Consider the following 144179-nt stretch of genomic DNA (forward strand, 5'->3'; position numbering starts at 1 on the left):
TGTGCAGTCAGATACATACCCTTTATGTACACATGGAAGTATATGTTGGGAAAAGATAGACAGGAGGAATTTCTTCAGTTATGAAGCTTGCCATTAAATAAATCACATTTGACCCCATGAATATGATAATAAACAAGTGGGTGTGCTCCAAGAAAATGAAAATTTGAATGTACATTCAACATGGTCTGTTCTGGAAGGACCAAAAGAAGAAAAACACTTTTAAGTTACCTAAAATACTTCAAGTGTTTTTGTCAGAACATCCCTGTGCCCTTCAGCTTTGCTGAGGTATAGACAATCATGAGCAAACCTGGTGCAACTCAGTCAAGTTTTAGACAAACAATAAATTTATCAAACAACTGAACTTCAGAAAGAGTATAAACTTATAATTAGTTTTAATCACATTTGGGAAAGTAATTTTGGCTGAGATTAAAAAAGGAGGAACTCTTTTTTATGTTGGAACTTTTCATTTAGCAAAAGAAATATTTGGTTTGGGAAATGTTGAAACATTGTTTTTTAATATTCCCAAAATGAAACTCATCCACTCTTGGTTTTGAACTGATGTTTCTCTTCTTAAAAGTTAACTTGTAAAACTGTGTGGGTGACAAAAGGGAGTGGAGGTAAAGACCACTTGATTTGCATCCACCAGGAAAAGAACTGTGGTGTGAAGATATGGCTAGGGAGCTGTAAGTTGAGATCTGCCCCGTAAAGGAGAAAATGTGCTCATTTTGGCCAGAGAGCTCTACAAAGCCCTCTTTTCGGTATACACACATGTCCTGAGATCCAGTCTGGATTCCAAAGACTCCTTAGTTTTTTAATGGTCTCAAAAGTGTGTTAAAAGTTTAACAAAGATGACAAATGTTGCCTTTAAGGTTTTACAGGCCTTAATCACACAGCCTGTTATACAGAAATGGGCCTTTCTGTGCTAGTCAGAAGTAGTGCATATTTATACAGTATTAAGTACAAAAGTGGTCTTAGTAATTTCATACCTATGGGTGAACACGGGTGAAATTCTTTATTTCTAGGAATGCAGGAGTTCATATTAGCTTATCATAATTGGCTTTTTGACATCTGTGGATTTCTGATATTTTCCCAGCTATTCCATTTTGAGAGTTACAGGTTTTTCACCAAATTGTTGTTCGTATGCATTTTTATTATGCATAGAAGCAGGAAAGAGTGGCCTTGGAGAATGCCACAAACGCGCTTGAATGGGTCATATTAGTAGATTAGGTCCAATCCTATAGTCTCCTAGTACCCCAGGAAAGGTCTCTGGATTTCAGTGGCATTTCTCACGCCTGCCAATGTTCTCCTGTGTTACTAAAACTACAGGATCAGGGCCTTGGTCAAAGGAAAGGGTCATGGTCATGGAAAAGGTCATCTGCACCAAAATTATTGTCATACTTTCTATGTCTCCTATGCAAGCGCAGTTAAATAACCCATGGACTACAGCCACTGAACATTTCACTTAGATATCCAGGGTGAATATTACCATCTATTTGGGGACTTGTCAAAGCAGTATTTTCATTACACTAATAAATACTGTAAAAGTCAAAATAAAAAATGTTATAAGTTCTGGAACATGTCTTATCTAAATCTGTATGATCTGGAAATATTTAGCAAGGGAGTTTAGTAATACAAAACAGAAACAGAAAGGGTCCTGGGTAAAGCCTTAGGGAAATGCCAAACTATTAATTACACATTAAGTGGATGGTTTTTATTTTTCTGTTGAAACAGCAAATATTCAAAGTCTATGCTACAGTGCAACAAAAATTATTCTGTGGTATAACTTAGCATAGAAGTCCAAGCTATTTTGATCCCTGGAGTCAAAGATGAAATAAAATTGTACTGGGATTTTTTTAAATTAGTAAGTAGGAGAGACAAATTCTGACCCATTAGCACAGAACTTGGCAAACATTAATGATAAATCAAAGCTATGCTCTGCAAATATTCTTGCAGCTTTAACTGTATACTAGCAAATTCTTTTTCTCATTTAAATGACTTTCTCAACTTGAATTTAATATTGGCAAATATCATCAATACTGCTAATAGTTCTCATGAAGTCAAAAGGACTGTTGACATGTGCCAAACTGCCCATACATAAGAACTTGGGCCCAGGAAAGCCCAACAGCTTTTACATGTTGCTGGTCACAGTGCTGGCCATCCTGTTATATCAATTATAAATAACGAAGACTATCTAAAACAGGATACACAAAGCATGTCCATAGCCTGTTCACACTCTGTACAAGCATGGGAATCTTCCTTTTGTGTCCAAAGCCCCTTGCGATAACCAAGCCCTTGCGTGTGTGCCTACACAAATGCACAAGCTCCATCATCAACATGCAGGCACTTCCAGGATGGAGGAGAGCCTCTAATCAGAGTATGGTATTATATTTTGGTCCAGACATGGGGGCAAATCCTCCCCTAGTATGTAAAGCACCAAAGGATCTTTAATGTCTAGGCAGAGCAGACATGACCTAGGTTTTCTAAGGTTTCCTTAATTCCACAGCTCCATCCTGTGAAAGGTCACAGAGCATTTCCAGTGTTACTAAATTTGTGTTTTGCTTTGGATTTTGAGGAGGACTATTTGAGGTTTTAGGGGTTGAGTTTTGTTTATCATTTGACCAGCCTGTTTTCTCCCAAAATTTGTCTGGTCCTCAGAAGCATGAAGTCAATATACATGAGTGCCTCAGATTCACGGTGAGAGAGAAGAGGTAATCTGAAATCTGAAACCAGACAGGACACATCATTCCATGAATCTGTGCTCATCTATGTCCTTGTCAGATTTTTACTGAAGCAGCCTGGAAGCTGCAAAGGTAAAATAACATAAGCATGTATCAATTCGGACAGTATGGAGGGGAAATGGAGAACTCAATGCTGAAGTTTAATGGCCTCAAGCCCCACCAGGGGAGGCTCAGGCTGGACATCAGAAAAAAATTTTTCACAGAAAGGGTAATTGGGCACTGGAACAGCTGCCCAGAGAGGTGGTGGAGTCACAATCCCTGGAGGTATTGAAAAGATGGGTAGATGAGGTGCTCAGGGACATGGTTTAGTGGTTGATAGGAATCGTTGGACTCGATGATCCAAGATGTCTTTTCCAACCGAGTGATTCTAAGATTCTATGGTTCTATGACTCTAAGTTACCAACAAAATCAAGTGAAAATGAAGACACCAATCTCTCTTACAGCAAAAAGACTCCCTCTACTAGCGACAGTCCTTCGTGTATCCCGAATGAAACCCTGTGCGTTGAACTCACTATCCAGTACTGAAGCCAAGTCAGGAGCCTTTGAATGACCAGGAAAGCGAACCAAGGAGAAATTTACAAAAGTCCTCAAAGATTCTTGTTTAGTGCAGACCCTTCTTCTGAGGGTTCCCACCCAAGAAAGATGTACCTGTCTCTTTGTTTACAGTGCTTTCCTCAGCTGTTACAAGTAGAAAATGCCTTCTTCTAAATAGGATTAGTAACCTACCTAAGAACCTAGGACTCTGAGCACTATTCAGGCTGCTTGACAGAAGATGCATCTAAGATTAGCAAAAGTGTATGAAGTTTATATGACTAAAAATTAATAAAGCTCCCATTTCAAAGGACTGCAATTTTCAGGACAAACCTATGACCCCTTACCAGATATATTCTGAAATCCATAAAGTTCCTTCATGTGAAAGAACTGAAAAGCATGACATCTGCTCAGCAGAGGATGCATTGTAATTCATTGACTTGGATTTGAATGCAGGCTACAGTGACTCCAAGACCCCACAATTCTTCCATCAGAAGGTAACATGCCAGTGATGAACACTCCTTCCTAATGCACAATCTTAGTCTTTTATGTGTATTTTATCCTCTTTGCCATCTCTCAGAATCCCTGAGAGAAGATTTTCATTATCCACAAGGTCCTCCATCCTCACCAGGATATTATCCACTTGACTCACTAGTTAAGGTCAACATAACCTTGAGGAAGTTACCACAGTATCACAGTAAAGCTATATGCATTTGTCTACAGCAGGAGGAATAGGCCAGCACTCTGCAGAAGCAGGGGTTTGCTTTGAGGAACTTCACAGACCTGTATCGGGTGAGACCTCATGAAGTGCCAGGGCCAGTTTAAACCCACAGCTGATTTGTGTCCACTGACACAGAGGGCTACCAAGGGAAAACAGGGTGGAAATTATTGCATAATGGTGTAAGGGAAGGACTGCCCATGGTATTTCACCCTTCCAGTTTAAAAAGTCAAAATAAGCTTGCCAAAAAATGTTTTATCTTTTTGCACTCTGTCTCACGTTGACTTTCCTCTGTCTGCTTCCTCCCCCGAGTTCCACTGGTTACATCCTTTTCTTATTACACTAAAGTAATAAAAAAAATCGTAAAATACCTTCGTCTCACCTATTGACCACTCTTAGATCTCACAGTCCACAGCTCCTTTAATGAAGTCCTCAGGCAGCCTTTCCCTGTATCCTTATCTGAGTTTGGTAATAAAGCATATCTTAAGCCAGTCTCCTTTTACAGTATATGAACTAGAGCTGGGCAAGCTTTTCATAGCAAATGTTTTATTTAGTGGATTAAGCCTTTTGTTCTCTTTGTGAATTATTATGGACAAACTTTGACATTAATTCATCTGGTTGTTATTCACAATTGTTCAAATAACTGTGTCAGTGAACACATTTCAGCTGTTTAGATTGTTCTGAAGTGATTCACTTCAGTTCTTTCTTTTGCTATTTGTTATATGCTATTTACTATTCAAGGGCTTTATTTGGCTTTACCCACCCCACCAGGTGACAACATCACCTGATCTTTACATGACTGAAAAGACTATACGAAGAAGCAAAATCGAAGAGTTTCAGTGATGTTCTCTCTTCCTACTGCTCTCTGTTCACAAAGCACATTTCTTACAAAATTTTGTACAAATATATAATAAGTATCTGTGATGAGGCCTATTTTCCATAAACAGCCTTTCAGTAAAAGTAATTAGGTATCCCCATACTAATGGAAACCACTAAAAGGCCTGAGAATACCATCTAACTGGACTGGCAGCTTCAGTCAAATATCTAAGATTCCACCTAGAAGTAACAAGCCAACGGAATACCAGACTTCATTAGTTCTGCACTCCACTGAGCTCCTTCTTTTGTTGAAATGAGCACTTGTAAATATTTTTATACAGTATTTACCTGGATTTAATGTGAACTAAGTAGCATACGTATCTTCAGATTTCTAATAGTGCCCACAAGAGTAAACCAGCAGTACTCCAGTATAACTGCAGAAATACACAGTATGTTCCTGCAAGTATAAGTCAGAGAATCATAGTATGGTTTGAGTTGCCAGAGACCTTAAAGATCATCTAATTCTAACCCACCTGCCATATAGGCAGGGACACCTCCCACTAGGCTAGATCCAGAGGCAGAACACATCCCATTAAATTTATTTCAAATATTTCATATAATAATATAACATCCACATAATAATGAATTGTGCATCTCTTTTTTTTGCATTTAAAGAGATTTCCAGAAGCTGCAAAACTTCTGTCTAAACCTCAATTTGACTTGCACTAAAATTAGAGCGTACAGTTCAAGATTTAGTTCTGGTTGATATCATAGGTAGTACGTGTCTCATTGCTCCGAAAATACAGTTTCTAGAATGTTTTTCACCACACATGCACAAAGAAACAAGAGCAATAGAAATTTATCAACAAGTAAATAGGCTGAAAGAACTACAATGGGCCAGATTCTGTCCTGAAGTCAGAAACTTCTCTGTAGGGAGACTCCAGCCTCTCAGTTCTCACATTTGATCGGAATATTTGATAAACTGTTTCTAGGATTCAAAGCTTTTGTTTTAAACACTAATGAACTGTGGTTCAGTGAACCCAGTAAAAATAAATTGCCAAAATCACTTCAGGTGTGGCAAATATTTGAACCTGTATCCTCTATCAGAAGCTTTCACTTACTGACTGTGTTATGTGTCCATGTGTTTTCTTTTCAATCTGTTAAAGTTATCAGCCATGAGAATGTGTTCTTCAGATTTCTGCTGAAAAAAAAATTAGCTTTAACCATTACTGCTTTTTTGCTATTTATCACCCTTTCTACCCTAGTATAGCATGAGCTCTTCAATTTGCTTAAGCAAATATTGGCAATGAATCAAAGAAAGTACTGTAAGTCCATGGAACACAACTTTAAACTAACTGTGGAAAGTCTGCCAGGGATAGCCATGATGTTAAATGTGTTAGGCTCACTAACTTTCCTATGTGGCATATTCTTCCCTGACTATATGCACACAAAGGGGAAAACACAACCTATTAAATGTTATATTACCTAGGTCATGCAATGTCTTCAGAAATACTCTAGTAATTTTCTTTCAAGGGTCATTGCAACACTACTTAGACAGAGCTGGCAACATGACTAATGCCATTTGTTAATTTTAGCTAATATTTTCATCAGTTACATTTTTCTCTTGGGTCTATGTTTTCTAGAGTTTTACTATAGCTTTGTATTATGTTGTTTTGGTTACCAGGAACTCCAGCAGGGCACTAGAAAATACTACTATAAAAGACAATTGGGATCTTTCTTGTGAACTTGTCTGGGCTTGCATACATCCACGAAAGGATAATTCCACCAAAGGGTGACTTGCAACATGCTAGACACAAGCTGTGTTTAATTCAGCAGCAGTGTGGTCAGGACCTTACTAGGCAACCTGTGGAGTTACTCTGGATTTATACCAGCGTGACTGTGTTAAGATTTAACTCAGACTGTGAGATCTAGCTGTAAAAATTTCTTTCCCGCCAGTGCCTGTAGAGTTCAGTCTTCCCAAACACTTATCTTCTTTTCCATAAATTGCATGTAAACTACATGCAGGTACCCCAGAGCATACGAACACATTTAGTACTCAAAGACTCCCGTATTGTCCTAAAGGAACTGTAATAAATAATGGAAAACCTATGACTTACCAAAAAAAACAAGAAACCCACAACCGTAATAGTCCATGATTCATATTTTCCATCAGAACTATATAGAAAATACAGCCTTGATACAGGTGCAGTTTCACAGTTATTATCATCTCTTGCCTGGAAAACAATCACAATTCATCATAATGATTATAAAATGCATTATTATGTAATATTCCATTTTACATTCACTAGACAACTCTGCTTTTGCAGCTCAGCTTTTGTTTGGTAGTCTTGGTTGTTTCATACTGGATGTTTGTAAAAACAAGTAGTAGAAGAGAAATTAAAACTATACTAAAACTAATAATCTGCCTTCAGAATCATACAGGAGCTTGGTGTTTGGGTGGCATAGACAAATGCTCCAAATCCAGATCTCAAAGCCAGGAGGTGACACATAAGGATACGTGGTGGACATTAGAAAGTGCCCTGAGCAAGTCCCAGGGTGAGTGAAGAAGACAACTGGATGAACAACCAGTGTGTGCAGGAAGGGGACAGGAGCTCAGTGGTGCCAGGGACCTCTGACTAAGTAGGTACAAAGCCTTCGGTGGTGAGGTCCTGTGCCCAAAAGGTGCAAGGTGGGGACACTGCAGGCTAGGGGCAAAGCTCCGGATCCAGGCCACTGTTTGACTGATGGAGTGGCAAGGGACACAAAAACAAGGAGTAATTCAGCACCTATGGTCAGCAAGGTACTTAGGAAAAGGAAGAAAAGGAAAGAAGGAAGAAATTGGTGGGGAATAAAAAAAAAGACAAGAAAGTCAAAATCACAGACACACAGATACACAGATATCCTGGAAGTATTTTAGCTTCCTAGAAACTTACAAATTAAGGACACCACTCTTGAACCTGGTCAATGCCCAACTCAGAATATTTTACCTTCTTAAAATTAGTATCTCTTGAGGGATATTATTTTCTTTCCTGGACAGCTGTTGAGCTGACTGCACTTTGATTCAGTGGCTCTGCCCAGTATTTGCCAAAGTGCTGATTGAAAGATCATCACACTTCATAGAATCCTTGATCCATACAAAGGAGCTGTAGTTAAAAATACTTTACTAAACTAACGATTCAAAGGCATTCTTTTCCTCAGTCTCGGGCTATGTTGCGTCTATTTATCCCTTTGCCAACTCCCATCTAGATTCTTATCAGACGTTGTGCTGGAGTCACACTGGAGAGGCCTCACAGAAGCCTGGGTGAAGAAGATGGATGCTTGTTTCAGAGTTGATTTCATCAGTACCCACAGAATTAATGGATGGTTATGCCTTGCAGGTAACCAATAGTTACAGCTTAGATTGTCTACAAATAAAAGTACTATGGAGCTGTGCCTTCTCTCAGATGTATTCCCCAGATAAACTGTAGGAAGAAAAGAGATTCATTAACCCCAACCCATTGAGATAGGTATCAATAGCCACATATCTGAACTCTAGTCTTGGATAAGTAAGATTCATTAAGCCAAGCAGCTTTGTGGTTAAAAGTTTTGATGACACAAGAAGCAATGATTGAATGCCAAAAGCCCCAGTGCCTGAACTTTAGGTGCTGAAATAGAAACCAAACCTTCCACAGCTAGGCTTCCCATGTGTGCATTTGGAATCAGAAATCCCAAGAAGAGATACCAAAATCCCCATGAGAGGACAAATATGTAGAGCCAGCTAACATGAAACATAAGCAGCAACAGGGTGTCAGGCATTCCCTTTCCCATGCAGCTGAAGGTCCTTTGTTTGTGCTGCAGAGTACCCTTCTTGAGATCAAGAGCTCCAGAGCTGCTCCTGAAGCCCTTCCTTCAGAAACTAGCTACAAATCATTATAGTCTTTAAAAAGCAGCTGTACAGAGAACCTACCACCAGTGTTTTACACAGTACTTTACTGGAAAGAGCACTTCAGCAGTTCTTTCCTCTGCCTGAAAGGTTCAAGCTTCCTGCCCTAACAACAAGACATCCCTCCAGGGTCTCAGGTGAAAATCATATAAGCATGACTGCATATCCAGCTGGGACACTTACCTGGAAAATGTGGGAACTCGGGTTCCAGTCTGTGACCTGAAGCCTACAGAGATGTTTTCCTATGCATTTTCTATCTTTTGGAGGTAGGGAGTGGTGAAAGAAGATACAGCCACAACCTTTGAAACGAAGGAGGCACTTACACCTTTTTTGGGATTTATTCATATTGTCCCTGAGAGATTGGCTCTGAAAACATCTAGAAGATCTTTCCCATTTGGAGACCTAGTTCTAGATCTCTACCTGGTTTAGCTGCTAAGACTCAGATGTCTATGAACATTCCCATCAGCAGAACCGCAGGCAACTGCAGAAATATGAGACCAAAAAAAGAATTGGGCACCACTTGCAAAATCCCTAAAAAATACTGCTCTGACGCCTAAATCTAACTGGAGTGTGACCTTCAGCTGCAGATGTCCTGATTGGTTTATGTTATTGAAAAACGCTGACATTTGGTTGAGTGGAGGTGATGAGCTCTGTCATGCTCACAGTACGATAATTCACATCAGTGCTCACAGTCAGCCATTATGTAAAGACTGGGTGGGTGACTTTACCCAACAACAGGTAAATACATACTACCTCATCCTAGCTACCAGCAAGTGCTTGGGAGACCTGTCTAGTTTCCATGTTTCATAGAATTATCGTTGGGATTGCTGTAACAGAGACAGGTAATGCGCTTGCAATTCCCCTTAACCAGAAGAGAGAAAATGAGATTAGTACCATGAGAGTTACTACTGTTTATTTCTCTTCATGTTGCTTTTCTGGGTCATAATTTAGATGAAATTTCAGTAAATTTGTGTTCTTTTTGTCCTGTAGACTTTTTCAGACTACTGGTTCACCTACAGAATCATAGAAGAAAATAGAAAGCCCATAAAAATATATACTCTAGAGAAAATAGAACTATCATCAATAAACAATGAAAAAAGAGAAAAACATTAGTTCATTTGGAATCAGAATAATTGTTTAAATAGTTTCAAAACAACAGCCTGCTCAGTCCCAGACACAGTTTCCAAAATGTAAAACAGGTTTGGAAGGTGTCATTCACTTTCAGTGGCATTAAACAGGGAGAGCAAGAAGCAATGCGGTAAAATCAAAACTGACATAGATCAGGAGCACTTAGAACTTTCTTTCTATAGAAATATGTGCTTTATTTCCACCACAGATTAATGAAACACCTTGCAAAGGTTGTGCATTTGTAGAAAGCACACAGGTCTGTAGGCAGCATACATATAACACAGTGCACACTACTCCTGTGCATTGCTTTTGAGCATCATCACTAGAGTCTTTTTAAGACTCTGCAGCATGGAATTAGCTGTGGTATTGCCAGCCAGCTGTGTATCCTCCATGGACTTTGGAACAAGCTATAAAAGTAAAAAGAAAAACATACTTTGCCAGTTCCTCACAAAACAGAGCCAGCACTTTAAAACCAAGTGGGTCCTTTTCCGCCTGGCAAATCTTGAGGTCGGCCTCACAGGTCACCGTTCGGGATTACGTCAGGGACCAACTGGTTGGGTTCAGGCAGGCTTGGGTTGGTCTGGCAGGCTGCGTGAGGCAAACAAAAGCCAGACCAAGACAAAAAGCTGAGGGAGTGGGATAGGAGGAAATGAAGAAGACTGTTCCAAAGACTTTTAAATTACGATGGCCATGTTGTTGCAATACTATTCGAAAACTAAATTAATCGCTCCCTTCCTTAGCCCCCTCCTGCTGTGACTATATTTTTCTTAGCTAAGGGCCTCAGTCAGTAAAGATGCATCCAATTTTCATGCTGTCCAAATGCTTGTAATCACTGCAGAAGGCAGATAGAGATTTCAGTAAACTGAGCTTTCATGATAAACAAAGTTGTTCATTAGGTGGCTCTTGGCCTTCAAAGTTTTCAAGACAATGGAACCACTGGGAGAAAGTCACAAATTTACCCTAGGAAGGGATTTTCCCTAATTTTCACAAAATTCTGCTCACCTATTTTCTTAAAACACAGGATTTTAAAGAGTTTCTGCTCAGAAACCCAAAACTGAGGCACCTTACTTACTACTGAAAAAAAGCAGACTATCTTTATTATGTTTTAGTTCACAGTTGCATTACTGGGGAGCCAAAGGTTTTCTAGGAACTGTAAAACCACATAATAAAAACAGTGCACATTTTCTGTAGAAGCCAGGGGCTCTGTAATTTCACAATCCATAATACAATCTGCAAGGATGCAGCTACATGGAAACCAGTATTTTTAGTACACCACAGTAAAAATTATCTACATTTTGCATAACATTTGAGCGTCAGCTGGCACATGTTGCCAGAATCTTATCAGTACTGTTGCAAGAAAACACTTCTCATTATATATGAGATGTATCGCTCTTTCTTGAGTTGTTTTGTAGCCATTAAATACCCCATGAGTGCTATGACAGCCGTGTAAGCTAGCAAGTTCTCTGCACAGCACAAACAGCTGTGTTAAAAGAAATTGAAGTTGTAGAGCATGAGAAGCTGTGAATTTCATGGTAGATCCCCCTTCCCTTTGTTTGCCCTTCTTCTCCCCTAAACACCCAGTCTGCTTGTTTAAAAAGTGAGGGTTGCTTTCTCTTTTGTATTTTGTCTTCTCTCACTTTACTCAGGACAGTAACTCCTGTAGAATTTGCTAGTGGCCCACAGAGCTAGCATAAAATAAAAAGTTACAAGTCCACATAACCTTAATTTTATGGTTATAAGCTATATTTCCTGCTATATCATAAGTCTGAAAAGACTGCTAAGTGTTCGGTGTGGGAATGCAGGGAATTTCTCTTAAGTTAGTTTTATGGAGAAATTTGTTGTTAAACTGTAGGAAAGGTTATGGTCCTTTCAAGTCCTCCAGAGCAGAATGCCTATGTTTTTAGGGTATTTATAAAATAACCGATCCACTACCTCAGCATCGTTCATTGAAATTCAAATTCAGGACCTTTGCTCTGTTCAAGGCCCTTTGGTTTTAACACTGTAAACTAACCTGAGTGAGAACGCTATCAAAAATCAAGGTGGGAGAATTTTCTTTTTAACTCTTGCCCACCTGCAGTTTTTTAACTTTGCAAGCATTTCTCACTGCAGCAAATAAACACAGTACAGCCCAGGCAGTGCACAATGTACTTGGCTGGGACTTCAGCAGCAAGGAGAGATGGGAGCACCCTTAGTATTTCTGTCCTGATTTTACCTGATAAGCCCAGGCATGTGCCTCAGTTTCCTCACCTTTAAAACTACAGTTACAGTACTGTCTTCCAAACATGCTGAATCCTGTTGCGACCTCCCGAAGAACAAATGGAAAGAGAAAGCACTGTTGCTCCACGCATATCTTGGTCCCTCCATCTCCCTTCTGTCCCTCACTTCCCTCTTTGAAGACATGTGCCCATTCGGTTTGCTGGGTGGCCACACAATAAGTTGGACTAAATGCTGCCTGTAGACAGAGCCCTAACAGGATGCCTGTTGTGGAGTCAACCTGATCATGAACAGTAAATCCAGACAGCGGATTGGCACTACTGTTATGGGATAGGACAGGCCAGGATGTGGGAACAGGGTCAGAGGACACTTCATCTGCCCTGCATGGTAGCTACATCCCTGTCTGTCCCTGAGATGTGCTCCTGACAAGTGATGTTGAAGCCTGCAGGGGTTGGGGCATATGAAACCTGGCATTGAAGGCTATGCATTGCCCATGGGCACCTATGTACCCTGTTGCTTCTTGGTTCAATATACAGCACACCTCTGTCTTTTGAAAAATGTCCTTTGTTATATCTACTTTTGGAAATTATGTTTGACATTCACATCTACAGCAAATTCTGAAGTTTCTCTTTTCTCCTTGTTGCTCACATAAATTTTACTTTAATTCTGCATTTCATTTTTATAGGGAACAGTTTATTTTTTTTTTTACAGAATGTCAAGAGGATCTCAGCCTGAAACAAGCCTTTTCAATCCAGCCTAAAGTGTCATTTAAAACAGGAAAATAATTTGTGTGATAGAGGCACTGAAGAACAAATGCTCCATGGTGTTCATTTTCTCTTCCAAGCACTAGGGCTTTTTAGAGTGCAAGGAAAATTTCCTTTTATCTTTCAACTACAGAGTTTTCTAGAAGCATCTTTTGGTTTTAAATAACTGATAATCTAATCATCTCCCAGTGGAGGTAATTAAAATAAATTTTAGACAGGCCAAACAACCTCTTGAATTTCAATTTACCTTCTGCCAGATTGTCCAAAAAAACAGTAATGTCACCCTGCAATGCCCTCTGCTGGGAAACACAGCTGGGAGCTGAAGGAAAGCTACCAGTTCGTGTCCTGAAGCAAGGAACATACTTTCAATGAGATTGACTGCATTTTCACCATCTACATGAAATCCTGACTACACTGAAACCAACGGAGTTATAACTCTTAATTTCCACTATGCCCTTAATCATTTCCCCTAACTAAAACCGCACTGTTAATAACTACTTTGGGGGGAAAAAAACTGTTTATTTCAAGCTCAAATGAAAACTCCACTACTGACCTACAGACATGAAGATCTCCTTTTAGCATTTATTGAGCTCCTAGAGAGAGGTTTTATAAGGAATCTTTCAGCTCCAAAAGACATTGCTCCTCCTGACATTGTCCTAAGTAATTTTAACTGTAAAAGCCTGTTCAAAATCACACACGCAAATAGCATTCATGTTACACAAGTGTGATTCTGCCTAACATATATTTTCCCTGAACAGGATTCTTGTACTGGGATAAGGGAGAGAGGGAGACACCATGCAGTGGAACAGAGGAATATATCTGGAAACTCATGCGTGAGAACATCAACCCTGTCCACTGCCATCTCCAACAGATGCAGCATCCTGGGACCTGAGAAAGAAAAGTCTGTATTGGACCTGCAAAGGTGGAATCCTAGCGTGGGGTTCACACAAACAGGAACCTTGCTCCTCACATGCATTCTGGTGCCACAACCCTGTGGCTTACAGGCTAATTCTTCCCAGCTCACAATTCATCTGAAGAGTTATACCTAAAAAAATACTTTCCAGCCTTGGCAAGGGTGGACTAACACTATCACTACTTTGGTTTCATCTCCTGTATCCCTCAACTAGGATGGTCTTGCATGTTGTTTGTCTCTAACCACAGACATGCAATGGGCAGCATGTGGAAGGATTTTTCCACAAAACCCCCAGTCCTCCCTGTTGGATGCTTGCTCCTCAGTATTCATGTTTTGCAACTTAGGTCCTTCCTGGAAGACCAATAATTTTATATTTACTGGTAATTATTATTTCTATCTTTAAATGGAAACATTTTTTCCTTGTGATATTTCCTCCACATTAACCTGCTTTATCAGCATGTGCCTCCTCCTGCCCTGCTTTACAGGGGCAGACACCCTTGTTGCCAGAGAATGCAGGCGCAGTAAAGCCACACAGTGCCTGGAAACACCATTTTTATTTGAAGTTACACATAATTATCATTGATTTGGAAGCGTGACCTCCTTGATACGCAGCCTTGCAAGCTAGTATTTTTTCCAAAAAAAGGTATTACAGTGTTTGTTGTGACCTCATGGAGATTGAAATGTCAAGGCTATAAGCAGTTTTCAGGGCTACACAAGGTTCATTAAGAGGCCCCCAGACAAGTATTTTATTGCATTGTATACTGTCTTTAAAAACTTCTGCTTCCCTTGGTAAGCATCACACTGTGGCACACAGTTGAAAATGGGCATGTGTGGCTACAATCATCCAGAAGTAGGCAGCAAGGGCTCAGATCGTCACTCTGAACAGTTACCTGCTCTTCTCATGAACATCTTTCTTTGCAAGAGAACTGGGCAGCCCAGAGACTAAGTGGTGGGCAATACATACCCTACTCCTGAAATTATTAACTTCAGAAGAGATTGGAAGTAACTGAAAGTTCTTCCAGTCCTGATGCCAGCCTGGTCCCTCACGGGTGAGGCAGCTGTGCCAGAAAACTAGCTGAAAATCTACCCTCTGAGATGGCATCTTAGATGGAAGGATCAGTAGTGAAGTCCAAGGCTGAACTGGCCTCCAGCTGAAACTGTCCTCTCCAAGGCTGTCTCTGAATGTCACAAACAAATAACATTACATGAGGAATCTTGCACACACTGCTATTTTTGCTGCCAAGTGCTCTTTCAAGAAGTTGTCTCCCAATCTGATATCTTTATACAGACTAATTTCATCCACAGAAATGCTTGCTAGTGGTTAAGTTATGGCCAAGAATCTACATCCAGACTCAATTTGCTCATGTGATGCATTGTACCATTACTGGAAAAAAAGCATGGTGTCATTCAAAATGGTATTATACTGGACTGTGACCAGGAACAGGATTACAGCAATATCTTGTGACTGGAAGCAAGGAGTTGAACTGGTTCTACATTGGCTGGAGGCAGTGGAACACCTTGGTGAGAAGCAGTCACTGTGCTATCTTCACCTCAGCTTCTGGGGCAAGAGACAAGAAGGCAGAAAGGGATGAAATGTGCCATTTCCACATTGAAAAGAAAACTGCCTCCCTGTAATCATTTTCTTCCTGACTGGCAGCAGGTAGCATGGAGGAAATGACAACCATTCCCTTTGCTGACCTCAATCATCACCCAGTGCCTGCAGAGTTCATCATTCGGAGAAGAGGGCTGAGGAAAGGTCTTTTCAACCTCAGTTAAGGCTCTCTTTGGTTCCCAGTGAAAACAGAGGAGGCACATTAACATCCTGCTCTAAGAAGTTTTTCCGTCCTCATTGCTGTGGTAGTAAAATCCAGCTTTATCAGCACTACTGAGAAAAATTGCATTGGCTTGAGGATTAGAGAACATGATGGCTTCCAACCAGGACAGCCTTCCAGCTTTCTGTCCTCTCTTCCTAAGGATGCACTGAGAAAGTATTAAAAAAAAAAAAAAAAGCATCATCATCAGACAAAGTGGTCATTTTGTACTTTCCCAGCCCTCAGCAGTCAGTAACCTTTCTGTTTGCACCAATATAAACCCCAAGCAGTCAATGGGACACATGATTTGCACAAGCAAATTCACTCATTTCCTAAGAGAGGGAAAATTTCAGGGTGTGACCTCAACCCCTTTCTCCTGACCACAGCTTAGCTGAAGGCCCAGTATGTCGAATTCACCTCAGTGTGATTCCGGGGACTGGTCTGGAATCAATTTGACCCAGTAAGTCTCTGTGATTGCATCAGGCCTCTCAGAAGTTTTGAACAACAAGGATCTAAACAGCAGGCAACAATCTGCACAAGAATAAGCTTTGCAGTTTAAGGTATTTTTAGAGGTCTGTGTCTTTTTTCTTTCTAGTTTCAAATGCTTTCCAACTGAGCAAATGCTGCAGCAGGTTCATGGGAGAAGGCCTTGAGGCACCCCTTACTTTGGCACCATTATCCCATAGACACTCAATACATTTTTGGCACCTTGCAGCAGACACATTGACAGCCGCACGATTGATGGAAACGGAAAGAAGCTGTTTTGCAGTCAAAAGAGAATGTTCTCAGATTTCTAAGGCCATTTGAAAGAATGCCAGAATGATACTGGATTCTGGCACTCTTAAGCTCCTTTAAAATGATGCAGCAAGTGGTCTTTTCCACATGTGATGATGTATTTCAGGACAAGAGTTTCTTCAAATTTTTCCAAGCCTGTGGGCTCCCGATCCTTTTTCAAATTACAGAGATGATAGCATACCGGGGAGAATTGTGATTACTTTAAACTCTCCACAGCTGCAAGAGATGAATGTAAAAATTCCACCAAAAAATCGACTTCTTCTGGATTGAATTTACCTACACGACATCGAGTCCTGGCCAAGGGACCACTTAAAAGATCTGGAGCAGCATCAACACTATTTAGTTTCTTCCATCACATCAACCCAGGAGACTCACAATTGTTCTACCCAACACATCTCCCCCAGCAGCACTGCCATGATACAGGCTGGGGCATTAACGAAACCTTGAGATGCACGGGGAGGAAAATGGAATGCTTAAGCTTAAGTATGAGGGAATTCAAACAGGGCTTGCAACTCATTATTTGTAATACCAGGAGGATCGTAAAACACCTTGTAACTGAGATGCTTTGCTTGGAGCTGCTAAGGCCCACTTCATCAAGGGCTGACAAATTTTGAACAAACAACCTTGGCAAGGAGGGGACGGGTGTGCAAGCACAGAGCTTTCTGCCTCAGCTGACCTGAGGAGACAGCAATGCTTCGTTTTGCTTAATGGGACCTCTCTCTATATTACTTCCTTGGGCATCTATTCAAATATAGTAATATGCAGCATTCACTTCCCCTGTATGTCTGCAAGTGTCAGCACTGACAACACTGGCAGTGTGCCCACCTTGAGACGTTTGACTTTCCATTTGTGTGTGAAGACAGCAGAGGCCAGAGCACATGTTGGAAGACCAATGACTGAAACCTCCTACATTTGCCTGGATTCATTAGTAGAGCAATAGGACCATAGAATGTCCTGAGCTGGAACGGACTCACAAGGATCATCAAGTCCAACTTCTGTCCCTGCACAGGGCAGCCCTAACATTCACAACATGTGCCTGAGGGTATTGTTCAAATGCTTCTTGAATATTATTAGGCTTGATGTTATTACTACTTCCCCAGGAAGCCTGTTCCAGTGCTCCATCACCCTCTGAGTGAAGAACCTTTTCATAATATCCAACCTAAACCTCCCCTGGCACATCTTGCAACCATTCCCTTGGGTCCTGTCATTGGTTGCCACAGATAAGATATCAGTACCTTCTCCTCCTTCTTCCCTTGCAAGGAAGCAGTAAACTGTGATGAGGTCTCCTTTCAGTTTCCTCCAGGCTGAACAAACCAAGTGACTTTAGATACTTCTTATACAGCTTCCCCTCTAAACCTTTCCCCATCTTTGTGGCCTCCTCTGGACATTCTACAGTAGCTTGATATCCTTTTCATACTGTGGCACCCAAAACTGCACACAGTACTCAAGGTGGGGCCCCACCAGTGTATAGTAGAGTGGGACAATCACCAACCTTAACCAGTGCAACACAGTGCTTGATGCACCCCTAGCAAGACCCTGGGTTTTTTCCTCAAAAATCCTAAATAAAGTCCTTCCCCTTCCAAAAAAATAAGAATTCCCAGTTGTTTAAGCTGTTTCTTTGTGAAGGACAGGGCAGCCTGTGGCCCTGCTGCAGGACACCCCAGAAGCCCCACAGCCAAGCAGGAGGCAGCAGGAGCCACAGTCACTTCCCTCCGTGCCCTGTCTGAACCCAGCCGGCACCACTTGAACCCGGCTGGCACTGCTGCTCCCCATCCAGTCCCGCTGGCATCTTCTGGTCACACTGCACCCCTGACCTTCCCCAGATGCGGTCAGGGACTGGTTTTCAGGGCACTAGAGCCAGTCTCTCAACAACTGTTCCTAACCTAGTTAAAAAAAACAGGCATCTCACAGTATTGAGCTTGAGAAACTTGCTGCCACTGGCCTGGACAGGCAGACCCTCTTCTGGGTATAAAACTGTTTGGATGTCTGGGACCAAAGAGTGATGGTAAATGGAGTTAAATCCAGTTGGAGGCTGGTCACAAGTGGTGTCCCCCGGGGCTCAGTGCTGGGTCCAGTCCTGTTCAATGTCTTTATCGATGATATGGATGAGGGGATTGAGTGAACCCTTAGTAAGTTCACAGAGGACACTAAACTGGGAGGCAGTGTTGACCTGCTTGAGGGTAGGGAGGCTCTCCAAAGGGATCTGAACAGGCTGGGTTGATGGGCTGAGATGGGATGAGGTTCAACAAGGCCAAGTGCAGATTCCGGTACTTGGGACACAAAAACCCGGTGTAGCACTGCAGGCTTGGGGAAGGGTGGCTGGAAAGATGCCTGGAAGATAAAGACGTGGGGATGTTGGTTGTCAGCCAGCTAAATATGAGCCAGCAGTGTGCCCAGGTGGCCAAGAAGGCCAATGGCATCCTGGTCTGTATCAGGAACAATGTGGCCAGCAGGACCAGGGATGTGATTCTGTCCCTGTACTTGGCACTGGTGGGGCTGCACTTCAAATCCTGTGTTCAGTTTAGGAGCCCTCACTACAAGAAAGACATTGAGGTCCTGGACCATGTCCGGAAGGCAACAAAGCTGGCAAAGGGACTGGAAAACTGCTCCTTATGAGAAACTGTGACAAAGGCTTTACTTAAGTCCAGGTACACTATATCCACAGCCTTTCCCTCATCCACTAAGCAGGTCACTTTGTCTTTATGAGGAGCAAATGGCTGAGGGAATCGGGTTTGTTTAGCCTGGAGAAAAGGAGGTTGAGAAGAGACCTTACTGCTCTCTACAACTGCGTGACAGGAGGTTGTACCGAGGTGGGTGCGGGCCTGTTCTCCCATGTGACAGGCGACAGGATGAGAGGGAATGGCCTCAAGTTGCACCAGGGCAGGTTCAAATCAGACATCGTGAAAAATTTCTTCACCAAAAGGCTTCTTAGGCACTGGAACAGCTGCCCAGGGAGGTGGTGGAGTCACCATCCCTGGAGATGTTTAAAAGCCGGGTAGGTGAGTTGTTCAGGGCTATGGTTAAATAGTGGACAGGTGCAGTTGAACTCAATGATCTCAGAGGTCTTTTCCAACCAAGGAAATCTGATTCTAAGCACCAAACCATAACTCTCACAGTTGTATCAGGTCACGTTTCCTTGAAACACTCCTGACAGCAGCTTGTGCTGAGGCGGCGGGCCATGCAGAGCCAAGCAGAGCAGGGTGGTTTGGCTCAGCTTGGTCCGATTCGGGTCAGCTCAGCACCACTCAGCTCGGCTCAGCATGGCCTGGCTTGTCTCGGCCCAGCTCGGCTCACCTGGGCTCAGCATGGCTCAGCCCAGCTCGGCTCAGCCCGGCTCGGTTCAGCCAGGCTTGGCCCAGCTCCTTCTGGTTCGGCTCGGCCCAGCGTCGCCCTGTTGTAGAGGTCTAGTATGATGGAGATAAAACGATCAGCATGCGTAGTCGTGGCCGAGTGGTTAAGGCGATGGACTAGAAATCCATTGGGGTCTCCCCGCGCAGGTTCGAATCCTGCCGACTACGTTTCACAAGTGTGTCTTTTTTTTCCCCTCCGTGGGGGCGGGGCAGGGCAGGGGAGGCCCTTCACTCCGCCTCCGCGGCCGCGACGCCAACATGGCGGACGATTTGGACCAGCTGCTGGAGGAAGCGGAGCGGCTGATCCGCGGGGAGGTGAAGAAAGAGCCGGCTGAGGAGGGCAGGTGAGCGGCGGGGAGGGCCCTGCGTGGAGCGGAGAGACCCCGGGGGCCGGGAACGGCGACTCGAAGAATGGGTTGGATCAGAATGGACCGTAAAGATCATCAAGTTCCAACCCCCTGCCATGGGCAGAGACGCCTCCAAACTAGACCAGGCTGCCCAAGGCCCCATCCAACCTGGCCTTGAACAGCTCCAGGGGCAGCCACGGCTTCCCTGGGCAACCTGTGCCAGTGTCTCACCACTCTTGTTGTGAAGAAATTCCTCCTTATGTCTAGTCTGAATCTGCCCCTCTACGGTTTATACCCACTGCCCCTCCTATCGTTACAAGCCTTTGTGAGCAGTCCCTCCCCAGCATTCTTGTAGCCCCTTCAAGTACTGGAAGGCCATTGTAAGGCCTTCCCAGAGCCCTCTCTTCTCCAGGCTGAACAACCCCAACTCTCTCAGCCTGTCAAATAAGAAGTTATTTTTCATCATCGGTCATCGAGTGTCCTCTGCAAGCCCTCCTCTGGGGTGATTCAGAGGAGGACACTCCTGAGACACAGCCTTTCTGAGGGACCTGTCCCAGCTGAAAGCAGAACCAACCAGCGTGTGAGCTGGGACTGAGGTCACTTGGCTCCGTAACCCATGCCGTGGTGCACAAAGCGTCCTGCAGTTTGTAAATCTTGCAGGATACAGGGCTACAAGGATGATCAGAGGGCTGGAGCACTTCTCCTATGAGGACAGGCTGAGAGAGTTGGCGTTTTTCAGCCTGGAAAAGAGAAGGCTCCGAGGAGATATTATAGCAACCTTACAGTACCTGAAGGGGGTACCTCACAGAGGTCTCAGACTCCGCTTGGAAGGAAGGTCTGTGAACCAGAAGGGCTTGGACTGATGTCTCTGCAGGTGGACTGATGTCTCTGCAGGTGGGCTGCTGAGCACTTACCCAACAGGTATTTCAGAGTCCCAGACAAATATCTTGAAGAGCCAAATGACTCCTACAAGACCAACAGGACCCACCACCTTTGGTCACATTACTGGACTTTCCCATTGTTTGCATGATGGTTAGGCAACTACCTAAATTTAGTCAATCTAATTACCATATGTTTAAAAGATCGCAGTTTTCTTCTTTCTCGGGAGCAGATTTTCTCTGTGATTGATGCAGCAGTAATACAGGCCTCCCTTTCTTTGACAAAGAGGTAGCAAACACCAAACTTCAGTGTCAAAACTCTTGACTTGAGTGAAGGCAAAGTGCATGTGATCTTTCTAAATAGATATGTTTTGGCAGGAATTCTTTCTGAACTCCTGCAGTTGTATAGCGTGAGGAGAGAACTCCCTCTGACCTTTTTCTATTCCTGCTGCTGAAGATTAATGTGGAAAATTGGGGCTGTCCAATGTTTTGCTCAGTACGTGCAGCATGGGTTATATGATTGTCGTTGTTTAACCGCAACCCAGCTCATTTCAGCAGCTAAAACTGAGCTGTTGGACTCCAAAATCCCTCCCCCTGCATCCCCAGGGAAAGGAATATGACAGGAAAACCACTTGCCAGTTGGAAACTAAAACTCCAGCTTTAATGAAATAATAATAATAATAATTAATAAAATAATTAGAAAGCAATAATATATATATAAAAATACATTAAATGATGCCTTCCCCCATCAGTGACTATATGTCACCACAAATACTGCAGAGCAGACAGGGGGAAAGGGTCCGTGACTAGGAGGGAGCTGGACTCAGAAATTGGATTCACGAACACACAGATCCAGAATCAGGAGCAACCAGGCAGACAAGGTCCTCACTGAACGTCAGCCATCACAGAAGGGAGCGAGACACTTGTGATTGCTCAGTTTTATGTCGAGTATGATGTATATGGGATGAAACACTCTGTTGGTCAGTTTGGGATCACCTGTCCTGTCTGCCCCTCCCAGCAGATATGGCATTTTTTTCACCAGCTCAAGGATGGCCTTGGTTACTATAGGATTAAGTATAAGCATTGAACTTCCTGCATAACAATGCTCCATGTTATCACTTCTAGAGAGAAACTGTCTGAAAAACATGCAGTTTGCATTCAGAAAATGAAGTTACTTAAACGAGACTTAGCTGAACTTAGAGACTGATCCTATTTTACCAGAACAGCAATCATAGTTTCATTTAGGATTGGAAGTGGTTGGAAATGAAAGAAGCAAGTGAAAATAAGACCTGTGATGGGACACTTCAACAAGGACTGAAAGGCATCATCCTGCAGTTTACATCTATCCAGTCATGATTTGAATGGCCTGCCTCAGATTACTATAGAAATATTAGAGAAAAAAGGTTATAGCTAATTATATATTTTAATTTACAATTCTTAGAACTGCTCTGGTCGTGATACAAAATGAAGGCCAACTTATTTGTTTTTCAGATCAGCTAAACTGTTAATGAGTGCTGGCAGCAGTGAAGAAGATATAGACAGCATTATTGATGAAATCTGTAATGACAGCAGCTTTACCAAGACACCTCCGGTGAGTACAAATCTGGAGAAATGCAGGATGGATGAGGTTCGGTGGTGGAAAGAAAAGCACCATAAATTAAAACTGTTTTAAAGCAAGAAATTAACTAAAACAAGCTGGAGGATAAACTTGGAAAACAAAGCGGAAAGGAAAATGCAACAATCCTATAGTGAGGAACAGCAGAGATCTAAAGAGCTGGTCTTACCCAGGCACAGTAACAGGAAAGTAAAGGAAATGCTAGTTCAAAACAGAACATAGTGTCAAATGTCACAGAATCACAGAATGGTTGAGGTTGGCAGGGATCTCTGGACGTCATTGGGTCCAACTGCTCAGGCAGGGCTACCTAGAGCTGATTGCCCAGGACCACGTCCAAATGCCTTTTTAATATCTCTAAGGATGGAGAATCTACAGCCTCTCTAAGTACTGTTTGACCACCCTCACAAGAATTAAAGGAGATTTTCAAAAACCAGCTGGACACAGTCCTGGATAAGCTACTGAAGCTGACCCTGCTTTGAGCAGGGGAGTTGACCTAGATAATCTCAAGGGGTCCCTTCCAACTGAAGTGATTCTGTGATTCTGTCTCACCAGTGCTAAGTAGAGAGGAAGGACGGACCATCTCCCTCATAATGTAACCCAGGATACTGTTGACCTCATAAGCTGCAAGGGCACGCTACTGGCTCATGGTCGACTTACTATTGACTGAATTTCCTATGGCCTTTTCTGCAAAGCTGATTTCCAGCTGGTCAGCCCTCAGCATGTTCTGATGCATGAGGATTATTCCTATCTGGGGGCAGGAGTTTGCATTTTCCCTTAGGTGAGCTTCAAGTGATTCCTCTCAGCCCACTTGTGCAGTTTGTTGAGGTCCCTCCTGAATGGCAGCATGGTCATCTGGTAAACCAGCCACTGCTCCACATTTTCTATCATCTGCAAATTACTTCTGTAATTTGATAGCAGGAGGTAAAGATGAACACACAAATTTACATTGTCAAGACAATCAGAGTTATAGAAGACATTGAAAATAGATATTCATTTAGGTGTCATCAGCAGAAAATTGTGTTATTTATACTTCATAACCCCCTGTGCAGATTCTCTTAGTTTCACGGGTAGCATTAGTTTAGCTTTGTTTGTCTTTGATTTATTACAGAGTGGCTAAATCTGAACCAACAAAACCCATTTGTATGCCACAAGATGTATTTCTGAGTCAGAGAGAGGAGAATTATGTCAATAAATCTGCATAGTTTTATCATTTGATATTCCTAGGACTTCGCATTTAGGATCTGGAATTGTAGTAGTCTAAATTTCAAATAACCTTTATGTGAGCAGCAGATAAAAAAACTTTACAAAGATACTTTATCATTTTGAATAATCTAAGTCCTTGATATGTTTTCAGTAAAATAAAAGCTCAAAAGCTGAGGGAGAAGGCTCCTAAATTGAAACTGTTTCTTTTATTAAAAAGAGAGCATGAAATACTAAGTCTTGATTTTAAAGTCAAAGTGATCGTGTCGTGTTAGAATCATAGAATCACTAGGTTGGAAAAGACAGGATCATCGAGTCCAACCATCCCTATCAACCACTAAACCATGTCCCTGAGCACCTCATCTACCCATCTTTTAAATATTTCCAGGGATGGTGACTCAACCACCTCCCTGGGAAGCCTGTTCCAGCGTCCAATGACCCTTTCTGTGAAAGGTTTTTTTTCTGATGTCCAGCCTGAACCTCCCCTGGAAGAGCTTGAGGCCATGTCCTCTTGTCCTGTTCCCTGTCACTTGGGAGAAGAGGCCAGCACCGTCCTCTCTACAACTTCCTTTCAGGTTGTTGTAGAGAGCAATAAGGTCTTCCCTCAGCCTCCCCTTCTCAAAGCTAAACAACCCCAGTTCCCTCAGCTGCTCCTTGTAAGACTTGTTTTCCCGCCCCTTCACCAGCTTCATTGCTTTTCTCTAAACGTGCTCCAGAGCCTCAACATCCTTCTTGTGGTGAGGGGCCCAGAACTGAACACAGTATTCGAGGTACGATTTCACCAGTGCCGAGTACAGAGGCAGAATAATCTCCCTGGACCTGCTGGCCACGCCATTTCTGATACAAGCCAAGATGCCATTGGCCTTCTTGGCCACCTGGGCACACTGCTGGCTCATGTTCAGTCACTATCAATCAACACCCCCAGGTCCTTCTCCTCGGTGCAGCTTTCTAGCTACTCTTAGCTTACTCTAGCTACAGCTAGTCTGTAGCTGCACAGGGTTGTTGTGCACCAAGTGCAGGACCCGGCATTTGGTCTTGTTAAACCGCATGCCACTGGTCTCAGCCCATTGGTCCAACCTGTTCAGATCCCTTTGGAGAGCCTCCCTACCCTCTAGCAGATCAACACTGCCTCACAGCTTAATGTCGTGCGCAAACTTACTTAGGATGCATTCAATACCCTCATCCAGTTCACTGATAAAGACATTGAACAAGGCTGGACCCAGCACTGAGCCCTGGGGACACCACTTGTGATGGGCCTCCAGCTGGATTTAACTCCATTTACCACCACTCTTTGGGCCCAGACATCCAACCAGTTTTCTACCCAGGACAGCGTGAGCCTGTCCAGGCCAGAGGCAGCCAATTTCCTAAGCAGAATGCTGTGAGAAACTATGTCAAAGGCTTTACTGAAGTCTAAGAAGACTACATCCACAATTCTCTCTCCCAGTAGGTGGGTCACTTTGTCATAGAAGGCGATCATGTTAGTTTGGCAGGACCTGCCTTTCGTGAACCCATGTTGACTGAGCCTGATCACCCAGTCCTCTTGCATGTGCTTTATGATAGCACTCAAGATCACCTGTTCCATGACTTTCCCCAGCACTGAGGTCAGACTGACAGGCCTGTAGTTTCCTCCCTCCGACCCTTCTTGTAGATGGGTATAACATCAGCCATCCTCCAGTCAAGTGCAACTTCCCCAGTCAGCCAGGACTGCTGGAAGATGATGGAAAGGGGTTTGGCAAGCACGTCCACCAGCTCCCTCAATACTCTTGGGTGAATCCCATCCGGCCCCATAGACTTGAGAGTGTCTAACTGGCCAAGCAAGTCTCTAACCACTTCCTCTTGGATCATGGGAGCTTTATTCTGCTCCTCTAGCTCCTGGGTATGTACACACAGGGAACAACTTTCCTTACTAAGACTGAGGCAAAGAAGGCATTAAGTACCTCAGCCTTGTCCTCATCCTTTGTCATAGTTGTTCCCTTTGCATCCAATAAGGACTGAATATTCTCCCTGGTCCTCCTTTTACTAATAATGTATTTATAGAAAGATTTTTTATTATCTTTCACTGATTTGGCCAATATGAGCTCTTTGGCTTTAGCCCTCCTGATTTTTCCTCTGCATGATATGACTTCCTCCCTGCAGTCCACCCAAGATGCCTGTCTCTTCTTCCAAAGTTCATAGATATTCCTCTTCTTTTTGATGTTCACCCATATCTCCCTGCTCAACCAGGCTGGTATTTTTTCCCTGCCGGCTCATTTTCCAGCACATCAGGACAGCTTTCTCCTATGCTGCTACGATTTCCTTCTTGAAGAGCACCCAGCCCTCTTGGGCTCCCGTGCCCTTAAGGACTGTCTCCGATGGGACTTTATCAACCAGCCTTCTGAACAGTCCAAAGTCTGCCCTCTGGAAGTTCAGTGTGGCCGCTCTGCTACCCCCCCCCTCCTCACCTAGAACTGAGATTTCTACCATCTCATGATCACTTTGCTCCAGGTGTCCTCCAACCGTCACATCCCCCACAAGTCCTTCTCTGTTTACAAACAGCAGGTCCAGGAGGGCTCCTTCCAGTTGTGTGAGGAAGTTGTCATCCACACATTCCAGGAACCTCTTAGATTGCTTCCTCTCCACTGTATTGTACCTCCAACAGACATCAGGAAGATTAAAGTCTACGAAAAGTGTTGAATTCCTTCAGGCAGAGTGGGGAATTCAGTATGGAAAGAGATGCCTCATTTATCTGTAACTTCAGCAGCTTTTGTTTCAAAGAGCCTCACAAAAACCCAAGCAAGACAATTCCCAAATTCTTAGTCCTCTTCTTCTGTGACTGAGATTTTCTGGCTCCTGCTTATTAAGTGAAACAGAAGATTCTTACCTTGCTGTAATGTTGCCTTTTATTCTCTGATTGCTTTTTAAATAGAAATTGAAGTCTAACTCCACAAGTCTCACACCTAAAAGCAGCAGTAGTGTTGTACAAGCTCATAGCAAAAGGTGAGTGAAAAATATTTTGGCTAGTTGAGCATAGCTTCATTATAGCTTGTTGTCAGCCAAATAATATTTCTACTGGTTAATCTGTGTTTACTTTGACTAAGAAAGAAACTGAGTATTAGAAAAACATCCTATTAAAGAAAAAAAAAGATAAAGATAATTTTGAAGAATTAATGTTGTGATTTCATGTGGTCAAAATTATTTATTATAAATTTATTTTTTATTTAAGTTAATGAACAGCTTCCTTTGCCTTATGGACACAAGCCTTTATCAAATGCTGCAATGTATAGTCTGCATGTATTTGGTAGAGAGAGACGTTGTCATACAGTTTTTCTTTGAACTCTTCGGTAATGGAAATTTTAAAATTCTGTCATTGGTAAGCCTTTGGATGCTTTGCCTATATTTAATAAATAATGTTTTATAAATGCCATGCTGCTAAACTAGGAGAAACATTGTACTACTTTCTCAAAATGTTTTGTTATAATTTAATATTTTGTAATGAAATTCATATAGATGCTGTCCAGTGTACCTGGGTGGAAGCTCTTCACCATCTGGCATAGGAACAAATATTTCAAAAAGGTAGGAAATGTGAAAAAAAAAAAGTTCTACTGGCTGTATCATTATTTTTAATCACAACTGTGGTTTTCTGGTGGTAGAGAGTTCTGTGTTTGAACTGGACAGAATAGCCTTATATTCATCTAAATGTGTGGCTGCCTGGAACTGCAGCTGAAGTCAGCTGGTCCCTTCCAGTTCACTGTTGTTGACCACTAGATCTTTTGTCTGTTTGAGAAATTAAAAGATGCATGCCGATGAGACACGAGACTCCAAAAATAAAAAACAGATAGTTAAGGAAATTGCTGCTCTAGCATATTGTTATTTGTCCCCACCTCTCTTCAGCTTTCAGTGTGATGCCATGTATGTCACTTAAATCAGTGGGCTGGTTTAAGTCGTCCCAGAGCCTGAACTGAAAATAGCCAGAGTGCTTTGCAACTGCAAATCAGCTTAGTAGGAGTATTTTAAAGATCTATCCGCAACATTCTGTAGAACGTTACTACGTTTTCGTGTGGGATTTTTGGACAGAGTAGTTACACACTTGATGCATATTTGGATGCTGGTCAGGTGCCATAGCAAGTGAGGAGGGCTAAAGAGAATACATCAAGAGAGTATCAGTTTATTTTATGTGTCCAGTGAGGTTCACAACCTGTAAAAATAATACATGGTCATATAGTTGAAATACATAATGAATGGGCCAGAGATATAAAAAATTAAGGTTACAGGGTAACCTCACTTCTAGTATTTCTGAGTGAGCGCTGTACTTTGAAACCATTATGATCTGTGTAGTTTCTCTGATGGTAATAAGATCTTGGAGCTTTCTGTTCTCTTTTGACCAGAACATGTGATCAACTGCGTTGTACTGCTTGTGACTTCCATGTGTCACTTTTCAATGACTACATCTGGGATCAGTCCTGTGATTATCTTTTTTTCAGGTATGTCTGAGGTGGATTTGATATTAGTATTGTTTCGCTGGGCTTTGTGGCATGATAAGAACAGAAAACATGAAAAATCCACAGCAGATCTTTCCTCCTAAAAAAGAGAATATGTGCAATCTGTAAGGTTATTATATAGCTATTTATTTTAGCTAACCTGAATTTTAAAAAGCAAACTTGAAGATGAAACGTTTGCCTTCCAGTAGATGTCTGACCTCTTTCTAGAAAGTCTTCCTTTGGTGTTTGTTTTGGGTTTTCTTTATTAAGCTGGGTTTGTTGTTGGGGGTTTTTTGCGTAATTCAGTGGCCAGTAATTGATGGCCAGGAGGAGGTCATGAGAACAGTAATAGTTAAAATGCTAACTTTTCACTTGGTTTTGGAAACAACTTGGTTTTGTAACAGCCATGCTGATTTTTCATTTGTTGTGGTTGATGCTTGCACAGGAATTATTTGTGATTTGATGTACATTCTTTTTATGGCTATTTCATTTCTGTCACTTCAACGATTATCCTGAGTAACAGTTTCTGATGAAAAGTTTAACTCTCTCTTTGCACCCATTCTGCATAGGGACTTCAACAAATAGTCTGATAAGACTAGTGCATTTTTCGATAATTTCTTAACACAAGAATTAACTCTATCCAGTTTTCTTCCCAACTCTTCCTCTGGAGGCTGACACTGGGCCTCTAAACCCAGCAGAGATCATTGCTTACGAAAAACATCAATCTCCAGTTGATCTGAGATTACAGCAACTGTGCACTGAGACTGCTCTCAGGAAAGGATTGTGTTCAAAACAGAATTTAAACATATCCTTAAATTCCTTCGTAACAGTAGTGCTCAGAAATTTTAAGAGCTTCTCTGAATTGAAATGGATTTGTGACTAATGGATTTTCTCTAAAAAAAAAAAAAAAAAAAGCATGATCCTAAACTAAATTTACTTGATTGGCAGGAATAACATGCCTGAGTTCAGTAAACTAAGAGTGAAGATGATAAAGAAGAAAGGAGCACGAGCGTATGCTTGTCAGTGCAGCTGGAGATCTATTGATGAATTAACTGACCTCCAAACAGACCGGCAGCTTCGGTGGGTTTGTGGTAAACATGCAGAATGAAATCCTTTTGTGTGTGGTACCTACTATTGTAGAAACAGGTCATAAACTCAGTTTTTCCCACACAGTTTTCTGAGAACATGGAAGCCTGAGTACTTACATCTAGAAACAGCTTATAACACCCAGACTTCAACCTGAAAGCTTTTTTTTCAGTTTAACTGTGTTGCAAGCAATATGGGGAGTGAAATTATTAGAATAAACAACCAAATTTGGAAGCTTTCTGGAAGCTAAATAAGGTTAATACTCAGTCGTGTTAAAGAGAGGAAGAGGAAATGGACAGATCTAGGCATGGAGCAAAGCACCTTCAGACTGTTCATCATATCTAGCAGAGAGCCTTGTTTCCCATGTCTGCAAAATCTTGGACTCAAAATGATGTGTTGGGATGCAGCCATGACACACAAGCGTATGAATTTCTGTACAGAAATTAATACTGCTTTTCTGCTTTGCTCATAGCTGTTAATGAGCAAGTGGTTGGAGACCTCTTAAAAAATTACTGCAAGATCAACTCTCACCTCGAAGGTTTCAGCACACCCCAAAACTTTACTTTCTTTTACCCACCAGCAGCCAAAAACTGCAGGTGCTGGAAATTTCCTTCCAGTTCCTACTGCTTTCTTCAAAGCACATTCTGCTGACTAGAGACTTTAATCACAGTGAATTTCTTGGACTTCCCGTCAGCCTTGACTGCAAGAAGTGAACAAGGTATTGTGCAATTATTAAATATTGTGCAATTTTAAAGAGATTTTGAAGAGTATAGAACTCTCTATCAATATTTTCAAGGGGAAGAAAGGCTCAAGCTTTTAAGAGTAAGAAAATATATATCCCCACTGATGTTCAAATCTGGATTTTTTTCAGTTTCACTTAGCTTTCACTTCAGCTTCACTTCAAAATACTACGTATTCAGAAAGTGTAACTGTCCTGTTTCAACACACTCCCAAGCCCCAGTAACATCATAAAACTACTTCCAGTATCATTTTACTTGGTGAATTGTCTTCATTAGAGTTAATGTCACTCTAGTTTATGAGCTCCTTCTTTTCATTATGTGTAACTAACACAGGAGATGGATTTGGGGTTTGGGCGGGCAGAGAGGAAGGAAGGGATTACCAATCCTGGCAATTATTACATTGAAAAGTGTCTCAAAATGGGAAATCTGTCAGTATTTTTGCTGTGCAGTATGTGTATGGATAAATTAAAAATTACTTACTTTGTGCAATTCTATACAGCACCATTTGTTTTTTTTGTGAGGTTTTGCTTATTGCCCTGCTCCATACCTTGTCAATCTGGTCTTTTTCTGAGCTTTGCCAAAACTATTGCATAGTCTTTCTTGTATAGGTCATCTCTCGAATCCATTCCTTTGCCTGTACCCCTCTGAAAGAGCAGATAGCAGTAGTGATCGGAGACATAATGTGCTCAGCATCCTGCTCACCTTCCTCCTCCATGAGTGGTTTTTTAGGACTTGCAGAGGACCAGCAGTGCACCTATGAGGCCTGACAGCACTTATATATGCAATGCTTCAGTGCCCGAGGGTGCGTGTTCCAGTCCCACATGCAGCCTTGCTGGTAGGTTCAGAGGTGAGTTTGCTTTAGAGAAGTACTACTTAGCTGAATGGTATAGCCATGGTTAGGGTCACGTATTGTTTTCAGTGCAGTTGATGTTTCAGGCTGAAGTTTTGACTACTAGAGTCTAAAACTGCAGGTTCAGGAGACAGAGAGACCCAGAGACCAGCTGATTAATGCTCAGTCAGCTACTGGAAGAGGTCTGCTTGCCTTTCTGTCCTTTGTAAAGAGATAGTCCCCATGTGGACTGTACACAGTAGGTGTTCCTGGGTTTTCTTGAGGCGGACCTGAATGATTTCCATTCCCAGAGAACATCAGTGCTAATGGCAAGAGAAGAACCCAGCAGTAGTACATGATTTATTAACAAGCTCTAGAGAAGAATAAACCTACTTTCTGTTCTTCTCAAAGGAGAAGAATGTGTTTCAAAAAGTGCTGAGTTGCCTTGGCTTGCTTGTTCCAAGGCAACTGATGACCAGGTAGCCCCACAGGAGGCTCTTTTGGCCTGGTTTTGCACTGGAACTTGTGCCACACTATAGGGAACAAGTTAGGCTTGCAACGTGCAGGAAACAGGGAAAATCCTAGCACCCATCTCAGTTCATGAGACCACATCTAATTTGACTTGGAAAAGGAGCATATCTTCTGTACCCTGTTTCAAGAAAAACAACAGAAATAGTCAACCTCTCTGGAACAGTTTGCACTAGCAAGTGTGGGAAGCATAACATGTGGAAGCAAAAGTTCAAGACGTTGTTCTAGTGATTTTTATGACGAGAAGGTAGCCTGCAGCACTTTAAAAGTCTAGGAAGGAATTGAGACAAAAGGACTGAGAGTGTAGGAGAAGTAAAAAGGATTAACACCAACATCTATTGACAACATGAGTCAGTGTTTGTCTGAGATCAGCTCATCCCTCAGTCTTCTGTTAGCCCAGGCAGTCGTAGAGAGTTCTCTTTCTGGATAGAGATTGTTGTCAGGCAATTGTATTACTAATGCCAGTAAGACCGCACCCGAGCCCTAAAAATGTTAGAAGATAATCTTAACAGGCAAATGGATGTGGAAACCTCTGCATTACTGTGAAATCATCTAGTGTAGTTACTTGGTTTTGCCCTTGGTAAGAATGGTGGGATATGACAGCTCTTTGTCCAAGTGATATTTTAACTGTGCAGAAATAGTGCTTATTGTATTGGTTTTCATTACAGAAGTTAGCATATTTCTAGATTGGAGAATATTTACTGTTTCATGAAATGTAATTCTTTTGTTGGAAAGAGAAGTGGTATTAAGTATGTGATTTGCCTTCCTTTGCTTTCGTCAGTTACATGTTACAAACCATTCCAAAGTCCTCCATTGAAGAGAATTTAAAGAAAGTTGGAGCTTGAATGTTCTTTTGATGAAGGCATTGTAAGATTGCACAAGGTTTTCAAGCTACAGCCCAGACCCCAAGTCAAACTTCGTGTGTCGGTTATCTGAGATAGCAGGGATTACGCAAAGAATTTTAAGAATGATGTTCAGCTGTTGTCAAACAGAAGTACTGGAGAATAGTTTTGCTAAATATATTGTCCCTGGTGACTGGAAGAAGGGTAACAATTCATTTTTAAAAAGGGTAGAAAAGACTACTTTGTCAGCCTCACCTCTGTGCCCAGGAAGATCATGGAACAGATCCTCCTAGAAGCTATGCTAAAGCACACGGAGGACATGGAGGTGATTAGTGGCAGCCAGCATGGCTTCATCAGGGCAAGTCCTGTATGACCAACTTAGTGGCTTTCTATGATGTGGTAACTGCAGCAGCGGACACGGGTAAACTGACGGATGTGATCTATCTAGACTTCTGTAAAGCCTTTGACATGGTCCCCCACAACATCTTTCTCTCTAAATTGGAGAGATATGGATTTGATGGATGGACAGTACGCTGGATGAGAAATTGGTCGTAAGGTCGTATTCAAAGAGTAGTAGTCAATGGCTCAAAGTCGAGATGGAGATCCGTGGCGAGTGGTGTCCCTCAGAGGTCTGAACTGGGACCAGTGCTGTTTAATATCTTTATCAATGATATTGACAGCAAGATTGAGTGCACCCTCAGCAAGTTTGCGGATGGCGTGAAGCTGAGCGGTGTAGTTGCTGCACTGGAAGGACGGGATATCATCCAGAGGGACCTGGACAGACTGGTGAAGTGGGCCTCTGAGAACCTCATGAGGTTCAACTGTTCTACGAAATCACAACAAGGCCAAGTGCAAGGTCCTGCAAATGTGTCAGGACAATCTCCGATTTCAATACAGGATGGGGGATGACATGATTGAAAGCATCCCTGCACAGAAGGACTTGGGAATGCTGGTTGATGAGAAGCTCGACATGAGCCGGCAGAGTGCACTCGCAGCCCAGAAGACCAACCATATTCTGGGCTGCATCAAAAAAAGCATGGCCAGCAGATCATGGGAGGGGATTCTGCTCCTCTATTCCTCTGTTGCGAGAGCTCTCCTGGAGTATTGTGTCTAGTTCTGGAATCTTCAGTGTAAGAAGGATATGGAGCTGTTGGAACGGGTCCAGAGGAGGGCTACAAAGATGATCAGAGGGCTGGAGCACCTCCTATACGAGGACAGGCTGAGAGACTATTAATAAAGTCTTGTGGTGATAGGACGAGGGGGAACAGGGATAATCTAGAGTGGGGCAGATTTAGACTAGACATTAGGAATAATTTCTTCACCATGAGAGTGGTGAGGCACTGGCACAGGTTGCCCAGGGAAGTTGTGGCTGCCCCATCCCTGGAGGTGTTCAAGGCCAGGTTGGATGGGGCCTTGGGCAGCCTGATCTAGTGGGATGTCCCTGCCCATACAGGGGAGTTGGAACTGGATGATCCCTTCCAACCCTAACTAGTCTATGATTTTATAATTCTATAAACGTGACCGTTGTTTTCCTCCAGGTTTTTTCTTTTTGCTTTGGAAGTAATAATACTATTTCTGTTTGTGAAACAGGCAAGGTGAAAACTTGAGACTTTCATTTGAGTATCCCTGGCAATTTTCTAGCCTGCAGTCTGTAGCAGATCCCTCAACAAAACAAAAGTAATGGAGGATGACAAAATGAGAATCTAAACAAAAGCATTCCCTTGGAAATGTAATCAGTGGCTTAATGTCATAGCAACTTTTATAAATCTATGTTCGTGCAGTACTTCTGGATAGGAATTATATACATAGTATGATTTGAGAGCTCTTCTTTATGAAATTTTAATGTGCTGTTCCAAGTATCTTGCTTATTTTACCTTCAAACTATGGAGAGTGCCCAGTCCAGCCACCAAATATAGTTCAGAAGTGGATTTGTAGAAGATGGCATAAAATTTAACTTGCGCAAGTATAATACCATTACATACTGCAAGCTCTGCACTGTATAAAGCTGATTATAGATTTTCTGAACACCCATTTCAGTTTTGTACCAAAGGTATTCTGCAAAATGCTAGGCACTGGAAGCTGACACTTGTTGAAAGACTCACTTCTCTTGTTTCCTGACGTGCATCTTTGGGTCATGTAACCAGCACATGTGAACAGTCACACAGTAGGAGAGGGACTGTATTGGAACCTGCGTAGGCGAATTTTCCTTCCTGCTGGGCTCTTTTTGCACAAGACCTGAGCAGTTTTATCTGTTGTGTGACACCCAATGACCACAGAAAGGCCAGCCTGGAAGAGGATGGAGTAAAGGAGTATCAGGTGCTGCACATTTGTGAGGGCCACTTAGGATGCCTGGGACTGGGCATGTGTGCTTTGAGGAAAGTATTTTTCAAAAGTAGACACTTTAATAAAGTGAAAAGTTGGAAGAAATCTGAGTTGTGTGTTGTGTATATTCTGTTGTGTTATTCCTATCCGAGAGAAGCCTTATGAAAATTATGCAGGACCATGTTTTCTCTGTCAGAACGGTTATGAAGTGCCTTTAATACAAAAACGGTGCCCGGCTCATAAGAAACAATACATACTGTTGTGTGTGTTTTCTCCATTCTGAATTTGGACTCCAGGTTTTGGTGCTGTTCAGACAGTCATTACTTCACTGACTTAGGGCGGACTCAGTAAGAATACACAGAAAACAACCACTGCATCAGAAATGCTCCTGACCTACCTTACTTACAACTGGCAGTGTCAGAGCGCTCATGTACGTTTCATTCACATTGACAGCTTCAATTCTGTTGTGTGGATGTGCTTTAAAAATATATAATTTGTGGTAAAATGTCATTATACAATCTTGTCTGCAGAGGGCAGAGCAACACCACTTAGTGCTACAGTTCAGACTTTTGCTTCACTAATACAAGCTCATACTTCTTTCCTGCAATAATTAAGGTTTACATTCAACCGACCTAAGTTTCTTGCATTTATTTTCTAATGGTGTAATTATAAGGGGGGTAGCCAGATCTGTGGCAACTCCACTTGATTTTTTGTGACTTCATCCAAGGCATCCTCAGGTGGTCCTTGACCAATACTGAAGCAGATTAACTTTTTTAGCTAACAGCTACAGTGTATATATAAAAAGTGTATGTGTTTATCCCTTAACAATATCAGTGAAAGAATTAAATTGCCTTTGGGGTTTACCTTTCACCCTGCCCAAATTAATTTTCCCTGAAAATGTTGTTAAGCACTTTTGGCAAGTGGAGGTTGTGTACTGTAGGGTCTCATCATGTCCTAAATATACATCACCCAAGAAGCTAAAAGGTGGCAGATCTTAAAAAGAAAATGGTAAAAGCTCAAGATTTAGAAATAGAAGCAATTTTTTTGTGTATGTGAAAGCCACACAGAAGCCTGGAGATGCTGCAGAGCAATCTGAGTAATGGCAGTGACAGTCGTCCAAAGACATGCATCCTGCAGTTCCGTCAGCTGTGAGTCCTGGCTAAGGTTTTGGTGAAGAGTAGGTTTTAAAAGGTCGTATCAGCTGCACATTTGCGACCACCCTGCCTCCCATGGACGTGCACACACACACACAGAGTTGTTTTTTTCCATTTAAACTCTCTTCTGGTTCTTTGGGAATCCAGTAAGTGTGAATGTCCTAAGCAGATTTAGAGTAGATGGGAGAAAATGTGATCTCTCATAACTGGTGAAGCTGTCTTTCCATAGAAGTGTTGAGGTACTTTTAAATAGAAGCACAAACATATATCTAAACCATGAAACTAGAGTTTGCTTATTTTATTTATAAAATAGGAAGTATCATCTAATTTGGCCTGGTTACACCATAGGTGAGTGATAACACTTCATTTTTTACTTCCTTCCCTGTAATAGGAGAAACAGTTGAACAAAATTTTTAGTAGAGCAAATAGGAACAAGGGAGGGTAAGAAGCACACTGTGAAAGGCTTCATATAGGAAAGTTTTTTGAAAACCTTTTGTTTTCAGGCAAGAAATAAGCCATTTTATTTGTTTGCTTCCAAGCTAAAGAAGACACACTTAAGTGAAAGAAACAAAACCGGTGTGCTGTAGGGAGAAGTTCAAATGCCCACAATTTGCCGAAAGTAAGGACAAAACTTCATATGGGAGGTCTCCTTTCCAGGAGTCTTTCAAGACTGCAGTTGTAGGGTCTGGCTTAGAAGATGGGGGTGCATCCACTCCCCCATCCACGTCCCTTTGGTCACTTCCATCCCAGGAACCTGAGCTGCGTAGGGAAAAAAAGTGCAGGAGGGTCTTCATCCTCAGAGGGCACCTGCTTGCTTCCCCGTGAGGATGCTGTGGAACATAGAAGCTGAGTGTTGTTCATTTGGGTTTAGGGTTTTTTTCCTCTAAAATTTGTGAGAAGGGTTTCCTGCAGTATTTTGAAAGCTGTTTCCTGGCGATAAGTTTTAGATGCAAGAGCTGAGATAGTCAGTTACTATACTTAGATATTATATTTAGATATAAGAGCAAAGATATTCAGGGCTGCTAAAATCCTCTTTGCTAGTGGTTTATAACTTATTCAAATATAAGCAGATGATCTTCACGTTTTTCATGAGAGTTTAGTGAAACTGAAACCCTTACATCCTCAGAGCTTATACTGAAGCACTGGGAGACAGAGGGAGGAAGACGTTTTCATGCTGGTCAAACAAATGCGTGATATTCTAACTCCAAGTACCTTAAATACATCTATTTTCAAATGCGTTTGTTTACAGCAGGAGCGGGGGGGAATTTATCTAGCTGTTTAACAGTGGTAAGATGTGTATTAAGTAGACATAAAATGTTTCAATCTCTATTTAAAGGCAAGCAATATGGCCTTATTCCAAGACAACGCAATATATGTGATAGTAATCAAACACAACCAGCGTATGTCTTTTAGATACTGCAAAGAAGCTTTGGAATCCTCAGCAATTTGAGTGTGCTCAGAAGCCCGTGTCCGGACTGCCCAGATGTAAACAGCATTCACAGGAAGGGGGGAAGCAGCTACCAGAGACAGGAAGGTTGAATTTAGCATCAAACTCCTTATTGAGGCAGAGCAGGCTGCCCAGGATGCTGGAAAGAAAAAGTGTACAAATTAGCACAGCAGTGATAGCTGCTGGGCCCTTCCTGGGAAGACCATTCACGTCACTGTAATCAGGGTACAATCTTCTGCATTCAGATGGGTTTAGGAAGAGATTATACCCTGGGGCCGTTATCCAAAATAATGCTTACCATGGTGCATTATGGTCGCGTTCAGTCTCAGTTACTGTCACTTGCAGGGAGCGATTGATCTGCATGGGTGAAGTAGGAGGGTGTGTACCTTTTAAATATAAAAGCTTTATTGTTCTAAGAGTTATTGTTAAATTTATTATCCCTAAAGAAATATAAGCCTTTCTTGAATCCTAATGTGCATTGCAATATCTGGCTTAATTTTTAGATGACAGGTTTATATCAGAGCTGGCACAGCTCAGGTTCCAGCACTTCCGAGATAAAAGCTCTTGCAGCATTGTTTTGCGTATTTTGGATCAGTGAGACATCTTGTTTACAAGTGGAAGATAAGCGGATTCAAAACATCCTTTGCAGTTTAATTGGTTGCTTATTAGCATACAATGCCCACCCAGTTCCATTTTGATTTCCGTGTGTATCTTGGGAAATCCATCTGCTCTGGGCCTACAGCACAGCAAGGCACCATTCAATCAATACATGCTCCTCTGGCTGAAACAAAGAGTCAACACAAAATTGTAGTATCCCTACATTGATTTTTCTAGCAATAATGACTCTTGTATCTCCTGTCTTCCCCAAAGTATACCACGAAATTATTTCAGATATTCTCAAAACTTTGTTGAATTTAAGATTGAGACCTGGAAACACTTTTAAGCAGGCTTTTATTTGCATCTTCACACATATGTCTAAAACACCTCTTTTCACTTATTTTTCCATGCTAGGTATGTATTTAGTTCAATTCCAGTAAGGAAGGCTGGAAACAATTAAACTTTGAAGAAGGAGAGTACTATAAATGAGTCTACCCATGTCCTAAACAGCAATAAAATATATCCTGTCCTGGGTAATTGCAAAGAGAACATTGAAGATGATTGAAAGAGGTTTGAATTGCTGAAACAAGTTAGGCCAAGAAGATACTGGGTTCCATCTGTTGTGCCTGCTGAATGTGGGTATCGCACATCACCAATCTCCTGGGCATAGCAGGATACAGTGACACAGCTGTCAGCAGTCTTAGCACCCAGAGAATCCAACCAGGTGCTTCACGCCAGGGTTGCTAGTGTAAGCTAAAATCCTTAATTGCTCTGTTTTTGCGAAAGACTTTTCCCCCTGTGGTATATTGGAAATCTCTCCTAAAACCTGGAGAGTGTTACTTCTTTGTAAAGAATATGTTTGTAAAGTGGATAATTTCCAGATGTCAAATGGTTTCTCAAACCTTGCAATAACAATTCATTACTCAGGGTTCTGGGCCCTGGGTATGTGGTTACCTTGAGTATTTTCAGGATCCATCATGGGGCAAATGGCACCTTTAGAGAGGGGGGAAACAAACAGCCTAATGGGCACCTATCAGCAGAGAGCACCTCATCGGGTTTGTCCCAACACATTCTCACATCATTGTTCGATAGGGTAACAGGCCATAAAAGAACTAAGCAGCTACTTTCCTTTTCTGTCAGATGTTGCAAGTTACTCATATTTCCTGTTCTGCTATTTAAAGGACTAAGGGCTGAAAATGGGAGCTCATTAACTTGTCTGAAATGGAATATTTTCCCATTGAAAATGAAAATGAAATATTTTTTCCTACAGCACGTTTGAATGAACGTAATAAACACAGGCCTGGAAGGCATCTCCAGGGAGCGGATAGTGCCTTCTGCCCTGGGACAGGACTAGCCCTGCTGGAAGCTAAGACTGAACCCTGGTGCAGATTGCTATCAGAAATCTCCCTCCAGTCTGCAGGGGAGCAGAAAGAGAAACCTCAAGAAAGACAGACCTTGAGTTTCCATGCCAGCTGTCCAGCAGGTCCCAGGAGGAGCAGCAGGAACACCCTTTGCTCCCTGCTGCCTGGTGGGTTGGGCTGTATTTTAGCCAAGAACAGAAGTACGTGGGAGAGCGCGGGAGAATTTCATTAAACTAGTACCAGTGGTATTTAGGCACGGAATGCCTATGCATTTTTGACAGTCTCCCTCAACTGAGCACATTCACACTTTAGCCATTTAAAAATAAAACATTGCTTCTCACACTTTTTTCCTTTCCTGTCGGCTGTTGTTTTCTTTACAGGCTTGAAACTGTGCTTATTCATCCTTCATAAAAAGTCTTATCTAAGTCTGGACAGCTTGGGAAAATCTCAGGGCACGCTTGCAATGCAAACTTTGAGGAAATAAAATTAGCTTCTCAATGAGTCTAACCAATTCAGCTCTTGTGTTTGACAACCATCCTCTAGACTTTTGATGGAGAAAGAGCTTGCTGCTCTGGGACACACAGTCTAGTCCCACAAGCCCTAACTTTGGGCCCCTCGGAGGTCACAGGCCTCATCTGAGAGGCCCAAGAAGGGTAACTAAGAAAAGCAAATCTGGTGTCAGGAGCCTTAAATTTGCTGTGCTGGAGTCTGTACCACTGGAGGTGGGTAATGTAAAGGTTTGCATATTGAAAGGAGGGTCTAAGAGCAAGGTCACAAATAGGGCAGAGCAGCTGTTGTGTTTTTCAAAATACAGAAGCAAAGTCTTCCTGAAATGCAAAGATGTTTGTGGGAAAATCTTTTCACTTTAACCTATTCTGAGTCAGCACCAGTATGTAGACTATAGATTCTGAACACACTTGTGTACAAACATCCTCACGTGCGTTGCTGCCATCCGGGTAGGTGTGGGTGAGCACTGAGGAGATTGCTGACTGGAAAAGCACACCTGCAGAGCTCCCCTCGCTCTGCTAATTATACTTTAGGAAGCTTTACTGTCATCTACTGGGCTTTGGTTTTTTGTTTGTGTACCTTAAATGCAAAGAGGATCCCAGCAGAAGCTCATCTATGATTTCTGCCAAAAGAGTAGCAATGGGTTTGAAAGGGTAAGGAGATGGAGGATGCTGCCTGGGAGTTGCCTGAAAGTTGGCAGAGATCCTCCCACACTCCTCCTCCCTGAATCCCACACAGGTAACAGGGATTCAGGGCTACACCTTGTAGGCAGTTGGAGAAAAAGAAGGAGCCTGTCTAGCCACGAGTGCACTGAGCCTGGGAAGTTCAGGGAGTTTACACAATAAGTAGTCACACGCATTGCTTACCTTTTAAAATATCTCCATTAAAAAAAAATTAAAGATTAGCCATTAAAAAAATTTAAAGATCACAACTCTTAGTGAGGAAAGCAAAATAAAGATAAAGAAAGTAAGAATTAGGGTTAGCTGTAGTCACAGTATTAAATCAGTGTAAGTAAAATGCGGTCCTCATTCAGATATTTTTACATCTTATAGCCTTGAGAAACTATCCTCATTTCATTCATAAAATAAATCAACATGATGCAAACAGCATAAAGAATTTAATAGTTTTGAGAAGAGTTGATCCTAAAATAAGGTACACGGGCACGGAAATGCATCCCAGCAGGACGGCCTGACACGCGGTTGTGTAATGGGGATAAGTACAGTATTTCTTTGGAGCATTAACCTGAATTAAAGGATGAAATGGCTGGGTTCGAGTGACACTCCTGGTCACTGCTGAGGCCTTGATAAGCATTAGAGAAATTGCAAGGCATAATTTAAATATAGAAACTCTCACTGAGGAAAGCACTTTTCTTGCAAGGGATTTCTTCTTTCTGCAGAACCAGAACTTTTCTCAAGGCAACTGTGGCTGAGGAGGAGGGAATTCAAGGAGGGGTTCAGCATCTTCACCCCATCACATCTGCACCCAGTGCTTGGTGGGCACGGCTCTGGTCTGGCCCTGCTTACCCCATGGCTTCAGTGGCTTTCTGCAGAGCCAAGTAGTGCTTTCTAGGGACAGCAGCTGGATGAAGCATTAGGGACTGATGAAAAAACAGTTTATTGTGTTTATTATGCAGCTGCGTCGGGAGCTACATACCTAAATCCCTGTGCATCACAGGGGGAATGCTCGCTGCGCAATGCTGCTTGTGGTCAGTAATCCTCTCAACTCGCTGCTCAAAATACAGCGGGCGGCAGTCACTGCTGCACCATGAAAAAAAGTCTGGTATGCACTAAAGTCACATAGAGCCTGATCTTCAGCTAGGTCAGGCCATGTAAACCGAGGCAATGCCTACTGCACCCAGTTCGTCCCACCAGAGGTGTTTATTCCTGTGACAGTAGAGACAAGGCCACACAACAATGGGAGGCACCACTTTAAATCCAGAGCTCTTCAGCAGGATTATTCCAGAGTTTCCTTGGGGAGATAAAATCCGATTTTAGCCAATAACACACAAATGCCATTTGTTTGTGTTAAATCCACTGGCTTCACTTCAATTTGAGAGATATCTCCAAGGAACAAATTTCTGCACATGCCTTGCAAACTGAAAATGGGTTATGCCTGTAACAAACTTGCAGAACTGCCTCATTTCTGGCAAACGACACTGCTGTCATCAGCACAAACTTAACCATACCATCTCTGTGATAACATGCTAGCTAGGCTCACTGCAAAGGCTGTCCACCAGGGTGGTATTATTCTTCAGCAAAGGGAAGACTGGTCCTTGTGTAAGCATATCTTTAAAGCATATTTTCAAAGCATATTTTCAAATCACAGAAAAACAACAGTTGAAGGTCTTGCCCCCTAGATGGGGATTTTGAGGCTCCCAAGCATCGCCTCACTCTGTTTCCTCACTGCACTGGAGCCCCTGGTCTGCCAGCTTTCCTCTGCTGCTGATGTTAATACAGCTCCATTGGTTTGCTGCAGCAACTTTCATGGTTATAACTTCATGATGGGATTAACAGGGCTGGCACACACATACCCCCTCAACCATCACCACTCCTGGCTTCTTGGGGGGCTTCTGCTCTCAAAACCAGCTCCCAAAATTGCAACAGAATAAGGGCTGAGTCAAATGGTGTTCATGTAGTTGCACACTGAAAAAAACTTTCTTTGCCAGTGATTAAAGGCAACATGAAGACATTTGGCTGATGCATTCCCTTAAGCTGCTAGTGTACCAGAGCACTAAAACACCCTATTACTAGGCAAGGCAATGTGGCTCTGGCACAGTTCCCCACTAGGACTGGTTTTAACATGTGCTGGGGAACAAGTGATGGTGCCTTCACTTGGTTTAGAGCATGGTGGTTACATCAAGCCAGCTACAGACTGGGGGAAGAATGGCTGGAGAGCTGCACGGAAGAGAAGGACCTGGGGGTGCTGGTTGACAGCCGACTGAACATGAGCCAGCAGTGTGCCCAGGTGGCCAAGAAGGCCAACGGCATCTTGGCTTGTATCAGAAACTGTGTGACCAGCAGGTCCAGGGAGGTTATTCTCCCTCTGTACTCGGCACTGGTGAGACCGCACCTCGAGTACTGTGTTCAGTTCTGGGCCCCTCACCACAAGAAGGATGTTGAGGCTCTGGAACGTGTCCAGAGAAGAGCAACAAAGCTGGTGAGGGGGTTGGAGAACGAGTCTTATGAGGAGTGGCTGAGAGAGCTGGGGTTGTTTAGCCTGGAGAAGAGGAGGCTGAGGGGAGACCTTATTACTCTCTACAACTACCTGAAAGGAGGTTGTGGAGAGGAGGGAGCTGGGCTCTTCTCCCAAGTGACAGGGGACAGGACTAGAGGGAATGGCCTCAAGCTCCACCAGGGGAGGTTCAGGTTGGATATCAGAAAAAAATTCTTCACAGTAAGAGTCATTGGGTACTGGAACAGGCTGCCCAGGGAGGTGGTCGAGTCGCCTTCCCTGGAGGTGTTTAAGGAACGGGTGGATGAAGTGCTGAGGGACATGGTTTAGGGAGTGTTAGGAATGGTTGGACTTGATGATCCAATGGGTCCTTTCCAACCTTGTGATTCTGTGATTCTGTGATCCCTTTCAGCTCTGTGCCAGATACAGGAACAGTCATCCAGACTTTGACACTAGAAAACTAGTTTAAGTGTCATACCTCAGGAGCTTATCCTAATGGAGAATTGTGTTAATTCAACAAAAACAAACAAAACAAGGCTTTTGCAAAATGCTGTGGACATACTACTGCTTGTATTTTAAGCAGATGCCTTTTATACCTGCCTCCACCTTCGCTTCCTGCAGTGGTTTCAGGGTGTGCTTTCTTCATCTTCAGACAGGTCACAAAAAATAACTGAGAAAAGCAGTTTGGCAACAGGTTTAAATTTCTCCGGAGTAAGCACTGGAAAGCATCTGGGAGAATGACAAATCTTAAAAGATAAAAACCACACCAGGATTTTTAGTTAGTTAGATGGACATGTAGCTGAAGCCTGGGGATGAAACCTGCCCATCCCTTGGACAATGATGCCTCGGGAGCGATCAACCCAGCCGTACTGCAGCACGGAGCAGAGGCACTGCAGCAGGGCACTCAGTCAAAACCAAATAGGTGCAAAGAGGGATCTCACCTCGTCACTTATATTTGCTGTGTTGGGGAGAAATCACGGGTACTCACTGCCTCACACTAAGCCTAGTGCTGCTCAGGCCCGCTCTGGTCACCAGAGCATCACTGGCCAGCTGCAAACCTGGGGCTTTCTCTTGGGTGACCAGCACACACAAGGATCTCCATGGCACTGCCCTTCCCACTGTCCCCTGCCGATAGCTGTTCTCCCATGGGACGGACTGTGGAGATGTCCTACACCACTGTGGTTCGGCATTACAGGGAGCCCTCAGGCCTGCTGGCAGGTGGCGAGTTGAGGCCAGCTGGCTTTTTGGAGGAGATTTTGCGTGTGTTCAGTACTCCCCACAGCTAAAATACAAAATATTGAGGCTGAAGGGTTTAGAGTCTGTGTCCATGCTAAAATACACCGATTGATTTATAGAATTATTACTGTATCAAAGTGATTTCCCTTCTAAGGCAAATTCTGAGGCAGCAACACATGGTTGAATGGAGAAAAGCTTACTGAAGTTTAATCTTTTTTCATTCTTTAAACCACATTTTCAAATTCTAGAAATCATATCACACATCTGATTGGATCAGAGACTGCCAGAACCATTCCAGATAGAGCTGTTCTCTTCAAAGTGTTTAACATTTAGAAATAATTAGAGATACGTTATAGATAACTTCTGACCACTGAAATGTCCATACTTACCGTACACTCACCACTTTTCTAGTCTGACAGGTTTTTCAGGAGCTGTTTTTGCAGAGGCAAGAAAGTAGCATAAATAATCAAGTAGACTTTCATTTTCTTTACCTGGTTGTAAACTAGGGGGCTTTAGCTACACCTTTAACAACCACCACACCCTAACTACATCAGTTATAGCTGAACTAATTGATATGCTTAAACATAGCTAAGGAACATGGGAAACAGAAGGGGAAAATCTAGAAAGAAAGAGAAACTTTGGGGTGTTTGTGTATGTATATGTCCTTTTACCAAACCACTATTTACATATCTCATAAAAGAGAGAGTCTGGAACAAGGATCTCATCTATTTGTGTAGTTCTTTAACATTCATTTAAAGCATCGTACATTTAAAATGCAAGATGATCACGTCTTTAATAGAAAATATCAACCTGCAGATGTTTCCTCCGGTCAGTGAAAGTCCCCGAAGCACACAAACTTTTCTTTTACCATCAGAGCAGACAAGCAAGAAGGCAGGTGAGAGACTGCTTATTTGACACACAAATAATCTAATGGCAGCTATGCCATCACAACCGCCCTGTTTCACCCACAGGCACTTGGTGAGGGGAAATAAGAGATACTGCAATGAAGAAAGGTGGCACCGAGGAGTGCACATCATGGCAGCCAAGTAGTAGATGGGAGACTGAATATAAGCTTGATGAGGTAGCACACAGCAGAGAACAATCTTTGAAGTGTGCATGGGAAGCGTAGGACAAATCCACCTTTCCAGAGGAAACATAGAGAGGGATTGAGGCAGTATTTGTGCAAAGGAAATCACAGGGGACAGTAGTGGATGCAGCACCAAAGGGTGACATAAACGCCCTTGGAGAGGATCACCATGCCAACGGCACTGGCCAGAGGAGGAGCTGCTTCATGTCCACAGCAGCAGCTCAGGAGGAGTAAGCGAAACACTGAAGCACTGACCCCCCAGGTGAGGGCTGCCTGTTGCACTGTTCCTCCTCACCTCCTCACCACACTGAAGTCTCTCAGCCCCCGGCCAACACGTCCCTCCTCTCGCCCCAGGCAGGGCTCTCCATCTGTAGGGTCAGGCCTTGATGTTCTTACTACACTTCCTCTCATTCTTTAGCTACCAGAGTACAGGGCATTAGCAGTAAGGTCTGGAGACTATCATGCTCTCCCACTCAGAGGCAGAATAGTAGACACGAGGACTTATATGTGTACCATGTGCTGTTTCCTCCTGCATTATATGGCTATTTCTATTTCAGTGGCTCTCAGAAAGTGGAAAAGGGTGTTAGCAACAGACAGTGTAGCTGCACTTCTCCAGCTTCCTGAAGGCACTTAGGTACACAAAGGGAAATTAAGCAAAAATAGGCCCCTATTTCCAAAGTCCTCCTCAGAGCTCCCTTCCCTCGCTCCAGCAGCTGGAGAGACTCTACTAGTGAAGAGCAGTACCTCAGAGCACACAGGGTTATGCTTTAGCACAGCATTGCGGGAGTCCAGAGGTGCTTCCCTCCCGCATCCCAGCCATCGAGAGGTTTGAGCTACCTCCAGCTGTCACTTGAAGAGCTGCAGAAGAGCAATGCACAGGCTCCTTCTATCCCACCAAACAAGGTAAAAATGATACTTTTAAACCTTGCACTTTTAAATTAGCAGAAATTTTTCTTTTCCTTGAAAACAAAGTAGGGAGGATGCATTTTTGCTTCCTATGATCTGTGCCAGCCAAGTGCCCCCCTTTGTTCTTTTCTCTTCTCTGGGCCCCAGAAGTAATGCTGTTCCTCTTCACTCAAGAGCATTTCTCCTGCTCTTGGTCCTTGGCTCAACAGCTGTCTCCAGACAATATATTTCCGATGTGGCCTGCACAGAGGGGTCCTCACTAAACTTGACTGCAGAAGTTCCATTATTGCACAGAGGAATGTATGGCCTATGGGGTGTTCTGCCCACCACTGCTTTCTTAGATATTGACACTACAGCAACTTTGGAAATAGCAACTTTATGAACATTCTGGATGAATTATGTACAGGTTTGAGCTGTTTCTGATACCCACTGGGAACACTTATCTTGCAGAAGAAAAGCTCAGGTACTGCAGGAATGAGAAAAGCCAAAAACCCTAACAAGCTATGTATCCTTGATCATAACTTTGATGCTCTACACTGCATGGAGACACCTACTGCAAGCAAAAATGGGATGGTGAAAAATGTGGGGCAAGTATCCCATTAAAAGAGAAAATAAATGCCAGATCCTGGATCTTTAAACCCCACATGTGCCCCTGCCAGGAATGCCATGGAAATGCCAAACACCAGCAGTAGAAGGTAATACCCTTGCCTGGAAAACACCATTTTCATTGCTTTATTCATTTTTTTGTTTGTTTGTTTGTTTTTAATTTAATTAAAACCTAGGATCTTGTCTGAAACATCAGACTGCTGAAAACACCCTCTGGCACCACAGCATGTTCATAAGAAGGCAGGTGGGTGTAAAATCACACCTGGCACCATGGGGCTTGAAGCACCCTCCTCCGGAAGATATTGCCTGTCCACCAGACCGAAAACACCCCCAGACGAGGTGCCCTAGAACTGCGGAAAACTGCATGCTGGGCTGGATCAGGCCTCACTTCTGTCTGGGGATGCTCGTCAATGCCTCTTTCAGAGCAGCAAGTTTAGCACAAGACACCTGAGCAAACATCCCTGTGTTTCCAGGCTATTTGCACATCCCAGGCTTTCCAGATGTCACTCCCTTGCCTCCACCAGTGCCCCCAGCGTGGCAGCATCGCCCTTCACACACCACAGAAATGAGACGCACCTCTTTACCCAAATGTGTGCAGTGTTGAAGCAAATTTAGCCTCACAGGTACAAACTTGGGTGGTCCTTGATGCTTCAGCTGCTCCGTTCTGCTTGGAGACATGATTGCTGCCTTTTTTCATCAGGGAAATAGCTGTAGCAAAAGAAAAATAATCATTCCTTTGGTTTCCTTCCTCTCTCAAGACGATTTTAAAATAGCAGTTTTTGTGGCTTCAGCCTCAAACCCTTTTGGGGTACCTTTCAACCACAGCTTCTGCAATGGCTGGCGTGCGGCATGGGTGTTTGGCGGGTGGTGGTCACTGGCAGGTGCAAGGGAAATGTGACGTGCTGAATTCAGACTCCCATTTTCTGGGTAAATAAAGACACTGTTAACAAGAAACATTCCTCTGAGCTTCGTCCCTACCATCCGTTCGTACCCTGCACTGCCCTGAAGTTTTTATAGATCTCGTGGCTTTGTTGGTGTGGGACGTTGCTTGTGAAAATACTAGGAGAGCCACTTTGGTCCACTCAGAGCCTCTGCAAAGCATCTGTATGGCTGAGCTGCCATGGGTGGGTTGCTCTTGAAGAGCTACGGAATTGATTTTTCTTTTGCTGATACGACTTGGAACAGGTAACACTTGGAAGGAAAGTCTATGCATTTGGAGACGAGTGTAAAATCAGATACGTCTTTGACACATGTTGAAAGTGAGGTCAGTCTAGGGAGGCCCAAGTATCCATACAGGCCAAGATGGAGTACCTAATTACCCCCACTGGAGAAGCTCATTTGGGAGGGGGCAGGAGATAGCAGGGACCAGCAGCAAGAAGCTGCAGCCAGCCGCTCTTCCCCATGCCATGAGTTTAATAACCCAGTTTTCTGTAAGCTCCATGAAAGAACAAAGACTGAAGATCTGGGTATTGCAAACTCAGTAGACCAAACTGAACCCTAGACCAGCTCTCCTGCCCCACCTAGGGCTCAGCACAATCCCTGTGTCCCACAGGGTTGAGACAAGGACTGGGACTTGGCACAACACCATGCAGCTCCTCACCCCAAAGTATCTGCAGAAGAGTGGCATGGGCTGGCCCCATGTCACCATGCAGCTGCTTGGGCAGATCTGGCTCTCAGCTGACCCATGTCACCTATGCCTAGCTCAATTGCCATGATATTTAAAATGACCACTGCCTTCATGCTGAAACCATGGGGTCTTCTCTGACATCCAGCAGTGTCCTCTGTGATTGTAGGTCAAGCTGAACTCTGTGAAGCACATGCCATGCCAATTAGTGGTGATCACTGTTTACTCCTTGCATTCCTTCCCATCTGCCCACTTCCAGCACACTAAAATAAATGAATAATATTTAAATGAATGGTGCGTTTGTGATTCCTAGTAATTTCCCTTGAAGTAGTTACGATGAGCACACTAACCAAGACTAATTCATCATGCTGCTTGTAATTTGGCCAGGATTCCAACAGGAGAACCTGTTTTCATAGCAGCTAATAAATAGTGGTTTATTGCTGTCCTACCAGGTGTTCTGTAGCTGCCGACTCCTTCCCAGTGCAGAAGCCATGAATGTCTACTTCTCTTGGCACGCGCTTTTGGTTAGAGGTGATGCTTTACAAATAGGCCAGGTTGGTTATGATTCAGCCCTTACCACCATAAACAGTGTTTCTGTTTCATCAAGGGAAAGCCTGGGTGGAGCAAACATTTACACATCAGTTCCACCTAACGCTGCTCAGATCAAGTACATTAATAGCGCCTGAAGCCCAGGGATGTGTTCATAGGCCTTGCCCTAAAACTCAGTGCAGGGTTAGGAAACCAAATTATGCCATGATCTTGCTTATGCATCTTACTTACAGCTGTTTCAGGTTACGCATGTGCCCCATATTCCTGAGGTTCCCGCTGACACTGGACCTGTGATTGAGGACTGTTCCAGCAGCACTGCAGGCTCTGACCCAGCCCCAGGAGTCGATGGCAAAATGGGGAGCCAAGGGAAAAGGGCTGCAAGAGGCTGGCAGGATCCCCTGGTCCACACAGGCATTCAGCTCTGCACTATTCCACCTCAGCATGGCAGGAATTTAACTAAAATCGGGCTCACGAAGGCTGCACGGGTTCCGCTGCACGGGTTCCGCTGACTCATGCTGGGACATTGGATGCATTGAATCAGCTTGTTAGAAATGGCAGGGCTGGGAGAGCAAGCCGGGCCTGAGATTTCCATCCCAGCATATCCAAATGCTGGAAGGGAACATACCTGCCCGGCAACAGAGCGGCAACCACTTACAGGGGTGGCGAGGGGATTTACTTGTTAGTGAACCCCTGTAATTTGAAAGGATTTGTCCTGGTGCAAGTGAGGACAGTGGGCAAAACCCCCTAGATGTGGAATAGCTTACCAAGTCCTTCCTTATGGCTAAAGACGCTACGCTTCTGCTAAAGCCATCAGTAAATAATAGCTAATGGGAAAAGGAAGAGAACTCAGTTTGGTGGTAATGGTCAAGGACATATCAAGACCTGATCACTAGTGGCTTCCAAGCCAGCTATAACTTGGGGCTGCTTGTGGCACCATGGAAAGCTGCAATGGGTTTGCTTTGGGTCTGACTGTGTCACTGCACAGAAGCAACACTCCTGCTCCACTGGCCCCTGGAGCATTCCTATCCTATCCCTCCACTTACAGCAGCCAACTGCACTTCATGCCTTGATATCGAGCTGCCAGGCTGAGGGAAAAGCAGCTAAGCCAGGAGCAGGAGGCATTGCGAAGTCCTTGGGTTAGGTCTGGCTCTTCTTCCCTGCAGAACAGTCTCATTGAAGTCAAGTGCTTCTGGCTGTCATAAGAGAAAAGCAAGTCCCAGTCCATCCACTTTTGCTCACTGCTGCTGATGCACCGCCTGCACGCAATGTCAAATCTGCGGGCATCTGGCCACACACTCAACATTTAAAAAGCATTGCAGCCGCACGGCCACAGTGATGAGCCCAACCCTGCCTGTGTGAAGTCGGGTGATGAGCCACACTGACAAAGGGCAGCACATGGGGACTGTCCCAGGGGAGCTGCTGTTTGCAGCAGTGCCAGTTCCTTGCTCTACAGCATTTTGGAAGATGCTCTATGAAGGAAGTTGTTATTTTTTGGATCCAGGCTGGTTTCACTCAGTCAATGCTCCTTGTGACTAGAGGAAGATTGCCACCAGGCAGAGGATTGCTGGGGCGCTACAAGACATGTAGATTTGCCTCATAGAAGGACAGCCGCTCCATGGCCTCGAACAGTTACTTCGCTTGATATGTCCCTACTCAAAACCTGAGCAAGCAGCTGTGCAAAACAGGCTGTGGACACTCAGAGGGGTGCTGCGAGTCTATTTGGTATTTAGCCAGGCACCAGCTTGCCCCTTATCAGCAATCAGTCCGCTAAAGATGAGGCTAAATCAGGCCTGGATGTTAGAAATTGCATGCTGATTCCTTGCGTGCTTTGCCACACCTCAGAAACCATGTCTTTATTTTAAAAAAATACAGCAAAAGCAAACCACAAACATGACTGGTATGTTTTAAAGTGTGTGGGGGTGGTTTATCACACACCAGTGCAGACTCAGATTCTTTCTTTGAGAGGCAGCTAATTCCACATTAATTATACTTTGACATCTTCTCCTTTTCCCAGGCACAGGTCTCATCTAAAGTCCGATTTTCTCCGTCAGCAACACAGAGAAAGACTAGGGTAGCACTGCACTGAGAAGTGAGGAGGGGCATTTTATAGGCTACAGAAATCAAAAGCTTCATGAGGTTTCTACCACGTTATCCTGATTTTCTGCTGCAGACTTTGAAGAGACCTCAGTTCTGTAACCCCTTCCTTAAGCCAAGTTTTTGCAGCAGATAGCTCACTCGGCCAAATAACACTTTATCCCTGTAGGTAAGGGCACAAAGGCAATCCTGCACCTCTCCAAGAGGCAGGCAGCATTCGCTCACCTCTCCAGCACCCTCCATGCCCTGAGGCTGGGCTTTGCCCATCAGTAATCCGTGCCTAAGCAGCCCCATCACCCAGCTATCTTCCTCTCCCCATCACCGCTAGCAAAGCGGTGGTTGTGAGCCGCAGCTCCTGGCCCAAGATGGCCAGACACTGGCCCACACCCAAATTCATTCATGGTGAAGGGCTAAAAATCATACGTCGCACCTGAGCAAGAAGGTTCCCACTGGTTTGACGTAGGGTGCAAGGAGCCACATCTGAGCGGCCAGCTGCCCACATGGTTACATGGGGAGCTGAAAAATCCATGTTCTTACTGCTTTTTAAATAGAAAAATCAGATCTCAGAAAATTTCTGTTTCATTCAGGATGTTTAAGTGGGTTTTCAGCTGTCCAGATAGAAAAAGACTTCTTGGAGCCTTTGGCTTTTGAAATGAGCTGTGCTGGTGCTGGGCTCCACTCAAGGTACATGACAAGACATTGAAAGACGTGGATCAGCACAGCAAGGAGACACACTTATGCTTGGGTAGACCCTTGTGTCAGGCTGCATGCAGAGCAGCAGGCTCACAGCCAGTCCGCAAACACCAAAGAGGGATGGTGTCTCACAGGATCTGGCGCTTGGTCCCAGTGGCACTAAGAACCCTATGCTGCACCTAAACCTGCAGCCAGAGCAGAGATCAGTCATGCTGGTATGCAGGGGCTGCATCAGCACCAGCCCCAGAGGAGGATCAGACCTTCCACTGCATTAGAATAGATGAGCAAAAGTGGAGACTCTACAGCCTTCCTCTCAGATAGTGTTTTTTTATTAGCTAATAATACCACGCTTCCTACAAAATTACAGCTTTGTTTCCTCCTGCCCAGGGTAGAGACAATCCCACCAAGAGAAATGCGCAACGGGACAAGAGTTGTCTCAGACCATCCTGACCACATTTCAAATCCTGGTTCCTTTTTTTTTCACTCATTTTACCTTCTTGTTCTCTAATCTAACTTCTCTTCCTCTTTCTTATCTCACTTCCAGCCCTTTCCCTCCTTTTTTTTCCTTTGCAGCCCCTTCTCTCACTGTTCTCCCCTCCCTTTTTGCAGCATTGCAGGGGAAACCATCACCCCTAAATGCAGCTGCTGGTTCCTGGCAGTGACTATCATGGCCTCATGTGCCCCCTTGTAACTCTTACCTTGCAGGCTCAGGAGCTGCATTGCACGCTCACAGTTATTCCCTGTCTGCATCTGAGCAGGCAGCAGCTGAAGAAACTTTCTGTACCTTGGCAGGAGTCCACGTGGTGCCTCCAGTAGTGATCACACTGCCAGCAACCGCTTGAAGGGAGAGCCTGCATTTACCCAGGCCCACCCCAACCCTCTGCTGCCAGAGCTTTGTCAAAGAAATATGCTCCTAAATAATGAAGCAAGAAGAAGGAGCTGCCTTGCTTAGAGGGTTTGTACTTTTAGACCATTTGCTACAGAGATCAAAGGTGAGGCATTGACCCAGGGAGGAGAACCGCAGGTGAGGAGAGCAGAAATGCACCCAAAGAGGCAGGATCAGGCTTTGGAAAGGGCTTCAAAGCCATTAGCTACACTATGGTCTAACCAGGAAAGATACCAAAGCTGCCAAGTAAAAAAAAAAGACAAAATGCAGGCGCAAGGTGACGCATTGCATCGAGTTGCCCCCTCTCAAGAATTCAAAGATCACAAATCAACACTTAAAAAGCAAATTTTATGTAAAATATATTTTGGCTCTTTATTTCTCCTTCAGATTGGGAGCCTTTGGGGTTCTATTTCAGTTTTCCTCTCAAACCACTGACTGTATAATGAAACCTGACATTTTGATGTTCTTCATGTTACACTGGGGATGTGGAGCTTTAGGAAAACACGAAATATATCAAGAGCCAGCAGCACCACTTTCATGGCCCTCTGCAGCTGGCTGCGGTGGGAATAGCCAGCAAGAGGGTTCCTCTGCTGCAGGCTGCTGGAGCAAATTAACTGTTCCGGCTTCTCTGCTGAAGGGGAAAGCTGTGCAGTGTTACCAACCCAAAAGATATTAGAGCAAAACGTGAGAGGGGCAGAATCTGGTTAGGAAAGAAATTAACGACCAGCAGCGTCATTCACTCCCCACCACTTTGTGGGAAGAATCACCAGAGCTGCATGCCACCCTCGCACCGGGTAATGTTACAGGATCATCCTGCCCGCCTCCAGACCGGCACCAAGCCTTGCTTTACATTAGGAAAATACAGCGCTGTGTTGCTACCCAAAAAGGAATGCGTAGCGTTTCCAGCATTCTCTGTACACATGGCCTCCAGCTTGCCTTCTCCAAGGGCTCTTCTCATTCTTCATTTCTCATCCAGTTTGTGTTTCAACACTCAGAGGTATGGTTTTAGTCAGGTCTTCTGAGGAAAGAAAATCTTCTCTCTTACACCACACACATGTGCCTGAACAGCATTTGAACCTGCTCAACATATTTTAACATAATTCAATAAGGAATAAAAAAAGAAGCCTGCAAGCCTATGGAAGACAGAGATAGCAAATAAAGATCTTGCCATCATCCTGATGGCAGGTCAGGCTAATAACAGAGGTCAGCTTCCAGCAGGCATCAGGGAATCCCTCAGCAGAACACACGCCCAGGAATCCATCTCTCCTGGCTCACACAGCTGCCTGTTCACAGCACTTCTGTAAACTTCTTGTTGTGGACAGTTATTGTGTTTCAGAAGCACATGCAGCACCTCTCTCCTCCTATGCAGCAACAGCTTCATGTTACAAACAGCTGCTCTGGCACTACACGTTGGCTAAAGGGGTCCCAGGGGCTGGGGCTAAAGGGTTCGATGGAGAAAGGCCCAGAAGGGTACAGTAACCCTGCACAATGATCAGCAGATGCTCTTTGCATCAGGGAAAGCGCAGAGTAAGCGAAGTTACAGCAACAAGCAGGTTTCTCTGCCTGCAGCATGGTCTCCCTGTGATGTTCTCCACATCTAGGTTTGCTTGGTTTGAATCATGAGCCTCCTGTCTGATTGTCTTCCATGATAAGGCTTTTAATAACTAACTGCACAAACAACAGCGTAAATATTTAAGGAACTCAGAGCTAGATCGCAGATCAAATGTCTTCAAATCTTTCTTCTTTCCCTTTCAAAAACAAAAACCCACACATGCAGCCTGCAGGGGAAAAGATTGCTCGATTGGCACTTCCCTCAGCTCATCAGATAAATAAGAAACTACCAGTTTTGTACTTTACTAAAAGCAGGCGAGGCAGCTGCTCCACAGCATACCGTGGTAATGTGATGGTGAGAGTCTGGACGCCTGCCGAAGATTGGCTCCTCTCCTGCACTTGCTCTTTAAGCTCTGTACTCCAACCTGGCGTGCTGGCATGGGCTGCCTGAGCTGCCTCTGGCTGGGCGAGGATGTGGGTGCCACCTCCTGTGTCCTCACAAAGTGGTAAGGCCACATTCAGATTGAAACTAAAGAAAAACTCTAGAGAGACCATGGCTACAAAGCCCAGGCTCAAAACTGAGGCAGTAAAGAGGGAACAGGAGACACATGCTCTTTCCTGGATGTGGATCCTGCAGAAGCAGATGCCAGCCCCAGCACAGGATGTCCCTGGAGGACCAGTCAGAAGCTGATGTCCTCCCATTTCTGCAAACGACTGGGGCTTGTTGGGAGCACCTTCCACAGGGCAAGTCAATGGCTCCTGCTAGGGTAGGTAAGCTCTCCTTCCCCCATTACTGGGGTAGTTTCACCTAAGGAGGGACAGACTACTGTGTGTAAAACATTTGCATGGGAAACAGCAGAGAGGACTTGTGCCCAGCCTCAGCCAGATGTTCAACAACTCATAACTTCATCGGTGTCCCCATCCTAAGCAAACCAAACACAGCACACTTTGCAAAGTGCTTTGGGACTGCTGGAAAATTGCTTTACAGTCCCTCCCACACAGGTGAGGAAACTTTTATAAATAAAAGAGCTAGCAAACTGAATCTGTGAATGGCATGTGTTTGAAGCTGAGCAGAGGAGCTTGATTTACTGCTGTGACTAGTTGCAAGAAAAATCTAAGATGGAAATACTTAAAATACTTAAATCTTAAAGCTTCTCCCTTATGAAGAGTTGAAACTTGAAAGACAGAGGAAAAAACTAAAATTAACCTTGCACTGCTCAAGCACAGCTTTTGCTGCCCACTGAACGCTAGCAGCGGCTGTGACTGTCTCTCCATCTGTTATTCTGGTGGAGTAACACAGCTGGGTCTCACTAACAAGTTGGTATTTGCTCTGGTAGCACAGGACAGGTGACGACTGACAGTCACCTCTGAGCATTTGATGAAGGTGAGAGCTCATACAGATGAGTTTGAAGTAAATGGTGCATCTCTGTTCACATTCGTTGTACTGCTACATTTCCTGTTGGGCCCACAAGGATGTTTCCCTTAAAGGGTTTTGACAGTTATTGCTATTAGGAACTGTGTTGCAAAAGCAACTGGCAGTACATTAAAACTAAAGTTTTCCTCCTTGCCCAGAGCTTGCAGGCGACCAGCAGAAACCAGCTGCATTTCCCTTCCCCTCCATACCTTTCCTGCATTCCAATGCAGCGTGCTAGGGAGAGAACAGCCAATTTTCTTTTACAGGTGCTCCTCTGGGAACCCCTCAGGAAGCAACCTCCATTTCCACATCGGATGTAAGTGTTTCCTTATCCACGGTTGTTTCCCAGGTTGAAAAATCTGCCCTCCCTTCCAGCGCAAGGAGTTTCATGCCTTCGCCTCAGTGGAACGCATCAAGGCAGAGGCATTGCACAGCCCCCACCTTGGCCCAAGGAGAGGACAGCAAATGGCTGTAGTCCAGCCACCGAGCAACTCCTGCAGTGCCCACTACCACAGCTTTTTCTTAAGACAAGCTGCATTGGAAATCTATTAAGCACGGCTCAAGTTATTGACAGTGCCAAGCTAACACACAGGGGACTGCAGCGTGTGCAAGGGGAAACGGAGATCAGTGTTGCCTTTGATAGGATGAACAAACTAAGAGCAGGGGGCTTAAAGATCTGGCGGTCTCCAAAGGCACTGAAGAGCTTGGCTGAAGGGTGCATCGCACGCTGAGCTGTGAACCAGGCACCACACAACCCCAGCCATGTCCCTGGGAATGGCCCTTGCTCAGCCCAGGGACACGGCCACTGCTGCACAGGCAGCTGAACCTGGCAGATGTCATCGGGGTGAAGGTGGGCTCTGATGCAGCTGGGATTTGGACCATTTAGAGCTTTACAGAGCATAAACTCCATCCTTCATCCCTCTGCTAAAAAAAATCTCTGATGGCCACTAGCAGCCAGGACAGGGCAGAGCAGGCACAGACAGGGAAATTACAAGTGGAAAATCCCATCTGCATCATTACTTTATTATTTAACCTATTATTTAAGAGCAGCTAGCCCTCATGCCAGGGATCTAGTGAAACATGCACGTAATTGTGCTTTGGCTTCTCTGTGCGTAAAGAGAGCCCTCATTGCTTGGTCACTAACAGGAGTTTGCTTTAAACTGTACATACGCTGCCTGCATCCTCGCCACATGCCAATAGCCCTGAAATGCAGCTCTTCACACAGATAGCACCATTGTACGGGTCATGGATCCTGTACAGCGGAGGACTTAATGCAAAGAGGAGCCCGGTGCAACTTCCCTGGAGCCACAGTAATGCTGTGTTCCCAGTGCGCAAGTATGGTACAGGGAGGGGAATGGATTTGCACCCAAATCCCCAGCACTGTCATCCCTCCCGCTGAGATAGCTGAGAGTGCTGCTTCTGTGAGAAAGGGAGGTTGGGCCTTCTCACCAGACCACTGTGATCAACTAGAGGACACCGTATATGGCAGAGAAAGGGAGCCAAGAGGAAAGGAGCACGCTAAAAGCTCCGAACCCTGCCCTGTGCTTCTCTCACATTGCCCTGGAACGGTTGTTTCTCTGTGACTCACCTCTGCTTCTCCTTTATCTAACCTTTTTTCTTCCAAACTTGTTAGAGAAGGCAGGTCTAAGCATTTATATGAAGTGAAGCAACAAAGGAGCCCTTAGCTCAGCAGCGATGTAGAGCTGTTTCTGTAAGAGCCAGGGTGCTGCCTTGCAGAGGCATTGAGTAGAAGCAGCACCACCCCCTGCTACCCCAGCCTCCCTGCCCACAAGCTGGGCAATGCCCGCGCTGCTTCCCCAGGGCAGACACAAGTGCTCAACACCAAGATAAATGCCCATCCCCTTGTGCTCAGCAGTTCCTTGTTCCAGGCACCACATCCTCTCCCCAGCTCCCGGATGGTCAGAAGCATGGCAGCACTGCAAGTCATGCCAAGATGGTTACGGTTACCACACCAGGCAGAATATTCCTGTGCCTGCATTAAGCTGCTCTGGGCATTAAGGACAGAGACATTTAGGTGAGGAAAGTCCTTTTCCCACCACCACAAGCTGTCATGGTACTAATACCTACAGATGTGCTATTTTAGTCATAGGCGGACCCACAGGTGGGGCATGATGCGCCCAAGGCTCTGCGTCATCTGGGATGCAACCATCCCAAATGCAGCAGGCTATGCCGAGATGTTTGGCTTGTAAACTCCAGGCTGGAGCAAAGTAAATCATTGCACTACGCTGGCAAGGCCAAATTGAACCAATGTCAGCACTTCTGCTAGAAAACAGGAAATAAAAGCGTTTAAGAGGTTGGCTAATAGTTCACCTAGAAAGAAATATGGTAGTGGGGAAAATGCATGGCAGAGCAAAAAGATGGCAACAGGGGGAGGGAAACGTCCTTGTGTGAATAACATGGGTACAAATACAGAAAATACCAGCAACTTTCAGAATATCTTACTTCTTCTTTCCAAAACTATAAAACTTTAAGCTTTCTCTTTCTCTCTTCTTTTTTTTGGGGGGTGGGGGTGGGTTGGGGGGGTGGAGGGAGACAAAACAACTCAGGGAGGACCAACAAAAGTGAAATATAGAATCAAATTACCAAAAGTTTATAGACATAAAGCAGCACTTCATGATCCAACTTACATGAGGCCACCAGTATCCCCAGCCGCAAGAGGGAAAATATTGCCAGCAGGTGGAGGGAGGTGATCCTGCCCCTCTGCTCAGTGCTGCTGAGGTGACCTTTGGGAATTCTTGTGTCCAGTTCTGGACTACTCAGTACAAAAGAGATGTGTATATAATGGAAAGAGTCCAATGAAGGGCTACAGGGATGATTAAGGGATTGGAGCACTGCTCCTACAAGGCTGAGAGCTAGGAATGTTCAGCACAGAGAAGATATCGCTCAAGCGGGACCTCATCAATGTGTGTAAATACCTGAAGTGGGGGTGTAAAGAAGATGGAGATGGGCTCTTCTCAGTGGTGCCCAGTGACAGGACCAGAAGCAATGGACACACGCTGAAACACAGGAGGTTCCTTCTGAACATCAGGAAACACTTTTTCACTGTGAGGGCAACCAAGTACTGGCATAGGGTGTCCAGAAAGGTTGTGGAGTCTCTGTTGTTAGAAATATCCAAAAGCCTCCTGGACACAGCCTGGGCAACCAGCCCTAGGTTGTCCTGCTTTAGTAGGGGGTTGGACCAGATGACCTCCAGAGATTGTGCCTGTCTCAGCTATCCTGTGACTACACACGGGAGGCAGACAGGCACTGTCTTCCTTCCCCTCCCAGTTTACAGAAGTACAGCGAGACTGAGAGAAGAGTTCACAGATTTTCCTACAGCCAAGGAGTCTGGTCGGTCCTGGCCTCACATCACTGGTCTGTCAGCCCATGGGACAGAGGAGCAGAAGGGACCGTGTGTGGCACTGTCAGTCCCTTGCTACTGCAGACAACTGCATTTCAAACCTGCTTAGGTTGCCACTGCATGCTGTGACAAATAGCACCAGCCATTTGGTAGGGGCAGAAGCTGGTTTCGGGCACCAGTCACCCTTATGCCAGGCACTGGCGCCTGCACAAGCAGAGGGGCAGCTACCTGCACCTCTGATGCTTTTCTGACACAACCAAAACAGCCTATTAACACAGGTACTGCCAACGAGCACTGGATCCAAGACAGAAACTGCAGATAAAGCTTCTCAGGCAGCAGCTTCAGTGCCAGGTATTCATTGCTGAGCCCCACCTACTTGACCAAAGCCAGGCAACACCGTGTATTAAGACATGCTGATGCTTGCTGCTACCGGAGGATTGCAGTCTATGTATTATTCTACTAACTAACTGCAAACTTCACCCAAACTCATCTGTATCCTAGTGATCCTCACATTCCCATACCAGCTCTTAGCTCCCCAGCCTAAGGTTGAGGTTGTGGAGAGGAGGGAGCTGGCCTTTTCTCCCAAGTGACAGGGGACAGGACAAGGGGGAATGGCCTCAAACTCCACCAGGGGAGGTTCAGGCTGGACATCAGGAAAAAAATTTTCATGGAAATGTTCATTGGGCACTGGAACAGGCTGCCCAGGGAGGTGGTTGTCACCTTCCCTGGAGGTGTTTAAGGGACAGGTGGACGAGGTGCTGAGGGGCATGATTTAGGGATTGTTAGGAATGGTGGGACTCGACCCAGTGGGTCCCTTCCAACCTAGTGGTTCTATGATTCCTCCTCTCATGAGGAATAAGCCAGGCATATCTGAAAGACCAGCCTGCTCAGGTGGGGTTTGCAGAGGCACAGCCAGGCAGCAACACAGTTCCCAGCATTTTTGAAGAGCTACTGTAGAGCAGCCAACAGCATTAGGTTTCGTGTTCCAGGGAGGACAGGCATGGTTTCAGATGAGGTGTGGTTCCTTCCCAAGGTGTGGTTTTGGAACAGCATGGTGGGAAGTTACACATCTCCAAAACTACATGAAAGGAGCCCCGGCATTTGCAGTCACCAAGGATCACATATTGCACTTTTCAGCATTTATTTGTACATGCTCATCAGCGACAATAGTAACTATTTTTCCTTCCCAAATTTTCCTCTCTTGGAACAAAGGGTAACAGGGACTGTGTCAGCATCATGCTCTTTCACTGCACCAGACCTGCTGTCACCACCTGTAAGCCTGAAGCCACCGGCTATGACTACACAGCACACGGGGTCTGCTTGTTCCATGCACGAGCAGAACTGCCCTGCACTCATTTGAATTGTGTTGAATATTTCCTGCAACAAGTACAATGGGTTTATTCGCAAAAAGGTTTTCTTGGACTTACACATTCAGCTTCCATTAACGGAGGTAACAAATCCTCTTTATTATGTGCACTACAAACACCAGGAAGCAAGTACCCCAACACAGGGTAACTTTCTTCTGCTTCCGGAGATCTCATGTGAGAGGAGCTATAACCATCACTAAAAGCCAAAAGGTAACTGTATTCAAAATGGGCTTTTTCATGCCTTCCTCCTCACGTATGCTACTGTTTCAGTGCTGTTAATAACCTTGCACAACTCTTGTTTAAAATCCAGCTTGGTTATTCGAACCTTTAAGAATCCTCTACTCAAAATGCCAAGTTATATATAACAAAAGTCAGATCAGATGCACTCAATGAGCAGTACTATTATACACTGACTTTTGGGGGGGGGTTTAACTAGTAACTTCAGTAACTTCAGCTTCAAAAGAAAAGCCTCGGAGCAGACTATAGGCACTCTAAGGCCTGTTCTCACTGAAGCTGGTCGCCCCTCTTTCTGCATCTGGCAGTAGCTCCACAGCACTTTGCATGCTCACAACGGACTAAGAAGCCAGGTCTTCCCTTCCAGACAATGTCACTTTACTGGCGCGTTCATTTTTTCAGTGTAGCAATTAGCTCTGTTATCTTCCCTGTTCCTGGCACACTCGTACACATCCCACAACCCATCATAACACCGCAACAGCACTCACATCATCCCTGTCAGACAGGAAAAGCAGGTTCAGCTCTCAGATATTCAACTTCTCTTCCAGGGTAATACTCTGATAAAGCAAGTATGAAGCAAGACAGGTGAAGGAGGAAAGAACTTACTCTACCTATACATTGATATATACAGAAACAGGTGTCTCAGCTCATTTTGGAGCTGCCATTCTGGAGAGGGCACGGATCTGGACTAGGGTAAACAAGTACCACAAACAAACTGCTGTTTCAAGCAGACGAAGCAGGTCCTCTTGCTTTGCTAGACAGCTTTCTCAGAGACTGCTGGTGTTATCCAGCCCCATTACAACCTCACAGGTCAGAAGCACTCCACAGCAGCACCACGCTCTATAAAAAGCAGCCAGCAAAGCCCTAACTCTTACTACAACGGAGACTACAATTAAACTTGCATAGAGGCAACAGCTTGCAGAGAGAAAAATCTAAAGAGCAAGTCTATCCAGAAGCTAAAATTAATTGCTAGCAAGCCACTCACACTTGCAAAACCCTGGTCATATCTACTTTTCATCAGCAAATTAAAAAAAATTTAAAAAAAAAACTACCTAAATGCCAACAGATGCTCTTGAAGATCTGACAGTTGAAAGATTTAAGCCCTCGCACTCCTCTCAGTGTTATGGCTTAGAACATCTGAGGAAAACAAGCTCTTGCTTTCTGCCTGAACACTACCTAGGCTAGGGGCATCACCTTGTGTAAGAGGATTTTAAAGGTTTCTTTTAGATATGTTCTTACAACTTAATCCAGTTACCGTCTGTGTAACTGAGAATGACCCAGGACAGGGGGGTGGAATCTGGTCTCTGCATGCCTCAGGTTTTGCTGCTCCTGTTATTTGGTAGCTTTTTATGCTTGCAGAAACTAACCCAAGACCCAGTTTATTAAAATACTAGCTACAAGTAACTGCAAGTTTTAAAAATTAAAAACTTCACCTCAATAGAAAGATTATTGCATTTAGGCAGGCTAAAAAAGTGACCCTGGAATGCCTCCTTCTCTTTAGCAGGTTATTTCACTGTCAATTCAATCAATCTATATTGTCAGTTTTTATCCTAAATGTGTCCAAGTGCAGCTGAAGTGTTGTGATTTTTGTTCTGGGCACAGGTAGTTCTTTACAGACAATCAAAAAATAATTTAGAAAACAATGAACCTCCAGCTGGAAGATCAAGATTCAGACTTCTTATTCCCAAGGGATCTTAAGAATATTTTCAGACACATGGAGTCCAGCAGATCCATCGTTGCTGTGCTGCCATCCTCGGCAGCTCCAGGCTCGATCACAGCAAGGGAACAGAGCAGAGATTCTTTGCGGCGAGAGCATCAGCCACCCGATGAGTCATGGGAGCCAGTGCTGGCAAGAGACCGGCTGCAGGCACAAACAAGTAGTTCAGATTTCATCAAACGAAAGGCCGCAAACAGCCAAGAGACTTTCTAATATTTACTACAATCATTTTCAACTGGGGGCAGGGAGACGGTGGGGTGGGAATCTGCCTTTTCCAGCTCTATCTGCTAAAAGAACCAGGTGTTCTTCTATCAATTCAGGGAAATTACAGGAAAACACAAAAATCACAATAATACTATTCATAATCTGCTTCCACTTAAACATTAACCAGCAACTATGATAATCACTGTTTCATTTGCATTAAGAGATTAGCTGAAGTGTATACCCCAGGGGGAAAGCCTCACAGAAATACAAGGTTCTTGCATGTCATTTTCATAATCTGTTAGAAATCATAAAAGCCCCATTCCAAACTCAACACTCATTAAACCACTGCCCATTTTTTAAAAACTGTATTTTAAACTGAATTATAGCCCCTGACCCTAACAGATTACTCATTAGCTACAGGAAGTTCAGCTGTATCAAACCTTAAAGGAAAACAGGCTAATTTATCTTAAAATAACAACAGCAGTTTAGATGCAGAGGCTAAAATTAGAAGGCTTCAATTAAAGCCTTCAGAAGAGAGACCTTTCCTCTTCCTTTAATATTTCCAGCAAACAAACTACTAAGTACTGGCAAAGTGTGCAAAATGTGAACTCAGCTAAAGCAAAAAAAGTACTTGCTTCTCCAATACAGAATCTTCTACAAAGCAGAAGCTGACTGCAGAGCCTTCCCTGCAAGAAAAACACTGCAGGCACTGCTGCTGCTTTGTTCCACCGGATTTGGAAAGCTTATAAAAAAAGACTGGGTTAAGTCTACCACAAACAAAAAAAAAAAAAAGTATATAAAATACAGAGACTGACTGTATTTAATCACTACTGTAAGATCTTAAGAGTGTAAAAGTTCTGGGAAAAGTACCAAGTTACTCTCCAGTTTGATTCCACAGGAAGTTTCACCCTCAGCAGTGGTTCGGCAAGGCTGAGAGCCCAGACCTGCAGCACTGGGGCTGGGCTGCTCAGTACTCTGCAGCACACGAAGGGTCCTCCAGTCCCTTCCAGCAGCTCAACTGCTACTGGTCCAACAAAACCCAAACTCTGCAACACAATTGGTCATCCTTGTTCTAAACAGTTACCCAAATGCATAAGTGTCTTCTAAATCCAGCAAATAAAGTTGCTGGTAAAATACTTATCAAGATTAAAAGCATCCACCCTAATTTCTGCCACCCTTGAAGGCCCACAGTTAAAGAAAATTTAACACATATAGGCTTGAAGCTACACCGTATATTTGTAAATTAAATAATTTGACATAACAAGATTACAAAGTACGAAATGAGCCCTTTTGGGAATTTGTAAGTACAAGAGAAGTCGATGTTAAGTCCATTTTGTTAAGTTTTAAACAAATACCACTGAGGGAAAGAAGTATTACCATAAACCACCTTTTTAATGCTTTCTCAAAAAGTTTGGACCATATACATCAATTTCTGCTGAAAAATACCCCCCCACACACATTGGTTTGGTTACAGCTTTAGGGATCAGTGCGGCACAGTGCAAGTTCCATTCACAGATAAAAAGATATTTGAAGTAGGTACAAGAACATTCTGCAAAATATAGGATGTGATCTAACTCTCAGCAACCCTTTTCCCACCCCTAAAAAGTGCTGAAAGTAAGCACAACATATGGCAACACAGGGAAAAGTACACAAGGAGATGAAACCTTTTAACAACACAAGTTAATATTTGACAGCTTAAGAAAAAGGAAACAATTCCATCAGGAAGAAAATGATTGTTAGTCACTAGAAAGTATGTACAAGGGAGGTTTGTACTTCTGTAAAAAAACTGAAGCTGATGAGTCTCCATTCCTGAAATACAAAGTAAGAGAGGTACAAAAAGTAAGCACTACTAACTAAAAGTGCCTTCTCAGGACAGCCCATTTTCCCCTGCTGCAGGTCACCATTCCACTATCCTTCAAGGAATATCTATCTACTTATTTCATCTAGTTTTTCAGTATATACAATTGTTTATTGCTAATCTGGTAACTTTACAGAATTTTCGCAGTCCCTAGTCTCCATCAGAAAGCATTTCCCCCTTTTTGTGTTTATTTCTAAGTAGCTCAAATACCCTTCAGTGCTTTTAAAAGAAACCTTCCTTTTGGAAATTGCCCAAGCTCAAAGTATTAATGCAATTTTCACCTGAAGCAATGCACTGCAGACTATTAATGCAGAGTGCCTCCCTAAAGATGCCAAGTACATCTTCAGTTACCAGAAATCTCACAGAGGGCTATAGCTTTGAAGTACTCTGCTAATTTCTACTTTAAAAAATTATGACTGACATTTACAGCATACAGAATAGGAGACTAGTGCAATATGCAGCATTGATTGTTTATTCAATAAATATTTAACCCAATTATTGCCAATCAAGGCAAACAGTGCAGAAATTGTCACTTAGAGATACAAAAGTTTAACATTTTTTTCTCTATAAAGAGGGTTGCTACTATATTCATAAGACTACTTCTAAGAGGTTTTTCTGCTTCAAAATTGAGGCTACCATTATAAAAATATAGAAACATAGCATTTGGAGACTTAACATGGCTTTACAAGTCTAACCTTTACATTTTTATAGGAACATGACAACTCTGTATTCAAGAACTTTATTAAAAGTAAAAAATGGATACTATGATAGAGACATTTTCTGCACTGATGATTTCATTATAGTTCTTAAATACATCTTTCTTGGTCCTGGGTATACATTTAGAATGAAATAACTTGCATCTCACATTTATCCTGAGGTCAGCTGTGTAAAAAGGAAAGCCAATTTATACAGACATTTGCAGGCTTTTTGTTCAAAAAATGAGGCTATTTTTAAAACAAGTCAATAAAACTTCTAGGGGGAAAACCCAACTCTCTCACCAATGTTTTAAGAAACAATTTAGTGTCATTTTGGGGAGTTATTTCAAAAAACATGTAGGCTACCACATCCAAATGCCATATCATCCAACAAAATTTTCAGTAGACTTTTGCCAAATTTGAAACTTAGAAACTGTTCTGAAAAGAAACTGTATAAATCCCCATGAAGAGTCGCCCTAAGCTTCTCATCTCAAGATCGCGACCCGCAATACAACTCTGCAAGAATCCCGCTGAAGCCTGTGGGAGCCTGCAGAGTGTCCAGGTCTGCCTGCGCAGGTGAGGATGTGTGATTTGGGTTTCTGTCACCCACTGCAGGGTACAGTTATGACCTTGTCAAAGCTCCACTTTGAACACAGCAGTTATTTTCAATAGCACCAACAATCTCAGATACCATCATTGGGCAAATACAGACGACACAGAACAGGTTTGTTTCTTCCTGAATCAGCACAATTGGTACAAGGCACTGCTTGGCATAGAAAGTCATAAATAAAAGCAAAACAAGACAATTTCCAAATATTGTGACATTTAAGTTTGTAAGCTATGTCACATTTCAACTCATTACATATCAAAAACCAAGATGGTCTGAGGGATTAACCAAAACATCGCTGTTCCATGCATGCTTACATTTTCTCTCCCCATACCTGAAAAAATCCACATAACATACCAATATGAAACATTAGGAAGTATGGGTTGTTAAATTAAGAAAGTACATTTATTCTCCAATCTTCCACGAGTCTAACCTAGAAAACTCAAGTATAAGAAGTTGGAAAATACGCTGATAACATTTGCAACAGTCTATCCCTGCAGAGGAGTGAAAAACTATTGTCTAGAGAATTCATAGATTGAGGCACATCACAACTGAAGATATTCAGGCATATTTTATGGCTAGAACAAGATTTCTCTGAGGAACCTTACTACAGACTTCCCCAAAAGCAGCTCTGTATGGTTTGAAACACAAATTGCGGCACATGATAAAAATGGTCCTTAATCACTACTGTCTTCATCATCATCATCATCAGATACATCATTTAAAGATGATTTAGGTGACTGGCTGTAGGAGTCTGATCTAGTAGACTGACAAGCAGTCATCTCTCCAGTAGAAAGAAGATCATAGCAGAAGTCGCAAATTCGCACAGGCTTGGAAGACTGGCTTGGGAGGAGAAACCTCTTTTCAGAGCAGGGACCGCACACAACAAAGCCACACTTGCGACAGTGGTGACGACGGTTGACGGGTGTAAATTTTGCTTTCTGACAGCGCATGCACACAGTGGCTTCCGAGTCTGGTACCCAGACAGCTGCATGTTCATTGCTAGGAGTCTTCCCGCTTTTGGAAAGCAAATCGGAAACACACTTATTTATGTGGTTCATCCACTCAGACTTCTCTGTAGCGGTGGCAGCATAAACTGCAAAAGATTTTGTTGGTGTCTTGATAAGCCACCCATTCCGTAAGTCTCCCTCATCCTGGATGGAATCAATAGTGACATTTTCCAATGGGATTATGTGCTGTTTATTGTATTTCTTCTTCTGGATGACAATGTTACCGTAAACAAGAATGTCATTGAACAAGAAGAACTGCCTTGCTTTGGGCTTCTTCCTACACAGCTTTGTTAGTACTCCCTCTCCAATCAGAACACGACCAGGAATAGTCAAAGGTTGACCAGCTGCTCCAAAGCAGTTTTCCACGATGCTTATTCTTCTAGTATTTGCCTCACTGTTTGCCAAGCGATCCACCATCTTTCACAGGTATTCTAAAATTAAAAAGAAAAAAAAAGTTTGTTGTTAGAACAGGACTGACTCCACAGCAGCCTTCCCCAAGGAAGGTACCAACCCCGCATTTCCTAAAATATCTAACAGAATCCACTGGCTCAGAGGCACCCACTTGGGCTAGATTTAAGTAAGTATTAATACCTAGGAATTCTTAGCAACTGATTAGTCTTTTTTTTGGAAAGTAAAAAAATTCCACCCAGTTGACAGCTATCTTTATCACACAGACAGCACCTACAGCACTGCTGCTGAGAGCATCTGGAAGCACACTAGGAGGTTTCCCTTCTAGTAAGGTATCCTGGTTTAGTGCTCATATTTCTCTGTGTAGCCTCCCACACCTACTCGCTGGATGGCAAAAAAAATCACCCATCATCCCAAATTCTAATACTGATAAAAACATCTACTTAACCGAGCAGCTTGGAGACCCATGTTAGTGTTAACAGGACAAACAAAAATTATGCAATTGATGTTCACACAGGAAACCATCACATCCAAGCTCAGTATCGCTCTTTTTTCAGCACATAAACCTTAAGTCATGGGACAAACCCCTGAATCTACCTACTAGAAAGATTTTTGTACAGGCCATAGCTTGCAATCCCCACCATCCGCTTTCATGCGAAACTCTTGAGGCAGGAGCAGGGAGGGAGTTGATGGCTGGTGGCCCACTGCCTGTTCACTGCTGCCTTCTTTTTGCAAGCATTTCACAGCCCCTCCTTCCTCATCTATTTCAACCACATCTGCATCCATCACGATCAGACAACACGCACAGGCAGAGAAGCACAGAGGACAAGTTACACAGCTCACAATTGCTCTGAAGAGAGACTCAGTGACATGCACCATCTGAAAGGTGCAGGAAGTGCTGATAAGCTAAAGAGTACTTACTTTCCAATTACAGATTAAAACCACCCCCCATCCTTCCCCAAGCAGCAAGTAAGATTTTGTCTTATAAGGGTAAGATTCCTAAGGCATCCAATAGGGAACTGAAAATAAGAAGTGACTATAGTGATGCATACCTCAGCAAACCACCCTTTAGCCTACCTTTTACCCTACAGCCTTCCAGGCAGAAGTTGGGCAAAGGAAACTGCTGTCCGTCTGATCCAGATCTGCTCTCCACAAGGTCATCTTGAGTACAGCCATGAGTCTGAACCATGTGCTTGATGGAGCAGTGAGGCAGCTGGCAGGGGCGAGTACTACAGACAGATCTGTCTCTAGGCACACAGAAGGCAGTGCTCCGGTGCCTTCCTTTCCAGCTACCACAGGGCTGATGCTTATGACACCTTTTATTAGAAAACACTGCTTTGAGCAGGCCTAAAGGACAGCAGAGTCACAAACACTCTAGTGCCTGCTACCTATGCTTCCCAACACTATCCCAGTTTGGGAAGCCCTCAGTGTTCACCTACCCCTTCTTTAAGATCTACGCTGCCTATAATCAGCCTATAATCGAGATGGCGAGCATCAGCCTATAATCAAGATGAAACTGGGCTGAAACAAGGCTATGATGCTGCTCAGACTCTCTCACTGCCATAACTCGATCCAAGTCAACCTTCTTCCTATATATGTCAAAGCTCAGATACTGCCTTACAAAATAGGGATAAAGCTTCTTGATAGATATTTGCTGGCAGAGGACATCAGGCCTCATCTAAGTAAGTATGTTGCCCGTGATTACACAAATCCACATGCTCAATGTTAAGTGTGATTAAAAAAATAATCTGTAAGTCCCTGCTCTGAGAGTTTAATTAGTGCCACACGAATGACGAGTGCTTACTCAGATATAACTAAACTGACTTTTCTGGAAGATCTGCATACATCATCTTGTATCAAAGTCTAACACTGAAAACAGAAGATTCTATTAAGATACTACCCAGCACTTCTTTTGAATTTTATTTATGTGTCTTATAGCATTAGTTACAATGTGAGTATTGTATTAACCAGTTTTAGTTAGTGGAACTGCAAAACTACCACATATGAACGTGTTTTGAGCTGCAGAATGTCAAGACCGAATACAAATTGACTTATAAAAAGGATTCTAAGAGATTTAATTGTGCTGCATCAAGGCACACAAGCAAATATCTATGTTAACTTCCACGAGGTATCAGTCAGACCTCAGAAACAAGAAAAAAAAGGAAAAGGCTGATCTCCTCCATTACCCTATGCAGCCGCTTCCCACTTGATCAGTTAGAAAGTATTTTCTCAACAGTAAGCTTAAATCACCTTTGCTGCAAAACAAACATTTCTTTCTGTTCTTTAACCGGACTAACTGTCACTACCTTCTTTATTAGGACTTCTGAGGACTGAAATGCTTGTCACTTATCTCTAGAGAGAAGACTGGGAGTCCAAGTGGCAGGGGAAGAAAACCAAGAAAAAATCAGTTGTTTTCATCTCCTTCACCTGCCCTCCTTTCCTGAACCACTACTCTTTTCAGAGTTCTCAAAGCTTTGTCTATCATTCCTATTAAGAGATACTCACAGTGAACACTACTAGATTTGTAAATGTTTCTGCAACACTAGACTTAGCTAACATGGTTTTCCTTTGTTTCCTTCTGTGACAATATGAATTTATACCATTTGTGCTATTACAAAAGCTAAATGGTGAATTAGATCAGAGGGCTGATCAAGGTGAGGACAAAGCAGAGAATTTTAGGGCTTAGGTTGGCAGGACAGCTGCAGCAGAAGGAGATGATGGAGATGATGGGAAGGGGGGGTGCTTAGGCAGTGCCCTGCATAGGAAGTACACTAGCTTAAACTGATCAGCAAACACAAGTAGCACCATATGAGAGAACAGCAGAAGACTCAAACTACATCAATACAATTCATTTTCTTTAATGCTATGACTGACTCTACAGGCATATCTAAAATACACCTTTCAACAGACACCTTATTTCTTTCAAGCATTCCAAGCACCAATACTGACTTGTACACATGGAGACGTACAATATCTACCTTTATGTGTTTTATTCAGCATTAAGATCTATTGCCCACCAACTCCTTGTTTTTTTAAACATACAGCTTCCAACTACCTGATAGCACACGGCAAGGAGGCACAACACTGGCACATGGCAGTGAGTTTTTCAAGTGACCAGCTTCACTTCTGCTACAGCCTCATCTAAGGTAGATGTGCCACTCCATAGAAACACTGTGCCTTGACTCAGATATTATCTATCTACCAAGGAAAAAGTACTTAGGAGGGAACCCAAAAGATAAACTAGGAACTTTTTGATGTGTAATTGTTGTAGTCCTAGGCTAAAAAAACCAAATTCAGGTGCCTGACTGCCAAATAACCATTCCACCTAACAACATAATAGCAATAAACAGCCTTTGCAAGTGCCAAAGCTGAACCAACAGCCACTTCAGACTTAGAAAGCAAGGAGTCAGTCTTAGGATCAGTCTAGAGTTACTTAGTAAACCAACATTCCCTGTAAAGCAGGGAAGGAAATCAGTCAGCAGAGCGCAAAAGGGACAGACCAGAGGAATACTGTTTTCTGCAGATCCAAATCAATATGCACTACTTCTAAACTTATGCTTTTATACCAATTATCTGCAAATCACAACAAGCTAATTGCTTTCTCTAGTCCACAAGAGGGACCACCCCCACCCCCCCCAATAAAGTCGCCCAAACTCACTGATGAGTTTCATTGAAGGAAGCTTTCCGTGCTAAATTACAGCGACCTGTAGGAAGCACTTGCTGCTCCACAACCCCAACTGGGCGCTTCTGCACTCCCTGCCAATAAACAGCAAACTCAGATCAAGGTCATCATGGAAGCTTTCAAAATACAAGTCACTGCGAGAAGAAAACACAGGGGAAAAAAGGCTAAAGGTTTTAATTAACTGTTCTCGGACGATTTAAGAGAAAACAGCTCTAACCAGGACCATTTAATAATCATCATAGCTTGAAAAAGAGACACACGACTCCAGAACTTGTGCTGAATACTGCACTTTCAGCTTGTTGTGAAAATAATCACTGGATTTAAAGCAAGAATCAAAGGCAAGTTAAAGACTATTAAGATAAACAAAATAACCACATCTCTTCTAGATTAAAACTTTGGTCTATAAGTCAATAAATTCTTACCTACCAGCCTTAATTAATGTAGTAAAAGCCACAGACTGCTGACAGATTACAGCAGGGCATGAATTGTATTTTCCCCACACAAATAGATTAGACTTTTTAAAATATGCACTGACACTTTTTTCATAAGTTTTTAGAGAAATAAAAATAAAAAATCCATCTGAAATCCTATGCACAGTAATGTTCATTTACCTTCAGAAATGGATAAAGAGGACCTACCTGGAAAGTATCATGATTACAAATAATAATGAACATGGAAAAATACACCAGGAATATTGGAGAGCCATCCTTAAGTTACAAGGTAAAGTCAGAGAAAAGGTGCATCTCTTCTCACGAGCACACAGACTAAGGAGATGTTAAATTAAAAGACTGTCTGGATGCACAGAGGAACTTTTAATCCCAAAATGTCACAGTCCAAAAAGCTATGCAAAGTTATCAATTACCAGTCTTTTAAAACCACAATGATCTTCTTCTTAAGGTGTATTCAGATGTATTATGAAAGATAACAGACCATATCCTGAAACTGGATGGCAGTATCCTCCCCTCTGCCAGCTAAAACCTCCTGACGTTTCTACTATTAGCCACTAAGAGAAGCAGATACCGGATTACCATATCTCAAGAGCTGATCGAACAAAGCAATTCCTGAGTGATAGCAAATTGCTGAAAACACGCCTCAAATCTTCCCCAAAGTGAGGAATAAACCACAATCATGGGCTTCAAAATGACAGGCAAGACAGCTCCAGTAAGGGAAAAGTGGGGCATCTTACACATAGCCTTAGTTTACAAATGCTATGAAGACAAAAACGCAAACCTATAGTTCAGACTTTTATCGTGTTCGCGTCCAACTACAGTTTCACACTTTTTGCAAACTCCCAAAGGTCTCCAGGCCCTTATGCAAGGAAATCTCCATTTTGTCTATAAGGACCATCAGTCCATCCCATCAGATTAATTTTCTGTGTCCAGACTAGTACTAGTTACTAGTCAAAATATAAAAAAAAAAAAAAAAAAAAAGTCACACTGCCATGGCTTAAACTGACATGGCAACTAAGCACTACAGTCACTCCTTCACCTACCCTGAGTCCCACAACGGGATACGGGAGAGAGTCGGAAGTGTAAAAGTGAGAAAACTCAGAGGTTGAGATAAAGGTAGTTTAATAGGTAAATCAAAAGCCACACATGCAATCAAAGCAAAATACATTCACTACTTCTCATTAGCAGGCAGACATTCAGCCATCCCCAGGAAAGCAGGGATCCATCATGCATAACGGTTACTTGGACAAATGCCTTGACTCCAAACATCCCCCAGCTTTATATGCTGAGCATGATATCATATGGTATGGGATACCTGTTTGATCAGCTGGGATCAGCTGTCCTGGCTGCGTCCCCTCCCAAATTTTTGTGCACCCCCAGCCTGCTCGCTGATGGGGTGGTCTGAGAAGCAGAAAAGGCCTTGATGCTGTGTAAGCACTTTGCAGCAGTAACTAAAACATCCCAGTCTTATCATCACTGTTTTCAGAACAAATCCAAAACATAGCCCCATACCAGCTACTATGAAGAAAATTAACTCTATGCCAGCCAAAACCTGCACAATCACCTTCTAAGAAAAATTAGCTCCACAGAGCTGCAACCATGAGCAGGGTTTGACAGCCTTTCCAAATAAGCATATCTCAACTCTCAAAATGCTGCAATGCCTTCGGTTTGTCCTCCTTCTCACACACATGCTCTTAGTAAGCCCATTTCACAACAAAGACACTGGGCAAAAGCTTTCATATCAGTAGAATAATATGCTGTTTAAAAGTGACAAAATATTTAATCGCACAGAAAGCCCCAACTCCTCTTACCATAGGCAGAACTGTCTTTGACAGCAACTTATTTCTACTTCCACTTACAAGAAGCTTCTACAGAAAAACAATTATTTTATCAAGATATCAAGATCATCTTGCTCCCCTGTCTCACTCCATTTTTACATTTGCATCCTGATAGTGAGAACAGTCACCTTAAAAGCAAGCAAATGTAGATGAAGAACTAACAAGTTACCTAAAACACAACCCATGTTGAGGAAGTCACATATTTACTACAGTTAATAACATTCCAGACTACTGCAGCAGGAAAAGAATTCTGTTAGAGCTGCTGTGCACCAACAAGTTACTTCCCACATAATTGTTTCTGTCATTGTATCCTGGTGACCAAACAGACAATCTTCCAAGGACTCAATGCTCCTACAGGTCTTATTTAAAATAGGAGAATGCTTATTTTATATGCTAGCTCTGTTCTTGATAGAAGCCAGACCAAACTGCACAGCTGTAATTTAAGACAGACTTCAGGAATCAACTAAAAAGAAAGCAACCGTGACTGACTCAGCTACACCTAATTCAACACTGCCAGAAAAGTCTTCTACTACTTACTACATGACCACTGTAGCAGTTGGCATGATCATCAGAGCAGAACCATAGATAACACAAGGGTGCTGGAGAGGGGAAATGAGGTGAAAAAAGTTATTATGGCATAGTGATGCAAACTACATACAGCTCGGTTAAAAAACATGTCCTCAGCACAATGTGCACTGTCATCATGACAAGAACTTCCTTTAGGCTGCAGGACAGGCATAACAGGTACGGAGGAGAGGGATGCAACCTGAATTCCCAAGTTTCTTCAGCAATACACAATGAGCAGCGCTCCATAGTGTTTTGGCCTGGGCTAGAACAAGTCTTGTCCAGTACACAGTCCTTGCTAACAAGCATCTGGAATCCTCAATATAAAGATATGGAACTGTTGGAACTGGATGATCTTTAAGGTCCTTTCCAATTCAAACCATTCTATGATTCTATGATTAATTAATAAGCATCTAATCTTTACCATCATTTTTCTTCAACCCTTCTTCAAGGGAGGAAAATGCCGCTAGCCTTGCCATAACTACTGTTTCATCCATTGTCTTTGCAACTAGGCTGCTAACAATTACATTTAACACATTAAATTAATACAAACCAGGCAGTCTAGATTTCTCAGACTCATGGTATCAAGATGCAGGCAGCTTATCCATTGCTACGTACATTCACAGCTAAGGTGACAGCTTTAAAGGAAAAGGAAAAAAAAAAAAAAGGGAAAAGAAAGTGTATTCAAATTGCTGGAAGAAGTACAAGTGCTCAAAACTAACCACAGAGACCCACCCAGTCCCAAAGCAGAGCAGATGATATTGTACGTTTCCAAGCCAGATTCAGTAACGCAACTCCAATAAAAAAATATCACTAACCATAGTGTCTGATCACACTGTTAGAACAGATGAAATGAGATATAGATACTGCTGCTGTGAAGTAAATGTAAAGAACAGAAAAGAGAAGACTTGGAAATGCAGGAACACAAAAGAAATACAGAAAGAAAAGGTAGAAATAGCAGAACGAAATGAGAGCACATAATACTTGCAACACAATAAACTTTTAGCCATGCAGAGCCCTTGCTCTCACACCTGCATTTGCACTTGCAGAGATATCAGCAACTATGTCCCACCAGGTACATCCAAAGTAACCCACTTCCCTTCTTGCCTAAGAGCAATGTATACATTTCACAGAAGTTTCTGCTTAGAGTCACTTAACAAAAGGGAAAAGTTAAAGGTTATATCATGTTTGACTTTGCAACTCAAAGACTGAATAAAACAGAGATTTAAAATAGAACTGGATCTTGGTTTATTACACCAGTTAAACATACGAGAAAGGTACAGGAGATCAATAAAACTTTTACAAGACTGAAACAGGTAAACTGTAAGCCTACAACAGACAAGGACTATCTGCAGACCAGATATCTAATGTGCATTAAATGACTAGTTTGTAAGATGACTCCTCTTTCAGATATACAGAGAAAAATATCATACTCTCTTTAAGAAGACTGAATCAGTCATTTAGTATTATAAAGTTATGTATTTTTTTCAGTAATAGGCTTCAAATAAGTGTTATACATTACATTTACATATCAAACTCATCCAATTTTCACCTTCCACTTTGCTTATGCAAGAAAGACAGGCTAATTTGACTTACAGTTGATTAAACACAAACAATTAAGTTAACCAGAACCCCCATACACCCTCCTCTGATTTAAAGCTCTGTCTGAAATGGCAATACCACTACTTTTTGTGGACAAACTTCCAGCTATTAAGGCAGCTCAGTACTGTAATACAGTACTCTAATCTCTAGTAATACTAGATGTATTGCTCTTCGGAACAACACTTGACATTTTGCACCACTGCCAAATAAAACACCATGTAAATTTCTGAAGAGCAACCTGTTTAAGAAACCTTATCAATGTCTAAGGTTCTGGAAATAGTTTTAGCTTGGAAAATTGCTGAACTAAACAAGTGCACAGTAGATATTCTACATATCCGATATAAGTCAGAAGAAAAATCAGCATAAATTTTAGATCTTACTTTGGTCTCACTAGCTCCATCTCCTCCTACACAGCTTCTTTCAACACAGAGAGAAGGATGATACCATCCCTTGTCCTGAATGTTTCCCTGCATCATCTTTGTTGGCAAAATTAAGCTTTCAATGCACTTAGATCTGACTAGCTGTAATCAGAATCCAAGTGTTCATGCACAAGTCGGCACTACCTCTCAGGGACCATACAGGTAATAACAAGAGCAGGATTAAAAGTAATACAGGAATACCAGCAAGCAAGAGGCACTGACTTAAACTTTACTTCTATCATTCAGTACATAAAATAAAATATTGAGGAAAATGAAGTTTTAAGTATCTGTTAACCCATTTATGAGTTCATTAATATTTCATTCTATGTTTTAGTTACTTAAATACATCTATAACAATTAACTGCAGATGTTTTTTTTAATATAAATCATATTTCCATTATTCACCAACTGTAGAAAGAGAGTTGAAATTAAATTTCACCTCCAAACATATTATGTTGAGAGGAGATGACAAATGCTTTCTACAGGTCTTTATTTCTGCTAAAAGATGACATGACACTACCAACTGTGCTATGCTGGAGCTCACTGTCTTGAATGCTATTTAAAACATATGACAACAACTGTCAGTTAAAGAGAAATACAGCTTTCCAACAAGCAGCTCTCTCAATAATTCTCTTCACAAAAGTATTTCTAAAACTGTTGTATTTAACAGACTGTCCCACCATCACTACCGTAACCAGCTAATAAGGAGGCAGAGGATAACTTGAAGATATCTGAAAGATATTTATATCAAGAATAACGAAATGCTACATCACAATACCACAAAGAAATAAGGAGTACCAACAGAATAAAGAGACTATATCAAGGCAGAGATGACAGTAGGAAAGAAGGCAATAAGACCCTTCTGAATTTCTTCAACAGAGTTTTTATACAGAATCACTTTTGACTAATCTGATTGATGGCTGCAGCACGGACAAAGGTATCTGTAGCAGGACAAAAACTTTGACTTGGCTTACAGACAAAAAAAACATCACCTTTTTGTTAAGGCAATATATGTTGTTGCCTCTTTGCACCATTTTTAACACTGTTATTAATTACTTGCATTCAAAAAAGTAAAAAAAAAAAGAAGATTAAGATGAAACACCGGAAAAGGATGGTGGCAATGCCAATGCTGTTTTGGGTTACTTTGAGGAAGCAAAGATGCCTGTGACATTTTCATCCAATCACTATAAAGAAAACACTGCGCAAGCATCAATTAATCCTACACTAGCAGGAAAGTGGAATAGACGATACAGTAGACCACTGCAAAGTCTCATTCCTACAATTCTCAGGGTGATGTTTTGTACATGAATGTGATATTTTATTTTGTTCTCCCCCACTGTGAAGACACTGCTTCCTGCATTGTGCAAGCCTGTGGAGCAATGGCTACCACGTGGGGAAACACAGATGAGCTCACTCACTCCTTACTGGTTTATCCAGTGCAAAGCAGCAGTCTTAACCTTTCATTTGTCTCAGTCTGCTGGCTAATGCTCCAGCACCAGCCACAGATTCACAGAAACCATGCTGGAAATACTAAGACGTTTCCATACTATGTGAATGCTCTGCCTTGACAATATTTTAGAAATCTTTAGGTTATTTCTTAGTCCAGCATTTAGTCATGTTCATACATCACGAAAGCAAACCCATGCTTTTGTCTAGTTAGATGTCATCATAAACCTACAATTACTATAATAACTCTGACAGATCTGTTTGGTATTTGTTTTTAAACTGCTGAAAATGACTGTCAAAAGTGTAGTTCCACTAAAACTCTTCTTGAAGGTAGAACATAGAAATCCCTATTTTAACTGCCTAATATCTTACAGTTTTGTAATTCTTTCAATATAGTATAGTATACTCTAGTATTTTAGTATACTCTAATTTCCAACTTCCAAGGAAGGATTGCTGTTTCCCTTTAATTGACCAGTTGCGTAGAATGTAAATTATTCTAAATGAACAACAAAACACTCTATTATCAAACCTACACAGCAAGTGCATCACTCTTCAAATTTGCAATAGCCATTATCCAACAGAGCTAGGAATACCTAGAAAGGCCAAATCAGTTTTGGGGATGGACATTATTTCTAGGCAGATCTTTCAAGACGTATGACCTTATATTCCACAACCCACTCAGAATCTAGCTTGGGCACACAGGAAGCTATTTTCAGCAAGACTATGGGTCCTGCCAAGCAGCATATGTATTAGCACAGCAAGAGCAGAGCAATGCTGGTTTACTATACAAACTACTCTGTTGCACAGCTAGCACACTGCCTGTATGCAGGCAAAACCACGCAAGTTCTGCATATTAGCTGGTTTCGGATTTAACACAATAAACCTCAGCCAGAAAAGGAACACCAATGAAAACTGCATGTAAACAGAAAGACTAGCTCCTACATCCCAAATGAGTCGTAACGCTAAATAACCATAGAGGTGACCTCAGGAAAATAAAGGCAAGCGGAAGTGGGCTGCACCACCAGACAAGTTCAGCCAGTTTGCACCATGCCCCACACAAAGGGTAAGAGGAGCCGCCTCGGCCATAATGCCACGCGCCATAATACACCAGCACCCCTGCTCCAAGCAAGAAACATGTGGCACCCATTAAACAGACAATGAAATCCAGAAGTGCTGAGTCCCAAAGCTGTTCCCACTACCTTCTCCTGTTTGGCAGTAACAGAAAACATGAAAACATGCAAACATGTTGAAGGGTTCATGCCACAGGAAAGAAAATCATCAAGAGACCCTCAAAACCATTCCTAGACCAAGTGGAAGTGGTTGTATTTTCCCTCACACCCAACTCCACTGGAAAAGTGCCCTGAATGTCTTTTAAGGGACAAGAGATCTCACTGCAGAAGCCCAGGAGCAACATTCTTGTAAGACATCCCACTTTTTAATGAAATCAGCTGCTTATTACCACTGTCAGGCTTCTATTTGTAATAAACCATGATAGCTGATACTGGTTTTGTCTCCTGGCATGATAGAGACAGAGCTGCTGCTGGGAAGAAATACACAGTTCTCCATCTCCCATCTGAAAGGCCAGGGTTGGGGCAACAAAGGAAGCGATTTCTTAAACTCAGTTTATCTCCATGTCCTTACCCACCTGCTGATGACCTGACCGTTCCCCCAAGCAGTTTACAGAGCTCTGAACAGCACTCATGAAACTTGGTACTGGCAGCTGAACAACTGCCATTTATACAGGGAAATGCTCAAGGCCTTTCAAGATATGAAGGAGGAGGTAGCCAGCAGAGACATGTGGAAAACAGGTAGTGGCTAGAATTAAAGGAATTTTAAGAGAGACAAAAAAACCCACACAGACAGACAACCCTAAAAGCCTGAGTTCTGCAGACGGAGGGGAAAAGGCAGGCCTGACCCATGACAAATGGCATTTCCAATTTAACAAACTCATCTGTCAAAGCACAGAAAGTAAGATCTGGGCAACTACAGGCATATCAAGTACCTGCAGCTGTAAGCCTGCTGAAATGTGCATAGGTAAAATAGCACAGCTTTTGTATGTTTATATAAAACACACATATGTATAGTTTTTACATAAATAACACAGATGAACTTTTAAATCAGCCAAACAATTAACTGAAAAAAAGCACAATATTCAGATCAAATCTTTGCCATTATGGTAAAATACCCTGGTATTTCAACTTCCCATTTGTACGCTTTTAGGAGCACTGGCAGTGGCTTGCTTAGCCGCTGGCGCTAGCAAATTGAATCTTTCATCTTTACTAAAGCACTGGGAACATAGATATGGTTTCAAAACTGGCTTCCAGAGATCTTGAGCCCAAAAATGTTCAAGTTCCTCCCAAAAGTCTCTGCAAGTAACTAAAGGCCATGAGAAAAACAAACAACAGACCCAACACCTCAGAAATGTGCCAGAAGAACACGAGCATGGGATCCTGCTCTGGCTTGAGAAGCTCCAGCAAACATGAATCCCACATGCTGGGCCCAAAGGTGCCTAAAGGATTGCTCGACCAGGATGCAATACCAAACACTGGAATACATTTTTCTGTTTATAATTTAATGTTTCCCTACTCCAATTGTTTAGCTGTTTGAAGAGTCTCTCCCAGCAAACGTTATTTTCCAGTTTGGCAGCTGTGACCTACTCCTCCCTTCCAGGCTGCCTGGACAGGCGTTGGCCGGGTGTGCCCTTCCCTTCTGATACGCGGCTTGTGAAAGGAAGAAGGAACGGCTTAATTATCCACAGACCCCTCTGGCAGCACCGGGGCACCCATGTGGACACCTGGGCTAGCAAATAACTTGACATTTACAAATACTACCACACTTAATATTAAATGGACATTGGATGAGGGACATGAAAAGTGAATTGAAAGGATGCAACCAATTTCAGTGCAAGCTAGATCCTGAAGTTTTGCTAACGCAGCACAACGAAAAGAATCCACAGCATCGACATACCTTTTAAATCTTGAATTAGGCAGACATATTTAAATTCCTTTGCACAGGGGACACAGTCTCATTAGTGGAGAAAACACAAATCTGGATATAGCCATTCTGAAAGAAGTGTTGCCAATTCCATCTTGCAAGCAGCTCTCCAAAACCAGATCAGTTCTGTGGTTTGTTGCTGTTCTGGATTACTGTATTTAGTGCACACACGGAGGCAACTTGCTAAGGCCTAGCTAGACCGCCCCTCAGTCAATGTAAAAAAAAAAAATTTGGTCTTTGGGGACTGAAATAAATAGTATTTGCCAGTATGCTTCTTGCAGCATCTTTAACCTAGAAGTAGAGAACATTTACAGAAGGATTTCCAATGTGTATTTCTTGTACACAAGTACAGACTAAAAATAGTGCCTCCTAGATTTCAGAGCAAATGCACATTTTAGCACCTGAGAGCTACCAGAACTTCTACATGTTCAAATGAGCTTCCTCAAATTAACAGATTCTTATTTTCCTTTTTTTCATGATATACACTTATGGCACACCAGACTGCTGACTGATTAATATCTTTTTACTATGCACAGGTACTTAGGTTTAAAAATAAAATGCTTCCTGTTTTAAGTTTTCTTTAATTTACATTTATTACCAATATGAGAGAAGCTACTGAATTGTAAGAACAGTCCAACAAGGGCTAGAGTATAGGTAATTGATTATAGCATGACCAAGTGGGAGAGACGTTATCAAGCAGTCAAAGCCAGGCACAAGCCATTAACTTCTTACAAATTACTGCAATACAAAAGGACTTTCCCTTTTAGCCAGCCACATTTTTAAACTGAGCAAAGTTTTCCCAGGCAGTCTCACAATTTACAAGCACAGCAGCACAACCACATGATCAGTATTTCATCTCTTATTATATCACTACTCATTATTTTCAAATGCACATGTCCTGCAAATTCTGATATCGCATTATTGGAAAAGCAGCTGCAAGATAAAGAGGCTTCTTTTAGCAGCTCAGCAATTCCAAATATTTCCATAAAAATAAGCAAGACATAGGCCAAGAAACAACACTCAAACTCCTTCTCTGACCAGCTACATTCACCTTAACTCTCTGGTGCTCTCAACCTAAGTTAGGAAAAACTTTAGGAGGCAACCCTAATACTATATTATACCGTACAAATACTTTCAGGAGGACAAGCAGCTGGCCACTACCTACCAGCGTCAGATGAAGCACTGCTGCAGCACATTTTCAAGATTACAGTTGGAAAACCAGAATTACTCAGGCATATTTAGTTCCTAAAAATTCTTACATCCTAAAAAAGAAAAAAAGCCAAACAACTTCTACCACTAGTTCACCAGCAAAACCAGGCTAAGGGCAGAAATGGCTGGCTGCAGAGAACCTTTTTCCTACTACTTAAACCTCCTGAGAGAAGTTGCTCAAATTTGCACCAAAAAATGGCTCAAGCTCCGGTAACCATGCACACAGCAGGGCTGTCATCAGCCTGCAAACCACCAGCCCAGCAGAAATCAGGGGCTCACAGGCAGCTGAAACACAGCTCGGGACTTGGAATCCAACCACATGTTACAACTTTCAGGAAGCTTGACAGGAATGAAGTGCTGCAATCGTGGATCTGTCACTGTCACCTCACACCAACCTTTAAAATTTATTTATCCAGGAGTATTTGAAATACATAAGCCAAGCATTGAATTGCTCTTTCTTGAGCAAGGGACATAAGCCCTTCTTAGCACCGAATGATGCTACCTGGTGACATATAGATGAACGGTGAAGGTCTAGACCAACAGCTACCAACAAAAGCAAAAAGGAAAGTTTTAACAATAATACTATAAATAGAACTTGTCAGTCTTCAACATAACCAGTTTTTCAGCATAAGCTGTGTTTTAAAAGGGCAGTTCACTTTCTTCCATGCTGTTAAAGTAGTTTAAAATTGGGGGAAGGAGGGGAGAGGAATTGGGAAATCACTGTCACACACAGCTTTCAGAACAGAAGTATGCTGACAATCACTCTCAGAAGTTTTAGATTACCAAGTACTGACAGCTAAGTCAGAAGAAATTTAAAGCAAAAGAAGAAGGAAGAGAAAAAGAAAAAAAAAAAAGTAATTTCCTGAAAGAAACCCGTAATCACAGCAGCTGACTGTAGGTGGCCTTCCCGGGAAATGCACTCACCAGCCTTTTTCCCCTTTTACTGCTTGTCAAATGTGTGTGATACATTTTAAAGTTATATGGAAAGCACTTGGAGTACAGACATTAGAGCACTCAGCACAACCAAGTCCTCCGAGTGCAATAAACAGTGTCCAGAATACTGCACAAGCTCGTGGTCCACGTGATTCTCATCTAACAGGCCATTTTCCTTTGCTCTTAGGCCCTTACTGCTGCAGCAAAGATGAATGATCTAGATGAAACTTTGAAAACTGCACAAAGGTTTGCATTGAATTTAACTTGCACAGTTCACTGCTCCAAGAAAGATGTTATCTGACAACCTAAACTGAACAGCAGTGTGTACAGTACACTCTTTAATATTAATTTGCATCAACAAATTATGTGTACACTTGAGAAATGCAAATATCAAAGAACATGCTGTAACTTTTTTTTTTTTGCAGAAGGCATATTAAGTGCTCAAAAGCAAAATAGTTACCTCTAGACAATACATTTGAGTTATAAGAGGTAGCTAATGAAAGCTGAAGCTGCTGATAGCATGATCAAATACATCACTACCCAGCAACCCCCCTGATCCGTTTGCATCAGTACAACTTCTCAAGAGACCGCATCTGAACACAGTAACTAACTGCTTGCATGTCACCTTGTTACATTCAGGTATGGAGAGGGAGAAGTTCAGAGAATGTTCCTGTATTGGAAATCTGTGACTATCAACTGTCTTTTCTTCATTTACACTTACACAAAATGCCAAACCCCTGCTATATTACATACACAATATGCTTAACACTGTTTTATTGTATTTATTATTTAGAATAACACAAGGGAAAAAAAAGCCACTCTACCAAAAAAAAAAAAATTAAATCCTTAAATTATTTACAAGCACTAGTAGGCTAAGACAAAGGCATCGTTACATCCAAGACAGCAGCACTCTTACCTATTTCTGCAACTTTAAAAAGCCGAAGTAAACATGCGAGTGTATTTTTGACTATGTAGTATCAAAGTGGCAGGCTGAAAAACATGAAGGACTCTTCTATTTGGTAGCACTTCCGCACAATAATATTTATTTTCATAAAACGAGACTCTTTGTCCTATGAATCTCAATGAGGCCAATTCTCATGTGAGCAGACTCATTCATTTCAACAGGACTACTCGTGCAGCTCAGTATCTGCAGGACTTCTACTTGCTAACACAGTTGTCATCACATCCTATAGCTTACAATGCTATAATAATCTTTAGTATGGCAAACACGTTTTACCACACCCACATACAGAGTAGCTTTACACCCTCCTTAACTGTAAAAACAAGTCCTCCACTAAATTATGAAAAAAAAAAATATTCTTAAACAGCAAACTTTGCATTTGCTGCATAGAGAGAAAGCGTCAAATATATAATTCTGTTTCAAAAGTCTAGTTTTGCCCTTATGTATTCTCTTTTGGAACAATCCCCAAAGTAACAAACTGTCGCCAAATCTCTGAATTAATCCTTGAAAGTAGTAAAACATACAAACAGAAGCATCACCTGTATTTTTTTTAAATAATATTTTATAGGGAAAAGTAAGCTTGAATATTAACAGAGCTTGCAACAAGTCACAAACGTACCTTTAGACCTTGAAGCAGCGCAGAGTAAGGTTTAATTAAGAACAAAAACTTGCATGCCATTTGTTTGCCTGACCACCACTTCCAACATTTTAGCTAACACACACATTTTCAGAAATTTAAAATTGCAAATATTAAAACCTTCACTTCTTCCTCACCCACCTGCCATGCCTTGAGTCTAAGCTTTCACTTCAACACCTCAAGCCTTCCTTGGTGAAGACAAGGCACCAAAAATGCTGCAAGTGTAACAAACCCAGTGCTTGTACCCTGCCTTTATTGCCCTCACTTGGCTCTTGGCAAGGGAAACAAGACATGCCAAGCCCCGCCACATTATGCTTCACCTGAAACTGCAGTTTCACCTCTCTTTACTAGGCTGACTCAGGAGAGATGAAACCTTCCCATATCCGCTAACTACAACAATGAAATCTAAAGGTCACCACGCCATTTGAATGTAATGAACTCTGCTGATGATAATTTTTGTGAACTGAAGGGCTTCAGAATGTTATGGGTAGATGGCCTGTTTGTCTGGGGATGTATGCAACACTAGAGTTAAAGTCTCAGCCCATAATTTAAGGGAAACAATGTACTAAAGTACTATTTCATCACTGCATCTGATGAAAACTTGCTTCTAGGTGGAAAGACATTACTCTGTCTCATTCAAGAGGACAGGACAGAAAAAAACTGACCCAGCTTCACCAGCTCAAAATTTCTACTTGCTAGTTTTCATTCAGCATTTAAGGGACTTCCTCTGTGGGGGTTCCTATGCAGAGCAAAACTCAGACAGTACACAGGGCACATACCCCATTTGCATTCAAAAGCAAGAATTTGGGACTGAGACTCAAAACGCTTCACTCTCACTACTATACTCAACATAAGTAGTGCAGCAGTAGAACACCTGGTAAAATGTTAAACTGAGCTGATACACACGACACAAGTACACAGAGATTCTTATTTCTCTCTTGATTAGTGAACAGCATGCAGATTACACAGGTTGAAAACAAGAACATTGCCTTCTGAGATAGAGAATTGATTCCTTTGTGCATGCTGATGACTACATACAAAGCAAATAATCTGCAGGATCTTAACACTGATTACAGTGCAGCCTTTAAATACTTCCCTTCTTTCAGACAGCCATCCCGAAAATAATTCAATATACAATTCTTAGAACTTGAAAACGAAGTATTTAAATTCTCCTTATTTTTGGAGAAAAAGAGGAATTGGCAATCTCAGTTCTTAAACTGGTATCAGTGTTGTAGGGTTGATTCTAGACTCATTTAATCATACAACAGGCCGAGAGATTTGGGGTTGTTCAATCTGGAGAAGAGAAGGCTCCGAGGAGACCTTATAGCGACCTTCCAGTACCTGAAGGGGGCTACAAGAAAGCTGGGGAGGGACTGTTTACAAAGGCTTATAGTGACAGGATGAGGGGAAATGGGTATAAACTGGGTATAAACTGGAAAAGGGCAGATTTAGACTAGACATAAGGAGGAATTTCTGCACCATGAGAGTGGTGAGGCACTGGCACAGGTTGCTCAGGGAAGTTGTGGCTGCCCCATCCCTGGAGGTGTTCGAGGCCAGGTTGGACCGGACCGTGGGCAGCCTGATCTAGTGGGAGGTGTCCCTACCCATGGCAGCGGGGGTGGAACTGGATGATCCTTAAGGTCCCTTCCAACCCAAACTATCCTATGATTCAATGATTCCTTATCAACCTCAGCTGAGCTCAGGCTGTTGGGCACGCTGCAGCCTGGGATGTGGGGTTTCTCAGGTCAGCATTACCCTGCATCCGGCACTCAGGACACCCGACAGCGGTTCCCGAAGCATCATTATCCATGAGATCAGAACACAGGCAAAACAATCCCTGAACCCTGACAATCCTTGAACTCTGGCAATCCTTGAACTCTGGCTAAGGATAGAGCAGGTCGCTTTGCTTATCCACACTCTTGCACTGACGCTTCACTTCAAAACTTGAGCCGCAGCCCTTTCTCTCGCGGGGACAAAGCCGACGCGGCTCAGCAGCCCGGCTCAGCGCTTTGCTGCCGCTTCGCCGCTCACAAACACGGGAGCCCGTGCATTCCACGCGAGGCGGGAGGGGAAAAAACACGTGCCTGGCTTTTCCTTAACCTCTTTCAAACCACACCTTACGAAGTACACGGGCGGACCGCTCACATTCTGCTCCAAGAAAACCAAAGCAAACCCCCCCACCCTCACGCTTCCCCGCTTGTTTGTTTCTCCGCAGAGACGACACTTCGCCCGGGGAAGGGGGGGGTTGGGGGGCGCTTATGTAACCCCGCCGCTCCCCCCGCGCGGCCCGAGCGCGGCTCCCCCCGCCGGCCCCGCTCCCAACATGGCCGCGGACCCTACACCAAAGTTTCCCTCCCGCCTCTCTCTCCTCTCTCGCCGCCACTCACCCGCTCCGCACCGCTCGCCGCCGCCGCCACCCCCGCCGCGTTCCTCCCCGCGGTCACCGCCCGCGCGGGGCGGGGCGGGCCGAGGAGGGGGAGCGAGGGGACGGGGCGGTGGCGCCTCGGGGCGGGCGGTTTGTCTTTTGGACCCGCTTTTCCGTTCTTTGTGCGCCGTCCCGTTCCTTATGGCTCCGAGTACGCTCATCCAGAAGTAGAATCATAGGCTCACGGAGGGGTTTGGATCAGAAGGGACCTCAAAGATCACCCAGTTCCGCCCCCCCGCCCCGCCATGGGCAGGGACCCCTCCCACTGGATCCGGTTGCTCCAAGCCCCATCCGCCCTGGCCTTGAACGCCTCCAGGGATGGGGCAGCCACACCTTCTTTGGGAAACCTGTGCCAGTGCCTCACCGCCCTAATCGTGAAGAAATTCCTCCTACTGTCCAGTCTAAATCTTCCCCTTTCGACTTTAAAGCCATTCCCCCTACTCCTGTCATTTCATGCCCTTATAAAAAGTCCCTCTCCAGCTTTCCTGCAGCCCCTTCAGGTACTGGAAGGCTGCTGGGAGCAGACAAAGACCCCCGTGAGGAACGGGCTGGAAAGCCGGGGGCAGGCAGCATGCAGACTGCTTGGTAGGACTGTCAGCAGTGACCTTGTCACAATCGAAACTGTTGGTATTCACAGAATCATAGAATGGTTTGGGTTGGAAGGGCCTTAAAGATCATCCAGTTCCGATCCCCCTGCCATGGGCAGGGACACCTCTCACTGCCCAAGGCCCCATCCAGCCTGGCCCTGAATACCTCCAGGGATGGCGCAGCCACAGCTCTCCTGGGAAACTGGTGCCAGTGCTTCACCACCCTCATCGTGAAGAATTTCTTGAAGTAAATAAGGATGGTCACATTTTCCATCGTCTCTCTTTACATAAACCTTGTACAGAACTCAGAAGGGAGTTGTTTGCATGTTTTAGTTTTGAGAGCTGACAGTCAGCTTGGAGAAACCACATCTGGGCTGCTGGTCCGACTCCTACCAGGAGCACCACGGTGGCCATACACACAAGGAGCCCCTTCCCTCCCCTGTATGAGCACTTTTCCTATCTACACATCAAGCCATACAGAGCAATACTTCCCAAATCTGGCCTGCTGATCAGCAGCTAACCTGTCTCTTCCAAGATCTCCAGACGTTGATGGGTGCTGCTGGAGTGGGAGCGGAGCTGGGGTGTATCGGGGAGCTGTGGGATGGTAGGGAAGGGGGAAGATTCCCTGTTCCAGAGGTAACACTGGGCACTGCTACGGTGCTACTATAGCGCCAGAAAATGCTCCAAAGCTTGGGCTCTGGAAAATGGCCCGAGGGGCCTGTATTTAAGAAAGTTTCACTCACATGCAATACAGCAAGGTTTCATTTTACGAATTTCACATTATTGAGCAATAATGAGGCTGTCTTTTCTGGGGGGAAAAAATAGAGTAGTTAGGCAGTGGGGCTTTCCAGCAGTAACAACAAACCTACTGAAGTTTCTGAATTTCATCTGAATTGTTTCTCCCAGGTCAGACGGGGACACGGAGAGAGGTGAGAGCCGCATCACCAACCTGGGTCAATGGGGTTGAGGACGTGTGTCCTGCCACCATACAGCACTGTGGTCTGGCCGTCTGCTTCTCCTCTCAAATCTACCCAGCATTTGACCAGAGCCAAATGCTGCCCGAAGGGTTTATTGAAGGACAGAAGTGAAGGAATGGCACTCTTTCATTGTTGTGATGTGGGAAACATTCAAAAGCTTCTGTGTGGGGGTGTGACAAGGGACATGGACAACTGTAAAAGACCACTAACATAAGTCTGGAAATGCTTTCAGCTCCATGAGTGAATTTGCAGAACCAAAGGAAGCTGGGCTGCTGAGCCCACATACCTTCTGCAAGTAACAGATATGACCCTTTCCAATGGACCCTGATAAAGAGCCAATGAGCAGTGCTAAGGAGAAAGTGTTTGGTGAAGGACAGCAAATGTCCCACCGAGACAAGAAACCCATGAAAAGCCACTTGGGATTCTATGCAGAAAGCAAGCAATAGCTAGAAAACTGAGCATGCATGAAAAACATATTTTATTTATCTTTTTTCTTTCTCTGAACAATATTGTGGTAGCTTTTTAATCCCTGATGTAGACCCATATATGTTGTCTGTCAACAATTTTATTTTTTAGAGAGTTTCTGCAAAATATGTGAGTTTTCTTTATCATTGCTATCACAAAAATAGAAGGAAAAATAAACCAAAACCAAATTAAAGCTCTATGGTGCTCAGAGACCACTCAGTTCTTGAAATTCGACAAGGAGGCACAAGCGGTGTTTGATGTCCGTTGAACTTTACCCCTGTCCCCAGCAGTGACCACTAGTGGAGGCTTAAGAAAAACGAGTAAAAATAGAGCAATTACGTATTTATCTCATTAACTGAGCTTCTAATAAGTCTTCTTGTTGAGGGGGAGGGAGGAATGTGGGCTTCAAGTGTTAGAGGTTGCAATTAATATTCTCCATAGTAGACAGCAGCTGATAAAGAATCCCTAAATCTAATTCCTTTTTTTTTTAATCTTCATAACATGTCAATTTATGTATTCTTTAAAATTCATTACTCAATGATTGAATTACTCAATTAATTATTTCAAAATAAATTAAAATATATAACCTATAAATAAACATTACTTAAATTTTGCTGCCATCTATTTTTATTCATTCTATAGAATCCATCACACCTAAGACTATAGTTTGTATTTAGAAAATTATTACATCTGATTGCTAACCTTTGAGCAGTTAATTCTTGGAAAACCCACCACAGCCAATGAAGCAGATGACCAGAGCCAAAGATGAACCACAAAAACTTGCTGTCAGTGCTATTTCTGAAACACCTTGGCTCTCTAGACAGAACTCAGGTCAATGAGTACTTCACTGTCACTGGGGACAATGGACGGGTTAGAATTTTGCTATCAGCATAGGAAAAAAAAAAGTTAGTAGCAAACAGACCAGAGTTACAATGGAAATAGACTAATGAGAAATAAAGATTCTCACACCATTTTTATGCAACTGCATTTAACACTCATAGAGTTGATACATGTTATAGTTCTTATTTTCCATTTAACATCAATGCGAAGAGGCAGCCAAAAGAACATAGTTTGATAATTGGTTTTAAGCATTCCCTTAAAATAAAAACACATAAATGTCTGAGCATTTTTTTTTTCTGTGAAAAAACACAATATTTGTCTGTCTCATTTATTATAAACAACATATCCAGCAAAACAGGACCATCTGTAGTTTTTTATTATTTTGAAATATCTTGTCAAGCTTCTGTTAGTAACATGAATTTCTGGCTGTTAGATATCTTCCAAAAAAAATACTTGCAAAGGTTTTGAGAGCTGCATTAAAATTATGTATACTGCTGCATAATGAAGAGCTTGCACAGATGTTTTATTGTGAAAGCCAGTATCTGTACATGTACAATAGAAACTAAACCTGGAGACTCAAATTCAAGATCACAGATTGATTCCTAGCCTCTCTGGGTTAAAATTGCTTAAGTGTGTTCTGGAAATTTAGCCTCAAACTGTGAACTTGAATTCAGATGCGTATCTGCAGGTTTTGTGTCAATTTTTTGGTGAGCTCTGTCCATATACAGCTATTACTGGAGCTCAACATTTTAACCTACCTTAAACACTAAATTGCAAATTGATAGGATATTTTTTAAGTGAAAGCAAGGCAGACAGCAATGCAGTGTCTTTTCCTTCTGCCCCTCTTCTGTACGTACCATACAGATGAGGCTCAGCAATAACCATTTAACACCAAATCTTAATTAAAAACAGAGCCATAAAGGCTCAAGAAAAGCTCATTTTCTGATAGATTGCTTCTCTGACATTGACAAGAAGGGATTGCTGATTTTGACACATTAAGGATTTCTGCTCGCCATCTGCATATTCAAAATTTCTTTGGAACTATTTGGGGGCATTTTCTGGTCAGGCAAGGGAAAACTAACAAAATCCATAATTTGTGCTCTGAGCTTTCATGGGATGAAAATTCATCCCATGAAAGAGGCTGCATCCCAACCAAGAGGCCGCACTCATTGTATGCCCAAGGTATGAAAGAATTTGGCAAAGAAGTGGCTTTTCCCTAGAAATAATGTTTGTAGCAAAAAATCATATAAACATAGAACAACCGCCTGTTTATTTGGTATTCATCCCATTTTCATTGCAGAAACTCAGTTCTCTTCCAAATAGCTTTCTTTTAACTCAGTTTCCTCAGCCAAACTGGTAGCCAACAGCCTTAGAAGAAAGGACTCAGAAACTGAACCAGAAATAACTCTTCATTTCCTAGGGACGGATGTGTCTCGTTCTGTCCCTGCAAATATTTGTGTCTTTTTTCACTTTATCGTTCATTAAATAATCCATAATCCTGAATTCTGATCTTGTACTATTGAAAGCGAAAGATGATTCTCTACTCCTTATTAGGAAAATAATCTCATAAAATAGATTTTTTTTAAGGTAAAATCTTCAGTAGATGCTATATTTTATACTTTTTGGCTTTCCAAGTGCCACAAAGACATAGCATTGTCGCAATTCAAAGCATACTACCTTACTAAAAGTTTAGGCTGTAGGATTTGCTAAATATGTGAATTGTATTAATCCCTTTTCGGAGGGTTCCAAAAAACAATGAAGGAGTTCAAGAGTCCCATGTATTTATTTCTGAATAAACCGTACACCAAAATGTGGAACTCCATCTTTTAACTGTACTGGTCAGAGCTATGGTTTAAGAGGATGAACTCCTTTGTTCCACTTGGGCAGTTATGAGTAATAACTCAATTAAGAAAATGTGGACGGACAAATCTTTAGAGTGCTTTTACATCTTGTGACATTAGAAGATCACAAACAGATGTCTTGCCATATATGAATCTCTGGGGATTTTTAAGCAAAGATTACAGTCTCTGACCGTGAGCTGACAGGGAAGGAGTTTCAGACCTCAGTCACTCCAGGAGTCGTTAGTAATGAAGTTTCCCAAAGGACGGAGGCCCAAATCCATATCTTAAAGGTACATAAACGCCTAGTTCCCAGCCTCAGAAGCAGACACAAGCACTTGTTCTCCTCTGGGAGGTGACAAATACAAACTCTAAACCTGTCCGGTCACAGTTCCTCTCACCTCTTTCCAAATGCACCATGAATCCTGTGCTCCGTTGTGAAATAACTCCTGTGGAAAAACCTGGGTCACACAGAGCAGTGCATTTGCATCTCCCATGGCTTCAGGTCAGCTATCCCCTAGTGGATATGGCACCCTTTGGCAGGCCCTGGAAGTGCTACAAGCTAGAGAGAAGATGAGTTGGGGTCTCAGTTTCTGGGGTGCCTGTGAAGAACCGCAGCCATGGCTGTATTCAGTGAAAGCTCAGCCATGCTGTCACATCCTTGGGTTGCCGAGCAGCTGAAGAGGCCTCAGCAGAAGCACGCTACATATCCAGAGCCTGTATGATGTGGTAGTGAGAAAAACATCAAACAACCCATCCTGGGACAGCTCTGAGCCAGCCCAGAGACACAGCTGCAGGCACCTCAAGAACTTTAAAGGTAGGACTCTATAAAGATCAGAGGCAGCTGTTGGGCAGCAGAGTTAATTGCACTGTGAATTTATATTTATGGGGTGAATTTCTCCTCTGCCTCACAGTAGTTATTTATGTCCTTCACTTACACTACACAAAAAGCAGTGTTTGCAGACAGGCAGGCAGATTTTATGCAACTTCTGCAGCTACAGTTCAGACCTCTCATTTCCAATCACTGCATCAGCTATGAAGCCAGTTATGCACGTACAGCGTTGGCCCATGGAGTCTGAGGGGGGTGTTTAGGGGAGGGGTGTGGTGGTGTTGAAGGTTTATTTTAGTCAGAGTGAAAATTCAGTTGGACTGAATCTGGGCATCTCTAGATTTGTACAGTGAAAATAGCAGCCAACCTTTGCTTGCGCTGTTTGGTTAAAACTGAGAGCGGTCTTCTAAACCAGAACACCATATGCAAAGACTTTGTTGAAGGAATGGGGTCTTTCCGTCAATGCAGAAGCCCAAGAGTTATATCTTAACTATTTTTCTTTCCCCTTCATTTAATTTTATGCTTGTTGAAGCATGACAATCTAAATAGGCATGAATGTCCTAGGCCACAATGTTTTTCTGTGTCTGGGGTAACTATAGGAGGTGTGAAATTACAAAACCTAAGCTTTCACGCTTCAGCCTTAACCGATTACACAGAATGCAGTAATATGTTCAGGGACAGCATCAAGATACACTCTAGCAAAACTAGACACGCACTCTGAATTTTCAAGTGTTTTAGGTTTTGTTTTTTAAAAAAACTATACACTGAGAGAAGTCTAAACAATCTCCCAATCCTAATCTCAACATTTTGGCTTTGATTCTCCAAAACACTGTGATTCTGATCTAGAAAAACATACGAGATGGATCAGCATATAAAATTTCTCCTCCCTGTTACAGCACTCCCTCGTTTACACAGATGAAAGACCAAGCAGCAGTAGGCAGCAAACACGATGACAGTCACTATGTGACTGAGTCATCTGTGGATGTGTTGCCCTTCTTGCTCCACTGGCAACCCAATATGATTTAATACATCCTCCTTTATGTTGCTTTAAAATAATCCTGGAGAATAGCTGTAAATCCTGAAAAACTGAAAGAAGAAATTATTTGAGTCCTTTCTGCCATCTTCCTAAACTATAATAAATTCCAAATCTCTGTCAACAAAATAAAAAAATCCTGTTATTTAATGGACAGCAGTATCCATTTAGGCATAACATTTCATCCATAAAGTGGGTAACTAAACGCTACGGCTATAGTTGATTCTTCCAGTAGATGGTCTGGTACTTTAATTACTTCCCAGGGTCCCTTTCGGTCCTATTTTTATGATGCTGTACTGAATACCTCAGTGAAATCATCAAGATGTTTGCATAACAGATCTGTATGCCCAATTGCCCTGATTTGTTCCTGCTAAGATACTGCCCATAGGGAAAAGCAAACAGAAGACATGCACTTGTGGCTATTTGCGAAAAGGAGCTCTTTCAACCTACTGGAGTAAGTTGTCGCTGAACATGAACGTTAAGTGAGCAGACCGATTCAGAGCTTAAAGAAAATATGTTTAGGCTGATAACAGAGCTAATTTAGTAAAAGGATAAATCATTTAGAGCAAAACTAACAAAAATACCCTGTCTTGTCACACACTGCCTACCTGCAATTTGAAATAAGCTGGTTTTTTGCATTACATACAACAAAAAGATTTCTGTTTTCAGCCAAATTCCAGCTTTCTGCATAGCGACTGACAATTAGAGCTTTACATACTTTTTTTTTCATTCCTTTGGAGTCTTCAGATTTATAAAATAGAAGGTTTGAACAGCCTGAGTAAGAAAGGATTGTGCTCAGCCTAAGATGCACAGAGCAAAACAATCCTCAACTCCAGACAGCAGCTCCTGGGTAGTCGTTCCTTGACCTTACAGCAGGTTATAGAGGAGCAGCTACTACTTATAAGTTGTCTTCTACTGTTGACACCACTTACTCCTGCACAATTAAAGGTTTCAGAAGTCCCTCCCCTACTACAAAGAAAGAAAACCAGCATCCTCCTTTAAAGACTCCAAGCTTTTTTTTTATCCATGAAACACAAATGCACGTCTATCCTGCCTTTCTGACTGGATACAGAGGGGCCTATCCTAGAACAGGGGATCTAAAATATCCATAGGTTAACCCACTGAATATGTAACTTGTGCCTATTGGAGCAGAATGCTGAACACTGTTTGCTTCAAGCTGAGAACATAAATCAGTGAATGATTAACTGCAAATTGTTGTATATCTATAAAGGCAAATACCAACCAACGTATAGCCTGAACCAGAAAGTGTGTATATTTTGTTGTGATTTCTGTCTGTGTATGTTAGTTATCACTATCTATTACTGGATTAACGTGAATGGATTCAAAGTGGTTGAGGGTCAGCCACATTTAGAAAAAAATAATCTGCAGGCTTAGAGGAAGATTTGTGAAAGCTGAAAAAAAAGATGGAGATGTTTTGAGACAGAAAGACAAATGTAGGCCTGAAAATGCACAACCATCAGCAAACGCAATGGAAAACAGGTTCTGAGAACATTGCGTAACAACATATCCCTCCCAAATCCTTTTATAACTGAACCTTTGTAGTTCTTATCCCAGCATCAGAGCAGTAATAAAAAAAATCCTCACTAATTTGGCATACTGCTCACAATAATGTAAGTGGTTCCTCTTGAAAAACACAGAGACAAATGTGGTTTTGACAGACACGGAGACAAAGGTGCACGGCCCTCCCCTCCTGCAGTATAGCAGTTCCTGTGTTTATGCTGGAAAGCACTTTCTCGTACTGCTGAACATTTTGACACTGAGAAGGACAAAAATAAGATGCAGATATTCAAAGACTAAGCTGTGAGTGAAACAGGGACAAGCTGGAGGATGCATTTCTCAAAAGTGATGGTTGAGATTTTTGCATTTTTCCTTGAAAATTATTATTTTCTTTGCTTTTTCTGAGACTATAACATGGCAAAGTGGGAAAACAATTAAACTGCAAGGTCGCTATGCAAGTGATGGTTGGTATATTTCAATTCATTCATGACTTTTAATCCCATATCTGTTACCTACCATGGACAAAATACGATCTGTTACTGGACTAATAAAATTCTTACATTTTGCTAGCTTAAACCTTCAAGTCTAAGTGGAAAGAGACTCTGGAACAGATGCCAGTGAATTGCTCTGGAGAGTAGGATGGAGATATAATTCTGTGCTTAGCCAAAAGCAAGTAAGAACAGAGATCAAACATACATAAAACATGTAAGGTCACTGAGGAGGACAACCGCTAAACTGCTGCTTTACATGGACCAGGCTAACTAGACATGGAAATGATTTTCAAACATGTAATTAGCAGCTAGCAATATATTTTCTGGTTGCCTTTCTGAGAGGAACAACCTGTAGATTAGCACCAATCTGAAAAACAAATGAAAAACCCTCCACACTAAAAATGAGAAATAGGACAAGTTTCTGTACAATGTAGAATTATAAATTATCAGAAGTGATGAATAGAATTTCTTCTATGGCACCAATTGCTACCAAGAAATAAAACAAGAATGCCAGTGAAAGCAGACAAATTAAGACTACCTTGTTTGACAGGTGTTTAATGCCTACATTCACAACATTATCCCTAAGGGCAGAATAAGGCATCCACCATCCAAGAGAGCGAGCTGTTCCCTGGAGGATACAAAGGAGACATGGATTGCTTATTCAAGCAACCTCCTGTCATTTGCAATTCAAAGTGCTGCTTTATTTTCTGAGGTCACTCAAAACTCTCTTGTGACTGCTGAAGTCATAACTTGAATTTTTTTATTCCATATCCTGTTTACTAATTCACTGATAAGCCCCACTCACCATGCTAAGCATTCACTGCATCACATGGCTTCTTTTCAACACTAGAACAAATCAGCGCTTCCATTGATGCCTTTCTAAGCACGTTTTCAAGATTTGTTCCACTTCAACACCCAAGCAAAGCACTGGCCTTGTGGCCTGGAAGCAAGATACCACTGTAGCAACTGGAGGTACTGGTGATACTGCACAGTTTCTCTTCTCTTCTCTTCCTACCTGCTGTACTGTGCTCCGGGCAAAAGTTTACTTCACAGGAGAACAATCCCTTTTGAGAGGACAGGGCTGCCGCTATTGAGCTGACTCAGCATGCTCAGAACCAAATGAGAGCCAATTGCAGAATGATATTTGTGATGCTTTCTCCAGAATACAAAATAAACAGAGCGAATGTGCAGCTGGCCTGGGAACAGCAACAGAGCCCGAGCCTTTGCTCTTCATGTGGCAGGAAGGGCTGCGGCGCCTGCGTAGGAAGGAAATATATTCTTTTCACCAGACCTCTTTGCCACATTCAAGAACATCCATGGTAAGATACAGCCACTGACTCAAGAAATGGACAAAGCCTGTTAAGATTTTCCTCTTAGAAAACAGCCAGTATACTCCTGATCCAGCATACATGGATTTTTCCAGGGTTATATCAACCTTGATTATTACACCTTTAGTAAAGACACAAACCAAGTTCCTGAGCAGAACAAATTCAAAGAGAAATGTCTTACTCGGGACTAGGAAACTGCAGAATTAACAAAGATCTGTATCAGAAACTGACTTCAAACATGTAAAATAAAATCACCAAATGAAGGATTTAATGTTGGGGTCCTAAGAGTTCTACCATGCTGACAGTTTCTGTGATTAAAAAAGCCATGAATCTTGTTCTCAGGAATTCATTATGCATCGTTGTACACTAAAATACAGGATGCTTTACATAACCAGGCATCTGGGGAGATTAACCCCGATTAAAAAAAAAAAATCCCTGGAAAAAGCAGCTATTTAATAGAGAACAAGGATGACGGCAGAATAAACTACCGGATTTGTGCAGTTGAATCAAGCTGGATGTTAGGAAGTATTATTTTACCAAACAACAAATCAAACAGAAATATTTACCTTGATCCTAAGAGATGCTGAATACAAAGTTCCCAGTAATTTCCCACTAAAAAAACCCAGAGCAGTACCTTTAGAAAGAGGGAGGACTAAAATGACCTGGAACATTCAGGACTATGTTTCTTCATAGTACTGAAGAAAAGGAACTCAGGAAAGCCACGTAGGAAGGTGTCCTGAGAGGCAGGGTGAATATGAACAAAGGGCAGCGGAACCCATGCAGCAATGACAGTTGTGGGCAACAACAGAGAGACAAGAGGCCAGGAGGAAGATAGAGCCATGCTAAGAGCTGAATGAAAAAGCCTTTGGCAGAGTTGAAGATAAACACTGCATACAGGTTCTCCTATGTTGTAAAGCTATCTCTCACTACATGTAATCACTTCAATGTTCAATCTCAACACACAGTAATTTCCATACTACAGCTCTACTTCACCATTCTGAAATTCCAATAAACGCTACATGACTAAAACAGATAAAGCTTTTGCTGACAGTTTTCTTGCATTCAAATATATGTGCTCCTTCTTCCAACTATGAAGCATCATTAGTACTTGCAAGAAGTCTGCTCCTTGCACTAAACAGAATTGCTTAGCTGATTTATAAGGCATTTACTGTAACTGCATTTACTGCTGTTGGGCACAAGGTAGTCTTTTTTTTTTTAAGTCAAGTGTCAAAATTGTCAGAAGTACCCATTAGCACAACATTTGTCCAAGAAAAATTCTATCATATTGCTGTTATTACAGGAAAGACAAGAAAATAATCTCAGACAAGGACATATGACTTGGCAGACATGTGAAGCAGAGATATCAGCCTAATATTCCAAGAACAAACTTAACTACTGCCAGCAAGCTGACAGCTATGGTTCATGCACATTTGCTGTTTCCCATGAACTGTACTTCATGAAAGTGCGAAGTTAGAGACTTAACAATTCTATCAAGTTAAGGCATTACAAAAAAAGACTCAGCACTCTAAACTCATATAAAAAAAAAAAACCTTTAATATGTGTTTTTCCAAGATCTAATATATAAATGCAATGGTAATAATGCCCGCTTCTTCTGTAAGCTGGGATGAAATATATTGAAGTCCACTTTTCGTATACTGTATAAATAATCATCTAAAGCAACCTAGAAAAGAAGAAAAAAGCTTAGTCCACATGGTCCACACAAAGAATTTGGCATCAAGTTTAAAAAGCAATATATGAAACTGAATGAGGAACTGCTAAGCAGCTTGCTTGTTTTATTAAGTAGTAGCATAACTCATTACATTGAAGATATAAAAAAGACAGCTTCTGTGAAGAGGAACAGTACCTTTTGCTAGACCAAACAGTAAATTATAAAAATAGACACGATTGTGGGCCCTTGCATCAGAATGGTCTATTATACAGGCATCTTAGGCAAATATCACAGTTAAAGAAGAAGGATTAGAAGCGTTGATAAAAAATATGAGGTTCAACAGTCAAGCACACAATATGATTTTCATGATATTTAGGTATTGCAGCCTCCCAAAATAGACACATGAAGCTTTAGTCAACCATGCTTAATTTGATACTCTACTCTTCACAAACATATTAGCACAGAAATGAGTCCATCACTTAAGCAGTCCGTGATATCACACCCACCGTACAGAAAAAAGCAGGGTATGCCTTCACAGGAACTTTCTTACGGAAAGATCGAGCCTGAAAGTAAATGAGTTAAGGGGGAAAAAAAAAAAAGAACATACTTATCAGAAGAATTTAACATTTCAGATTAAACATCAAGTGCTGTATATAATGGCTAGAGCCAACAGACTGTATTACGAGCTTTGTCCCTTTTGACTACTTGAAACTATAATTTTTCCTCATGTGCAAGCCAGCACCATCCCTCACTGTACACACAAGTAGTTACACAGAAAGTGTGTAACACTGGGAGTGACTGCTAAAATTCTGACATGTTTTGACAACCTTACAGTTTACATATAATAAACCAATGTAAATTAGCATCCCTTGGTTCCAGCAAGTTCCAAGTTGCATATGATTTAATAAATACGGTTTAGTACATTTTTTCCCTGCCAGTCCCAAGAGACAGAAATGATGGAAGACCAGAAATGCATTTCTCCGAGTGCATCTTTTTGGTCCAGTGTTCCCATCAGTCCCAGTAGTCCAGTTATGCTCCATTTATATTGATGAGACTCTGAAAGGATCTTAATGCCTCAGGTCCTCAAGTATATATGTATAAACAGAGTCTAAACCACAGCTGGATCAAATCTACGATTTAAACCCATGTACAACTCAGGTACATCTCACAGAGCTGAAGCACATCTTCCTGTAATGCTTATTTATATATAAATGATCTTTTCTTGGTTTGCCTTCTCTTATAGGTTAAAAAAAAACACCAACCAACTAACCCACCCTGTATGAATACTGATGAGTACGCATGAGTTAGTTTTCCATGGATCTTTCCAGACAACTGAGAAAATCAGGCTGAAACTTCAGGAGGGAAAAATACTGAATCTTTTCACAGGGCAAATTATTTTAAAACTCTGAGATGTACTAACGTGTGTGTGTGCAGAAAGCATGTTATCTTCCTTGGTAAATTGAGTCCATAATGATCCAGCATAATTAAGGTGATGCAAAAAGCCGAAAGGAGATCTTTTTATAGAGGAATGGGAGAGGAAGTGCTTCAGAGAAAGAGGGGGAACATGTAAATGTATTTCCAGGCTTTGGAAAGAATCACTAGTGGGACTGACGGAGCACTTTTATTGTATGCTTTTCTTCTACCAAAACACAGAATTCCTAAAGAAAACTGCAATCTTCATTAACTTATTTTGCCCTCTGCTGGTCATCAGCTGCAGCATCAGGAAGAGTGGACCGTGCTTCAGAAACTTCTCTCCCAAGATGAAGTGCCACATTATTACAATATGATTCATTTAATATCACTGAGACTTAATGTAGCATTTGAGGATTATGTTTCTTCTCACTGTGAAATGGGACTGGTAACTGGTATGTTCATCCTCCAAAATATGTGGTTTGTGTAACAAATGATGAGATTGTTGAAACCTCTAGACATTTAAACTTTACCCTGCTCTGTAATTCCAACTAAGACAGAGTGTAAAAAGACCCTCAGGCAGAACAAGATGGTGATTTTATACAGGAGAACAGATGCACTTAAAGGCACCAGCCCATCACATTCACCTAAAGTCTTGAAATACTCAGCAAACACTGCCAGCCAAAGCCCATTTAGTCCATTGGGGAGAAAGTATCTTTATCCTTGCATTAACAAAAAACATCTGATTATCAAGGAGGCTGACACCCTGTTACTAATTCCAGTTATTGCCAGTTCCAGTGATTTCAACACGCTAGAGATCCTGCACTGTCAATTATTCTTCACTGATGATGATGGAGCATGGAAGCAAGAATTCAGAAGATTTCTTTTAAATTTTAATTAAGAGGATGTAACCCATGTATTTTAAAAAAAAGAGGGGGGAAATGCCAAGATCAACATTCAACCGAATAAAATGCTAATACTGCCCTGATCTGGTTTCCTTGTGTTTATACTTTTCTGTATGGTCTCCAATTACATGATCCCACTGCATATTTTCCATAGGACCCTCCCAGTGCATGGGCAGGGCTCTAAGAATGGAGGGGAAAGGAGGAGGGAGGGCTAAGGTTCTGTCTCTTGTCTTCAGAAGCTGGTTGGCAGGTTGGGAGCCAGGGACCAATGCACTAAGAATTATCAAATTATTGGAAAGGCTCTGAAAAACTGAATTGTCTCCCTGCTTCTGTCCCAAAGTTTCCATGCAATACCAACAACCAGATTTTAAACAGCTGGACAATAAATACACATTGCTCGCTTTCCATGCCTCCCATTCCTGGTATGAGGCATTTCAGGCCATTTCTGTAAGCCACAATTGCAACCAAAGTCAATGGCTTTTATACACTGTGCATTATGGGAATTAAAAAAAAAAAAATATTTCAGCTCAAGCAAAGATAGCAGATAGCTCTGACTTTGCATTTTCTTTGTCTCTGTTCCCTGCTTATAAATTGAATAAACAGTTTCCTTGCTTGGGCATGTGACTACAAAAAATGAGACATCAGGTAAAACCACATGAGCAGGAATGCATTAAATGCAAATTATAAATAGTCTGTATTGAAAATAAAGCCCAAGGCCACATATTATTAACAGAAAATAGAAACATTCATCAGCTAACTAACCACTGACTGAACAAAACAGGGATGCCTCATTTTACCTTCAAAAAAATGAAGGGCCCTCCTATCTCTACTACATAAAATACTGCGATCATAGGTAACACTGTAATTGAGGATTATATTAATGGCATAAATGCAGAGATAAACCTGGCATTTCTTTACTTTTAAGTGGTATCTTTTCAGACTACCTTGATTGGAAATATTGGGTGCAATACTCAAAAGTATATGCGTACATGTACTTGTAGATTTAATAAGCTCTATACAGTGCTTCTTGCAAGATTTGTTTTCCAGATAAAGGCAGACACAGTATTGCTAATGAAACATTCTTTTGCTTTTGTATTCTGTAACAACAAGCAATTCAGAGCGTTGCAAAAATAAGAATATAAAAGAAAAATAGACTAGGAGTCTGCCGTTCTTCAGGATTTATTATCCACTGTCCCAAGCAAATAAGAGTCTTTCCTAATTCATTTGCCTGTGAGCCAGAAAAGAAATAAACAGAAAGTACCTTTCCCAGCATAGCTTTGAGCATGACTGGTCATGTTAGGGAACGAATCTCCCCTCCCACACACGCTAACCAGCAGTTAAGGGCAACACGCTCTGCTTTCCTGGCAGCTATTCCACTGTGAAGTACCATATGCAGAAGTGATTTCTATGGTGCTGATGCCATGCTGGCATATAGTTGCATTTATAAAAGTCTGCTTGAAGTTTCTCTTCCAGTAATAAGACTTTTAGGCAGTGTTTACATATATACAATTGCATCTGGCTGTGAGTAAATTGCCTTCCATACACACAGACAAACATAATATGCATATAGAAGTAGTTGTAATATTTAAAGAGTTTGTGTGGTGTGTTTTTGTTCTTTTAATTTAAACTCCTGGAGTAATTAAAAGTAAAATATTTAAAAATAAGTATGCAGCTGTAAGTCTTCTAACACATGCACAATGCTTTGTGAAGATTAGCATCAATTATGTTTATATACATAAGTAAAAGGGAAGGAATCTCACATGTTCTAGATGCATATGAGCCTGGCTGGCAATGTCATAAATTACATCTCTCACATTTTTCTCTTGCTTGCCTCTTATGAAATCCTCTTGTGAAACTCCGTGCTAGACATAGGAAGGAAAATCAAAGAGAAAAACCCTTAGTAAATATCAAGTTTCCATTTTAGCTTCTCAAAAACTTATTCCAGCAACCAAACTAATGACAGAAGACCGAATCAGCCTAAATGTTTTGCCACTGCACCCTCCTTTTTTCTTTCCCTTCTTTTTGTCAGTCATTTGGAAAAAAAAAAATCAAGATAACAAAGAAAACCATTGGTACAGACTCTCTCTGCATGAATTCAGTCCCTAAAGACTCTGTGGTAAGTCAGACAACTGAGTCAGATTTTAAAGTTTTGGCAACTGAGATCAGGTTGGAGGCCCAATTTTAAAAATCATAATTCAAGAATCGATATCAAGTAGAAGAAAGACAGTAACAGCTAACACAGAAGCCATGCTGGCTTATGAAGTCAGTGATTATCTTGGGACTGGTGTGCAACACCAGGCTTGAAAAAAAAGCCAACAAAACCCAAACAAACGCCTCCTATCGCCCCCCCCCAAAAAAAAAACCCCAAACCAAACAAAAAAAGCAAAACTACTAAAAAACTCACCCCAAAACCCCAACCCCAAAATTATTCTTTGAGTATAATGGCTAATGCAAGACATCATTTGGTATATTTAGAATTGCACCAGTTCTTCTCCACAATGTTCAGACACGTAAAAGCTGTATAAAGCCAGGCAAGCAGGCTTCACAGAAAAGAAGAGACTCCAGTAGAACTCTGCAGTACTTGCCAGCAGCTAAAATCCTTACAAGATGCTCAGTCTGCACAGATGGGACACAAGCTGTTTTTACAGTTTCACTGTAAAACACTTTCTGTGGCAAGGCATGATTGTGAATTTTCAGGCTATGTTTGAAAAGCTAAAAACTTGGAAGGCTTCTCATACCATCCAGTCCCAGAAGGGCTGAAAGCAGGGTGCAGCTCCTTTCTGCAGTCTTATAAGCCTGACCTATATTAATATCTAAGCTTTTTGCAACTACCCGAATTATTAAAATTTCAAATAAAAACTTTCAACTGTATTGAAATGATATTCAGAAATACTAACACAACTACCTTAAGCATCACCATAATTAGATGAATTTTTGTTGAGTGTAAAAAGAACAGCATTAACATTTAAAAATAAAGACTGTAGATGAAGGAATAACAGCTATGATGCCTACAGACCTAGTCAGAGAACATGAATGAAAAAATTTGAGCTTTAATCCCATTTTACCCAAACTCTAAATTCCATCGCAAATTAGGTGTGCAGTTTAAATTGGAGGACTATACCATCTCCTGCAGCAAAGTAGGGAATGCATGCTTAAAGCTACTAAATATGGACAAAAAAATCCATTCCCAAAAACCACACCCACTAGCACATTTATGAAGAGGTACTAACGAGAAATCCAAGGAAGTTTTTCAGAAGTAAAATTTCTCACAGTGCTTCCTACATGAGGACAGGCAAAGAAAAAGAAATAGAAGAAACAAATCCCAAACCCAGGCGTCATTCCATATGTGCATTTCTATACATTAATGGAAAAAAAACCTGAAAGCTAAAATATGGCTACATTTGATAAAATAATAATAATCAACAACAACAACAACAGCCAGAAATGCAAGAGTGTCATGAAGGTCAGCTCCCTCACCTGGCAAAAGATATAAAACCACCCTAGGCCACAGCAGAAAGAGTTAAAATAAACAGAAAAGGTGTTCTGTTTCTGGCCTAATAAATTATGATCCTGTATCTAGCACTGAGACAGTTAGAATCTCTACAGTGTTCAATTCCAGACAACTTGCTTCTCTTACCAACATACAAATGTCCATGGGGAGAAAGACCTTTTGTCTTGTACTATGATACGGCGTTGCTCTCAGACACGTAACTATGCCTTGCGCTTTCCCAATGTGACTGGCTGCATGGTCAGCATGGATGTCCCTCACACCTAAAATTGCAGAAATAATATGTTTAGAAGCATTGTGTCAGGCCTTTTGAGGGGTACAGACTTCCCTGATGTGTATCACAGTCTAAGGAAAGCTAAGTGCATTGGTTCACAAAAGAACTATCTATGTTCATAAATCTCATCTCAGAGGTGCAAAGCAGCAGGCAAATTCACTGATTTCTATGTTAAGAGGCAAGATGCCTCAGCTTGTTGCAGTTTCTCCAAAGGGTATGCTTAGTGGAACGGCATCTACTCAGACATAATACATTAGTACACAAATTCATTTTCATTGGCATGTCTTCTCCCAGGATAATGGTCTTCCAAGAATTGTTTTTCCTGCCAGAAAAATCACTGAAGTGTGAGATTCCTGACAGGCACTAATGCTTACAGCACGATCAGCTGCAGCCGATTCAGCTGCATACCAAAGCTAAAGAGAATGGTCCTACACTTCCCCCCACCAACTCCTATTTCTGTCACCTCCCTTGTGCTGCCATGGGTAATAGGGCAGTAACATGGCAAACTGAATCAGATCACCAACGCAACGGAAAACTAACTTTTCGTACTGCATGGTCACATGGCTATGAGAATGAAAGAAGAGGAAGATGAGTGGGGCAGAGCAGCACCACTGCTCCTCACAGCACAACCACACAAGGTTGGCTTAGGCTGATCATAAAGTCATAATGCTTTCACAGGTCTGACCTGGGATAAAATCAAAATGTAAAGGAAAACAGAAATGAAAATTCACAAAAGACCTAACAGAAGTAGCATTCTACAAAGAAAGAAACGAGGATACAAGAATTGCAGACCAAAAGAGCCTGACACCTGAGAAAGATACTGGGTGTACCAGATTCACTGCCTGAGTCTCAGAGATGCCTTTGAGCAACAGTGGCTACAGGTAGTTTGCATGGACTTACTTTGGCAACAGCAGCAGAAGGCAGCATGTGGCTTGGGGGAATCAATGGATAAAACTCACTGATACTGATTGGGCAGCTCAGGCTTTACATATACCAAGGAATTAAAAAAGAAAAAGGCTCAGAGAGTAAGAGCTAGCAATGACTCATGCTTAACCTGGGAATATATCCCAAAAGTGAGGTTCTGAAAAGGTTTAACAAAATTACTGAGTACCACCAGACTCCTAACTACTTAGGCAGTGAATCACAGAGCATGATGCTAGTATTTTTAAATGACAGGATCTGGGAGGAAGAAGCTGGACTTCGGACGAGAAGATTACCAGTCAAAATGAGCTTGACAAAAGAAGTAACCCCATATCAGTAAGAGTAAAGCAGCACTCCTACCAGGAGAGATAAACAAATTGGATGTAGGTCAGGAAAAAAGAAGCTAAAAAGCACAAGAAATTTAACAAACATGACCTGTACTGAAACCATGTCACAGACAAAAGACTGCTGATGGGAAACACCAAGAAAAAGTCTATGTTCAAATAATTTCTCTATCTGTGGAAAAAACTCACATAAATTAACTGTTTAAATTGCAGTGAAGGAGACTTGCAGAGATGTTCTGTAACATTTTAGCAGGGTAAGTGGACTAGATGATCTCCAGGGGTCCCTTCCAACCCTGACCATTCTCGTATATTTAAGAGATGTTAAACACAACAACAAGGCACCCAGAAAACCCAGAGCCCCCAGTAACAGATTTTCAAGAACAGGATCATCTGACTTGTATCAGGAGTGACTCAAGCATGACGGAACTCCTTCAGGATCAAAGACATATCTCAGAATGGAAGATATTTCTCATACTCCCACATTTCTTCAATCAGAAGTTCAGAGAGACACTTGCAACACTTCACTGACTTCCTACCAAGGAAGCAAACATCACATGTTAAACAGAGGTTCCTCGTCTTTTTACTTCTCTCTTTTTTCTTTTTAAACTCTTTCAACCTCTTCATTGGCCTTCCATCAGACTATTCTGACAAGCAAGAGGAAAATATTGCTGCTACAATCCTAAACACTACTAAACAATAATTCTCACCCTTCTTTTACATCTGAGTTCATACAAGGAATACTTCAATAATGCAACAGACACCTACAAGAAAATTACTCCTTTCTTCACTGCACATGAACAGTTCTTTCCCAATCTATGACTCTAATATCTTAGATATGACACAGATAGAACTAGCTCTTAACCACAAGGATCATATTATCTTTGTTGCACTTTTTCTTGCTATTCATTTACTAATAGTTAACCTACGTTTAGGAATAGGAGAGGATTCAGACCAAAATTCACATCACCAAGAATTTTACAGGTTGGAAAGTCAGCTGTTTCAAGATAACCAGTGTACATTGCTGCAATATAGAGCAACAGCTGCAGAATAACCACAGCATTTTGTATTCTGACCAGGGGAACAATCGGAAAATATGGTGAAAAGCTGAATTTACCACACTCTGTAAAGAAAGGACAGAAGAGTACGAAACTGCACTTCAATAAGCATTCCATTGAACAGCTTCTAAGGAAAGTAAGCAGCTCTATGACAGGTGCAATAAGATTCTAGATTTATGTCTGAGCATTCAGCAGGCATCTGAAGTATTATTGGAAACAACTTGTACTGAAATTAAACTCCAGGTGAAAACGTGTGGGCTTTTTGAAATGTCATTAAATATTGTACTTGTGCTAACAAGTCATCAACAAAATCTAAAAAGGGGAAAACACTTACCCAGCATTTCCAAGGTGAGGTACAAGAGAGCACTCTGAGTGTTCTCAGCATACGTTTCAAGCTCCGGGATGTTACGATATGCTCTGTCATCCAAATTCTTCTCCTGTAACATGAGCACAGAACTTCATTAAAATATAAATATAACTGCTATTAGTACAAGTTTATTACAGCAGTCATGTCAGCCCAATCTGCTATTATAAAAAACAAGGACAAAATTAAGAGACAGAAAGAGAGTATAAACATGGATAGTAGTCATTAAAGTCTAACATAACCAAATAGCTACATGCAACTGCCAAGTTTGGTTACTGGAACAAATATAATCTTTTGCAATAATAAGAAATCAAAATTCTTCAGAAAATAGAGAAAAAAATCATGTGATATTTTCGCATTACTGGGTTGTCAATTTTAATACTTAGTTTGCATGTGAAGCACAGAGAAATTTAGATAAACAGGAATGTATTTTTTAAAACATGTACAAAAATCAACCCATCAAATACACACACGAGTTTCAAAGTCATGCAAATACACCCAAAACTACAACAGAGTCCATTATTCTTCCTGTCCTACTTGCTTTTGTTGTTAAAACATGCCAGTCTTAATACTGAAAATCTGTCTTAAAATTAAAAAATCTCTGACGTCTTTATAGAAATGACACTCTGCAAGTAACTGACCACAGATTTTCTCAAGCTACAACCTCATGAGACACTAACTTTAGCAGCAAACCTGGCTTAAGGAATCCCTGCCCTCAACTACTCATTCTCACCCTTGTGTCAGAGTTGATAGTAGCATCATTGTACCAGTGAAATTCTTCCTTTTTCCCAGAAAAAGGGTGGATAGTTTAAAATTCATGTGATTTGAATGCTCCAATTTACAGCACTGCTTAGAAAGCACTCCACAGCCATGATAACGAGAAGCAGCAAAGTGGGGCAGAACCGTTCATATGGGTCATTGAATTTTTGATATTTTTACATCCGTGATTCATCACAAGAGAAAGCTATTAGGGTCAAAATTGACATGGTAAGAAAAGAGGTGAGGAGGAATAAGATAAAAGCAATGGTGTAGATTTGTGCAACCTTTTGCGGTATGCCAGATGTCCTTTTTCTTGGGGCAGGACTGGAATGGCACAAAAACAGACCATCTGCAACACTCTCTTCTTGCACCTCTTCATCTCCATTTCTATTAAAATGTAGTTTTCCAGAATTCTTAACAGCTGTATATGGGGACCTTACTACTTAATCACACAGGATGGAACTTCCCTCACCTATCTACAGATAGGTACCCAAGTGTAACTCCCAACAGATTACCTCTACGAGTAACCACTTGAGACCAGCAACAGAAAACGTGAGCACAGATACACTGGTTATCAGAGCAGGGAACATGATGGATATAGATTCACAAACCGCACCTGTTATATTTTAAGGCAAAATTAAACAAAGGATTCTATTAGCTGTTTTGGTCAGAATGGACAGACCTTATCAGTAGGGGTATCAAAGGTGAATTAAAAGGAAACAGAGCAGTACCATTCTTAAAGAGAAATACTACTGTCTGGAAAAGATAAATTATTTAAGCTTCTGTTTTACACACAAACACAGACAAATAAGGGGAGGGGGAACCCAAATACGACTAAAACCAGAATCAGACTTTGAATGGTAAATACTTACTCTTTCATCAATGATCTTCATGAACCACATTTTAGTCAAGTTATGCCTTTTGACAGCCTGAAAATTATCAAAATAAAACATCCATGTTAATGTACACAAAGTGATGGTAGTACTGCATTCTGAAGGCTGAAATATATTTTGGCTAATCCTTTTCTTACAAGGGTTGTATTCACTGGGTTAAATCAAAGTGGCAAGTGAGTGGAAAACCAGGATCTTCTTCTAATACAAAAATTTTCAACTGGCATTTGTTACAAGTTGTTGCACACAAAAAAATCAAACATTTTAGATAACCAAAGGAATTCTAAACATATTTTTTAAATTAATTTATTCTTTCATGGAGTCATACCTTCCCACAAAATATTTCATAGAATCATAGAATAGTTTGGTCTGGAAGGGACCTTAAAGATCATCCAGTTCCAACACCCCTGCCATGGGCAGGGACACCTCCCACTAGATCAGGCTGCCCAAGGATCCAACCTGGCCTTGAACACCTCCAGGGATGGGGCATCCACAGCTTCCCTGGGCAACCTGTGCCAGTGCCTCACCACTTTTATGGTGAAGAAATCCCTCCTTATGTCTAGTCTAAATCTGCCTCTCTCCAGTTTAAAGCCATTGCCCCTAGTCCTATCACTACAAGCCTTTGTAAACAGTCCCTCCCCAGCTCATTTGCAGATAACTACATTCACTTTCCAAAGAGATCAGAGTTTCCTCCAAGGTCAAGCAATAAAAAGATTCCCCCAGTAAGTCTTCAAAAAAATGTCACTACAACATACCAATATGTATGGTAAAGACCGCATCTATATGAAGTAACATAACAAATATTATGGTTTTGTTTAAAAAAGTATCCCACCACATCTCATATTAACACAGTCTTATTTTGGTTCTTATCTTGGACTTCCTTCCTGTACCACTTCATTCCATCAATGTAACTTCAAACCTCTTACTTACACACAGTGAACTTTGCAGATCACACTGTCCGAAAGGCTACAATCACACATATAAATATCTATAAATAAAATTTATGGAGCAGACTTCTCACAATCTTAGGCTTTATAGCTTACTTTCAACTTCTTCACACCTATATTTGTAAATATTTTTTCAAGGTTTGACAAGACCAGAACTTCTCATTGATTCAACAAAGTCTACTTGAGGAAGTACTTGGTATATGCAAAGGCAAACTTTAAGTTACAACTACAAATGTCAGTCTTGCTTCTCACTTGTTCATCTCATGTATAATTTTTTAAATTAAATCCTTGAAATAGTCACAGGTTCAGATCTAGGCCACTGATCTGAGTTCTGCTATATTACCCAATTTGTACATCACATCTATTTCAAGCTGCCTTCATTCAAATATAGGCTTCTTCTACAGATATTAATGGAGAATTAGGCCTCACTTTTTCTCTGTTCAAAATAGACAGATAAAGTAAGAACAAGTACCATACAATTGCTGTATAAGTTTATATTAAAGTCACTGAGAGTAGAGCTATTAATAATTCCATAAATACTATTAAAGGCTATTTACATACTTTACTAGTGCATAAACCCCTTGGAATCCAACTGTGAGTATTCTGGGATACATAAAATTTAGGAACATATTTAACGTGATAAATTGGCATTTATTCTGGAAAGTCAAAATTGTCTTCACACAAACTCGACAGCAAGAAACGAGTATACATAAAACATGCTGTGCAAAAAGACAAGCTAATTCTATCAACAGCTCTGCAATACTTGTGCATTCAGGTGTCTTTCCAAATACTTCTTTCTAAGAATTGCAATTACATTCCTAAACATTTGCAAAACCGTGCTTTTCAAAAAAGGTCATTTTTGGGTTATTTGCTGAAACACAGGGAAAAAAATTACACCTTGAGTACAAAGGCCAACCAAGGTCGGATTGTTAATTTTCTCCAGTGCTCTACAGTGTTCAGAGCTACCACAGCTCCCAGAAATATCTTCTGAATTGCTTTTCAATATCTTATTTCACAATCAGAAATCATATGTAAGATGAAATCTTACCACGGAGACAGGGCAATGCTTTCTTCCACTTCAAAATCCATTTTCTGCTTTATGAGAAAGGAGTACGACTGGCAGTCTTAGCTGTTGGAAAGGGCTGCTATTGATATCTCAATATCTGAATGATTTCATCTGAATACGGTACTGATTTGCACTGGGTTATTTTTTTTCCTCTTTTCCTTACATGTTTAATTATTATTATTTATTTTTAATTATGAAACTCTTTTTATCTCAACTGGCAGTTTTTACCCTTCCTATTATCTCCCCCATCCCACCAGTGCAAGGAGTGAGAGAGGGATTGTGTGAGGCTTATTTGGCAGCTGGGGTTAAACCACATCAATATTTTGTGGTTTTTTTAAGTTACTCTTCAGCTAGTAAACGTTTTCACCTGACACTGATACACACACAAGCAGCCTGAAATGAAAAAGGTGGAAAGGATATATACAATCATAGCCAAACATAACTTGTACCTAATGACCCAATCGGACAACTAAATTGGATAATATCTTCAGAAACAAAAATAAATTAAGCTATACTAAAGCAAGTTCTTCCTTGGAAAGGAGACAAAAGCATTTGGAAGAAAAACGGTCTTGTTCCTGGGAAGTTTGCCATATGCTGGAAGAGAGACAGAAAGAAGGGGGAAAAAAAAGAAAGGCACAGACAGATTGACAAGCAAAACGATCAGTTCTGCATTTTAATGTCCACATTAAAATATCACCCTAGGTGCATCTTCAGTTTCCACAATCCCATAAAAAGGCTGACAACATTTGCCAGTCCTCACTCTAACTGTGCAAATGCTTTGCTGTGCCTAATGCACACACTTTATCCGAGCTGGAGACACCTGTGGATGGGTCCGGTCCTCTTAAACATAATCTTAACAGGTGTTTTCTTTTCTTTCACTTTTTGGCTTTACCCATGTTTTCTCTTAGTTAAACAAACTCTGTCTTGTTTAAATCCCAATTTTAATCTAAACATAAGTGTTGATAGGCAGGAACAAATGCTCACTTATGCTTTATTTCACATTTGAAGGAGGAAGAGTCAGGGAGAGGCCACAGCTTCAGCACTGCCAAAACTCATTGAAAAACGATTTGGAAAGCACTCAGTTTTGTGGTCTCAGAGGTGCAGCAGAATGGATGTGAAGCCAAGATGGCAACAAGTAAAATGCTCTAATCCTGCAGCAACTGCACTGTTCTAACATAGCGTTACAGCGAGTGTCCTGCTTTTCCTGGGATTTTAAGAAGAAAAATGCAGATGAACAGTTGGATGAAGACTCCACATTTCACTGCCTGTTTTTCAGCAGGTCTATAAACCTAACTACCTACGGGACCTATGTTAACTGTATTAAGCTATTGAATTCTAGACAAACTGCAGCTTTTCCTGTCCAGGAGCTCAGAAACCTTTAGTTTAAATGCAAGTTCTGATCTTATAGACTAGAGGCCTTACAGTAGCTGCTCTTTTGGGAGGTTCTAAGACTTGCTGTGGCCCATGGCTCTAAAATTACAAGTTAACAATGTATGGAATTTCCATCCCCACAGCAATTCAAAATTCAACTCAATGTGACCCTGACAACCTAGTCTTTGATGTTAGACATTCTTTGAGTGGCAAGCTGGACGAGACAACACCCAGAGATCCCTACCAACTAAATTATTCTGTGGTTCTATATCAGCATCAAGGACAAATCTGTTTACATTGCCTTCAGACCTTCAATCATCCATTGAACATATCAATGACAGTCCTAACTAGAGACAAAAAATTTTCAAGAAAGCCTTTGGCCACGACCAGCAGAGGAACAGATCCATAGGTGTACTTTATATGTGATGTTCTAGTACCTGAAGAACTCGGGCATCTTGGTAAAAATAAACTAATAAGTTCACAAGTACGTTCCCTTTCCCTGTTACTCCATGCACTGTTAAGTTCACAAGTACATTCCCTTTTCCTGTTACTCCATGCACACAAAAGGGTCTGTGCAAAACAATACGTAAACAGAAGTCATCAAGCAGCTCCTGATGCAAGCAGAAGACTGCGTTAAGATTCTTCCGATTATCCAGTAACTAGGTATGAAGGTCTTGTGCTTTTCGTCACACCCTATTTGATAATTCAACCTCTGTGCTTGGTCTCCTGCCCTTTTGTACAGCTTAATCTCTTCACAGGTAGGACTAGCCCTGCCTCATGAAAGTACACTTATGCATTTCACTTGCTATTAGCTTACAGCTTACCACAATTTACCCTGTCCTTCACCTAAACAGAAGCAAAAAAGCATATGGTTCACAGAAGTCTGACTCTCCAAGTAGGTCCTATCTAAATATCCTCCTCCTCCAACTCCGCTCTTTAGTTGCCAGCACCTTAAAATACCACACACAGCCATAAACAAACACAACTTACATTATCTGTTTTATATAAAATAATGCTGTTAACTATGCAACACAGCTCACACAAAAAAAAATGACATTATTTCCCACAGTAATAGTTTAGTTAAGTGAATTTTACTACAAAGGTATATTTTACCCTCCACAGTTCTGTAGCAACTGGCTGACGTGGTGGGTTATCACGGTATATGTCTTCCACAGCCTCCCTCCAGAACTGCATTCGCATCAAACCTGTAGTCTTCTGAGTTATAGAGTCTTTGATCTGGAAAGGATACATTTGGAGTGAAACTCACAGTGCCTTAAAAGGCACTTGGTCTATCTACACTGAAAAGACAAAGGACACAGCCATGCCACAGCCTGAGCGTTATAATTTAATTTTAAAATACACAAAGAGGAAAGTCAGAAGAACTGTATACAGAAACAAAATCAACTGGAGGAGGCTTTCCAAGAGACATGCAAAACTAGGGGGTTGTTTTGCACTATTTATTCATCATCCTTTATAGTACAAAAAGTTAATCTCAGCAAAACACAACCTATTAGTGTAATTTAGAATACAAAAAATGTTATTTTACGTTTTCAGAGTTCACAAATATATTTTAATACCTGCCTGAGCCAGTTCCACATTGAAGGCTCTCAAGGCAAAAGCAGAGGTTCGAGATTCCGCAGGCAACAGCAGAGAACACAGAAACCCTTCATAGTCACGCTTTCTATAAAAGGATGAAAAAACACAGTTATTATTTATAGCTCTATGTAAATTGGGTGTGCTACAGCTCAGCACTGAAATCCAAAACCAGGTGCAATAGTTCGAAACTCTGCCTTTGCAAAAGTAGCAGCTTTCGGGCTTATTTTAAAATAAGACAAACTCCAAGAGAGAGGAGATGCCACCTGAACTGCCAGTGCATGCCTCAAATCCAGATCACAAGATATTTGGCCAAAGGCATGGAACAAGGCTGTGGCAGAACTGCAAACAATCCAGATTAACTGACTTCCAGACTTCTGTTCCAAACATGAAACTACATTTCTTTAAAAGAATATGCTTTGGAGCCTGGTAGAAGAGCATTTGCTTATTTGCTTATTTATTGGCAACTACATTAAAAGCATAAAAACTCTGGATCTCGGCAGTTCCGCTGCAGGTAACTTGTTGCCAATCTGGAGTGAAATGCTTTTGCTTGGCCACTTGGGTGTGCCATTATATTAAAAACAATCACAGGGCACAGAATCGTAAACTGCAAAAGCATACCCAACTTTAGCTAACAAGAACACTTGGTCACCTCTGAAAAGATAAATTGCTTGTTTTGAACAACATTATTGTGTACTTTCAGATAAGCCTGTATCCTGATACTTCGTTAGAACAAGTTTTGCCCAGAGAGTAGAGAAGCAGGTGTCAAGGAAAATACATTTACTCATTGTCATGAAGTCTGCTGTTTTTACATGTACACCTTTCTTTTGAATTTGAGCTTAAGATAGTAAAAGCAAAACTAAAACTAAGGGTTATTGGAGTTGCTATTATAGGCATAAATGAAAAAAGATGTGAGATTTAACAGAGGTTCTGTTCCGTACAATACACGGCAGATGATAACTAGCAAATGCTTAAGAGTTTTCACAACAGTTGTGAAACTTGGTTTAAAGCTTGATGCAAATCAAGAAGCATCAACAAAAAACCAAATTACATTTGTGAATGTTAGCAGGTTTTAAAGGCCACATTCATCTTAAAGAACAGATGCATCAAACCTCCTTCAACTAATACACTTTCTGAAAAGCATTATCAGCTCAAAACCTATGTTTTTTCAAGGTTGACTGCAGTAGCTGGGCACAGCTTCAACGTTTACAGCCATATTCTCCCAATTCCACTTATGCAGTTTGCCTGAGTCCTTCACACAACACAGAAACACCTCTACTTCCAGAAAGGAAACAAAGAAACACATTACACAAAGTAAACAGCAGCACAATAGAGAAAATTGTCTTCCCTCTTGTAATGGTGTTGGAATGTTGGCTTTTTGTTTCAATTACTCTAAGCTTAAAAGTTATTTGTACCAAAAAATAGCTAAGAAAAGAAAAATCAGAAAGAAATGTTGACAGTGTGCCCTTGGACATAACAGTAGAAAAGCAAAGCCATTAAGCTTCAGCCAGTAAAATCAAACATATTGCCACAGATCATGTTCCACCCCAACTCTGTGTATTAGGGTAAGGAATGAAGAAAGAAGGGAATGACCTTAAGTCTGGTATTGAGTGTTCCTCATAGTTGCCCTCTCACATAAGTGTTAGCTTACATATGAATCCACAGGCAGAGGAAAAGTTGGTTATGACCATTACTGGACTTTCAGTATAATCAAAAATGTAAAGTCTTAAAAAGAATTTCTTCCACATTACAAAACTCCACAATACCACCAAGCCACAAGCTTGTTTTCCACAGCACACAACATAAACAGCAAAAGACAGAAATGATACCTGATAGGGAAACACATTTTTAATCAAATAGCTTAAAGCTACTTGTAAAGGAGTTATTTAACATAAAAAGGAAAACCCAGGAGAAAGGAAATCTTTCATAGTGCAACAAGTTGCACAAATCTACACCATCAAAGCATAAGTCAGTTGTTCTTCCTAATGTGTGGGAGACTCAAATTCAAGACTGGGGAGTTGCTGATGCTTGCATAGCCTCAAGTGTTTGATTCCTGTTTGAATAGTAACTCCTTCCTCTTCCTTTTCATAACTTATGATTTCCATGCAATATATGAGCTACTGTGAACAGCAGCTTCAATTAAATGACAACAAAAGCATAACCAACTTTCACTATTTTGAATGCTTGCGTATTTTTAGAAGCAGTCCTTTTTATGGTTTAACAAAAATAACAAAAAGAAGTTTAAATTCGGCCTTCACAGCTTCTGTGCCTTGGAACTTCTGTTCACAGCTGTTTGTTACTGGAAACATTTTACCCTTAATACATTAACTTTACCTGTACATTAATTGTACATGAAGCCTCTGATCTCCTGAGTAACAGCTAAACAGATCCTGGGTACAGTAACCCAGAAAACAAAGCTGTAATGTGAAGTTTTATCAAGGAAAATGCAACCTGGCAATGTATTCTGGAGCATCTGTAAAGGTCTGCTGCTTTGGTGCTGTGCAGAAAATTTAAGATTTTAATTTTAATTAATTTTCTTTCCATTAGTTTCCCTACGTCAAACATTACTGCTGACCACACACTCTTGTATCTTTTACAGCATCAGTTTGGAGAAGATGATCCTATTCCACTCTTTCTATACACACCTGGAAGCCTTGTCCTTGCTTTTGTCAACCACCTAGGACAACTGTGTCCAAAGAGAAATCATTTAAGTCTTTGCAAAAAGACATGCTTCATTTTTCACTTCTGAACTCCTGCAGACCAGAAAGCAGCTAAGGGGCTTTGCACACATTCTTTAAGGCCCAGAAGCCAAGCAGGAAACACTGCCTGGCCTGGAAGGGTCTAATAAGTGTCCTGTCCCTCCGCAGAGGAAAGAAATGGACCTACAGGAGCAAGTCCAAAGGAGGGCCACAAAAATGCCTCTTCCCCTATGAAAAGAGGCTGAGACAGCTGGTGTTGTTCAGCTTGGGGAAGACTCTAAGGAGACCTTACTGCGGACCTTTGGTACTTAAAGGAGGCTTATAAGAAAGATGTGGAAAAATTTTTTAGCATTGCCTGTAGCAATAGGACAAGGCGTAATGGTTTTAAAGTAAAAAGAGTTTAAAGTAGATATTAGGAAAAGATTTTTTATGCTGAGGGTGTAAACAGGTTGCCCAAAGAGCTGGTAGATGCCCCGTCCCTGGAAACATTCAAGGTCAGGTTGGATGGGGCTCTGGGCAACCTGATGTAGTTGAAGATGTCTCTGCTCACTGCAAGGGGGTTGGATCACCTTCATGGTCCCTTCCAACCCAAACCATTCTACAATTCTGAGATGCACTCCTGCTCCTATTGGAGCATTTGGGATCTGACCAAAAACCCAGACACCCTCCCCCTCCTGCATTCAGGTCAGAGAAACTATCGGAGATGTCTGTCCAGCTGTCGGATATCCTCTGCTGATGCTGATTTTCCAAGAAACACTTGGGAAGCTGGGCTATTTCCCAAAGACCTGAAAACACTCATTATTTTTAAACATCCACTTCAGTGATCTTTCTCTCCAGAAAGGCAAGGCAATGGAAATGGAAGCGTTCCATATTTCAGAAAGAAAGCAGCCGTGCATGATACCAAAATGCTGGGAAATAAACTCTCTAAGCTTTGTTCTGGAGTTTTAGAAAGCACACATCCTTTATCAGGCCTGGGCAATAGGAGGGAGTGATCTCCATCAATAATGTGCAACAAGACAAAAGCTGGGGACAGAACATAATTCCCACTTACGCGCATACTTATAATTTTTTCCAGAAATCGTATGCATATTCTATTACTCTCCAAGAACTAACTGTAATATAATGAACTTCACAATAGTCAAAACTCTTGATAGTCTAGAGCTTTGGAGTCAGCTCTCTGCTTGACCTTCCATTTGAGACAGAGAAAGGCTGCAAACAGAGGTGATTACAGAAGAGACATCAATTCAGCACAGATCAGACTGAACACAAGGCGTTAGCATCTTCAAAGAAGTAGTTGTTTTTATGGTCTAGCAAAAATAACAACAGCAAAAGAAGTTTAAATTCAACCTTCAGCTCGTGTGCCTTGGAACCTCTGTTCACAGCTGTTTGTTACTGGAAACATTTTACCCTTATCATAGAATCATAGATTCTATATATGAACAGTATCTGGAAAAACACTGAAAGAAAACATGCTGTCAGAGGGACACAGGATCACAGAACCATGGAAGAGTTTGGGTTGGAAGGGACCTTAAAAATCATCCAGTTCCAACACCCCTGCCACAGGCAGGGATGTGTCCCACTAGACCAGGCTGCCCAAGGCCCCATCCAACCTGGCCTTGAACACCTCCAGGGATGGGGCATCCACAACTTCCCTGGGCAACCTGTTCCAGTGCCTCACCACTCTCATTGTGAAAAATTTCCTCCTAATATCTAATATAAATCTTCCTCCTTCCAATTTAAAGCCATAATATATTGAGAGCAGTCCTGCGGAGAAGAACTTGGTGGTGCTGATTGATGAGAAGCTCGACATGAGCCAGCAATGTGCGCTCACAGCCCAGAAGACAAACCGTATCCTGGGTTGCATCAAAAGACGACGCGCGGCCACCAGGTCGAGGGAGGTGATTCTGCCCCTCTATTACTCTCTTATGAGACCTCATCTGGAGTATTGTGTCCAGTTCTGGAATTTCCACCATAAGAAGGATATAGAGCTCTTGGAACGGGTCCAGAGGAGGGACACAAAGATGATGAGAGGGCTGGAGAACCTCCCATAAGAGGACAGGCTGAGAGTTCCAGTATCTGAAGGGGCTGCAAGAAAACTGGGGAGGGACTGTTTACAAAGGCTTGTAGTGATAGGACGAGGGGAAATGGGTATAAACTGGAAAGGGGCAGATTTAGACTAGGCATAAGAAAGAATTTCATCACTATGAGGGTGGTGAGGAACTGGCACAGGTTGCCCAGGGAAGCTGTGGCTGCCCCATGACTGGAGGTGTTCAAAGCCAGCTCGGATGGGGCCGTGGGCAGCCTGATCTAGTGGGAGATGTCCCTGCCCATCATAGGGGTTGGAAGTGGACGATCTTTAAGGTCCCTTCCAACTCAACCCCCACTGTGCCTCTGTCTGACTTTCAAAGAACACAGTTACTTGGCTGACACTGATCTCCATTTTAGCTTAAATCACAAATATTCCACCTTTTCTAACAGCAGCCTCCCCTCGCGCCGCCGCAGTCACTCACCGCACCAGCCCCGCACAAAACTGCGCCGCCCCCGCCGCCGCGGGGCGCCCCCAGCCCGCAGCGCCCCTGCCGCGCCCCAGCCAGCGCGCCCGCGCCATGGCCGCCATGGCCGCCATGCTGCCCCCCACCCCCACCCCCCGCTCCCGGCAGCCTCCGCGCCGCGCGGACACTGCAGCTTGGGGGCAGCGGGAAATGGCGGCGGGTGGGCTGCTAGCTGTGGAGTTGTAGAATCACAGAACTCTGTCCCTGTCCAGTTTATGCCCATTGCCCCTAGTCCTGTCACTACAAGGCTTTGTAAACAGTCCCTCCCCAGCTTTCTTGTAGCCCCTTCAGGTACTAGAATGTCACTATAAGGACTCCTCGGAGCCTTCTCTTCTCTTCTCTAGGCTGAACAAGCCCAACTCTCTCGGTCTGTCCTCGTGTGGGAGGTGCTCCAGCCCTCCGATCATCTTTGCAGCTCCATTCCAGCAGTTCCATATCCTTCTTACGTTGAAGATTCCAGAACTGGACACAATACTCCAGATGAGGTCTCACAAGAGAGGAAAAGAGGGGCTGGAGGGGCTCCCTTGATCTGCTGGCCACGCTTCTTTTGATGCAGCTCAGTATACGGTTGGCTTTCTGGACTGTGAGCGCACATTGCCGGCTCATTTCAAGCTTCTCATCAATCAGCACCGCAAGTCCTTCTCTGCAGGGCTGCTCTCAATCACATCATCCACCATCCTGTATCAAAATCGAGGATTGCCCCAATCCAGGTGTAGGACCTTGTACTTGGTTGTTGAACCTCATGATATTCACACAGTCCCACTTCTCCAGCTTGTCTACCTCCCTCTGAATGACATCCCGTCCTTCTGGTGTCACAACTCCCATAGTGAAGAATTTCCTCCTTGTATCTAGCCTAAATCTTCCCCCTTCCAGTTTGAAGCCATTCCCCGTCGTCCTGTCACTGCACGCCCTTGTCAAAAGTCGCTCCTCAGCTTTCCTGTAGGCAGCCTTCAGGTATGGGAAAGCTGCTATAAGCTTTCCACAGAGTCTTCTCCAGGCTGAACAACCTCAACTCTCAGCTCATCCCCATAATAGAGGTGCTCCAGCCTCTTTGCCTCAGTTTCCCCAGCTCCTGTCCAGGCTGACAGCAGGCCGAAGGGAATGTCTTCACTCTGCGGAGTTTTTAAACCAGGAGCAACCCTTCCCCCCCCAAAAAAAAAAAAAATTATGAAGCTGAGTTGTGATATAGACAGCGAGATCGAGTGTACCCTCAGCAAGTCTGCAGATGACACCAAGTTAAGTGGTGCAGTTGTCACACTACAAGGATGGATTGTCATCCAGAGGGACCTGGACGAGTTGGAGAAGTGGGCCTGTGCAAACCTCATAAGGTTCAACAAGGCCAAGTGCAAGGATTTAGACTAGACATAAGGAGGAATCTCTTCACTATGAGAGCAGTGAAGCACTGGAACAGGTTACCCAGGGAAGCTGTGGCTGCCCCATCCCTGGAGGTGTTCAAGGCGAGGCTGGATGGGACCTTGGGCAGAAGGATCTATTGAGAGGTGTCCCTGCCCATGGCAGGAGTGTTGGAACTGGATGATCTTTAAGGTCCCTTCCAACCCAAACTATTCTGTGATTCTATGATTCTATGGGCAGTGTGGCATAGGAGCCTCAGAAAAGCTGCTGTTGAGCTAAGGGAAAGCCTCTGTGGCAGCTTGCTATGTGAGGGAGCCAAGCAGGGTGGTTCTGCCTGGCAGCAAAGCTGACCCCAGGGCTCCGTCCTCAGTGAAACATTTTGTTGAAGTTGTGCAACGGAGGCCCTACTTCCTCCCTTCATCTGGGAGAGGGCTCCTCACACTGTACAGCCTGGCCAGAGTTTATTTAGAGACAGAACAGCCCTATTTGTCCTGTATTCATAAACAGAGTAGCCATGTTCCCTCAAAGCTTGGCTGGTCTCGGTTAAGCCAGCAAATCCACACCAAAGTGCCACAGTGTTCAAGAGCTGTTTCATCTTAAAACTATGCCAGCCCAACCTAGTTATTACCAGAAGCAACAGTAGTCAGCTGTTGCCAGATGGCTTTTCTTTCTATCCCTAGCCTTGCTGTCCTCTCCCCTGCTGTCAGCTTTGACCTTCATTTTATGGTACAGGGAGTTGATTCTGGGAGTTAAACCATCAGAAACACACCCACTGCTTGCTTTTGTTTTTCCCAAGTTTGTTTTCTTCCAGTTTGGTGCCTTGAATGAGCTCAGTGCATGGTCAGCTCAGCAGCAGCAGCAGCAGCACCAGGCGTTAGCACAAACAAGGGGCTGTGGGCTGGGAAGAGCATAGGATTTCCCAGTTTGTGGACGGTAATGCATGATGTTCATTAGCTTAGCTATAAAGTGAAGCCATGCAGTAAATATGGGGAGAGTTTTGAGTGGGCAGCAATATTCAAGTGCTAAGGCATGTGTTTGGAAAACAGAGCAAGCCTTTATTTTGTGTCACAGAGATGAGGAGGTGGTTAGAGCTCTCATTTAAGCATTATTTATTTTATTGATTAGTGTCTCTTATGGGTTTGCCCTAAGCATTTCTTCTTCCCTTTCCTTTGTCTCTAAAGTTCTCTTTATGTTGAAACTCTGGACTTTGTTTTAAACCCTTGCTATGCCTTGAGCAGGATTTATTGTTTGTCAGGGCACCCAAAAGAGGTCATTTAGCATTGTGTGGAGGCTGAAACTGCTGTTGTTTAAGTTTTCAGAGAGAACCCCTAGATAAATGAATCCAGTTCTTTCAGCTGCTGCCAATTCCTGGTAGAAGGGTTACATAAACATACTCTAAACCTCAAGGGTATTATAAATAAATCTTATAAAATTTTAACTTTTGTTAATCTCTGAATGAACCAAAATGGCGCTAAACTGATTTAAACGCTTAGTAAGACAAGAATAAACCAGGTGTTGTATGAAAAACAATAATCCTGACCTCTTTCTCAGTGTTCTGACTTTTGTTTCTTGCTGTTCTGTACCTTTACTGTTCTCATGAAATCACATTTTCTTTCTATAAACAAATATTTTTTGTATCATGTATAGTTACTGAAAAGCTTCTTCAAGTCTATATTGATTCTAGCAAGTTAGACTTCTGTGTTGCCAATGCAGTGGTACTAATGATTTGGCTTAATGTTTTAGTAAGTTTTGAACAATATATATAAAAATTAAAGCTTAGTAAGGGAAGAGAACACACTTTTAAAAATGATTTAATTGTGTTAAAGAGCACTTTTCATCACCTTTTTCAATATTCCTCTCAGAAGCTGAAAGATCTCTGATGCCTGTTTCTGGTGCATACTTCTTACTGGAGTATTTTGTCCCAGGGACTCATCAGATAAAACTCTAGAATGCTTGGGCAGCAATGTTAGTATCAGAAATGGCTGGTTTGGGTTGACATAATTGAGTTATTGCACTAACCTGGAGTTTCCGGGGGGGGGATAAAAAAACAAGTTTTGTGTAGCAAAATACCTATCAGTTATAGCTGACTCTTGTTAAAAGAACATCCAGGTATTATTTGACAACATATAAATAAGAAAAGAAGACCCTCAGCTGTCCTGTGATGGCCAAACAGGGATTTACGTTTAGGAGGTCTACATATATTCATGTGCTTGTACCAAAGAAAAGTCTTCATGCAGAGGATAGTGGAGGAGACAAAGAGACCCACCTCAGCATATCCAGTGGCCAGGGGCTGAGGTGTTCACTGGGATATGGGAGATTGGCACTGGGATCCTTCGTCTCTAAGTAACGAGAGCAGAAGTATGAACAGTGATCTGACAAGTCTGTTCTTTATGGTCACTAAGGCAAGAATATATTCTCCCTCTCTCTCATTTTCTTCTGAATAATCCTGGATTCATTCCAGTACCAGAGTTAAGGAACAGTCTGTGTGTAGTAACAATAGTGTTTCCTGTTCACTCCATGCCACAGTGACCAGGCAGATGCAGTTACTTTTACCTGGACTACTAAAAGTATTCAGTCAAAATTCTTTGTTTAAAGGAGTACACTAAGAAAACATGTCTAACTGCAACCATTCTACTCCTGGCTGCAGAATAATACATTAATTCATGTGGTAACAAGCACTGGGCCACTGTAAAACACAATTTACACTTTTTCTGTGGTTTATACATCTAAGTCTTTAATTAAAAAGTAGGTGGAAAGTTCCAAAAGTATGTTGCAGCAAAGGGTTTTCATCTTTGTTGCTGCTACATTTGTTTATTTTTGTAGTTTTGTCTGTAGATAAGTGTGCTTGTAAACTTACATTTGTTTCTTGTTACCACTGTGTTCTTTCACTCCCCAGTTTCAAGCACAAATAAAGCTTATAAAAGGTGCAATGCTAACAGCAATGGGAAACAAAGGTCTCAGTGATTTATGGAGGATGAGGCCTCTTGCATTCTTCCCTGACACTGTGCTGTAGGACTGAGTTGGCGGGACTGTCTTTCAGAGTGAAAGGAAATAGCTCTTTCTCCTTAACCAGTGGCACCTTTGCCAACCACGCTACTACACTCAACAGAAATTGCTGCTCATCTGATATTCTCAAGACCCCTGTGTTTTCACCTGTTACTCAGTTTTACTCTGTGAAAGGAATGAATCTGTCAAGGCACTTTACACACACCATCAAGTAAAGGCCAGATATTACCAACTTTCGATTACTCCTGATTCAGACTGCAGATTTGTGAGTGAAATAGTGGGTATTCAGGCCATGCAACTTTTATCGCAGGATGCCTTTTGATACCTGTCTTTTGTTAGGAGTCTCTTTATTTCTTTTTTAGTCAATGGAGTAAAATAGGACTTCTACAGAGAGTAGTTCAGAATAAGGACACAACTTCAGCACTTACATCACACTAATTAAACTTAGGCATTCTGCTGGTTGTAGGTTACTGACTGTCTCTGGTCAGGAATCTCTCTACGGCTATGTCATGTTCTCTGAACACACAGACAGGCAGAAAAGGAATTAGGGGACAAATTGCACATCCTAACTGCCCAGCTTCCACTTTGACATCAAAATAAGACCTTCAGAATTACGAAGCCTTTGCTATTAATCCAGTGAACTCCTTTGAAAATCCTGTCCTCTGTGGGGACAATGCACTCTTCAGAATTTTGGCTTTAGTTTTTTCAAAAGCCATCCTAAAATCTCCATGCTGTTGTGAGAAGAGATGACTTATCGTCTACCCTTGCGCAGAAGCACCAGCCCACACAAATAGTTTGGTTCCATGTTGTTGCCTAGGGTGACACACATACAGTATCAGATGCAAATACAGTGAGTATTTGAATGGAATTCATAAAGTGTATGCTTTTCAGATAAAGTAGAGCCAAATCCTCCTGCTGCTGTTTTGGATGCAAATGTATTTGTAATGAACTCTTGGTTTCGTATGTATCCCTTATCTTGCACCTGTTATCACTTTTGTTGTAAAAAGCTTAAGGGTAAGCCTGCCAAATGATATGCCCCATCTGTGCTACCTGGATAAACAGCATTAGCAAGAAACATGCAAACTGAAAAGCCGCAAGTTCTTGACAGACAGGTACCAGCGCTGTTTCTCTGGCTAGCAAGGACAAGGTCTTTGTGTTCTTTCAGCAAGTTGCCAACCTTTTCTTGTTTGAAATTCTTGTGATGTTGTTGGGAGGGAGATGAGGCAGAGAAAGCTGGGGGTGTGCAAGCTCATTTTTGGCACACGGTGAAGTCAACTGCAAATATAACAAGGATTTCAATGGAATCCACCAAGTGAATGGTTTTTTTTACCAGAGCCAAAATTGAACTAAATGTTGTGTCTGCTGTGTTGAAGGCAGGTGTATTTGTTGTGAACGCTGCTCTTCTTTTTATCTTTTTTGCTTGGACCTCTGGAAACCAGTCTGAAGGAGGTAAGGTGAATAATGGGAAACTGCATCACTAGGACCTGTCCCTGACAAGTCTGGAAAGTAAACACAGCAGATATATCAAGGTGAGAGAGCCCTTAGGCGTTTGGGCAAAGAGGCAACAGCAAGGGAGAACAACTTGTTCCAGAACCTTATCACGTTCTACTGAAATCTCTACATTTTCCTATGTTTTCTTTTTTTTAAGAACTTACAGAAGAGAACATTGTTGAGTAAAGCACAAGGCTGACAGCTTGGCTTCTGAAGTCCTGTCATTGAGTTTCTGTGGCAACACATGTACTGTCTGTAATGGTAACATCTGAGAGTGGCTGACAAGTCATTTTAACTGATTTACATCTTCCGTGTTCACATCTCAAGGCCTTTTAGGTGCACAGGGTACATCTCTAATGCATATTAGCAGGGGCACAGGGTGGTGTGAGACCTGTCCCACCGCAGAAACATCCACAGGCCTGTTTCTGCCTTTTCTGCCTGAGACAGAGGAGATGAGACCAGCAGCACTTGCTGTGTCTGGCTAGGAACTGCTCCCTTTTCTGCCATTTGTCCTCTGCCTCGCACTACCTGCACAGGCACGTGGGTGCTTGCTGCTTTTTAGTGTTAGAGGAAGGTAAAGAGTAGAACTTGGCATCATGCTTGCCCTGTCTTAGTCCTTGAGCTGTAAGGGGGTTTGCCCAATGCCATTTCACCAAAACAAGAAGCAAAAATAGGACCCATGTTCCTTTTGCTGCTTGCCACGTGATGTCTATATCAGCAAGAACTATGAAGGATACCCCACCCTGATCTGCCCGAGCTTTGTCAGTCAGTGAGGATAATTCATAAACCGTTTACCCTGGCAGAGTCCAAGATCACAGTGTCTTTTGGCACTTGGATATATTCCACCAGACACAAGCCAGGAACTTCTGCTGTCTTCTACCATTTAAAAAAAAAAAACTGGTGGCCTGAGGGTATCCCTTTTCATTATGATCAGTTCAGCCTGACCCCTGACCTGTCCAGGAACTTTAACCAGGCTCCAAACTCTTGCAGGGTTGAGTGTGCTGCCAGGCATCTGAGCAAAACATTACAGGTTTGCTGGCAGTGCTACAGCATCCCAGGCACTCTTGCTGCCTCCAAGGCCCTTGTAACAGCTTGTAAAAGGGCTCAGAGAAAACTTTCCATGCAGAGCAGGTGCTCCTGGAGTGTTGCAGGCCAGGCAGTATGCCAGTCTCCAGTGATGAGACAATGCTTTGGGAAGCTCACCTGTAAACAACATTTGGCAGCAACATGTCCAGAGGTCATAGAGCTGAGAGGAAACAGATATGGATTCATTCCATCTTGACTTTTGCTCCCTGCCTCCCAGTGGCAGCCTCCTTCCCTGCTCATGGTGTGAAAATAGTCTCTCCTCATCGCTCCTTCCTTCATCTCAGCCCTTCATGGCAGGTGCCAGGCAGTCCCAGTGAGAGCAGGCCATGCAGTCAGCTGCTTGGCAGGAGAGTGCCTTGAACACTGCAAGCTTCTTTTTTCGCAAAAGTTTCTTTTTTAAATCCATTGTGGAAGGGTGCAAGGCTCCCAACCGAACTGAAATATCTTTAAATAATTTGACAATTTTATACAGTGCAGACCATAGGGAACAGGACAGCAGAATACAGTGCAGAGACACCCAATTCTTTACTTTATGTGGCCATGTCCTCTTCTGAAACTCAGCCTAGTTCCTCAGAGGTCACACAGAGTGTTTCCACCCTGTCACTGTCTCACATCAGGATCCCAGTTTTTCATCAATCCACATGAGCATTCGTGTTTGCACATTTTCTCCTTACACGACAAAAGGAACCCCAGGCATGAGGTAGATAACAGCTGTAGCTGCCTTCACTTTGAGTGGAGGGAATGGACTAGAAGATCTCCAAAGACACCTCCCAGATTCTGACAGAATCTACTGATTCAGTCGTTCTGTGACTGTGAAAAATGTAAATGATGGTACCAGTCTTCAGGCATCAGCAGAAAGCACTTGAGTACTTGGAAAGGGTATCTACAATGTAGTAGAAATAGTACTGAAGAAACCTGCAGAGGAAACAAGGAAGCTGTCATTTTGGTTGTGGAACCAAACTGAAGGAACTTATGAAGTGCTCCACGAAAGTGGACAGATAGTATAATATCCATGTAGCTAGAGAAGAATGCCAGATTTATTTTCAAGGTGTTCTTTTTTCCCATCCCTTGACCATGTAAGGAATCATCAAAGCAGAACTATCACAGATAGGGAAACTCCACATCATTCAGCCATTAGCATCCTTGTTGGTGGTGTTCTTACTCCTTCAAGAGACTCCCTCCCAACTCTGCTTGGCCAAACTGATTTGTTAGGTTCAGAGAGACTAGGAGAGGAGATACACCTGAGCAGGACTTGGGACGGTCTTCTGCAGAGGACTTCTGGGCACAAACATGCATAGGAATTTTGATACTGAGATTTGCAGTGGTAGGTAGAAACATTTTCCCCCAGAAGTGTCCCGTATCAGCCAGTCATAACAGCCAGGCAAAGTACAGTGGTTGTTGCAAAAATGAGATGCCCAGCTACTGCCCTGCTTTTCACTTTCCTGCATTTTTCTGGTGATGTGGAATCTCAAAGAATTTCTAAAACATCTTTGGAAAACCAACTGTTTTCAAATCCACAGATAGTCTGGACTTCAGTTCTGAGCATTATAAATGTTGGTGCTAATTAAATGCAGCTAAAATAGTGAAAAGAGTTGCACGGCAGACGAGATCAATGACAAAACACCCTTAGAGAGCACAGAAAGGAAAAAAGTGCTGATTTAGAAAGGTGATTTATGGCAATTCTCTGGTTGCTGAAACAGAAGAATTATTGAGAACCTTAAGGAAAAAGGAGCTTTAGGTTGGAAGATTGACGACTAAAAACCACAGGGAAGTAATCCTTTCTGCATCAGTATGACAAAGCTTCAGTTCTGGGAGGCAGGTCAATGTAGGTCAATGCTTGCACTGGAAATGCTAAGCTGGGGAACTTCTCTGGTCACCTCCTTTCCCCACATCGCCTTCTCCCAACCCCCTCTTTGACAAAAGAAAAGCAGTGCATTTTGATGTTGCAACTTCATGTACTGAGCACTTAGTTCCACAGTCTTATTCCTAACCAAGGACTTCAGCACTAGGCAGCCCAATGCAAAGACAAAATGTTACTCCAAGTATAGTGATTCTTTTTTTAGCCTAGATTCAGCAGGTTATTAAATGTGGCTGGCATTGGGATCTGGCATCTGTGACTGTAGGAGGTCCTTTCCTCACCTCCTATCTTATATAGGCCATTATAATATTTTAACATAAAAGCAGTTCAAGATCAATCTCATACCCATATACAGCTGTGAGTTACTCACATGTAACTGTAAGTTACTTTGTGGCCAGTCAGAAGCTGCATTAAAAGTAAAGCAAGGAGAAACTTTTGTTCAAAGTGCTGTTTTTACAATTCCCTGTAATCTGAAAACATCGTGTGAAAAGACCATCACTCCCTATTCCATACAATAGGTAATATTTCAGCCTAATCCATTACAACACAGGATGAGAATCTGGGAAGAGGTAGCATTTTGCTTTTTGAAACTTTTAGATTTCTTTTGGACTAATGAAGTTATGTATTTGAACAATCATACTGTTATGTTTGGACAGTTACATTATTATATAACTATCACAGGCTGTAATTAGACATAGTTGTCTCAGTTTAAAGACATCATTTTCTTTGTTTCAGGAGATTTCAGCCAGCAATTATTGCAATTGGATGTTATTTCAATAACCAGTCTCTAACAAACTCCTATGATGAGTCACAGCACTGCAAAAACATGGCAATTGTGGTGGTGTAATGCTATGTAACAGCAAGTCAGTGTCTTCTGCTAATATTTTAATGACAACCCTCTCAAGAAGACCATTTTCAGAAAGTGTTTATTATTCGCACATAATGATCTGGGTTGCAAAAACACCCTTGGAGGACAGAGCTAATAAAATAAGCAGCTAGTTAGTACAAACTTCTTAATTTAATGTTATTGTGTGGAAAGAAGCATAGTTTTCTTGCATGAGGAGGGTACTGCTGTTATCTGGAAAGTTTCCATATGGCCTCGCAGTTTTCAAATTGCTCCAGTCAAAGGTGCCAATCAGAAGCTTGCTGCACTTTCACTGTTGTTGACTTGTACTTCTGTATGGATTCCACCAACTGGCTTTATTTGAAAAACAGCGCATAGCTGTAAAGTATTAGTCATCAATCTGGCACCATTTAGCTGCAAAGTATTAATAGTTAATCTAGCATCATTACTTGCTGGGTTTGCATTCTAATTTCCTTTGTCTTGATTGTAAAATGATGTATTGCAAGCAAAATACAAGCTCACTTTTTGTTTCCTCTGTTCCAGAGATGCATTTCAGAAGCCCCCTGGTGTGCTCCTTTCCATAGGAGACACAAGCAAACCCACCCAGCTCAGTGAACCACTGCACTGCTTCCTGCTTGCCGTGAGTAACGCAATTACACCAGGAGGAAGGGTTTGGTTAGCATGAGGCTTATCTTCAGACCAAGCTTTCCACAGCATTTAGATCACTGAAATACTCTTATATAAGCCTAATTGACACAATTAGAAGAATGACTCCTTACAGATGTGCGTTGCTGTAGCAACATGGAGGGAGGGCAGCCAAAGTGCCCTCCATACTTAGCAAAACAGTATTAATCATAATAGGTAGAAGTGCTTTATCTTTTTTATGGCAGTAGTTCAGGAGCCAAGTACCTTAGCACATTGCAACAAGGATCACTGTAATGGAGCTTGAATAATTGGAAGGCGAGCTAAAATTCTCTCAGTAATAACCAAAATTATATGGAGACAGAAACAGCTGAATGTTGCCCAAATCTCTCAGAATACAGGCAGGCAGGTTAGCCGTTCGAGGCTTTGATTTTGCCACCACAGGAACTGATGGAAGAAAAACACCAAGGCATCTCTGGAAGCAGGAAGAGGCCTAAATTGCTCAGCTTGTCCCAAGTTTATCCTATCGAAGGGCCCAGTCATCCAGTGAGAGCACCGTGGGCAGACCAAACGCACCTGCCGCCTCGTTTGTGTTAGAAGGACTCCACATGGCTCTGTTTGGTTGGCAGCAGATATGGATATGTATGCAAGCGTCAGTGGGCACCAGCAGTGTGGTGAAATGGTAACAGATCTCCTGCTTCCCCTGCAGCACATCAGAGCAGGAACGGCTGCTTTGCAGAGTGGGTCCAAATGGGTTTATTCCTGATTTTGTCCTGCCTGTCCCAGTAAACATGCACATTTCATCCAGAAAGCACAGGCTTTTTGAGGTGTCAAAGGGACCATGCGAATCACCCGAGACTCACAGCTTAAGACTTCTTTTCATGAAATCTTTTGACCTGAAACCACTTGTAATTACTTTCACTGGTATGATTGTTGCTTCAAAGTTATTGTTTTAATTAACACCATTTAAAACTGTCTTGCTGTCTTTGCAACTTGAACAGTTACAATGTATCGCTACAAAGTGCAAGAAAAGCCTGAACTCAGTGCTGGCTGGTACTGAACTATGAGATTTCCATTTCCCAGACTAAGGAGCAAGTGAAGAACATGAATAAACAAGCAACTCCAAAAAAACCCAAATGCTCATCTTATGGATGATTGTGGAAAATACAGATGAAAAGAGATCTCAAGAAGTCGTCTACTCCATCCCACTCTACGGATGAATGAATTTTATCTCTGCCATTTCTGACTCAGTTTTATCTGATCTCTTTTTAAAAAGATTTACAATCCCCAGGCAATCTAGCTTAATGCATCACTAGCCTTATTTTTAGAAAGTTTTTCCTAATGCCTAACCAAAGTCTATTTCTGCTGCAATGGAATGTCTTGTTAATCTGCAATGTCTTTATTTTTGAAGACTGCTCTCATATTTCTGTCAGATTTCTACTCACTAGAGCAAACACCCCCTAGTTCTCCAATCCTCCCATGTAAGTTGTTTTTTTCTGGAGCTTTGATCACACACGTTGGTCTCTTCTGTAGCCTGATGAGTGTTTTATCTATCCCAAGCACAGTACCCCAAGCTAGGCTTGCTGAGCTCCAGCTGAGCTTTGCCAATACTGAGAAAAGTGAAATAATTACTTCATGTATCTTACAGCCTCTATTTACATTTGTACCTCTCAGTATAGTGTGCTTTTTTTGAAAGAGTATGCAACCTCCATAATATTTCTTCAGGGCTTCTCCCTGCTCATTTGCTCTTCAGTCTGTGTTTTTGCAGTGGATTATTCTTGATAAGACAGAAAATCTTGGATTTCCTATTATTAAATAGCATTTTTTTTCTGCACTATCACAACTATGCAGTTAATTAATATGACATCACTCTGTTGAATAGCAAACTTGTATTTCTTCCAACTTCCTTTCAAAATTTTTTTAGGCTTTATCGTGTTGTTTTGTGCCTGGAATCTATAAACCTTCAGCTTTGTTCTAATTACAGTTGCAAGGCCCAGGTACAATATGTTCATGTTCAGCCTGCACGTGGCCCCTTCACGTATCCTGTTCCTGGTACAGTGGCATGATTATAGCTGTTTGACCTGTTGCACCATTGGGAGCTCAGCTTGTCCTGATAATAGCACAGTTATGTTTACTGTCCTTGCAGCTCTGGCAATTACATCTCATTACACCACCTTAATTATTCAAGCACTGACATTTAAGTGATAATATGCCTAAAATTCAGGCACAGAGAAAAAGAGTTCTTTCAACTTCAGCATCTTTTATTTATCTCTTGTCTTGAACTGGCTGTTTTCTCACAACACATTCCTCAGTCTGTCACAACTGGTCATGATGTTTTTCCAAAAACTCTGGAAGACACTCTAATGCCCTGCTTTTGCCAGGAATTTAGTTACAAAGAACATTTCTACTACTTGGGCACTTTCACAACAGCAGGATGAAAGATATATCTTTAAAATAAGTTAAGTAGCATGTTTTGAAGCAGTGGCACAGGTGAGGCAAATAGCCCTTTGCACATTGGCTGTTGGAGTTGAACCTTGGGGCATACCAGGTGGTTGGAGATTGAGGGAATGACTGTCTAGTTGTCACATTCTGTCACACTGTCACTCATGGCCAATAAGTGCTGGTTTGGTTAATAAGTTTAAGATTTGAAGAATACTAACTTACTTTCTCTAGATATTGGACCTCACACCAACTGAACCATCATCTGGAAGAATATCCCAGAAACAGCTCTTTTTCATGGTAACCAAAAACCTTTCCAACAACTTACAGCTGTTTGAAAAGTTCTTAGACAGCAACCCTATAGCAAAAAGGGTTAAGTGCAAACAACTCACTTGCATCATCCTGGTGGAGTGCCTGACTACCTGACCACATCCTACGTATGAGGAACTTGGGCAGAGTTACCTACTCTGCCCAAAGCCACGCAACAGGTTAACAACTCAATCTGGAAGTACAGGTCTCTTCCTGTGATGCCTGGATAAGAAGATTGTGCTGGCAAGTTTTACTGAAATCATTGCTGTCATCTAAGGAGTTACGTTGTTATGCAGGGAGCTACACTTTACCTTGCTGTGAACACTAACTATTCCAAACTGGAAAGGCATATGGCAGGATCTGTCTCTTGCCTGAAGGGGTCATTAGCATAAATCTTGCAGAGGCTGAGACCTCATTGATTTGTTATTGCACAGACACAGTTTTAAAATGCTATCTGAAAAGAGCTCCTCAGCTGACTGTAATAGCAGATTCTGAGTTGCAACGATTCAGCATGCAATGATGACTCTTGCACCTGGCTTCTATGAAATGCTTAGCCCAACCGACAAGACATCGCATCCTTTTTGTTCATTCGTCAGAGCTCAGCTGGCACAAAGTTCTGGCGTTCATCACATCTGACCTGGGCAAGAGAAGGAACCTGTCAATATGTGCTTGGGATTCGAAGTCAATTCCTCCATGTGTACACACACGTACTGTGACACACTGTATAAATCATTTATGAAATATACAAAGACACATACATATGTTTGCATACATACCATGCTAAAATTAGGTTTGAACACATGAGTTAAGGACATTTTGAAGTATTGATTGTCTTCGTTACCAATGCAGTGCCTGAGACCTGGGAGCAGGAAAAGTCGTGTCCTATTTATCCACCATGGTTACCTCAGGCTCCGTTGCAATAGACATTATTTGAGTCTCTCAGAAGTACCCGGCTTTTTTTTTTTTTTTTTTTTTTAATCTGTTGGGGCTGGTCTGAGCTACACTGAGAAATGTTGGGCTCACTATTTGCAAGAAACACCCAAGAAAAGAATAACAATGAGGAATTACAGTGTGTGGCTTTATACTCTGCAAAGACTAAGAGATCTTTCAAAAATAATGGTAATTTGCAGTTGGTTCGAGTCTTACAGTTGAAATCCAAGCACATCCAATCATGTGATATGATTCATATTACTTGGTGCTAAACTGATGTTGCTAATTCTTTTGTAACTCATCACAACAGAACAAAGATAGTGCTCGCTGTTTTGGGAAGCATATGAATCAGTTGGAGAGCTGAAAGGAAATAAATGGATCACTGGTGAAACTAAAAATGCCTCAGAGATATGAGCAGTGTGTGTCTGCTGACTCTGTGGTTGTGCAGAAAAATTCAGGGAAGGGTTTTAAGCATGGTTAGCCACACAACAAAACACACTTTGGGATGACAATTAAAGAAGGAAGCTCTCTTTCACTCTGTCTGTCATTTTCACATGATTTAAAACACAGATATGCTACAGAGAGATCTTCTTATCCTTTCGCTGAACATTAACTGACATTGACTATGAAGATAAATCCAGTATAGGAAAATAAGTCATGACATCGAGATAAGTTTCTCCTAAACTCAGCCTGTAGTAGGTGGTTAAGCAGACTTGCCTATACATTGACTGTGGGATGCCCATCATCCTAATGTCACTACTGAAATAAAGAACAAAAAAAAAAAAAAAAAGAAGGTTAATAACCACCATAATAACCCATCAAACATCTGAAGCATGTAGGAATTTCATAAATGTAACAAATGCATGTTCAATGCTACCATCAAAAATTCACAGATGATTTCTCCTTTGGATGTTAAGAACACTTCACTTGACTGTCTTGGGTGGGAGGTGTGCTTCTGGAAAGCCTCTCCAATCACAGGCAAAGAAGAAAACTGTAGAAGAGCATGGTTCCTGGTTGTACCCAGAGGAACAATACAGTCTTTTATTACTGAATGCTGAAGGAGAGGACAGGTTCAGGCAAGAGCAGTGAAAAATGCTGGCTGTTTTCTAGTACAGGAGACAAACATGAAAGAGGACAGACAATCCCAATGGAAAATGTTTGATGGATGCCTCTGGGCTCAGGAGAAAAATCATTCATATAATGACACAAGAAGCATCTGCCTCTGAGGCCGGCACTGTGGCACAGCACTACCTGCTGAGATGCCTGACACACTCTAGCCCAAGCTAACAACTCAAATGCTGTCACTGATGGAAAAGACCTCAACGTGTAGCTAAAGCTTACCATTATTTTTTTTTAATCTGGCTATGATTTACAATGGCTTCCTGCCAATGGCAATTTGAAGACAGAATTATACCTGGTTTTGCTCTTGAACAATATGAAAAGCAGGAATGGCATTTTGACAGTTTCTTATGGAAAAGAGATTTTTTTTCTAAGCAAGGACTCGTTTCTGAAAAGGACAACAGGTTTATTGTTTTAAGGTAATAGTTCTTCCGTAGAAAACTGAATCCACCAACATTTTCAGTCTGGTTTAGAGGATCATATCCAGTAATTTCTGCCTCCTTGGATCTCGCTCAACCAAATCATGAGGCTCTTCATCATGTCAAAATTGGATTCTTTAATTTTGCTGAGTTCATGCTCTAGAAGTACAGAAACAGGTCTCTAACACCTGTTTTGCATAAAAGTCTGGAAATGCCTGCTCTTTCTCAAAATTTTAACTTGCTGTTTGGGAAAAGAGCATCAGAATCTTGTGACTTGCAGAAGAAACAATCAATCTGATATCTTTAAGCCAATGTTGCAGAAACCTTTGCACTAACTGAAGTCAGAAGAAGAAAAGCAGAAAAGGAATGGTTTGTTTTAACTGAGATTGATGTTTAAATCCTTAAGTCCACTTTCAAAAAACAGATTGACATTTGTGCAAGGACACAAATGTCAGACTGCTTTTTTTAAGCTTGGATCTGTTTGGACTGCTCATGCTTTAAACAACAGGTTTGGAGTGTTTGGATCTAAATTTGGATAGAAAAGCTTGGACTCTTGAACAGCAGCTAGTATCATTTCCACAGGAAAAAAAAAAAAAAAAAAAAAAAAAGAAAGAAAAAAAGTATTTCATTGCAGTTAATCATAAACTTGATTTTTTTTTTTAATTATAACACCCCATTATTTTTGCATATTGCATTCAGCGGGACAGGCCATGACCTACTGACAGCGGTGATTTTGCAGAGTCAAACAGGATCTCTTCCTATAGAGTGCAGGACTTTCTGCACAGCCAAGATATTTTCTATGGAGCAGAAGGCATTAGACTTGGTTATAATCACGATAAGGTTCAGGGCATCAGCTTTTAACTGAACATTAATCTGAAATTTTGGTTTTGGTAGGTGGGATGCGCTGACCTTTAATCAATGAGACACATATCAGCAAAGACGGATGGTGTAGAGGTTCCTGCACAGATACGCCAGTTTCGTAATGCATGGGAACAATGGATTTGTTCATGCAAGTCACTTCAAGTGATATTAAGTGTTTTGTTACACCATGTTTGAAAAGAATTTTTCTCTTTGTCTAGAGGATATATCTTTTCCAAAGTTTAGAGGGAGCTTATTTTTTCAATCTGTGCAAGATCTATTTGGCATCACTCTCTCTCCTGCTACTCAGTGTCTCTAGTATGGAGATACAGCTGCATTCTCACCTACCATTTAAACAGGCACGTCTGTGGCGTAGGGCCTCTCCATGAGGCACAACACATGGCAGTGCTTTGTTGTAAGCTCAATGCCCTCATTGTAACTTGCAGGTTTTGTGGTAGGAAGGTCAGTGCTTCTGTATTCCATGGTGAGACACACATCATGCCTGCTAAATACTGCTGTAGCACTTCCTCGCAGCAGGAACCTGGGCAATAGATCATGCCTTGCAGTAATGCGTAGGATCTTGAAAAATCAATATAGTTCAAATAACAGGAGACTGCTGCCCAGTCATTTACTATTTGTGTGAGATAGAGAGCACTCTGGATGCACAGGGGGATTTTTGCAGGCACAGCAAAGGCTGTGCCATTAAGCTGTGCCTGGGCACACAGAGAGTACAACAAACTCTCTGCTAACCCCTACCAAGAGAGTCACGCAAAGGGACGTATTATTGGAAACACAAATGGCTCCTTTACTCCAGTTCTCTCCCAGTTGTTTTTTTCTCTCTGTAATACAGATATAAAAGTCAGACTCCTGAAGGGAAGGCCAGTCCTGAGCCAGCTTTTGTGTCCAGCAAGATCCAGACCAAAGTTGTGTTTCTTTTGCTGTTTGAGGGGCTGATCTAACAACCACTAGAATTAGTAGAAAGGCTATTTGATTTGAAAGACTTTGGATAAAGCATCTACGCCACAACCTGCACCACTGCAATCACCAGAAAATTTGTCAATGACCTCAGTGAGTGCATGATGAAATACCCAGGCTCTTGGTTAATAGGTATTTAAGTCGACATGTGGAATTTATTTCATCTGAAACCATTCATATGCCTAAGTGTTTGTTGGAAATGAAACAAAAGTGCACTGGCTGCCAGGTTCAGAAGAGGGACAGCTTTCAGATCTGTGCCTCTCCAGTCAACAGTGATGTGACTTAGAGGAAAGAATGAGCAAGTCCACTGTTTACACCATTTTGTGATAGGGAATGAAGAAATAAAGAAAGAAATTGAGGCCAACACTACAGAAAGAAGAGAGCTTCTATCCCTTTAATCACTTCTCAAGAGACTTTATAAACAATGGCCTTTTAACTTCATTATGAGTCTATATCTCAAATACAACCCCAGCCTTCCAAGGGCTTGTCCACACTGGAAAAATACATTATGTTAATTGGTCAATGTGTAATGTTTAATATAACAGTCAATATAAATAAAGATTACTATGTTTAATATTTTTTGTTGTTGTTGACCCAAGGTAACCCAGCTGCCAAGCATGACAGTTCTTGTCTACACCCAGTGTTTTGTATGGCCCTAATTAACATGCTCTAACACAATGTAATTTTGTAATATAGATAAATCCTTCAGGGCATTTATTCTGTAAATTTAATTTTCTGTCTCGCCTATCTTGAATTCACAGACACGCGCTGGCTTCTGCCATCTCCCCACCCCTTCAGTTTTCGAGCCCCTCTCACTGAAAACCGAAGAGACTTTGCAGGCTTTTTCCCAAGTTGCTTCAACTTATAAACCGAATGTTCAACCAAATGTACAATCAGTTTATGCCCCTTGAAGTGCACGTGTTATAAAAATAAAGTTGATATTATAATCCAGGAGAGGTTAGTTCAGCCTAGAAAAGCAGCATTGGAAGAAGGACAGATCCTGCCTACAGGAAAGCTGGAGAGGGGCTCTTTATTAGGGAATGCAGCGACAGGATGAGCAGTGATGGTTTTAAGCCGAAAGTAGGGAGATTTAGATTAGATATTCTAAATAATTTTTTTACTTTGAGGGTGGTGAGACACTGGAACAGGTTGTCCAGAAAAGTGGTGTATGTCCTATCCCTGGAGGTGTTCAAGGACAGGTTAGTTCAGGCTTTGAGCAACCTGATCCAGTGGAAGGTGTTCCTGCCCATGACGGGGGGGTTGGTACTGGATGATCTTTAAGGTCCCTTCCAATCCAAACCATTCTATGATTCTACGAATAACAGACATTTGAAGTTTTTGCAAAAATATTGCAAACCATATCAGTCAGGCAGTTTACCAGTCAAATCACACAGCCTGTGCCCAGCCACAGAAACACACTTGCAGTGATTCTCCAAAATTTCCTTTCTCCATTTTGTTTTACATAGAAAAGCTTTGTCCTTAGGGAAAAAAAAAAAAAAAAAAAAAAAAGAAAGTGTACAAAACAAGATTATTAACACTGAGACATTTATCTGGACTCCAGCAACTGTAAAACATGCAAGCATGCAAGTAACATCTTTTTTGTTTTAGCAGAAGATGTTGTTATTGGTTGTTACAAACTAAACTGCAGCTAAAATCAGGAAAAATTCTAAAACATTAAGATGTGTTGCATGTAAAACAGTTTTGCTACACATCACCCATTTATTTTAGCATCTTCTAGAGGATGTATATATGTGCCCAGCTGGTATTCCCTCAGTCTGAGGCAACTGTAAACACTCTAGTGCATTCTGAACTACATGGAGTGATTAAAGCATGTCTACACCAGCTCTCCTGAAACATTAACTTCACTGCCTGGAATTCCTTTCCTTTTAGCTGCTCATGGCTATAAAATGGAAAGAGGCAGATTTAGACTAGACATGAGGTTCACGAACACCTGAGGAACCTGAACGTATATAAGTCCATGGGACCTGATGAGATGCATCCCAGAGTCCTGAGGGAATTGGCTGATGTGGTTGCCAAGCCACTCTCCATGATATTTGAAAAGTCATGGCAATCAGGAGAAGTCCCTGTTGACTGGAAGAAGGGTAACATTGTGCCCGTTTTTAAAAAGGATAGAAAAGACGACCCTGAGAACTACCGACCTGTCAGCTTCACATCTGTGCCTGGGAAGATCATGGAACAGATCCTCCTAGAAGCTATGCTAGAGCACATGGAGGGCAGGAAGGTGATTAATGGCAGCCAGCATGGCTTCACCAGGGGCAACTCCTGTATGACCAATTTGGTTGCCTTTTATGATGGGGCAACCGCAGCAGTGGACACGGGTAAAATGACAGATGTGATCTATCTAGACTTCTGTAAAGCCTTTGACACAGTCCCCCACAACATCTCTCCCTCTAAAGTGGAGAGATATAGATTTGATGGGTGGATGGTACGGTAGATAAGAAACTGGTTGGATGGTCATATTCAGAGAGTAGTGGTCAATGGCTCAAAGTCGCGATGGAGATCCATGACAAGTGGTGTCCCTCAGGGGTCTGTACTGGGACAAGTGCTGTTTAATATCTTTATCAATGATATTGACAGCGAGATTGAGTGCACTCTCAGCGAGTTTGAGGATGACACCAAGCTGAGTGGTGTAGTTGCCACACCGGAAGTACAGGATGTCATCCAGAGGGACCTGGACGGACTGGAGAAGTGGGCCTCTGAGAACCTCATGAGGTTCAACAGGGCCAAGTGTAAGGTCCTGCACCTGGGTCAGGGCAATCCCCAATTTCAGTACAGCATGACTGTGCTTGAGAGCAGCCCTGCAGAGAAGGACTTGGGGGTGCTGGTCGATGAGGAGCTCGACATGAGCTAGGCTGGATCAAAAGAAGCATGGCCAGCAGGTCGAGGGAAGTGATTCTGCCCCTCTATTCCTCTCTTGTGAGACATCATCTGGAATACTGTGTCCAGTTCTAGAATCCTCAACGTAAGAAGGACATGGAGCTGTAGGAACACGTTCAGAGGAGGGCTGCCAAGATGATCGGAGGGCTGGAGCACCTTCCCTATGAGGACATGCTGAGAGAGTTGGGCCTGTTCAGCCTGGAGAAGAGAAGGCTCTGAGGAGATCTTATAGCGACCTTCCAGTAACTGATGGGGGCCTACAGGAAAGATGGAGAGGGACTATTTGTAAAGGCTTGTGGGGAGAGGACTAGGTGGAACAGGTACAAACCAGAAAGGGGCAGATTTAGACTAGACATTAGGAAGAATTTCTTCACCATGAGACTAGTGAGGCACTGGCACATGTTGCCCAAGGAAGTTGTGGCTGCCCCATCCCTGGAGGCGTTCAAGGCGAGGTTGGATGGGGCCTTGGGCAGCCTGATCTAGTGGGATGTCCCTGCCCATGGCAGCGGGGGTGGAACTGGATGATCTTTAAGGTCCCTTCCAACCCAAACTATTCTATGATCTCTCAGAAGAGCACTGCATCTATGTCCACTGCTTCTTATTTTTTCTTCCTTAAAGAAAAATAGGGAGTGGATGGGGCGAGTGGCCTAATGCACAAGTTTTCTAGGGCTCTGGATGTGTGACTTGGAAACTTTACACGCCAGTTAAGGTGCTTCAGCCTAATCGTTGAGGGTGATCCTCCCCTTCTACTCTGCTCCCCTGAGACTCTGCCTGAAATTCTGCATCCAGTCCAAGAAACACATGAATTTATTGGGGTGGGTCCAAAGGAGGGCCATGAAGGTGATCAAGGGGCCGGAGCACCTTTCCTTTGAGGAAAGAATGAGACAGTTGATGTTGTTCCACCTGGAAGAGAGCAAGCTCCAGTGAAACCTTATTGCAAACGTCCAGTAGTTAAACAAGATTTATAAGAAAGATGAGGACAGATGTCTTAGGACAGCTGTGGCAACAGGACGAGGGGTAATGTCTTGTAAATTAAAAGAGGGTAGATCCAGACTAGATATAAGGAAGAAACATTTTACGATGAGGGTGGTGAGCCCCTGGACGAGGTTGCTCAGAGCAGCTGTGGATACCCCATTCCTGGTGTCCTCCAAGGCTGGGCTGGATGGAATTTTGGGCAACCTGACCTGGCACAGGATTGGACTGGATGCTCTTTGATGGTCCTGCCAACCCATCCTATAAGGATCTCTTCCAGTGCAAAGCATCGTATGAACCCAAACCAGCCTGTGCATATTTAATGATTAATTAAACACGCATAGTTGGTTAACAATCGATTTGCATGCTTAACTACACTACTAATTACGATTTTCTACAGTTCCTAACCACCTCCGTTCCTAACCAGCCGCTCTCCTAGATCAACCCTATAACGACCACTTCACTTACACCACCCCGCGTGCTCAGAACTTTATTGACTCAAAATTAAGGGTCAATAATTTGTCGCCCAAAATTAGGGCGGGGCGACTACCTCCCTGTCACGTGCGTTAGCGACAGCCGCAGGGGGCGCCCATTGGCGGAGGGGCGGGGAGCGGGCGTGGCCTGATCGATGAGCGGGGCGTGACTCGGCCATCCGGCCCCGCCCCCTCGCCAACCAGCAGCAGCGTCCATTGGCGTATAGGCGCGTGAGTGGGCGTGGCCAGAGCGACAGGGCGGCTTCCATTGGTGGACGGGCGCCAGTGGTCGTGGCGAGGCGGGGGAGGGGGGCACGGCGTCCGTCCCCGCCTGGCGGTCACGTGCGTTGGCGACAGGCGGTGGCGGCGGCGCCCATTGGCGGAGGGGCGGGCGCGGGGCGGTGGGACCGGCAGCTGCGCCGCCGCTATAACAACAAAGGGCTCCGCGGGGGACGCGGAGCAGCGCAGGGCAGGTGAGTTCGCTCGACGGGGCCGGGGATGGGATCGCTTACGGGGGTCTGATCGCTCGGGAGAGGCGGTGGGAGGCAGCGGCCGAGCTCACGTTCCCCCGTCACCGCTTCCATCCCGGCTGCTCGGAAAGCCCCGCGGCCGGTTTCCCGTGTTCCCGGCGGCGGGGCTGGGCTGGGCTGGGCTGGGCTGGGCTGGGCTGGGCTGGGGGGGAGCGGCGTCGTGGAGCCTCCTGGTGGCGGTGGGGCCGCGGGGATCGGCCCCGAGCCCGAACGGGAGCTGCCAAAGCTATCGGGACGAGATCATTTTTCCTTTTTTTCTTATTGGTACGCGCCCCATCCTCTCTGCAAGGGACAAAAAAGGAGATTTATGCAACAATGCAGTGTTGCTGCCTGTCTGATTCACTGGAGGCGTCTTCTGTGACAGCCTTTTATCGCACTGTGGTTGCTCCGAGTCTGGTCTCTTCTGGCAGCTGACAGCACTCCAGTTCTCCGACAGGATCTTCCCCTTCAGTCCCCGTGTCCTTTGCCTGCTCCTCGGTGACAGCGTTGCTTCTTGGTCCCCGTTGACTTGCACAGTACTGTGCCGGTAAAGGCACTTGTCCAAAAGGATGTCAAAACATCAACCAGTTTCTAAATGATTCAGATGAGGGGTTTGAGTCATTTTTGGTGGCGGAAGGGAAAGGCACAACCTGCTTTTGATCACTCCAGATCTCCAGCAGGAGCTTCCCTTTCAGCCTCCATCTCCTTCGCCTGCTCCTGAGTGACAGCATCACTTCTTGGGGTGACATTCTTAAAGGCACTTGTCCAAAAGGATGTCAAAACATCAACCAGTTTCTAAATGATTCAGATTTTTTTTTTAAGGTCGTTTTTGGTGGAGGAAGGGAAAGGGACAACCTGCTTTTGATCTACAGAAAGGCAGTCGTAGGTTAACAAGCTGTAGTTTGTTTATGTTTTTGGGAGTGGTGCTGCTTGTCGGAGGTTAATTATTTGATGTCGCTGTGGTGCCTGTTGATCTATAATAAGGGAGTGTGATCTCTCATCTTGCTCCACTCTACACACAGAACAAAGACAGCCCTTGCCTGAAGGTACTCTCACTCTAGATCCAGCAAAGAGGCAGCGCGTGTGTGTGGGAGTACAGGGAAAGGCAGCACTGATCAGCAATTACACTATGGCTTGCTAGTTAGCCTAAATTAAAACTGAACTCTTTTGTTCCTAGACCTTGTGCCAGAAGACGGTTAGGGATAGATGTGGAAGATAACTGGAAAACTACAGGCTTCACGCTTTCCCTTACAGTCCTTTTCTTTATCCTTGGTAAGGTCTGTCTGTAATGGAAGTGATCAGACTTTCTCAAGAAGATGCGTAGGAGCACTGTGGGCATTCAGCGTTTTCTTGGGTAACCCATCCAGGACTTGGTAACCACTGAAAACTGAATTTTACTGCAGTTAAAATGCAGTTCTGCTTGCTATGAATGCTGAAGGAAGGAATAAATGTTTGCCTCTTTCTTCACATAATAGACTACTGTTGTCAATTTTTCCTTCCCTCTGTTAAGACTTTCCTGTTTTGAAAAAAATTTATCATTTATCTTTAGACTCCCGATCATTCTTGTATCTCCCTTTAACAGATCCCATGTGTCATTTTCAAGTGTGGTGGTAAAAAACCAAACTTTTATCACTACTGCAGCTGGGTCATTTGTTTTTAGTCTTGTATTTTCCTGCAGCTGGTGGTTCCTATTGAAGAACTAGGGTGTGTAACTTCTTGAGTTACACTGTACCTTTACCTATTGCTTCTGAAGACTACTTTCAGTTCTAATCCTGTCCTTTTGTGCTGTTTGAATAAGGAGGTAGCTGCACAAATGTATGTAGGTGCAGTGTTGCATGGAGCAGGTGCTTGTCCTTGTATTGAGCAAGTAGGTGATGGAAGTCTTTTGTCCTGGAGTAAGATGAGGCCAGAAAGACCCTTTAGTGTGGCCTGAGAGTTACAGGGTATGCTGGCCTTAAGTAATATTCTTTATGGGTTGCATCTTCTTTCAATGGCTGGGTTTATCTAGTGTAGTGTGTCTTACTCTCTTTCTCTTTCTGAATGCGGACACTCATATCCTCTTTACATGCATATCTTCTTCCCTGTTTAATAATTAAACAGATATTTAATCTGTAATAATTCTGACATGCTGTGATAATTCAAATATTACTATGGTGAAATTAACTTGTAGTTAAACAGATTAATGTTTTTTACGTATAGTCTACTTATTCTGCTACTTCAGTTGTTTCTATTTGTTAGCTCATACATAAATACCCAAAGGCTGTAAGGATGGTGGTCTGAGGTGACAGAGCATTCAGCTTCTTGGTAGTAATGGGATTTTTTTAATCTTAACTGCCAAATTTACAGTTCGGGCTTATGGTAACTAATTACATGTAGATTTAGGGAAGTGTGTTAAGAAATAAGCATTGGTTTTAATTAAGTATACAAGTTACTTTGCCTTGTTACTTAGACTTACCATGCATGACTAGTTGGGCACTTGTTATGAAAATGATCTCACCAGTAATTATGTAGTGCACTTTGAACCTGAGAGGGGACCTATCTTCCTGCTGTATTAACTCATCAGCAGTGGCCCTGAGCTGTATGTGATGGAAAAGAGAAGAAACACTGCCTGGAGCAGCCCTGGAAGCCCTCGTGGGAATCTGGGAGAAGTGTGAGGCTGTGTCAACAGACAGGATGTGGTGTCTGGAGCAGAAAAGGCATACTTGCCCTTCACATATCTCTCTGACCAGGAGGAGGAAGACAGGCAGGGAGCTGGGGGAGCACCTCAGTGAGCGTAGGCTAAGACTCCTGTACAAAAGCCGTCCCTTCGCATAGGGGAAGGTGGGGACCAACAGCTGGACAGACTGTTGAGCGCGGAGGAGGATGTAGAGGAAGGTGCTCCTTCTGTAATTATCTAGCTGCGAGGAATTGTGAATGCCAGTGAAGCTGCCTCTCTTCTTAGGGGAAGAATGTTCACTGATGCCTCAGACTGCACTAATGGGAGGGTTTGTAACTTGTTGCCTAGGGATGTTACCTATTACTTTGTCACTAAGACCTCTGATCATTTTTTGCAGGTTTCACGTAAGCTGTTTACAAGTCATGCCTCTGCATGTCCCGTACCTAAGCTGATAAAGCACCTATGCACTTTAATCTCAAGTCTATGCCACTCTGCTAGTACAGCGTGAGCTGTGCCTTGAACCTTGAACATAAAGACCTACCAGCCAAAGTCTTGTTCCTGCCTTAGTAATGTTCCAGAGGTTAAATAACATGCTCATGGGAGAGATTAATAGCTTGTCCAGCCAAGAGCCAGAGTTCAGTGAGAAAGAAGACGATGAGTGGATTCTAGTTGACTTCATAGGTAAGATGTTTGTCAAACTTATCTTCTGCTTAGAAACCAGTAGGTTTGGAAAAACTTTGCCAAAGTAAAATCAGTGTGGATTAGAGCATAGCATGTCTTTGATAGAAATGTGCCAAAACATGTTATGTAAACTGAGAATAATGATGTCAGGTTAAAGCCTGACACAGGCTTCAGCAGAACCACTTGTACAGATAAAATACGTTTGACTCATTGTGCAATCATATTGCTTTACTGATAACAGTTGTTTTACGTGTCTAGCATGGCTTGTGAGGGAATTCCCTTTCCCCTTGCTTTTAAAAAACTAAGTTGGTGTACATGCTGATAGGTGTTTATTTCTTTTTTTTTCTTTTTTTTTTTTTTTAATATCTCATCTCTGGCTGC

General features: G+C 42.4%; 4 protein-coding genes and 1 non-coding gene across 22 annotated transcripts in view; 3 read left to right on the plus strand and 2 right to left on the minus strand.

Annotated features, from left to right (window-relative positions):
• The first annotated feature begins 19786 nt into the window (after positions 1-19786).
• On the plus strand, positions 19787-19868 carry TRNAS-AGA (transfer RNA serine (anticodon AGA)). Its single transcript has one exon. It is a non-coding gene; the product is annotated as a tRNA-Ser (tRNA).
• A 64-nt stretch (positions 19869-19932) lies between these two features.
• On the plus strand, positions 19933-46835 carry CFAP418 (cilia and flagella associated protein 418). 9 transcript variants are annotated; one of them, XR_008448664.1, is made up of 8 exons: positions 19933-20044; positions 22417-22516; positions 26646-26716; positions 27227-27292; positions 28105-28200; positions 29146-29277; positions 29371-30001; positions 30632-34949. XR_008448664.1 is itself a non-coding variant. In XM_054059356.1 (7 exons), exons 1-7 carry the CDS (start codon positions 19959-19961, stop codon positions 46818-46820), a joined length of 579 nt encoding a protein of 192 aa, XP_053915331.1. In that variant the 5' UTR covers positions 19933-19958; the 3' UTR covers positions 46821-46835. The 9 variants fall into 9 exon arrangements, 7 of the variants coding, with proteins under 7 accessions (XP_053915331.1, XP_053915332.1, XP_053915330.1 ...); XR_008448663.1 differs by having other exon boundaries at positions 29371-30870; positions 32162-34945; XM_054059356.1 differs by lacking the exons at positions 29371-30001; positions 30632-34949 and adding an exon at positions 46793-46835.
• Positions 46836-63369: 16534 nt separating this feature from the next.
• PLEKHF2 (pleckstrin homology and FYVE domain containing 2) lies at positions 63370-86253 on the minus strand. Of its 4 annotated transcripts, XM_054059681.1 has the most exons (3): positions 86010-86253; positions 70547-70644; positions 63370-66911 (listed from the first exon to the last, which is right to left on the minus strand). In XM_054059681.1, exon 3 carries the CDS (start codon positions 66895-66897, stop codon positions 66148-66150), a length of 750 nt encoding a protein of 249 aa, XP_053915656.1. In that variant the 5' UTR covers positions 66898-66911; positions 70547-70644; positions 86010-86253; the 3' UTR covers positions 63370-66147. The 4 variants fall into 4 exon arrangements, with proteins under 4 accessions (XP_053915656.1, XP_053915658.1, XP_053915657.1 ...); XM_054059683.1 differs by lacking the exon at positions 70547-70644 and having other exon boundaries at positions 86021-86253; XM_054059682.1 differs by lacking the exons at positions 70547-70644; positions 86010-86253 and adding an exon at positions 67966-70441.
• An 11252-nt stretch (positions 86254-97505) lies between these two features.
• Positions 97506-118364, minus strand: NDUFAF6 (NADH:ubiquinone oxidoreductase complex assembly factor 6). Of its 3 annotated transcripts, none has more exons than XM_054059761.1 (9): positions 118239-118364; positions 113014-113117; positions 112550-112672; positions 108035-108091; positions 106374-106476; positions 103575-103708; positions 101698-101799; positions 98129-98185; positions 97506-97634 (listed from the first exon to the last, which is right to left on the minus strand). In XM_054059761.1, the coding sequence occupies exons 2-9, from the start codon at positions 113032-113034 to the stop codon at positions 97506-97508; spliced, it is 726 nt and encodes a 241-aa protein (XP_053915736.1). In that variant the 5' UTR covers positions 113035-113117; positions 118239-118364. The 3 variants fall into 3 exon arrangements, with proteins under 3 accessions (XP_053915736.1, XP_053915735.1, XP_053915737.1); XM_054059760.1 differs by having other exon boundaries at positions 113018-113117; positions 118239-118358; XM_054059762.1 differs by lacking the exon at positions 98129-98185.
• A 21929-nt stretch (positions 118365-140293) lies between these two features.
• TP53INP1 (tumor protein p53 inducible nuclear protein 1) overlaps positions 140294-144179 on the plus strand; it is a 10544-nt gene continuing 6658 nt past the window's right edge. For all 5 annotated transcript variants that reach the window (XM_054059909.1, XM_054059910.1, XM_054059912.1 and 2 more), the window contains exons 1-2: positions 140294-140425; positions 143515-143798. In XM_054059909.1, the coding sequence (XP_053915884.1) occupies positions 143687-143798 (112 nt within the window). In that variant the 5' untranslated portion in view covers positions 140294-140425; positions 143515-143686. The remainder of the gene's footprint in view (positions 140426-143514; positions 143799-144179) is intronic.

Source organism: Cuculus canorus, chromosome 2, assembly GCF_017976375.1.
Source record: "Cuculus canorus isolate bCucCan1 chromosome 2, bCucCan1.pri, whole genome shotgun sequence".
NCBI lineage: Eukaryota > Metazoa > Chordata > Aves > Cuculiformes > Cuculidae > Cuculus > Cuculus canorus.

Excerpts from the sequence above, each read along its gene's own strand:
- NDUFAF6 (XM_054059760.1), bottom strand. The coding sequence starts at position 118,354 with ATGGCGGCCATGGCGGCCATGGCGCGGGCGCGCTGGCTGGGGCGCGGC. Across the intron at positions 113,118-118,238 it reads TTTTGTGCGGGGCTGGTGCG|AAAGCGTGACTATGAAGGGT; the intron begins GTGAGTGACTGC and ends ATCCTTTTATAG. Across the intron at positions 108,092-112,549 it reads TTGCTACAGAACTGTGGAGG|GCTGTCAAAAGGCATAACTT; the intron begins GTAAAATATACC and ends GATAATTTTCAG.
- CFAP418 (XM_054059352.1), top strand. The coding sequence starts at position 19,959 with ATGGCGGACGATTTGGACCAGCTGCTGGAGGAAGCGGAGCGGCTGATC. Across the intron at positions 27,293-28,104 it reads GGAACAAATATTTCAAAAAG|AACATGTGATCAACTGCGTT; the intron begins GTAGGAAATGTG and ends TCTTTTGACCAG. Across the intron at positions 28,201-29,145 it reads TGTGATTATCTTTTTTTCAG|GAATAACATGCCTGAGTTCA; the intron begins GTATGTCTGAGG and ends CTTGATTGGCAG.
- PLEKHF2 (XM_054059683.1), bottom strand. The coding sequence starts at position 66,897 with ATGGTGGATCGCTTGGCAAACAGTGAGGCAAATACTAGAAGAATAAGC.